Here is a 144,179-nt window from a genome sequence, read left to right as displayed (position 1 = left end):
GATATGTCAGTTTTGCAAAATTTGGCCTGGTCAGGAAGGGGACAAATGGCCCAGATGGCAAGTGGTTAAAGGGCTTCTGTCACCCCACTAAAGTAAAAAAAAATTTTTGGGCTAGTTAAATTCCTTATCCTGCGATATATGAAAATATTATGGTCTTACTTACTTTCCTTCAGCAGTTTCTTATAAAAACGAACTTTTATAATATGTAAATTAGGTCTCTACCAGCAAGTAGGGCGTCTACTTGCTGGTAGCCTCCGCAAAAAACCGCCCCCCTCGTCGTGTTGATTGACAGGGCCAGCGAGCGCTCTCCTCCTCCGGCCGGCCCTGTCAGCATTTCAAAAATCGCGCGCCTGTGTTCATTCGGCGCAGGCGCTCTGAGATGAGGAGGCTCGTCTCCTCAGCACTCCCTCAGTGCGCCTGCGCCGATGACGTCTTCTCTTTCGGTAATGTCATTGGCGCAGGCGCACTGAGGGAGTGCTGAGGATACGAGCCTCCTCATCTCAGAGCGCCTGCGCCGAATGAACACAGGTGCGCGATTTTTTTTTAAATGCTGACAGGGCCGGCCGGAGGAGGAGATCGCGGCTGGCCCTGTCAATCAACACGACAAGGGGGCGGTTTTTTGCGGCGGCTACCAGAAAGTAGACGCCCTACTTGCTGGTAGAGACCTAATTTACATATTATAAAAGTTCGTTTTTATAAGAAACTGCTGAAGGAAAGTAAGTAAGACCATTATATTTTCATATATCGCAGTATAAGGAATTTAACTAGCCCAAAAAAAAAAATTACTTTAGTGGGGTGACAGAAGCCCTTTAAATATGTAAACTAACACCAAAATAAATTATTATAATTAGTTACATAGTTGATACGGTTGAAAAAGGACATAAGTCCATCAAGTTCAACCAAGGGATAGGTGGGGATGTGAATCCCAGAAAAATAGTTCCCTATTTTGTGTCTGTCGTTTTGTTATATAATTTCATGTGAATGGGGTAATAATGCCAATAATGGTGTTGGTGTTTTTTCTTTTATGTATTTTATTATTTAACATTTTTAGATTTTATTTTATTTTTTACTTTTTTATATTTCTGCAACATATGTCACCCAAGAGGACATAAAAAGACCTCTGGGGGACAGTGAACCTTTTTTTTACTTCGCACTTTTTCCTTTTTATTTTATTTAGTATGCTACTAAATTGCTTTATTATTTATTTTTATTTTTTTTATGTATTTTTGCCACATGTCCCACAAGAGGTCATAAATAAGACAGTGAACAGTGTAAATATATATATTTTTTACATATATATATATATATATATATATATATATATATATATATATATATATATATAATATATTATTTTTTTATACATATTACATCACCCAATACCTCTGGAGGACACAGACTTCTTTTTTTATATAGATTGTTGCCACATAATCCAAGTGGTCACTGAAAGACCTTTAGGAGACAGACTTTTTTATTTGTTTTTTTATTTCACCATTTCCACCGTATCTGGGGCATCCACAGGAGCCCCAGTTACTGTCGAAAACAGCCTTAGGTCTCGTTCAAACGAACGTGTGCTGCCCGTTGCCGTATTTCGGACCACATTTGCGGATCCGCAATACACGGGCACTGTTCCGTGTGCATTCCGCACGTTTTTTCATTAAAGCATTTATACGGTTGATTGGAAGCTGGATCTCCTCCTTTAGGCCTCATGCACACGACCGTTGTGTGCATCCGCGGCCGTTGTTCCGTTTTCCGTTTTTTTTCGCGGACCCATTGACTTTCAATGGGTCCGTGGAAAAATCGGAAAATGCACCGTTTGGCTTCCGCGTCCGTGATCCGTTTTTCCAGTCCGTGAAAAAAATATGACCTGTCCTATTTTTTTCACGGACAACGGTTCACGGACCCATTCAAGTCAATGGGTCCGTGAAAAATCACGGATGCACACAAGATAGTCATCCGCGTCCGTGTCCGTGATCCGTGTCCGTTTTTCCTATCATTTTCAATGCAAACTTGACTTAGTTTTTTTTTTTCACTTTTCATGTTCGTGGATCCTCCAAAAATCAAGGAAGACCCACGGAAGAAAAAACGGTCACGGATCACGGAACAACGGAAATCTGTTTTGCGGACCGCAAAAAAAAACGGTCGTGTGCATGAGGCCTTATCTACATTCACTTTAATGGGTCTGCAAGTCACTGACAGCCAGGGACCTGTCTTGCTCCGGCTGGAGTGCAGGAGCTGTAATCCTGTGCTACGGGCAGGCACACAGCTGATCACACAATCAGCTGTGTTTCTGTCCAGCAAAAAGGGCCCCCCCCCCCCCCCCCCCAAACCTTGGCGCTGCAGGTTGTCCACTCCTGCTTTTAATGTCACATAGAAGGTATTTTAGTAGTGTTAGTTACAAAGGTAGAGCATCCCTTTAATTTAATCTTTCCTGGCAATCAGGATGCTAGGAGTTGTAGTTGCTGTACAGTGTGCAGCAATGAAATCAACATTCAGATTTATTCATTGGGTCCCGCATCCTCCACCACGGCTCTGGAATGGAAAAGACGCTGTTATTATGCACCTCCACTCACAGCAGAGTATCCACCGCTCGCCAGCTCCAGTAATGATTAGCGCCAAGCACTAACGATCCCTACTAATTAACAAACACATCATCTTAATTTGGGGCTTTCGATTTTCTATCAGTTTTCACGCTGATTCTTAACTCTTTGCTCCCCTCTTCCTGACTCTGCTTGTGTTCTTTGCATTCACAAGAAGAGACCATAACATCTAATGTGCAGATTGATGATGTTTTACTATAGAGATAAGGGCCCTTTACACGGGCCAAGAATCTTAAAGATAATCGCTGAGCGTTCATAGGAACTCTCGTTAGCGATTATCTGGCGGTGTAAATGTACCGCCGATAAGCGAGCAAAACACTCGTTCATCGGGTAATCCGATCATTTGTGCGCACACAAAAATCGTTGCTTGCCGGCAGCAGATCGCGCAGTGTAAACACTATCTCCTGCTGGCAAACAACGAGTCAGTATGGGGATTAGCGATCGCTACTCCCCATACTCTGGAGCATGTAATAGTAGCGGCCTCCTCCACCAGCGAGCAGGCGGTTGCCAGGAAGGAACACTTCCCTCCCGACTATCTGCTGCTCTGTTGTCCCTTTAGCGTTGTACATTCTTCCCAAGAGGATGGGCCAGGGACAAAACTAGGAGGTGCAGAGGTTGCCTTAGCACCTGGGCCTTGGAGCCTAAGGGGTCTCAAAATGTCCATTTGCACCATATGAACAGACCTGTATAGTGTGTGATAGTTGGACCGATTACATATTTTGGATTGGAGTCCAGGAGCTTCCAGTTCTGCCTTCTGCATGGAGGCTTGTGGTAGTCTTAGCGAATGATTGAGAACATTGGGACAGATGGAAGGGATCACCATGGAAAGGCACAAGCACACTGGGAAGCTTGCCCCCAGTTTGCACCCTATTTATAAGTGGGAGGTAGACGGTCAGCATTAGCATTTCTGAAGTTAGTAGCATGAAATATGATTTATGAAGGTGATGCACCATTTCTTTTCTCTGGTAGGCCTCTATATATAAATGGATACAGTAAACCTGTCATAAAGCAGTTTCCAGTTTTTACCCCATTTCCACCTGAAAACCTGTACCTTAGGCTCAGTAGAGGACATTCAAGCAGACTGGTCTGCTAGACTTGCTATGAAGGGCTCCCTATGGGGCAGGGAAGATAATTGCTTTACAATTCAAGTCTCCTTTTGTTCCTAAAGGTCCCTCTACACAGGGCAAATATCGGGAACGAACGTTCGTATGAACAGAACACTTGTTCCCATTAGTTGGCCTATGTAAAGGTGCGGCCGATCACCCAATAAATGACCAAACAGGCTAGGGCTACACGGCGACATGTGTCGCATTGCAGGAATGGTACAACTACATTGCGACATGGGTTGCACTAATGTTGCATGGCATTTTTTGTAATGATGGTCAATGATGTCGCAGTGTGACATGCGGCGACTGGATTTTTTTGCGGCATTTGCAGCACGTCGCAGTGTGACACCATTGACTATCATAAAAATAAAAAGTCACTTGACTTTTCTGAGACATATTTCGCTATGTAGCCCTAGCCTTATTCATCGGGTGAAAGCATTGTTGATGCACACACCGAAGGCTACATTCACACGAATATTTTGTTTCAGTGTTCATTCGTTTTTGTTTTTTTGCAGATTGCATGAGGACCTATTCATTTCAATGGGTCCGCATCCATATGTCCGTACTGTAGCCCCACAACAAAAAAAATTGCGTATGTCCTATTCTTGTACGTTTTGCAGACAAGGATAGGCATTGTTACAATGGATCCGCAAAAAAACAGATGCCATACGGACGTCATCCGTTTTTTTTGAGGACCGCAAAACACATACGGTGGTGTGAATGTAGCCTTAATCATCATTTCTGGGCATCACATGGTCCTGCATAAACAGCAGTCTATTCCCCAGGCACAATGAATTTGTATGGGGAGGAGTGATGTAAAAGTCGCTCTCACCTCCACTGATGAGCGGCAATTATTGGGAATGAAGATAATATGTAAATGGACCTTATGTCACTAGAATGAAACTTTTTTTTTTTTGTGTATCCTTTGATCATATTTGTTTTTTTTCCCTGTACAGAAGACTCCTCTACAAGACCAGAACCAGAATTTATAACACCCCTTCCCTCTGGTTTCCTGTTCGTCGAGGTGGACAAGACCTAGGGATAATTCAGAGAAGGTGTCTTCCTTACCTCGCTGGCCAGTAGTCTTACCAGATGTGTATGTATTTAGCATTGTACAAGTAGCTGACATTGAAGCCGAGATCCGTTTTTGTTTTTTTTCAGTTTGTGCACCGTTATTTCTATTTTACACTTTTTTTCTGTACAGAACGATAGAAGTGGTGAAACTTTTACAATATATAAACTGCATTATTGGACACATACAATTAAGATAACAAAGAATGGAGATCTAACAGGACACAAAACGCATTTGTACAGTTGTATGTTATGGTGGCACAGCCCGAAATGCCATCATTCACGAGAGTTGTGCTGTTTGAAACCTCTTAGTGCTAGAATTTGAATGCTACACCTTATATCTAAACACTGATGCAGGAAAGTGAGTATGACCATCTGTCCCTCTGGATGGTGTTTTTCTCTAGGAAATGTTCCATATATACAGTTACTGTGGTCCATATGGATGTCCTGAAGACAGTGATGAACTGTAGTGTTGTGTAGCACCAACCATATAGTCCAATATGTCTCCTGGCAATGGAATCTGTGATTTATAGTTAGTCTAAAGTCAACACTTGTATCCTTCAGCAGCTGCGGTCTGGTGTCCACATCTGTAGGGTTCATGACTCAATCTCTTGTTGGATCCTGAACAGTCACATCTTGGCTTCCAGCATTTCTAAGAAAAGTTTGTGCATGGGGATCCTCCCCTCCAGCCTGATCTGGCAGAAGGTGCGGACAGCTTCATTTGCTGTCTGACGGAGCAGTGGCAAAGTCATAAGAAGTTTGCCAGATCGGTGAGGATCCTCAGCATGATGTTCCCTCTCGTAGTCCTGTAGGGCTTCGTGAAGACGGTCTTGAAGGTTTAGAACAGACTCCACGTTCTCAATACTGCTGGAATCTGAACAAGAGGAAGAAGATTGTTAAAATAACCCAACAAGAACTTCTTTGAAGAAGAATCAAAAAACGGTTTGGTGAGTATTGTCAGTATTGGTTGTCTAGTGTTCAGTACATTACTGTGGTCTACAAAATCACTCATAGTATGGCCATATACAAAACATAAAAGGTGATCAATGGGTCACATATAATATCACTGGAAGGTAGATTGCCCATCTGCCCGGCAGTCTCCATCCCTTGCCTTAGATTTACAGAACGAAATCTCACAAAACTACGGGGACTGCCTGGCCGGTACATCACAGAGCTGGGGGGCATAGAAGATAGGGGGGGGGGGGGGGGATTGGGAGCCTCTGAATGCAACAGCACTGCTCTCAAAGCACCGAGGGGGGAATTTCTTAGGATTGACAACTAGCATGAAGATGCCAGAGAGGACATGGGGCTTGTCTTACAAGCACGGATGGACAGCTGCTGACGGTTTCACATAGTGGTAGCAGGGGTGCACCACCAATGAGGCCAGGTAAGTCATATGCCTCAGGCGGCACCAAGTAGGGGCAAGAGCCATGGGCAATGAGCGCTTTCATTTTGGCAAAGGGGTTAGATTAAGAAAGTGGCATGGGGGGGGACTATTTTTAAGTTTTTGCCTCAGGCAGCAGAAAGGCTAGGTGCGCCCCTGAGTGGTATGTAGTGACAAACATCATCTTTTAAGAGAACTTCGTGAAAGTGGTTTTGTAGGGATATTGGCAACTTCCTTTCACCAACCTGATGACAAATCTGGTCAAGGCGTTAGAGGACATTTACCTCCCCCCCCCCACCCCCCTCCATGTTTCATTTAAAATTACATTTTCATTATTTGTTGCTTAAACCTTTACACCCACCTTTTTTGTAATAAGTAGGAGGGGACAGCTGATTTAAAGAGCAACATAAGGAATTCACTAATCAATATGGCTGATGGATTATTTAATTATGAGATGATCAGTCTTGTGGTTGTACATGGAGTAATCACTCCTGCAACAAGACACAATTACATCTGCAAGGCAGATGGCCACCAACTACTCCCCAGTTTTTTTCCAATAGACCTTGTACTAATACTGTACATAAGGTAAGAACTAATACAGTCCAGGATAACATTGGACATTGAAAATATGGATGACTTACCTGGTTATGTACACCAATTAGCCACAACAATAAAACCAACTACCCTATATTGTGCAGGTTCCCCTTGTGTGAACTATACAAAACCCCTGAAAGTGTCCTATGATCTGATGCCTTAAAGGCAGGGGCGTAGCTAAAGGCTTACGGGCACTGGTGCAAGAGTCCAGCTTAGGCGCCCCCCCCCCCCTCACCCCCCTCAATGCTATGTGTGGCACAAGGGTCTTTTGGCCCCCCTCAGGCTCCTGGGCCCGGTAGTGACTGCTGCCTCTGCACCCCCTATAGCTACGCCACGGCTTAAAGGCTTCCTGCACACGTTACGGATTACGTTTGGTTTTACCATGCGGATTCTCATGCAGAAAAAACACAGCGTAATACAGTACTAGCAAAGATTAGACAAATCTCATGTACTTTGCTTCTTTCTGCCCTGCGAAAAACTGCCCTGCCATTAGGAGGAAGGTGGGGGGACGACACTCTGCCTAATGTTCACGTAGGTGGTACGTGTCACATCCACATGATGTCAGGATATTGCCCAGAGCATCACACTGCCTCCGCCAACTTGTCTACTGCATCCTGGTGCCAGGTAAGCGATGCACACTCACCCTGCCATCCACTCAAAGTAGAACAAGCTTCATCAGACCAGGCTGCCTAATTACATTGCTCCATTGTCCAATTTTGATGCTCATGTGTCCAGGGTATGTATTTTTGGTGGTGTACAGGGGTCAGTATGGGCACTCTGACTAGTCTACAGCCCCGTATGCAGCAAGCTATGATGCCCTGTGTGTCCTGACACCTTTCTATTTTAGCCAGCAGGAACTTTTTCAGCAATTTGTGCTACAGTAGCTCAGGCCAGATGGGCTAGCCTTCACTCCTCGCATGCATCAGTAAGCCTTGGGCACTCATGACCCTGTTACTGGTTTGCCGGTTGTCTTTCCTTAGACCATTTTTGGCCGGCGCCCGTATTGCGGCCTGCAAACGGCGGGTGCGCAATATACGTGCATCAGCCGTTTGTGCACTGCATCACGGATGTCGACCCATTCACTTGAATCCGGAAGGTGCGTGTGGAACAGAGGTACGGAGGCACTACGAAGTGCCTCCGTTGGTTTTCTGCATCTGGTGCGGACGGATCATGGACCCATTCAAGTTGAATGGGTCTGCCATCTGTCTGCTCCAACAACACAGGCGGTGACCGCAATTTGCGGTCCCCAATGCACGGAACGGCCGGCACCCATTCGTGTGCATGAGCCCTTTGGTAGTAACCACTGCATACCCGAGAACACCCCACAAGACCTGGTATTTTAGAGATGTTTTGACCCAGTCCTCTACCCATCACATTTTGGCCCTTTTTCAGGGTCGCTCAGATCCTTAGGGCTCTTTCACACGAGCGGATGCAGTGCGTGGAATCCGCTGTGTAAAAGAGCGCCAAGCTGCGATCTGGACAGCAGAGACACAGAGCAGTAACATGACTGATAATGCTCCGTGCCTCTCTGTGATCTTTTTACTACAAAATCACAGTGAGATAAAGTTTTCACCGTGATTTTGTAGTAAAAAGGTCACAGAGGCACGGGGCATTATCAGTCATGTTACTGCTCCGTGTCTCTGCTGTCCGGACCAGGGCTTGGCTCTCTTTCACGCAGCGGGATCCACGCACGGCATCCGCTCGTGTGAAACAGCCCTTACACTTGCCCATTTTTATTGCTTCCAACGCATGAAGTTTGAGATCTATGGTTCATGGCTGCCTAATATATCCAAAACCTTACAGGTGCCATTGTCACACATTAATAAATGTTATTCAATGGTCCAGGGCGGCAGAAATGTGGATACATGAATACAGATTTATATAAAGGTGCAAAGGTCCTTACCATATAGTAGGGATCTACAATTCTCTAATATACGTCATATAGCAGAATAGAAAAACAGCAATTCACAAATCCCACATGTCCTCCCTACCGCCCCTCTACAGGACAGGCTGTTTTACTGTCAAATACATCCTTTTCGGGGATTCTGACCCCCAGGACCCTCATGTATTATCTGGAGAGGATAGCACCTACAAATGGTAAAGACCTGGAAGACCCCCTTAACCAGGATCTGTTGTTTTCAGTCAGTGCGGTGTAATGCTTTATTTATCCTGTAGAGGCGCTGCTGGAAAACACCACTTACTGCTGGGTTTCCCCACATATTACAGAGGGTCTCCCAGCAGCAGGACATCTTGTGATCAGTTCATCATGGGGAGACTAAGCAACAAGGGATTGGGAACAAACTTTAAAAGTGTAAATGATGCATTTAGTAGGGTGTGTCCCCCACACACAGCACTGATTGGACAGTTTCAGCCCGCTTGGGGGCACAGCCCTTTGACAAATGGTAACTCCCAGTTCTCAATTCCGTCATTCATTTCCAAGTATTTACTAAAACAATGATGTCAGGAGACCGGATAAGCCCAAATGTATTAAATAATTTCTGCAACTTCCTAATGTGGGAATTCTTCATTACCATTTTCAGGATCTCTGTTTGCTGTGAGTGAATAGAAATATTCACTGCTTGCAGAAACCTAATACTGAATGCTTTCCACAATTGCATCCAGTCTCTACAATCGTCTGTGGACTGCCTCTGTTGTAGCAAACTATCAGACCAGGAGAGAGCTCTGTATTAATGAATTCGATTGCTGGGACTGGACATTGCTGTGGCAAATCGTCAGTGTTTAGTCCGTGTTGGGTATAAAAGGCACATTCAACAGCTGTCAGCCGAATGATCGCTCGGCCGAGAGCTATCCCTCCCAGCTCCCCCCATACACATCCCTATTGTCTAATCAGTGGGGAGAAAGCTGTTTTCGGACGCTTCTGGCAGCAGATCTTTCCCGGGAGAACAAAAGGATCAGGCAAAAATATTCACTCCGCCTGATCCTTCTCTCTGTCAGGGGAGAGGCGGGAGCTCCCCATACACATTAGACTGTCCTCTGCGGGTTCGCTCTACAATACACTAATATGTATGGGGCTTACTGTGTCTGGATGTGATGAACAGGAATGTTTCCATTCACAGACTGTAAACGGAGATCTTACAAGCAGTTGTAAAGTGTTGTGATCTGTATTGGTTCTCTTTAGTACATAAAATATCACCACAGCACTCGTCTTCTTTTCTTTCGTAATATAAATCAGTTCAATTATCAGTATAGGTCCATGAAGTCTAACAGTTAGGCCTCTTGCACACGTACGTATTTTCATTCCGTTTCCGTTCCGTTTGCGGAACCATTCATTTCAATGGTTCCGCAAAAAAAAACGGAAAGTACTCAGTATGCCTTCCATTTCCGTTCAAAGATAGAACATGTCCTATTATTGCCCGCAAATCACGTTCCGTGGCTCCATTCAAGTCAATGGTTCCGCAAAAAAAACAGAATGCATCCATATGTCTTCCGTATCTGTTCCGTTTTTATAGAACCATCTATTAAAAAATGTTATGCCCAGGCCAATTTTTTTATGTACTTACTGTATTGTATGCTTCCATTTTTTGCGGATCGGAAACGGATCACAAACGGAAACCAAATGGAAAAACGGAACGGAAACACTACCAAGACAAAAAAACGGATCAGTTTAAGGCTACTTTCACACTCGCGTTTGGTGCCGATCCCTCATGGATCTGCACAGACAGATCCGTTCAGATAATACAACCGTCTGCATCCGATCTCACAAACGGAAAGCCAAAACGCCAGTGTGAAATTAGCCTAAAACGGACCGCAAAAGCCATACGGTCGTGTGCAAGAGGCCTTAGGATAATGGATGCGGCTCCATGGTCAGCTCTACATCGTTGCAAGACAGGCCCATCATACTGAGGAAGTTCCCTTCTTGGACCGAAACGTGCGCTGCATCCGTTATTATAACTGTTAGACTTCATGGACCCATACTGATAATTGAACCGAATTATATTACGAACGAAAAAAAAGACGAGCGCCGTGGTGATATTTTATGTACTACTGCAGGGATCAGCAACCTTCGGCACTCCAGCTGCTGTGAAACTACAACTCCCAGCATGCAAACTTACTTGGCCGTTCTTGTAACTCCCGCAGAAGTGAAAGGAGGATTCTGGGCGTTGTAGTTTCTCACCAGTAGCTGACGTGCCGAAGGTTGCTGATCCCTGCACTACCGACCATACTTGGAGTGCAAGTGTCATCACTTTACGTATGGATTCTCGATCAGCGGAATAGGAATAACATCATGTAATATAAGATACAACTCGTACAAGTGTTCTGTGAGTTGCAGAAGGGGTTAATAGGGCAGGCAGGACCTCTGCCGGACAGAATCCGTTCTGTATCCAGCTCGGATTATTAGGACTATAAACTGAAATCCAAGCTCACGGAGGAAAAAACAAAAAGTGTTTGTAGCCAAATAAAGCAACTGACACAAATCTAAATTAGGCAAATCCATTTGCTGCATGGATCGCTCCAGGCTTCAAAGCATTTGCTTACTCTGCGCGGAGCGAGGCCCCCTCCTCCTGCCCTCTTTTGTTCCGATCCATCCCGCACACAAAACACCTCGGGACATTATTGATCGGCCATGCCAGACTCCAAGAGGCGGCCATCGATAACCCAGCGCTGTCTGTTTGTAAGAACCCGTGACAGCTGTCAGTGGGATCATCTCGTGACTCACAGATCAGGGGCGGATTGTATGGGAATGGTGCAAGAAGTTATCACGAGCGAGGAAGACATGGCGGCGGGCGGATAACCTCCATACAGGCGATCATGGCCGCCTGGTGAGGAGATTGGAAATAATTATTTTGCAACAGTTTTTGAACATTATAGAGGAAGGATCTTCTGCTCGGGCCAGAGTGGAGATCCGCTGTACCATCATGGTGCCCCTGGCCAGGGACAGCTGAATAACCAGCTCACTATCTGGGGGGGGAAGCTGCCTCAGAAAAAGGGGTTTGTCCTGAGTTTAAACCATGAGCAGCCATATCTAGGACACCAATGCCATGGTGGATTAAGGTAGCCAGTTCTTAGAGATTCAGGTAATAAGGTGCCAATATGGCGTTCGGTGGGATGCTGTATGTTTGGATGGAGGTATTTAATTGTGCCTTAAAGGTGAGGAGGGCTCCACAGCGAATATTAAAATGGGGCCTAATCTGGACTTGGTTAACAACACCATATACTGAACCCCTTGAGACAAGAGAAATTGGTGCTCGCCCCCCCCCCCCCCCCCTTTTCTTTTTCATGATCTTCGGGTTAATTCTCCGCAACCTTGTAGAAGGAAGCAACCAACCTGGTCTTAGCCTCCTCTTTCCCGTAGCAATTGCATGGTAGCCTCTCTGGCATGTATACCCTCGGTGCAATGCTTCATCTGATGCTGCATGAGACAATTTACTCACATAAGAAGTCAAGAGAGACTGAATACTTTGTGTATATGGTAACATGAGTAAGGAGGGCTGGTTTTGACATAGACTATACTTCAGAACATGTGGACACAAAGGCATATGGATGTGCAAAAATGGTAACCCTGAGGATGAGAATATTGGAGGTCCAACCACTGAACAATATGGCACAAACATGGTGTGAACAGAACCTCATTGTGGTTGTGTTGCCTAGTGCAGGTGGAAAGTATGTCATATAGTATCTCCAGAAACAACCCCCGTGGTCTTGCATCATGTCTCAACCCTGGCAGATGGATGATAAGTACCTGAGTTAGCGAGAGCCATGGCCTTCAGGGTGACAAATTCCTCCTTGTCCAGCCTGGTCTTTCGATATTTCCTGACCAGCTGAAGCAGAACAGAATGGAGATTGAGAAGCCCCGAAATGCGGCACTGTTCCCTGCCCAGCAAGAAGTTGTCTGCCACTGCCAGCTCGTCGTTCATCTGTAATGAGCGATAGACGATGCCCAGGACCAGGACTTCCATCCAGGCGCTCTGCAGTAGTGCCATCTGGTCCACCAAGGAGAGCAGTGAGAAACCTGAAAGGGACAAGGAGACTTAGACATTGTCCTCCTCCTCTAGGCTCAGGGAGAGGTTATAGGTGGGTGTTACAGTGGTACATGGTTTATAAGGGTATTTTGGGTGTAAGTGTGTGCCACATTTGTAAAAGCCTATTGCCTTGCATGTCTGGCACATTGGTAATAAACTTGTCAGCTACAAAACAGCCCCCAATCTAAAGTAAGGCTGTCCCGGCAGAGAACGCTGGGAATCAGGCGGACAAAAAAAACATTGCGTGCAGTGGTTTTTGTCCTGCAGAGTCCCAACATATCTGCTGGGGAGTGGCCAGATTTCTTCCGGATCCCAGTATAGTCGGTGGTGTCCCAGCAGGCAGGGGCACCATCCAGCAATGCCCAAAAAACTCCAGCAGGTTGTTCTCTGCCAGAACAGCCTGCCGAAAAGCTGAGCCGCATATGTGAAACTAGCCTAAGCGGTGTATAATTTAATTTAGTCCAGTTTTGTTATTCCCATCTTCATACTCCTTTGCCTTCCAACTTTACCGCTGTGCTCCCAACAAACCAGCAGTAAAATGCATTGAGAGGACTCCTGAGCTCACACACATAATGGAGAGGACTCAAAGAGGAGTCCTCTAAATGTATTTTACTGCTGTTTTGTGGGAGCAGAGTCGTAATGCAAGGGAGTATGAAGATAAAACGTACATAGCTGGACTCAGTGTAGCTTACACTAAAGACTGCTTACTCTAGGTGGGGGGCTCTTTTGGAGCCGACAGATTCCCTTTAAGGCCTAATAGGGGTTCTTTGGTGGCAAACTATAGAGCGGGATTATGGTCAATAATATGGTAAAGCTCTTATAATCTGGCATCTGTAGGGGCCAACACTTGGAGGATTTTCCAATTTTCTATATTATTGATTACATATAGAGAAGCAAGTAGAACATATATACAAATTTAACTAACTCAGCTGTCAGTACATGTTGGGAGTAGTCATTTCACAACTACTATCGGAGACTGCAGTTATACAACGCCAGATGAGGATTATAGGTAGGAGTAAAAAGAATTGCACGGAGTAAGACACGGATCGCAGATGGGGGTACAGAAGGCCCATGAGTGATTTATGACGGTGTACTTGCAGTAACACATTACATTATGTATATTTCTATATCGGTTTGATGGGCAGCAGTTTCCACCTTCCCCGGTAACCTTCACTGCAGTCCTGGTGCGTTTTATCCTGAATATCAGCATGAACCTCTTGCCCTGTCACGCACTCCCGTTCCTTTCAATTAGCTCCTCTTTGTGGTGTCAGCCTCCATTACCTGCCTCTTTCACACTAAGGCAATACAATTGTTTCTTTATATATTGAGTGCTCCGTTTAATTGGGAAATATTGGAGATTGCTATCACCGGAGGAGGGGGGCTTCGCCGTGTCACAATTCGAGAAAGGACCCTGAATACCATTAATTTGGAGATGATAATCTGTGTCCTTTTTGCAGCCACGCAATAGATGCTGGGGGTTGATAGCACAGAACCCAACTTGGAGGGAAGTCAGAGGCTGCTACAAAATGTCTTGGTTATCAGATGCTTTTTAAAGGCAAAGCATTCAGGATTCAGCAGTGTGAATTATTCCATAGTTTTACTAGCAAAACCAAATAATCCTTGAAAAAAATTTGGGTTGTTGCAACTGTAACGCCTCAGAGGTGCATTACCACTTGTGCACCCCGCTACTGTCTTTACTGGTTAACCTCATGTCATCATACGTATTTATCGCAGATTCTTCACTATGTGCATTCTCTATTCTGAAACTATTATGTTATCATGTAATGTGCCTGGTTCAACAGCAGGTGCCAGCAAACATGGCAGAGCTATAGTTACATAGAGTGGAACCTTTCCTTCCATTCTAACACCCCCCTCAGTGGTGTGGTGGGTGTTTCCCACTGCCTGCAGGAAGGGTGGGGACCAGTTAGTCGCAGTTTAGGTCTTCCCTAGACAGGGGAAGGGTGTGCGGCGGGTGCACGTCCCTGTTGGAGTGGCCTTGCCCAGGCCAGCTGGAGCACCTTCAGCTCAGCTGGATTTGGAGACAGAAGCTTAGAGCCTCAGGAGCCAGGTGTAAAGTTCCCTGGACCAGTTTAGAGACAGGCTACAGAAAGAAGTTGCAGCCTTCAGCGAAAGCGAAGTTATACAGCTACCCTGACAGTAGAGCAGAGTCAGAGAGCAACTGATGTAGCAGAGAGGAGTTGGTCTGCCACCGTTAATGCCAAAGCCTGCTGGAACCAAAGTCTGAAACTGTTTGGAGAAACGTTTATTCAAGTAAAGCCGTTATCAGCTTCATCACAAGGTCTGGACTCAATTTATTTCTTCTTCCCCTACCCCCTTTGCTCTGCTTCGGATGACAACGCCTGGGGTCCAATGTATCCAGGTAGAAGCACCGTGACACGTGCACCAACATTAAGGGACATTGTAGGCTACCCTACGCCACTCTGGCATTCCTACACCTGGGTACCATCTAGCACTACATCACTGAAAAGGGAACCTGCGCCCTTGTTGCTACACTGCAACTGGTGTCACGAAAACAAGTACACTTATTTCTCTTAAAGGGACCCCTTGCCGCTGCCTTGCGTCGCTCAACTCGTCATTTACTGTAAAATACATTGCGTCCTTGTCCTGGACTACGCTCCAGCTTGGATCCTCATGTAATGTTATATTAGTTCATTACATTATTAGCCATTCCCCAGTATATGTTTATTGTTAGACTCATCAGCCAGGTCACCATTCGCCCTCCCTGCATTCTCTAAGAGGGACTGTTACAGCACACATTACACTGACACCCATAAAGCAGCTGTAGGGACTTTCTATACAGCTGCTTTAACTCTTAGGCTCCGTGCACAAGATGCGTTTTATGTGCAAATTTTCCGCTCTGATTTTTCCGCGGCGTATCTGCAGTGTAATACAGGACTGGCATAAATTGACCTATGGCACAGATTTTGAAGCCTGCAGCATGGCAATTGTTTGTTCAGATCTCACCCTTTGTAATTTGAATGGAAAAGTCTGGTGCAAATCCGTATACAAATTCGGCATGTAATATGTGGATTTTAGTGTGAAATGCCATGAAATCTGCCTAAACTGCACTGCTATGTGCATGTTCCCTTAGGGCGCTTTCATACACGACAGGGAACCTAAGGCCCCTTTCACACGAACTATACGGATTAGGTCCGGGTGCGTTCAGGGAATCCTACACCATTTTGCAAGCAAGTTCAGTCAGTTTTGTCTGCGATTGCTTTCTGTTGTTTATTTTTTTCCGAGCGGGTGCAATGCGTTTTGATGCGTTTTTCACACACGTGATAAAAAACTGAAGGTTTACAAACAACATCTCTTAGCAACGATCAGTGAAAAACACATCGCATCCGCACTTGCTTGTTTTTCACTGAAGCCCTATTCATTTCTATGGGGCCAGGGCTGCGTGAAAAACGCAGAATATAGAATATAGGTGCTGTGCGTTCACGTCACAGAAAACTCGCTCGTGTGAAATGGGCCTAAGGGGGCTTTCACACAAAGTGTCATTGCCCACCAGGGACAAGATCGCCATTTCTTACATAGGAAGTTTGATGTGGAATTGCAGCAGATTTCGCTCTTTGCATTGCACTGAATTGTAAAGGGTGAAATCCGGGATGAAATGTAAGATCAGAAGATTTTCTATGTAGTGGAAAAATACGGTATTCTTCAAGGCATCAGGCCTTACAAATGGGGACACTGGATTTTGGGCATCTTTTATTTGGCATTTATAAGAAAACCAAACACAATAGAGAACTGGCATGTAGGCCAGACTAAGTGCGGTAGTGCACGAAACAACCAGCACCTCAACTTTCACCTCCTATGTACCCGAAAGTGCAATAAAAGGATTTTAACTATGGCGAGTGCTATGTTTTAAAAAAAAATCTGGGACTGCAGTTTATAAGAAAACACTGCACCTGGTACATGTTTGGCCCAGCCAATGGTGACGAGCAGCTCCCGGTTGATAAGCTCACAGAGAGTGGTCAGGGTGCGCAGATTGCCATCTTGAAGGTCAAGATCAGGGCTGGCAAATGCCTCCCCGGGCTCCACCAGTACCAAGTGAGTCACTACTTTGTTTGCTGTAAGAAGAGAGAGAAGAAGGTGGTGAGTATATGGTGGCCATGTCCCATTGTATCCAACTTGTATTCAGTAAGGTTTTCCCAACACCTACTTGTCTTCTTTCCTTGAAATAAATGGTGAGCCGTGAGGTAAGAGCAGGGATCTGGCGACTCAACCTCCACTGGACGTCTATACTTCTGTCTACCACCTCGCACTCGATCCAACCTCACACCTTGAGAAAAGCAAAGAGAGAGACGATAACAAAAGCACAATAAGTCCTTGAGTCCTCATTTAGTAAATTTGCTTAAAAAAATATATATATATTTTTTTATAGTTTATAAAAGTTTATAATATATACGGTATAACACACACAACTATAATTTTTTTTATGCTATTAAGCTGCACATTGAAGCTTAGCAGAACCCCTCATGTTTGCCCAATACTTTTTCTCTGGTTTGATGGTTTTGTCCTCTAAAAAAAAAAAACTTGGAAATCCCTGTGAGGGAAGGGAGGGAGCAATATTCCTCAGAATATAAGTTAGATTTTTCTTATTTGTAATAATGGGGCTTTTTAGGACCCTAATTTTTGCTTTGTTGCTCACTTTGACGGATTCCAGTGATGCGCCCTGGCACGGCACTAGAGGGAGATTTATCAAAACTGGTGCAAAAAAAAAAAACTGGCTTAGTTGCCCAGAGCAAATAATTAGACTGATCATTTCATTTTCCAAAGGAGCTCTGAAAAATGAAAGGTGGCATCGATTGGTTTCAATGGGCAGCTAAGCCACTTTTTCTTTGCACCAGTTTTGATAAATCTCCCCCTTTCTTCAGACTCTATCTTCTACAGCATTCCTACTGGATCAGGCAGCAGCACGTCTGCTCTGGCGGCATCGGGTTGGTGACCAAAGATGTCATCAGTAGTATTGAGCGAACTTGGGTTTCAATTCAATTCTTTTAAATCCATAACGGAATACTTAGATAACCCGAACCTTGTACGCCGAACTTGAAACACAAATTCGCTCATCCCTAGTCATCAGGTCTGGTGGTCTATCTAAAGGGAAATTGTCCTGCCATACCCTGTCCGTGCTATCCTTCCTGGTTCTGACTCTAGATTGATCCTGACATCAGACAGGATATTACTTCTGCCCTCGCCCTTGGGACTGTTTTTCTGGTATCTGATGTTTTTACTCCTGGCTCCGTTGCCAACTATGATCCTATTTTATACTCTGGCCTGTAGCATCCAGATTATGACCCTTGACCCCATTCCTAACTAGACTACTACTATATCAGCGCTGCCGATCCATGACTATTTTGGGGACTTCAGCAAAGTCCATACCTTCTCATGGGTTTTTCTTTTTTGCAATATAATTTTTATGAATCATTCTAAAATGAGTTTCTCTCCATCCTTGGTTAATAATGATCTTGTTTATTTTATTCCACCCTTGTAAAATCACTTTCTCAGTGTCCATGGAAGGAAATTCCTTCCTCCAGTGGGAAAAAAACTCTATCTGCTGTGTGCTTCTGTTGGTGATCTCGAATTCCCTGGTATAATTCTGAAAGTGACTTTTTCCTTAGCCCTTGGCCTAAGATATGGTCAAAGTTATTGGGGTTAAATTCCATGTCAAGTTTCACCACTCTTTGTTTGAGGAAATCCATTAGCTGAAAGTAGGCCGATAAGTTCTGGTCGCTTAGTGATTGATATTTTTCTTTAATTTCTGAGAATGAGAAGTATCGTTTGGCCTGCACATTCCATAGATTTTTTTTACCCATTTGATTCCCGCCTTCCTCCATTTCATAAAATGTTTGGCCTCTAGACCTGCCTGAAATTCCGGGTGGCCCCAGATGGACATATACTTTGACAGTATGAAAGGAAGTTGAAATAATTTACGTGTTCCCTTCCACGCCACAATTGTGTCTTTTACTTATAGACTAGTCTTGAGAGTATGGGGTAGAGCTCCAAATTTGCTCACGGGGGTTAATGGTGAAGACCAGGGGATCCCTTACGATCTGCACCCCAGTCTAGCCAGTGCCAAAGGGATTCCAGCTTAGTGAAACCACTTGTATGTGACTGTAACAGCACTATACACAGAAAAATCACATCTAGGACTAGAATTACGGATAGGCCGGCTTTGAAATAATTTTACTCCAATTAAGCACTACAATAATTTTGCAAGAAAAAAATAAAATCGGGCACCATAGGCCAGCTCTGTCAGAGTTATTAGGTTTTAAAGGGAGATAAGAACAACGTTGAAGTTGCCTTGCATGTACCTTCCTTCATCATTCCAACTTTCAGGCACTTGCGGAATCGGCATGCTTGACAGGACTTCCGCCGCCGCTTGGTAATTTCACAATCATTCACCACAGGACAGCTATATTCTATGTTACCTGTGGAAGAGACAAGCACATCACTGAGGATACAAATATGTCATAGATAATAAATAAAAAATCAGACCTGAATGGGGCTGGGCTGCAATACCACACACAGCCCCTGGACCAGAGGGGCGCCGTTTCTTCAGAAAAAAAAAAGATAAAGCCTATTTTGAAATTTGCAATTCTAGTGCCCGCTCACACCAGGCATGAGACTTCCAATGTGGACCCAGAGAAGAAAAAGATGGCGAAACCACAACAATCGGCTTAATGTGTTGGGTGCGTAATTTTCGGTTTCAGAATTCACGCTTGTGGCAGATTTCACCTAATAAATTGCAAAGATTCAAATCCGCAGTGGAAACGTGCCGCATACTGTATCTAAAATCTGCAGTGCATGCAAATTTTTGTGTGGATTTTTCATAGAATTTTTTATGTAGTATCTAGATGTCATCTGATCAGTAGGGTGGGGTGGGTCGAACACCTGGCACTGCTGCAGCGCTCACCTCACAGCATACCAACCGCAGCGCCGTCCAATGTACAGTGGCTGTGCTTGGTATTGCAGCCCAGGCCTATTCACTTGAATAGGGCTGAGCGGCACATAAGCCCTATAGCCTTGAAAGAGACTGCTGCCTCTTCAGACAGCTGATTGGTGGAGGTGTCGGGAGTCAGCCCCCCACCGATCAGATATTTAAGGTAGTTTATCAATAATCTACTCATGGAAACCCCCTTTAAATCTCATACACAATCTGCAATGCATATGCCTCATGTGGATGTACCCTTTAGGGCAGGGCTGAATTTTCCATTAAACACAAGAGGGCTGTGCCAGAAAAAGGTACTGCCTTTCAGGTCTAGGACCCCATTACGCATGTTGGTGTAGTAGTCTCCATTCAGTACCTTTATACATTCACCTACGTTGTACCGTTCTTTGTTGCAGACTATCGCTGCGGGTTCCAGAACAGCTACGCTATTTGTGAACGCACGTTTTTTTTTGACAGGACGCAGGAACCCCAGTGGGGCGACCCTCATAATCTAGTTTTCTGACGAAGCTGTCTATACAGACCTCTTCAATGGTGACAGTAACAGTAAAACAGATGTAAACATGGAAGAGCGGCGCATCTCTCCTTCCCCCCTCATTCCTTGGGGGTATCTGCAGCTTATTTAATTACAAATGAGAATAAACAGGGAGAAAGTGGAGGAGAGGCAGAGCCCGCCGTATAACGGCAGCGTGTCCCTAGGGGGGGCCCATGTTCGGATGTGAAGGGATGCTCTGCCACTCAAAGCTTCCACACACTAATGAATATTGACTGCTCTCTTTTGCCTGACAGATTCCTCCTCGGGTCCCTGTGTGAGGATGGAGGGGAGACCAACCCTGTGGAAACTTGGCACTACCTCCCATCAATACTTCAATTAGCCGTTGTGGCCTCAATGGCGGTACGGTATTAAGGAGTTAAAGCAGAAATTATTATGACTGATTGGAGCGGGCAAATGCGGTCAGGAAAGTGGACATATGTGTTCGTTTAGAACCATATTATACAAGGCATGCGGAAAGTCTTCAGACCTTTTTTTTCACATTTTGTTATGTTGCAGCCTTGTGGTAAAATAAAATAAAAATCAAGTTTTCCCCCCATCAATCTGCACTTGATCCTCCTTAATGAGAAAGTGAAAACATAATGTTCCATATCCTTGTCTATTGAAAATAAATAACTAAAATCTTGCATGGACATAAGTACTCAGACCCTTTCATATGACACTTGACATTTAGCTCTGGCTCCTCCGATTTTTCTTGATCATCTTTGAGATGTTTCTACACCTTGATTGGAGTCACCTGTGGTAGATTCAGTTGATTGGACATAATTTGGAAAGACTCATCCCTGAATACATGAGGTCTCATGGCTGACAATGCATATCCGTGCAATACACAAGACATGAGGAGGAAAGAACTGCCTGTAGAGCTCAGAGACAGGATTGTGTGAAGGCACAGATCTGAAGAAGAAGGGGACAAAAAAGTTCTGCTGCACCGAAGGTTCCCAAGAGCGCAGTGGTCTCCATAATTCTTAAATAGCTCTAGAAAGAGTCCTGGTTGTTCCAAACTTCTCCTAAGTAATTGTGGGAGAAGGGCCTTTTATCAGGTCCGTCACAAAGTTGATTTGGAAAGAAAAGAACGGCTGTCAAGAACAACTGCTCAACACTCAGGTCCTGGAACAGCAGTACATTAGTATGAATCCAGGACTGGATCATGGTTAGTTGGAAGCAAAGGGACTACATACCATAGAGGAAGCCCATGTGGCTGATATAGTGTCCCTGGATAAAAGAAAGGGGGTTGGCTATTTCAGGTTTATATTGTCTAGATTGGTTAGTAAGAATGGTTGACAGAACATCCTTTTGCAGGCAAGTGTGTTGGTGTCTAGAAGCTCTGAAAAGGGACCCAATTTTTATCTTTGCTCCATGTACAACACTGGTTTGGAGGTTCTACAGTTATTCTACCATTATATTGTGAGTCTACATCTGCTTGCTATAAGTTCAGTCCTATGTATTGTAAAGATAAACCTAACCCTAATACGGTTTTTGAAATATTCATGCAAGCAAAGGCACCCAATAAGCATGAACTGTGGGGGGCTTGTTACTCATAGTGACTAAAGTGCAGTTTTTACTGCATCGGAATAAGTTAAAATATTGCAAATTCATTAAAAGGGGTCTGGGATTAAAATATTGATAACCTATGCTCAGGGTAGGGCAATAACTGCTCGGGGTAGGACAATAACTGATCATGAGGGTTCGACTGGGAAGGGGTTGCGGTGCTCAAGTGAGCACTGTGGCCTCTTTCTAGGCCAGTGACATCACATTCATCGGTCATATGGCCTTTAGGCAGCTCAGTTCCACTCAAGGGAGTAGGATTGAGCTGCAATACCAAGCACAGCCACAATACAATGCATGGCGCTGTGCTTGGTCTAGTACAGGGATGGATAACCTGTGGCTCTCCAGCTGTTGTAAAACTACAACTCCCAGTATGCCCAGACAGCTTACAGCTATCAGCCTACAGCAGGGCATGGTGGGAATTGTAGTTTTACAACAGCTGGAGAGCCGCAGGTTGGCCAGCCCTGGTCTAGTATGAAGAGGCCCCTTTAAACAGCTGAGGAGTTGGACTCACACCGCTCGGACCCTGATGGCCTATCCCAAGGATAAGACATTAGTATTAGAGTCCGAGACAACCCCTTGAAATACTTGTCTTAATTATGTTCCAGAGATAACATTTCCAGTGACCAATAATTTTAAATTGTCTGAGAAATGGTTCAAGATTTTTTGCAGCACCTCTGTGAGGTCCTATCAACATCTGTAGTCACTGAGATTTCTCTAGTTTTCAGAACCCTCCACAGGTCCTTGTCTTTCTAGGAAGGATGTTGGGACCTTCTTTCAGGGAAGGATCACATAATCCCAAGGGATATTACCACCATGAAAAAGTGATTGAACGATAATAAGGATTACTATTTTCAAAGGTGCTTGATAGATCTCCAAAATGTGCTGTAATTGCCACCCCACTGTGACCACCAGGCCAAAACTCTGCAATTAGGTTTAGAGAACCGTGTAGGACTTCAACAAAATGAGATGCCTCCATTTCATATGATACACGCTCATGAATTTGTCTTCAGGTGAAAGTTTTTTGTATCGCTAGACCCTTACATCTCACATGACCTCAATCACAAAGTCCTACAGAAAATGAGCCTACAGGGTTAATTAAAATCCAAAAAGACCCTCTTAAAAGAAAACCACAAAAATTTTGATATGGTTACAGATTCATTTATCTGATCAACTCGCCGTTCATTTACAAGACTCCGTTCTCAAGGGTCCATGGCTGATGGACAGGATGACACAGGAGCCGCCTAATGCCTTTTCCCTTTTACTCCCCACATTGAGCCTTCACACACAGATCAATGAGATTATTCAACCAATTTAAGGCCTTGGCTCGCTCACAACATTTCTCACAAGATCTATAACATTTCCTGAGAGAAATCTGCCAGATGACTACAAACTGTACCTTGACCTATGTACCTTCATCGTGCACCTCACACCTGACCCTTGCCCTAGGTCTCATCAAATTGTATCATAGTCTCCAGCTGGCCACCACATGGACCTTCGTCTGGTTCTCCATCTTATTTTACAGAGATTAAATTAGGAAATTGTGGATTTTCTGCTGCCTCAGCTTCTTCGTCTGGTACGTTGCCTCAACCTCAGACATCTCCACTGGTCTTTCTTCATGTTCCACCACTATCCTACATACTGTTGACTCTGTTCCACCAGGCTTACATGATCCCTGATGTAGGATAGCATAGTCTGATGGAGAGTACGATATAGTTCATACCTAATTTTCCATATCGGAGTAAGGGTTATTGCTGGGACTCCTTACGGTATAGTGATCGAGGGGTTACTCTTCACCTGTTTAGTTATGAAGATTAATCAATAAAGATTTAATTATGTTGTTATAACCTCTGGCCTCGTCCATCAGGGAGCTGCCAAATAACATTGTGTCTGTGTGAGACCAGGGGAGGGCAAAATGGCACTACGATCCCTCCAGAATTACAGCTATAGACAGGCTGCCATGTTACTCAATGCACCATTAATATTCATGACAATTCCCCAAACGCTCTGCCTCAATAGTGTGCCCAGAAGAGCCGATATCCGCTGCTGTCTTGCCTAATGGCGAGTCAATCCATGTGACGTGTATCGGTAAGTCCTTTATAAGACCAGAGTATAATAATGACAGTGACGTGTATGATGGATCAGTCCTTCCTAGGACCAGAGTGTAAAAATGACAGTGATGTGTATAATGATTCAGTCCTTATTAGGACCAGAGTATAATAATGGATCAGTCCTTCCTAGGACCAGAGTGTAATAATGACAGTGATGTGTATTATGATTCAGTCCTTCCTAGGACCAGAGTATAATAACAGGTCAGTACTTCCTAGGACCAGAGTGTAATAACAGGTCAGTACTTCCTAGGACCAGAGTGTAATAATGATAGTGATATGTATAATGGGTCAGTCCTTCTTAGGACCAGAGTATAACAACAGGTCAGTACTTCCTAAGACCAGAGTGTCATAATGACAGTGATGTGTATAATACGTCAGTCCTTCCTAGGACCAGAGTGTAATAATGACAAAGATGTGTATAATGAGTCAGTCCTTCTTAGGACCAGAGTATAGTTTAATAATGGGTCGGTTCTTCCTAGAATTGCAATAATGACAATAATTCAGGGATTCTTACCTTGTATTGTGCGCTTAAAAAATGCTTTGCAGGCCTCACAAGATGCAACCCCATAATGATATCCCGACGCCGTATCGCCACATACCAGGCACAGTCGCTTGGGGACAGACCTCAAAACACACTGCATGGTGGGGTCATCACTCAGAGATGGGGGGCTATCAGTAAACAGCTTCTCCCCATTATCAGAAAATCCAAGTAAAGCAGTGGGAGAATCCAGTCCTTGAGACTGTCCCCCTACAGACAGTCCATAGCTGCTGCTGGTGTCCGACATCCCTCCGGGGCTAAAATATCCCCCCGTATCCATCTGTAGGGTTGGACTTGTTGGCTCAGCTTTCACCTGAAGGTTCAGATTGTGCGATATCCCACACAGAAACCTGCAAGACAGAGGACAAGGGTGTAAAGAGGCGCCATTCATGTTCTTAAAGCAACACAAAAATTGATTGATTGGTTCTACAGACCAGGCTCACAGTGCTATCAGTTTTAATAAGATAGTCCCCTTTAAATTTTGGCATGTACAAGACGTTCTAGTACATACAAGCTAGTAGCAAAAATTGCATCCAGGACCCCAGTGCTGCCAGGCAATAGAGCCACCATGCTGCAGTAATCTGCCTGATTATGTAGCGATACTCATACTTACCGCTGGGCCTTTTGCACACGACCGTATGGCTTTTTCAGTATTTTGCGGTCCATTTTAAACGGATCAGTTTTTTTGTTTTAGTAGTGTTTCCGCTTCAGTTCCATTTTTCTGTTTGGTTTCCGTTTGTGAGACGTTTTTTGCGGAACGGAAGCAGAAGCATACAATAATGTTTAAACAGTAAGTACATAAAAAAATTGGGCTGGGCATAACATTTTTAATAGATGGTTCCGCAAAAACGGAACGGATACGGAAAACATACGGATGCATTCCGTATGCATTCTGGTTTTTTTTGCGGACCAATTGACTTGAATGGAGCCACCGTCACTAGTGGGGTACCATAGGGGTCAGTACTGGAGGGGGTCACAGTCACTTGGGGGGTACCTCTGGGATCATTATTGGAGGGCCACCATCACTATTGGGATCCCTCTAGGTTCTGAATTGGAGGGCCACCATCACTAGTGGGATCCCTCTTGGGTCAGTATTGGAGGGCCACCATCACTAGTGGGATCCCTCTCGGGTCAGTATTGGAGGGGCTCACCATCACTAGTGGGATCCCTCTCGGGTCAGTATTGGAGGGGCCACTGTCATACCACAGGGGTCAGTATTGGAGGGTCGATTATCACTAGTGGAGTACCACAGGGGTCAGGATTGGGGAGTCCACTATCACTAGTGGAGTACCACAGAGGTCAGTACATCCACAGTGAATGCCTCTTTAACAGTGACCTTCACAGTGCCCGCCCCTTTAACAGTGACCTCCACAGTGCCCGCCCCTTTAACAGTGACCTCCACAGCGCCCTGCCCCTCTAATGCTAGGGCTACACGACGACATGTGTCACGCAACATTTTGTCTCAACAATTTTTATAATGATAGGCAATGGTGTCGCACTGCGACATGTGACTGTCGCAGTCGCAGTATGTCGCATGTGGCAGTGCAATATCATAGACTATCATTATAAAAATTGTCGCGCGACACATGTCGTCGTTCAGCCCTAGCCTAAAGCTGACCTACAGCAGTGAAGAAAAATGGCTGGGTTGTTATGGAAACCTGGAGTTAAACTGTGTGTATGTGGAGACTAAGGGCCTGCAAGCTTCTATTGGCTGATAAGGGACATGTGACCGTGTGTATGGTGTATGGCAGTTTGGATATGAATAGAAAGACATGCAGGCTTGTATTGGCTAGTGCAGGTCATTTTTTGGGAATATCTCAGGAACGGTACGTCCTAGAGAGCTGAGACCCCCCCCCCCCCCCCACAAGATTTCTTTCTAGTTAGCAAGGGATGTGTATACCAAGTTTAGTTGAAATCGATGGTTTGCGTTTTTGAGTGATCGCGGAACATACAGGCATACATACGTCATATATATACAGTACAGACCAAAAGTTTGGACACACCTTCTCATTCAAAGAATTTTCTTTATTTTCATGACTATGAAAATTGTAGATTCACACTGAAGGCATAAAAACTATGAATTAACACATGTGGAATTATATACATAACAAACAAGTGTGAAACAACTGAAAATATGTCATATTCTAGGTTCTTCAAAGTAGCCACCTTTTGCTTTGATTACTGCTTTGCACACTCTTGGCATTCTCTTGATGAGCTTCAAGAGGTAGTCCCCTGAAATGTTTTTCACTTCACAGGTGTGCCCTGTCAGGTTTAATAAGTGGGATTTCTTGCCTTATAAATGGGGTTGGGACCATCAGTTGCGTTGAGGAGAAGTCAGGTGGATACACAGCTGATAGTCCTACTGAATAGACTGTTAGAATTGGTATTATGGCAAGAAAAAAGCAGCTAAGTAAAGAAAAATGAGTGGCCATCATTACTTTAAGAAATAAAGGTCAGTCAGTCAGCCGAAAAATTGGGAAAACTTTGAAAGTAAGGGCTATTTGACCATGAAGGAGAGTGATGGGTTGCTGCGCCAGATGACCTGGCCTCCACAGTCACCGGACCTGAACCCAATCGAGATGGTTTGGGGTGAGCTGGACCGCAGAGTGAAGGCAAAAGGGCCAACAAGTGCTAAGCATCTCTGGGAACTCCTTCAAGACTGTTGGAAGACCATTTCAGGGGACTACCTCTTGAAGCTCATCAATAGAATGCCAAGAGTGTGCAAAGCAGTAATCAAAGCAAAAGGTGGCTACTTTGAAGAACCTAGAATATGACATATTTTCAGTTGTTTCACACTTGTTTGTTATGTATATAATTCCACATGTGTTAATTCATAGCTTTGATGCCTTCATAGTCATGAAAATAAAGAAAACTCTTTGGTCTGTACTGTATATATATATATATATATATATATACACACACACACACACACACACACACACACACATGCATGCATATCACTATCAGTTTTGTGTAGTGTTCTTTTAATTATTTCTAGTGGAAGCCATTGTCTCATGTGATAAATGGCAACTATATGGTTGTCAACACAAGTCTTAACAAATGCAACTTTAATCGCTCCTCGTGATCACTGGCTGCAGGGATATTATCGCATCTGTCTTCCCAATTAATTGTGTTCTATCTAGCCCTCTACCATACGTAGATAAGAAGTAGGAAAAACATGGCCTGTAGAGTATCCGAGACCCCACACAACCTCCTGATGGCTGTGGTCAGCAGACCCCATTCCGACGGGACCCGGCACAGAGAAGGTGAGAGATGATAATGATAGCAGGGAAAGAGTCAGACCCCATTATAAAAGCTGACATGAAAGGAGAACCTGTTTCTCGCCTTCTTCCCTTGACATCTCGATCAATACCGCTCAATGGCCTTTGAAAGAGATGCTTAACATAGATTCTGTCCATTTGACTGTCACCCCCTGGAGAATATTTGGAGGTAGGGACAGGAACCGCCTCATCTCTCAAAAACATCACAACCCCCCATTTATATCTCCTTCATAGATATGAGGAGAACCAGACCTGATGAGAAGGACCCTCAGAGCACCTTCAGATACCCTATTATACTGTCCTATAAATCGGACAGAAATTCTTATAGGTTTTTTGTTTTGTTTTATCTTATCAGTTCTGTTCAGTAACTTCACAATATACTGTACTTTCTCAACATTTCTGCTTGTTTCAGTGAAAATAGAACATATACAGAAGCTGAAAACCCATAAAGATCTTGTCCTCCTGATATGGCTACAGGGCTTGTTGCAGGGACGTGGCTCTCTCCATTTGTGTCCGACTGACCTATTCCTCCACCGTTTAGAAAAATAACAATCTGACATTGTCCATAATGACCATTATATTCCCCACCTGGCATGTATCCGTTGATCAAACGGTGCACTCTTTATGGTGCCATGTTCTCACACCTAGTGCCTTCCAACTTTCCTTCCGCTCTCTTTGTTTCAAGTCCCCCTGTTCAAGGAGTTTTCTGATTATTATTATTTTTTTTACTGATGACCTATCTGATTGATGGGGGTCCGATACCTGGGATCTCCGCCCAAGTTGCTGTTTGAGAAAGCAGTTTTTCCTAGGCCATTGAAGTCGCTATCTAATGGACGGCACTGTGCTTGGTGAGCAGAGAGAAGGCCGGAACGCTACTACAAGCGCTGGTGCCTTCTCAAACAGCTCATCAGCAGGGGTTCCAGGCGTAGGCCCCCACGACCAGATACAGATGACCTATCCAGAGAATAGGTCATCAGTATAAAAGTCTTGGAAAACCTCTTTGTCAAAGGGGACCATACTAGCTGGTACTATAGTCTTTCTCCATTTTCTTTGGCAATTTGAAGTCTTCTTACTGAATAGACCATGTGATACAGTAGCTATCACACACATCTGACAATTTTTAACTTGTATCTAGCCATCTTGTTCTACCTATCGGCTGCGGCTCCTCCGATTTTCTTGTTCCCACCAAGCTGCTCGGCCTCACCTTCTGGCCACAGGGTGGAGGACAGCAAAGGAATGTGAGGCATGCAAAGGACACTTATGTAGAAGAAGAGGCTTCTGGGGCAGCAGCTGCTGAATCTACCTGACCACAATCAGACTCTGAGAGGACCAATCACCCACTCCTGACTGTGGTCTTCCAATAATGAAGAAAAGAGTGGTGCCACTGATACCATAAGTTGTGTCAAACGTCCTGGTAGACCGCACACTATAGTATCACCATCGTTTGTGACCCCCTTCACACCTGACTGCCAACTCGGCCCCCTCTATAACTCACCCCCCAACTATGCCGATTAAATTTATGTGAAATATGTCACCTCTCCTTCCTCTAATCCTGGTAAATGGATGTCTGCCAGCCACTCTGGACGTGTCCATTATAAAATCAAGTTACAAATCAATATCTAACTCTTGATTTTCTCTGTCAATACCTTAAAGGGAACTTTTACATCCAAAGAGGAAAAAGCCATTTTGTAGACTGAATCAATACTCTTAAGTACAGAGTCTATTAAATAAATATTGGTTTGGCTCACAAAATGGCTGCCAGTACCTCTGGTGTGTATAGGTGCACTTTAAGCATACCTCCCAAGTTTTAAAAAGTCTAAAGAGGGCAAATGCAATTTATTTCTTTTTTGACTAAGCCACGCCTTTAACTCTGGCCAATCCCGCCCAGTCTCTTTTGTGCTCCCTTAGTGTTAATAAAATAAAAACGTAGTACTCACCTAGCTCCATTCCCCCAATAAACACAGCATATCATGCTCTTCCCAGTAGCAGGCGCTATGTAGTAAGGTCATCACGCCTGCTATGCTGAGCAGGGAAGTACACAGAACGGGGGACATAGCTCCGACCAAGCCCGCGGAACAGCAACCAAAATCTGGGACTGTCCCACAGGATCCAGGACAGTTGGGAAGAATGCTAAGGGAAACTGAAGAAATGTTTCTGATTAGCAGGGTTTATGACTAGTGTTACTCTCGGGAATATTTGCTAGAATGCATCAGATAAACGCTTAACTAGCACTTCCCTCCAGTGATTCGAGGCTCCGATTCCTTAGTATAGGTGAGGCAGTTTTCCTATACTCGCTCATTGTTTCTTCATGTCTTTGACATTATAGAAAACATCACTCCCCTCTATGGGCTTCCTGGCGGTGAGCATATGGAGACCTTGTGCTATACCCAACCAGCAGAGCTGCAGGGTGAAGCATGAGGCCAAGGACAATGAAGGAGTCTAAGTCTGACTTCAATAGACAATGGGGCAGATTTACTAAGGAAGACACACCAGAATTCTGGTGCAAATGTCTTGAATTACATTTAGTGTCTTGTTTGAAAAGGGGTGTGACTTAGCTAGAAAGGGTGTGGTATAGTGAAAATGGGCTTACGATGCAGCAACGTGTGCCAAATTGAAAGCCAACTAATAAAGTAACATCTGAACACATTAATAAAAAATTACAGCAAAAAATACTAAATATGATGTCACAACCATCTTGCCACACCAAAAAAGTTAGTAATAACTAATAATAAGAATAAAAAAAAGTCCTACTATACAACATTGCTGTATGCCTCTTTAAATATAATGTATAGTACATTGACTTGGCCTCTATGACATCATTAATACTTCTGACATCATGAAGTTGTCTGTACAAGGAATACACCCACAACCTCTGACGCCATATTGGATATTATACTAGAAGAGTGCATTTTTTCAAATACTTTGGTGGGTTTTTGGGAAAGGGGCACCTGGAGAAAGAGCAGAAGGAGAAAACGTGGTAGAATGGCTAGCCAGATGTCCTTTCATGCAGGGAGCAAGAGGGGGTGACTAGCGTAGCAAGAAGGAGAGTGGAGGCTGCAGAAACCTGGGGTGCGGTGAGAACTCACCAGGGGTGCTAAGATATTCTGGACTGAGAAACGATTTAGGGGATTTATGCTGAGCTGCTTTAAAGACATTTTTTGTTTCCTGAGACAACCCCTTTAAGGATGAGATCTCAACGAAGCTTCAAAGATCCAGAAACACCACAGGCCTGGCTGTGTATACACCAAGCATTCTTGGAGACCAGGAGAGAAGTGCGGAATAGAAGAGAAGGCCAAAAAGAAAATAAAGTGTGATGAGCAGCCTTGCCATCTTCTGTGACTGCTCCCCTTGAACTTTCAACAAGAACTTGGTCATAGATCTGAACAGTCATCTTGGCATCGCTTTAAAATCAGTGGCTGTGAAAGCTATTTCCAACATAAAGGTGCAGAGCATACTGACGGGGTGCTGCTGTGGCCATCTGGAGACCCATGCTTATGACTAATTCCAGCCCGAAATGCATAGCTTCCATGTCATGGAGAGCCAACCTGGGGGAAATGCTGGATGCTAGGGGCCCCATAGATGTAAGCACAACAGTTCTATATACTGTGGAAATGATCTGTCATTCAGCACCTACACAAACTGGGGGTGTCCACAGATGGATAATCTTATCATTGACCACCAGGGCCACATATGTTGACTTTGGGTTGGCTGCAGAGAATGTCTTTGGTGCCAAAATGGTCTTTGGAATTGGTGGCACCAGAAATGCTAAACAGTGCCTATTTCACCTTCTAACTAATGCATTTCCATTCAACTTTGGTGAAACCAATAAATTGACACAGATAGTCCAATAGAATGAGTGCACCAAACTTGAAGACCTCACAAAAAAGACAAAAGATCTCAAAGTCTCTCTGCAAGGAATGGCATAGATGTCTAAGATGGCATGGAGATACCAAGCAGCACCCCATGTATGGTGGGACCGATTAGGAAAAGATTAAAAATAAGACCATCAGACCAACCTTTCCTTCCAAGGTTGGACCAGATCAACTACTGTCTCAAGCCAGCCCTTAGCCTTGCCCTTCCTGCAAGCCCCAAAAGGCCAAACCTGTGCACCCGAAGCCAAGTCCATTTTTTCATTTGTTGACCCTGAGTAGTCATTCCTGGTGTCCTGTAACATTATCACTGTGTTCATGATCAACAGAGGCAACAACACTACCACCACCATCATCCATTATAACAAATGTCACCATCGTCAGTTCAACTTTGATTGTTTCCAATCCAAATATAAAATTTCCATCATAATTAGGCTTGAGCGAATCGAGCTTCGGATCATAGATCCAAGTTGATTCATTCAAACACTTTGTTTGAAATGCTGTTTCCGTACAGCATTAAAATGTATTGGCTCCATGTAAAACCAAACTTCGTCTTACCCGAAGAAACGCATGACTTCGGTGAATTACTACGAATTTCCTATCTGCGCATTTAAAAACATTTTAAAATAGGAATCCGAAGTGGGCTTTGATACCGAGGTACCAGCCAGCACCAGAGTCCACTTTCGGATTGCTATTTTAAAATGTTTTTAAAGATGTAGAACTGAATACCGAATTCATTCACCGAAGTCTTGTGCGACTTCTGGCAAGACGAAGTTTGCCTAAACTGAGCCCATATCTTTTAATGCTGTACGGAAACAGCATTAACACCGAAGTTTTTGAACAAATCGACTTCGAATCTATGATTTGAAGCTTGATTCGCTGAAGCCTAATCATAATCACTCACATCACCATCTTTACCAATATTACAATTTTCGTAATGTACAGAGCTGTATTCTCCATCATACAGTTCACGGCATATCAGTAATAATAAGTCAGAGCTACTGCGCTTCTTGTATTTTTTTCCCTGAAGATGTTTCACTAGTCATCTGACTGCCTTTTTCAGTTCCAATTGAGAAAGCTAATCCGATGAGTAGTGATAGATAGATATGAGAGAGAGAGAGAGAGAGATGACAGAGAGAGAGAGATGACAGATGAGAGATATGAGAGAGAGAGATATAACAGAGAGATGCGAGAGAGAGAGAGATATGCGAGAGAGAGAGAGATATGAGAGAGAGAGAGATATGAGAGAGAGCGATATGAGAGTGTCATGGTCTTACCTTCTTGCTGTTCTCCTTCGTTTGACATGTGCTGGCGGCCATCTTGGTTTCTGGGTTTCTTGTAGCCTTCCACCCTGCGGCTCCTCCTTCCCACTGGGAGGAGCTGGATGCCTAGCTCATATATATAGGAGGTCTGTGGCTTCAGTTCCTTGCTTGGTCCTCTTGTGTTCACATGCTTCTAAGACTGCTGCTGCTTCTGGTTCCTGATCCTGGCTTCGTCTGACTACCCTTCTGGTTCCTGATCCTGGCTTCGTCTGACTACCCTGCTGGTTCCTGATCCTGGCTTCGTCTGACTACCCTGCTGGTTCCTGATCCTGGCTTCGTCTGACTACCCTTCTGGTTCCTGACCTCTGGCTTCGCAAAGACTCTGCTCGGTTTCACCATCCGTTTGGACTTTTGCTTTACAGCTTTATTTTCAATAAAGCCTTCTTATTTTCACTATCTCTTGTTGTACGTCTGGTTCATGGTTCCGTGACATTAGGACCAAGCCATGAATTCTGACGGTACAGGGCCATCCTCGCTACCCACGCTGGTTGCCAGACTTGATCAGCAGGATCACCTGTTGGGTCGGTTCGCTGTGGCGTTGCAAACCCTGCTTGAACGCACGGCTCATTTCGCTCCCGTTGCCGATGGGTCGGTTGTCGCTCCTGGGCTCGCTCCTACTGCCGCTCCGGTTGTTGCGCCAGAGTCTACCCCGACACCTGTTGTTGCGCCTGCGGTGTTTCCGGGTATGACCGGTTCTGCCCCTCTTCCACAGCGCTTTGGGGGAGAGCCAACTCAGTGCCGAGGTTTCCTTAACCAGGTGGGCATTTATTTCGAGTTGCTGCCACATGCCTTTCCTACTGAGAGATCAAAGGTGGGCTTCTTGATCTCGCTGCTCTCGGACAAGGCCTTGGCCTGGGCCAGCCCTTTATGGGAGAACAACAATCCGGTGGTTGCCGAGTTTTCCGGTTTTGTTGCTTCTCTTCGGAAGGTATTCGATGTGCCGGCTCGTGCTGCCTCTGCTGCGAAGCTCCTTATGTCCATCAGACAGGGTTCACGATCCGTAGCTGAATACGCCATTGAGTTTCGTACCCTGGCAGCAGAGGTGGGCTGGAATAATGAGGCTCTGGTCGCTGCTTTCTCTCATGGTCTCTCGGATGCCTTGAAGGATGAGGTTGCAGCTAAGGACCTACCAGTTGAGCTCGAGTCTCTTATTTCTTTCCTGATTTTGATTGACACCAGACTCAGGGAGAGACCTTCCTCTAAGGAGAACCTGCGGAGGTCTTCTAACAGATTGGTGCCTACGTTTGCTGTCCCACCCGTGCCTCCCTCTCCTCCCACGCCTCCTGGGGATGACTTGTCTGGGGGTGAACCCATGCAGCTGGGGTTTGCTCGCCTGTCCGAGGGGGAGAGGGCACTCCGGAGACGCGAGGGCCGATGCATGTACTGTGGTCTCGGTGGGCATTTTCGGTTGGCATGTCCGAACCGTCCGGGAAAACGCTCGTACCTGAGATCCTGTCGGGGGCAGATCTTGGGTGGAGTCTCCTCGTCCCCGGTTTCCCGTGTTGACAAACCACTGATCACTGTTGTCCTCTCCTGGGTCGGGGGCTCGGTGACGACCCAGGCGTTGGTGGACTCTGGTGCTGGTGGTTTGTTCATTGATAGTGTGTTCGCTGCCGCCAATTCCATTCCTCTGCAGGCTCGAGGTTCCCCACTGGCTCTTGAGGCGATAGACGGCAGACCCCTTCTGCCGCCACACGTGACTCATGAGACCCTTCCAGTGGGGATAGCCATTGGTGCCGTTCACAGAGAGTCGGTCTGCCTCCAGGTTATTTCGTCTCCACACTACTCGGTGGTCTTGGGGTACCCCTGGCTCCAGAAGCATAATCCGACTTTCGATTGGAGATCGGTCGAGATCCTCTCGTGGTCACCACAGTGTGGGGCTAGTTGCATCCATGGGTCTGTCAAGTTGCTGTGTACTTCCTCGGACTCTCTGTTGCCTCCTGAATACGAGGAGTACCGGGATGTATTCGATAAGGTGCGCGCGGTTGCCCTACCTCCGCACCGCCCATACGATTGTGCCATAGAGTTACAATCTGGTGCCGTTCCTCCTCGTGGCAAAGTCTATCCACTGTCGATAGCGGAGAATGAGGCCATGGAGGAGTACGTGAGGGAGGCGCTTTCACGCGGACACATTCGCAAATCTTCGTCCCCGGCAGGGGCTGGATTTTTCTTTGTGAAAAAGAAGGGCGGTGAGTTGAGGCCTTGCATCGATTACAGGGGTCTCAATCGCATCACGATCAAGAACGCTTACCCGATACCCTTGATTTCCGAGCTGTTCGATCGCCTTAAAGGGGCCACGGTCTTTACCAAACTCGACCTGAGGGCGGCGTATAACCTGGTAAGGATCAAGGCGGGCGATGAGTGGAAGACCGCGTTTAACACCAGGACCGGTCATTACGAATCCCTGGTTATGCCCTTTGGGTTGTGCAATGCGCCCGCAGTCTTTCAGGAATTCATCAACGATGTTTTCCGTGACCTGTTGCAGCAGTGTGTGGTGGTCTATTTGGATGACATCTTGGTATATTCTGAATCCATGGAGGCCCACATTCTGGATGTCAGACGAGTGTTGCAACGGTTACGAGAGAACAAGCTGTTCGGTAAGCTTGAGAAATGCGAATTTCACCGATCCCAGGTAACCTTCTTAGGTTACATCATTTCCGCTGAGGGGTTCTCCATGGATCCTGAGAAGGTTTCGGCTGTCTTACAGTGGCCCCAGCCCAGTGGTCTTCGTTCCCTGCAGCGCTTTTTGGGCTTCGCCAATTATTATCGGAAGTTCATCAGGGACTTTTCCATGCTGGCCAAGCCTCTCACGGATCTGACCAGGAAGGGCAGTAATTCCCAGGTCTGGCCGCTCGAGGCCATCCGAGCTTTTGAGGCCCTAAAGTCCGCCTTTGTGTCGGCTCCGATTCTGTCGCATCCCAACCCTGGGTTGCCCTTTGTCCTCGAGGTGGACGCGTCTGAGACGGGAGTAGGCGCCCTTCTGTCTCAGCGTAGAACACCAGAGGGTCCTCTGCTTCCTTGTGGGTTTTACTCCCGGAAACTGTCTTCCGCGGAGTGCAACTATTTGATTGGTGACAGGGAGTTATTGGCCATCGTGCAGGCCCTTAAAGAATGGAGGCACTTGCTCGAGGGTTCGGTGGTTCCGGTTCTCATCCTGACGGACCACAAGAATCTGACCTACCTTTCTGAGGCCAAGAGATTGACACCACGTCAGGCCAGATGGGCTCTGTTCTTGTCACGTTTTAATTACGTGGTCTCCTACCTACCCGGTTCCAAGAACATCAGGGCGGATGCCTTATCACGGCAGTACTCCGAGCTGTCCAGGGAGGAGTCGATTCCGACTTCGGTCATACCTCCGAATCAGATCCTGGCCGCCATTCGCACCAGCCTGACCTCTCCCCTGGGTGAGCAGATTTTGGCGGCTCAATCTGGTGCTCCCTCTGGGAGACCCAACGGCAGATGTTTTGTGCCTGAGGAGTTGCGCACTCGGTTGTTGCGAACCTACCATAACTCCAAGACCGCGGGGCATCCTGGAAAGAATCAGCTGTCCTGGGCTGTTTCACGTCTGTTCTGGTGGCCTTCCCTACGTTCCGACATCGCCGCATATGTAGCGGCATGCTCCGTTTGTGCCCAGAGTAAGTCCCCTCGGCACCTTCCGTTGGGCCTTCTGCAACCCATAGCCACCGGGGAGCGCCCATGGTCACACCTGGGGATGGATTTCATTGTGGACCTTCCTGCATCCCGAGGCCATACGGTCATTCTCATGATTGTGGATCGGTTTTCCAAAATGTGCCACTGTGTTCCTCTCAAGAAGTTACCCTCTGCACAAGAATTGGCCACGATTTTTGCCAGGGAGGTCTTCCGGTTGCACGGTTTGCCCAAGGAGATTGTGTCGGATCGGGGGAGTCAGTTTGTGTCCAGGTTCTGGCGCGCCTTTTGCTCCCAGTTGGGGATTCATCTCTCCTTCTCCTCGGCCTACCACCCTCAGTCCAATGGGGCCGCAGAACGATCCAATCAGGCCTTGGAGCAATTCCTTCGTTGCTATGTCTCCGATCACCAAGACAATTGGGTTGACCTCCTGCCTTGGGCTGAGTTTGCCAGGAACACGGCGGTGAACTCTTCCTCTGGGACGTCTCCCTTCATGGCCAATTATGGGTTCCAACCTGCCGTGTTACCGGAGGTATTCTCTCCCCAGGATATTCCGGCTGTGGAGGATCACCTTTCCGTCCTACGTGCTTCTTGGGTACAGATCCAGAAGTCCCTTGAGGTCTCTGCGCAGCGCCAGAGACTCCAGGCTGATCGCAGACGAGCGCCTGCTCCTTCCTACCAGGTCGGAGACCGTGTATGGTTGTCCACCCGCAACCTCAACCTTCGAGTGCCCACTCCCAAGCTGGCGCCTCGCTTTGTTGGTCCCTTCCGAGTGCTTCGCAGGGTAAACCCGGTAGCCTATGCCCTTGCGCTTCCTCCTGGCATGCGGATCTCCAACGTGTTTCATGTCTCCCTGTTGAAGCCACTGGTGTGTAATCGTTTCACTTCCTCGGTTCCTCGGCCTCGTCCGGTCCAAGTGGGCAATCGTGAGGAATATGAGGTGAGCAATATCCTGGACTCACGCCTGGTCCGCGGTCGGTTGCAGTTTTTGGTCCATTGGCGTGGTTATGGTCCAGAGGAGCGTTCCTGGGTTCCCTCCGCAGATGTCCATGCTCCTGCCTTGCTCCGAGCCTTCCACGCACGCTTCCCTCAGAAACCGTTTTGTGCTCCGCGGAGGAGGGGCCCTTGAGGGGGAGGTACTGTCATGGTCTTACCTTCTTGCTGTTCTCCTTCGTTTGACATGTGCTGGCGGCCATCTTGGTTTCTGGGTTTCTTGTAGCCTTCCACCCTGCGGCTCCTCCTTCCCACTGGGAGGAGCTGGATGCCTAGCTCATATATATAGGAGGTCTGTGGCTTCAGTTCCTTGCTTGGTCCTCTTGTGTTCACATGCTTCTAAGACTGCTGCTGCTTCTGGTTCCTGATCCTGGCTTCGTCTGACTACCCTTCTGGTTCCTGATCCTGGCTTCGTCTGACTACCCTGCTGGTTCCTGATCCTGGCTTCGTCTGACTACCCTGCTGGTTCCTGATCCTGGCTTCGTCTGACTACCCTTCTGGTTCCTGACCTCTGGCTTCGCAAAGACTCTGCTCGGTTTCACCATCCGTTTGGACTTTTGCTTTACAGCTTTATTTTCAATAAAGCCTTCTTATTTTCACTATCTCTTGTTGTACGTCTGGTTCATGGTTCCGTGACAGAGAGAGAGCGATATGAGAGAGAGCGATATGAGAGAGAGAGAGATATGAGAGAGAGAGATATGAGAGAGAGAGAGAGAGAGAGAGAGAGAGAGAGAGAAAAACACAGAGACCCTGACAATATTGATCTGAGGAGCACTTATGGGGCCCTACAGAAAAACTACAAACAAATCCTGAAAAAGATCAACTACTTCAAGAGCCTGTACAAAGACATTCCAAATGAGGAGCTAAGTGTGGAACAAAATCACATCATCCAAAGACTCAATGAAATGGAGGAAACAATCAAAGATTACCAAAACCCCCTAGACACACCTATTACACCCCAAAAAATAGCTGAGAAAATTCAAGACCTGCGATGTAAAAGATCCAGTGGGATGGATGGAATCCTTCCAGAGATGATAAAACACAGTTCTCCAGAGGTACATACTGCAATATGGAAGGTCTTCAACCTAGCCCTGAGTGTTGGGCACTACCCCGACGTATGGAACCAAGGCCTCATAACACCCATCCATAAGAGTGGAGACCAGTATGACCTGGCCAACTACAGAGGAATCTGTGTCAGCAGCACGCTGGGGAAAACTGTTCAATAGTATTCTGAACAGAAGGATCCTCACCTTCCTGACACAGCATAATGTCCTCCACAGAAGCCAAGCCGGGTTCATGCCAAACCATCGCACTACTGATCACATCTATACCCTACACAGTCTCATCAAGAACCATGTCCACAATACAAAGCATAGGAAGATATTTGCCTGCTTTGTGGACTTTAAGAAGGCCTTTGACTCCGTGTGGCACCCAGGTCTGTTCCTCAAACTACTGGAGAGTGGAATAGGAGGTCATCAAGAGGTCCTATACTAAGAACATCTGCAGCATAAAGATGAATGGGAAAAGAACAGAGTACTTTCAGCAGGCTCGTGGAGTTAGACAGGGCTGCAGTTTAAGTCCAACTCTGTTCAACATTTACATCAATGAACTGGCTGCAGCCCTAGAATCCTCCTCAGCACCAGGACTGGCCCTACATGACACAGAGGTGAAGTTCCTGTTGTATGCAGATGATCTCCTATTACTGTCACCAACAGAGAGAGGCCTACAAAACAGCCTGGTAGTGCTGGAGAAGTACAGTGCGGAATGGGCACTACCCATTAACGCAAAGAAAACAAAGGTCATGGTTTTCCAAAGGAAGAACACAAAAATCAAGAGTTCTTCCCTCACACTAAACAGCTGCACTCTTGAGTAGTCCAACTGCTATACATACCTCGGCCTAGATAAAAAACCAAACAGGAAACTTCAAGTCAGCCATAGAGGTCCTGAGAGACAAGGCATGTAGAACCTTCTATGCCATTAGGAGAGGACTGTACAAAATAAAGCCACCTGTGAGAGCCTGGCTTAAAATCTTTGACAGCGTTATCACCCCAATCCTCCTCTATGGCAGTAAAGTATGGGGCCCCATCAGCTATTCAGACCAAACCAAGTGGGATTCCAGCCCAACAGAAACATTCCACCTGGAATTCTGAAAACACCTCTTCCAGGTTCATCGGAGCACTTCTAACAATGCTTGCGGGGCTGAGCTGGGCAGATTTCCTTTACTTCTTGCAGTACAAAAAATGACGCTATCATATTGGAACCACCTACAGAACAGCAGCCCCAACTCATACCACCATAAAGCCCTACTGGCCAACAAGGACCACTCCAAACCATGTGGGCTGCAACAACTGATCTCCACCCTGTCCATCCAAAGCTCCCATACACTTGGCCTAACAAAATACCAAATAAAGAATGTAATGAACAATTCTAAAGAAAACGATGTCAGAGAATGGAGAAATGACATAGCAAACTCCAAGAAACTCACCGTCTACCAATCACTGCAGGGAGAATACAAACTGGCCCCATACCTGGAGATACTACAAAAGCCCAAAGACAGACAAGTCCTGAGCCTGTACAGACTGAGCGCCCACAGCCTGGAAATGGAATCTGGGCGGCACAGACCTACAAGCCCAAGGAGAGTAGACTGTGCCAGCAGTGTGACCAGGGGGCAACTTCCTGCTACAATGCCCCAAGTACTCAGCGCTGAGGGACACTCACTTCCAGAGACTCTCCACTCTCATCCCAGACTTCACCTCTATGGAAGAGAAGAGGAGACTCCACATTGTGCTGGGAGAAGAGGAACCGATGGTGAGAATAGCTGCACAATATGTCACAGGATGTCACCGACTGAGAGGAACATAAGAGACCCCGGACTGCTAAATCCCCAACATGGACTCAACCCCCCCCCCCCCTCCTTATATCATCCCTCAACCCTGAATATGTCCCCCGTATTTACCCATACCCCATCTCACCCCCCCCCCCCCCCCCGCCAATCCACCCCCAAAAATCCTTAAATGCTTTGGCAATGCTAAAATGTACTTGGTCCTGCCAATAAAGCTTATTTTTGAATTAGAATTTTGATATGAGAGAGAGATAAGAGTGATATATATGAGAGATAGATAGATATACAATTGGATAAAGAATGAAATAATGAAAAGATATGAGAAATTAATTAGATGATGGATATCTATCAAACATCTATCTGACTCTCATATCTATTATATGCTCTAATTGATGGATATCAGATTGCATTCCTCATGCAGGAGCTGTGTTCCATTTTGTTACTTAGAGAACACAAGCAAGAAAAGAAATAAAATGATAAATAGATAAATAAATAGATTGTATGATCAATGAACTGAATAATCCCTATATTAAAGCCTTTTGCATCCTATGTAATAAGGAGCATTGATAGGAAGCATTATTATACTATATATTCACATAACGAATGGAACAGCTGCTGAAATATCTGCAACTAATCTGCCCCATGTGAATACACCCTTACACACAGGTGATGCATTATATTGTGCTATTTCTCTGATCTCTTATCTGAACTCTCCAGTCCCAGTATTAATGGTTTTAAAGAACCCCATTTCCCTTAGATGCAACGTTCTTGTAGGGAAGTAGTTCCCTGAGACAGAGTAACATTTCCAGGTCATATTGCGGACTCCTGGGTATAGAAATCAAATGCCATAGATGCCCCTTTAATACAGATCATAGCCCCCCCCTTCCTGTAAATTATAAAGAATATTAGACTTCATCTCCAACTTCTGTGACCATAAAGAAATACGTGGCTGCAGGTCATGTAACGTTGCGGCGACTCCTGACATCCTTTATAATTTATATAAGGGGTAATTCTTCCCTCTAAAACCTCAGCTGCTGCAGAACCTCTCTTTAAAATCTAAGCTTCAGATTCCTGTTTACCATTGATTGATATAATTACCCCTCATCCTTTTCAAAAGGCAGGTCTGCAGCATCTGTGGTGTGTATGCTGCTGAAGAACCTACAGAGCAGATACCCAGCGAACACTGCAGCTGCTGAAGAACCTCTTTTTTCAGTTCTACATGTCAATCGGTGACACAGGAGAAAAAACTTGCTGCAAAAGTGGACATTCTTTTGCGGGAAGAGCGACGCCGCGCCTGTGAAATGTCGCACGTCAGGTTCTGACATAACAATGTGCCAGCTGTATAAGGCTATATTCACACAAAAAAATATATATAAATAAAGAAAAAAATAAATAAATAAATCAAAATATCAGATATTAAATGGACCCCACTTACGACATCAATCTGACATAAGAAAAGTGCGGTTTATGAAGGCTCTGGCTGCCTTTTCCAAACCCTAAATTGAATGGGCCCCCATATCGGACAGAGTGAGCCCCCCGAATGATCACACGTTCGTGACTGTATTGCATCCGTTTTTTTTTTTGCGGATCCATTGTAACAATGCCTGTCCTTTTCCGCAAAAAGGACAAGAATAGGACATGTTCTATTTTTTTGCTGAACGGATATGCGGACAGGGAATGCACACAGTCACTCATTTCCGTTTTTTTTTTCATGCCCCATTAATGTAAATAGTTCCGCATACGAACCTGTAAAAAAAACTATAAAAAAAAAAACTGAACGGACACGGAAAGAAAATACGTTTGGCATCACTCATTCTGACACCACTAGTTTTCCTTCAGAGATGGATACGTCAGGACTTCGTTTATGACCAAGGTTAATTGGTTTCCTACAAAACTGGTCCACGCTCGAGTACCACTATATAAACTGACCCATTGGATTATGATTCACCGATATGCCCGATTTGTCAAAACTATCGATGTCGCCCCTTTTTTTCCCCACTATTCGGTTTAATGAAAAGTGCAATCTATCATGAAAACCTCAAATCCTCACCCGCTGCCCCCTACACTTTAAGGGCTCATTCACACGACCGTATGTATTTTGCAGTCTGCAAAACACGGGTTCGCAAAAAATACGGATCACGTCCGCGTGCATTCCGTATTTTGCGGAACAGAACAGCTGGACCCTAATAGAACAGTCTTATCCTTGTCCGTAATGCAGACAATAATAGGACATGTTCTATTTTTTTGTGGAACGGAAATACGGACATTCGGAAACGAAATGCACTAGGAGTGACTTCCGTTATTTTTGCGGACCCGTTGAAATGAATGGTTCCGCCTACGGTCCTCAAAAAAAAAAAAAACTAAACAGACACGGAAAGAAAATACGTTTGAGTGCATGAGCCCTAAAGGTGCTGCTTCTACCCAATGAGAGGAATCAGCTTGGTCATCCTTAGGTCCAACACATCTTGGAACCTTGCATGTCATTCGGTGACACAGGCGAAAGAACTTGCCGCATTCCCAATCCCATTCTAAAAGAGTGGAGGGTGCAGAGCGCGGCCTCCCTGCAGAGGTGGTACTTACGAAGGAGACGAGTGCTTGTCCTGCTGGCTCGCTGGCATTTCCAGCCAGGATAATTCTAAGTAATCCATGGGCAGGGGAGACGGAGGATGCTTTCTGGACAGACAAGACCCCAAGCTGTGAAGTGTCTCCAGCGCAGTGAGATGGGAGAGTCGGACCACTCACACCCCCCTCCTCCCTCCTCTCCTAGGATTTGCATGGAGAGAGCGCTGTAAGAGGGAGATGGGACACATAATTGCAGCACACACAGGCGTCTGCAGGGAAATATTAGCTGGCTTACTAGTGATAATAATTAGTGTATAAATTAGCCGTATCCCCCTCCCCCCACATCTGTATGGCCAAATTTACTGTCACTTACAATCCCATCACTTAGCGCACTACGGTCTAACTGGTGTCTATATGGATGTATCTTTTAATGCTGTTTAGCAGGAGGTTTTAAGAAACATACCGCCATATGGCTGCATGCAATGGCAAAACTTATTACAGAAATAGATAACTGCAGTAGTCGCACCGCCGGCATGCATTTGTTTTGCAATCTGGGATGGTTTTTAAACGGATTTAGAGGTTTATTTACATGTTCAGGTTTTTAAGGCAGTTACAAAAAAAAATAGTAGGTGTTCTTTATACTTTGACTCCTTTTATGATCCACTCCTGAGTTTGACTTTAGGTTTAGGTTTTTGCTGGTGTTTTTCTGCACTTTTGCATTTTATTGGGCTTTTTTCATGTGTGTGCGTTTTTGTTTTTTTTTGCTAGAAAAACACCAGGAGTTAGCTGAAGGTCTATAGGAAATGTAAATCATAGGGCACCGCAAGTGTTTTTTTTTTCTTTTTTTAGCTCTTGGCGTTTTTTTTTTCTTTCTGTCTTGCAGAATTTTGGAGCTCGTTTTTTTTTTTTTTTTTTTCAGGCACTTTTACATCAACTTCTCTATAGGGACAAAACACAATGAAGAAAACACTAGTGGGAAAACACACTGTGGGGGGCAGATTTATCATCCACCCCCACACCACTTTTCTGGCATAAAAAGTCACAAACACACAGGGGGTCATTTATCAAACTGGTTTAAAGTAGAACTGGCTTAGTTTAGTTGCCCATAGCAACCAATCAGATTCCACCTTTTATTTTTCACAGCTCCTTTGGAAAATGAAAGGTGGAATCTGATTGGTTGCTGTGGGCAACTAAACTAAGCCAGTTCTACATTTGTGTTGCGAGCGCTGTTTCTATGCTGCCTTCACGGCTTTCTGAAATGGGGGGATGGTGAAGGCGGGGACGGAGCCAGAGGGCCCGTTACATTTATCTTCATTCACATCAGTTTTTTTGGCGTAAATTAAGACAGAAATCTACGACAGCGCGGTGCTGCCATAGATTTCAGTTTAGACGCACGGACTGCTAGAGGATGCTCCTAATATATGACTAGGCCTGCACCTAGTGTTGAGCGAATCGAAGTATCCTAAGTGGACTTCAATCCGAATTTCAGGAAAAATTTGATGCGAAGCAATTTTTCCTAAAATGGTGTCTAAAAGTTAAACAAAAATAATGCTCACCTCATCCACTTGGTTGCGGAGAGACCGTTTGCTCCCACCTTGATTGAGGAAAACCCGCCAAAGGACCTACGGCAAGCGTGAAGACAGCACCGTGATCACACTGGCCGCGTACGGTGATGTCATCAGTAATGACATTACCGCGGACAGCCAGCATGATCACGTGGTCATGACATCACCGTGCGCAGCCAGCGTGATCACGTCTTCACGCTTGCCGCAGGTCCTTTGGCAGGTTTTCTTCAATCAAGACGGGGCGGACGGCCTTCCGCAAACAAGTGGATGAGGTAAGTATTTATTTATTTTTTAACCCCAGATTAACCACTGAGCACCTGAATGTGAGTCTCAAATGCCGCGATCAGTGTTGTACGCAGCATGTGAGGGGGCGTCATTGCGCCCGCTTCATACAATGGAAGGCAATTCATAACGAATCGAATTTCTTGAAGAAGTTCGACGAAGCTGCTGAATCAAATTTTTCAAAAACTTCACTCATCTCTACCTGCACCTTGTCATAAATGAGGCGCTTCCTCCCACAGAACATGGGATATAATAGACCAGCGTAAAATGCCAGTCTATGATAGATCTTCCCCGGAAAACCGCTGAAAATGGGACAAAAAAAAAAAGTGGACAAAAAACATTTGTCTTTCTCTTAAAACTACAAGGTGATTAACAATTTGAAAACTGTGCCAAATGCAGGGTAATAATGATTATGGGCTTTGATCGACTGGATGGATAGATAGAATAGATAGATTTAAAGGCAACAACGAATATGGCGGCATTTCCTGCTTTCACTTTTTCAGGAATAGAAATCTAATGACCAGACACTGGCGGCTGCTCTAATGTCCGATTTACAAACGTGACCAATTTAGTGTTTTTACACTGCAACCACTCTTTCATTTTTGCTTCTATTATTAACTACTGTATATTAGCAATTTAATTTCTTCTTTTATATATATATCCTTATAGAGTTTCTCATATCTATCTACTGTATCTCTCTCATATCTCTCTCTCATATCTCTCATATCTCATCTCTATCTCTCCCTCATATCTCTCTCTCTTATATCTCTCTCTCTTATATCTATCATATCTCATCTCCATCTCTCTATCATATATCTCTCTCTCTCTCTTATATCTCTCTCTCTCATATCTCTCTCTCTCTCATATATATCTCTCTCTCATATCTCATCTCCATCTCTCTCTCATATCTCATCTCCATCTCTCTCTCATATCTCTCTCTCTCATGTCTCTCTCTTATATCTCTCATATCTCTCTCTCTCATATCTCTCTCTCTCTTATATCTCTCTCTCTCTCTCTCTCTCTCATATCTCTCTCTCTAGTACATGGCATATATACTAGATTGACTATATAGAGTCTATGACATTGGGCTATACGGGGCAGTAATATGTTATCGATCCTATATGTATGTGCCGGTGGCTTCGGGGCCTCTCTCAGAAGTGGGTCAGCCACGTCGCTGCCAGCACTTCATATTTTTAGCCTTATTAACAGATGATTTGGGAGGCAATGAAAGATTCCTCCCTCTATCTGATGGCAGCCATGTCACACGTTTGTCCCTGTGGTGTTTTACATTAGTGGCCAGATGTGTTAGTAAATTAGAATTTTTGAACTTCCTATTCACACATTGCATTAGGCGATCGCACCGCCCTCCCACCTCACTATTGGCTTCAGGACCATTACTAGATACTAAACACCGCCCTCTTCAGGTGGTGCCGAGAACCAATAGTGACCCATAAGAGAAGGAAGCCTCAGACTTCACCAGTGATGTAACTACAGGGGGCGCAGAGGCCGCATATTAAGGTTGCTCTGTGTGTGCCAAGCGGCGCACTCAGCTATTTTAAGATGTCCCATCGCTTGGCTATTTTCGGTGCTCCCAGGAATGAATGGAGGGTGGCCATGCATGCATTGTGCGCCCTCCGAAACTTTGCGGGGTCCGTTTTAAGGCCTCTGGGACCCGCACCTATCAGACATTGGGGGCACACTCAATGTCCAAGATGGGAATACCCCTTTAACTGCAGGCAACCGCTGGAGGACCAGCGGGGAGCAGAGCAGTGAGACATTTAAAAGATAAGTTTTTTTTCTTTACTTTATACCACCTCCTGCTCCCTGCCAATTTCAAAGAAAATTCTGGAAAACCCCTTTAACCCCTTAGTGACCAGCCTGTTTTGGGCCTTACTGACCAAGCATTTTTCTTCCTTTTTTCATCGTTGCGTTCCAAGAGCTATAACTTTTTTATTTTTCCGTCTATATAGCTTTATGAGGGCTTGTTTTTTTGCGGGACAAGTTGTAGTTTTTAATGGCGCCATTTTGGGGTACACATAACTTTATGATTAACTTTTATTAACTTTATGGGAGGGAGATCGGAAAAAACAGCAATACTGCCACTGCGTTTTTACGTTCTAAATTTTATGGCGTTCATTTTTCGGTATAAATAACAATATCTTTATTCTCTAGGTCTGTACGATTACACTGATACCAAATAATTTTTTTTTACACTTTACAACTTTTTTTTGCAATAAAACAGCCCTTTTTTTTAATAAAGAAAAAAATGTTTTTGCATTGCTGCTTCCCAAGACCAATAACTTTTTTTATTTTTCTTTCTATGAACTTGTGTGAGGGCTTGATTTTTGCAGGACTTGTATTTTCTATTGGTTTCATTTTAGAGTAAATGGCGCTTTTTGTTATGTTTTTTTCGGTGGCAACTAAGAATAAATTATCAATTCTGTCTTTCTTTAAAAAAAAAAAATTTTTTTACAGCGTTCACCGTAGGGGATAATTTACATGATATTTATGTAGTTCGGGTTGTTACGGACGCGGCAATACAAAACATGGGGAAGATTTTTTTTTTGCAATTTTTTTCATTGAAAAACGTATTTTCAATTAAAAAAAAAATGCATTTTTTTTTTAATTGAATACATTTTTACTTTTTTTTTTTTACCACTTAATAGTCCCACAATCAAAAATGGCAATGCTATTCTGACATTGACCAGAAGGCTGCGCCAGAGAGGCACAGCCTGCTGGAAATTACTAAAGGCTGGTCTGGGGCCTACATCAGACCCCAGGTAGCAGTCACACACATCAGCCCCCCGCAATCACATTTGCGGGGTGCCGATGGGAGAAAGAGGAAGTCCGCTCCCTCTGTCAGCACTTTACATGCGGCGGGCGCCACTGCCCGCGGCATGTAAAGTGTTAAACAGCCCGGATCGGCACTCCTGCTGGTCCGGCTGTTAGAGCAGGGCCGCGGCTCTCATGTGAGAGCCGGGTCCCCGCTCCCCGGGGGACCTGTGCAGTGCTTAGACTAGGCCGCCATAAAAAAGCAGTGGCCCAGCCTAAGGCCCCTTAGTGACCGCCGTAAAAACAACGTATGAGTGGTCACTAAGGGGTTAAATAATAATAAAAATGTTTGCTTGCAGCTGCCACAAGGTGGAGCTCACTGCATACTTGGTGGTATAGCTCCCACTGAAGAACACTAGACACACTGCAAGTTTCTTCTCAAGGCAACTGGCAGCAGCCTAGGTGGGGGGCTTGCCTGCTGCTAAAAGTTTGGGAAATCGTCCAAACTTTGGGAAAGTAGCTACAGCATATGCTAATGGACTGTCTACAGCCAGCTACACATTTCTATACTGATGTAGATCGTGATGCATGGAGAATGTCATGCCAGAAAAATCCAAACTGGCTTAACTCAGTATGTAAATCAGATGAATAATTGCATATAATTTAATTATTCCCCATTAACGGATGTAACAAGATACAGGACCCCCAAACATAGTAAAATATCTCATTGATTGAGTCTACCACTGTTTCCTAAGCCAAAGCAGCTGAAGAAAAAATTTCCTGGAGCAACTCTGCCCTCTTGTGGCCACAGTTATAATTACAGCACAGTTGTGAAGTTTGGTTAATAAGTTAAAAAAAAAACAACAACATTACTAGAGTGCATTACTGTCAGTAATGTTTAGTAACTACTGTTTAGTAACTACTTCAATTCTGGAGCATCTATTCTTATGACTATGTTGTGCCATTCAGTTATTATTCCTGCTAAAAGTATACAAATAAAGGTACAATTGGGTGTTTCCAGTGGGGGGGGGGGGGGGGGGGCTCCTCTTTGCAATCAGGAAGCATATGCCTAGTCTCGCTTTATTAAAAGTTAATGGGAGTTACTAAAAGTGTGTGACATTTTAAAAGCCACTGTGACAAAATATTGTCACAAGTGGCGTTTTTCACCACCCTTGGCACTTTCTGAAAAGTGGGAGTGAGCAGGGCCGACGGATCTCATCTTCATTTACGACGGTTTCTACGCCATAGATTTCAGTCTGGTGCACGGACAGCCGGAGGATGCACCTAATATATGATGAGGCTGTGCTTTGCCATAAATTAGGCACATGCCCCTGGTCTTTGATACATCTTAGTGTCTGAAAATTAAAAAGATATCAAAATGTATGAATAAAAACAATAAAAAAAAAATAATATATATATCTTAAAATCCAGACCAACAGAAATATTTCAGATTCTAACTTTTTATAAAAAAAATAAAATAAAAAGGACAATATTATATTTTAAAAGATAAAATTCTTTAAATTCATAGAAATGCACACTTATATACTTTAAAAACCAGCCTCCGTGAAAAGGACGCCTTTGATAAGCATTATACATTGACAGTATACCAGCCATGGGAAGACCATACATACACTCTTCTTGGCCTCCACTGGACTAATGCAACCCTATGGACATTAGCATGTACGTGATAAGATATAGGCCTATAGGACAGGCTCTAAAATAAATGCACCAAGAAAACTGAAACATTTCAATTCAATTTTATCAATTCAAATTTAAAATTTAGAAACTGATTAAAAAATTTTATTAAAATGAAATAAACTAAATTGCAACAATAGAATAAAACGGATTCCCTAATATAAAGAAAGCACTTTCTTCATTATACATTGTGATATCATTAAAAAGAAAATAAAAATCCCTGATTTTCTCGCCCATCAATGCAGTAGGGTGTTTTCTGTAAAAATTTGAAAATAAGATTCACTTACATGGTCGTTATGTGGCTGTCGTGGAGACTGGTTGGATGAAGCACTGGAAGAACCCGGGTGACTGCGCTGACCGCAGCGATGGGGCGAGCTCCACACAGGAGGATGCTAATCCAATTACAGCAGATTACCCCACAAGCATGGTCGAGTTAGCGTGTGGTCAGACCATTAGACCAGTGGCACCTGAGGCTCCGTCCATCAATGAAGACGAATGGGGTGTTTGCATCGGTCATGTCTTCTGGGGGTGCCACTGATACTACCGGCCTATAGGACAGGAAAGACGGTGGGATTAATGGGGTCACTTCCTTGCAGTGTACGGCTATAGGGCGGTAAATGTATGTGCCTCAGTGAAAGTTTTTCTCCTCTGAAGCAGGTCAGTGGGGTGGGATGTTAATTCAGGAAGGGATAATCCTGGAGATTAAAGTTACCTCTGGGAGTCGAGAGCTGATGGAGCTTTATGCTGAGCCAGCCCTCCCCACCTGTACTGTATCAGTGACGGGTAACATCACCCATGAGAAAAAGTTAGCAGAAGAACCAAAATTTTGCAGGAGGAACCTAGACTAAACCGTGCGTGCAAATCGAGATCCATATCTTACACCCCTTTAGGTATAGGCCCCCCTTTTTTTATCCCCTCTGCAGATTTGCTTTAATTCACACAGATCGTTGGATTTTATACGACCGTACTTGCCAACATTTTTGTTGGCAAAAATTTGCCTTAAGCCCTGCCTATACCGTAGCCCACTGCTGGGCAGGGTTTACATAAGCCCTTCCCAATTTTGGTCCCGGACAAGGTGAAAGTTCAGGACAATCACAGTAAATATGGAACTGTTGGCAACTATGCATAAACTGCTACTCAAAATCTCTGTAGGGTTCAGGACTGTGACCATTACTTTGGTTCCCCTTTAAGTGATTGGGAGCAGGACTACTGTAACCAGCTCTGTCCACTACACAGCGGACGGACCTCTGTAGTTCAGGCGTAGGAGCTAGTCTGAAACAGATGAGCGACGGGGGTGCAAGGTGTCACACCCGCCAATCAGATGGTGATGGCCTATCCTGCAGAAAGGTCATCATTTGTAAAATAGTTGGACAACCCCTTTAAGGCTTCTAAGACCTGGGTGTGACCACAAAACTCTGCACCTCCTGTAGTTACACCACAGAATTATGCAATAGAAAATGTGCAGATGACTGGACATACTCCTTAGCCCCTTGAGGACATGGCGGTTTTCCATTTTTGCACTTTCGTTTTTTTACTTCCTGCCTTGCCAGAGCCTAGGAAACTAGAAAAAAAAAATCCAAATTGGGTGAAATAGGGAAAAAGATGCAATGCCGCCACAGTTTTATGGGTTTTATTTTTGTAGTGTTCCCTATGCAGTAAAACTGACCTGTTACCTTCATTCTGCAGGTCAGTACGATTACAGCGATATCACATTTATATCGTTATTCTTGCGTTTTAATACTGGAAGAGGAAAAAACGTTGGAATTTTTTTTTCCTTTTCATCGCCATTATTCTGACCCCTATAACTTTTCTATATTGCATCTACAGAGCTATGTGAGGGCTAATTTTTTTGCGGGGGATCTGTAGTTTTAATTGATATGATACAGGAGCGTGTATGACTTTTTGATCACTTTTAATAAGTTTTAATTTTTTTTAAAGGTAAAGCATTGAAACAATCGCAAATTGCCTATTTATAGTTTTTTTTTTCATTACACCGAACAGGATAAATACATTTATATTTTAATAGTTTGGGCATTTTAGGATGTGGCAACGCCTAAAATATAGTTGTTTTTATAGTTTATTTTTATTTCAGGGAAAGGGGTAGCGATATGAATTTTTAAAACCTTTTTTACATCCACCCCTAGGGGACTTGAACATGCCATCTTCAGATTACTTTTCCCATAGGCTGCAATGAATTACCATTGCAGTCTATGGGAGATTCAATGTCACAGGCAGGGATCCATAGAAACGTATTGCTGTGGTAGCCGTGAGCCTTACCACAGGGAACAAACTGCTTTTCTGATCTACACGTGGGGGGGGGGGGGGGGGAGACGTTTAGAACCTAGGAGCGAAGCACTCCCGGGGAAAACCACCTCACAACTGACCACGGCATCTAAGGGGTTAAACAGCAGAAACCAGATGGATATGGTGCCTGCTGCGCTTGTGACCGAGCGCCATGTTTAAAGACTTGACTTTCCGACTACATGTATGGAGGCAATTGCGAAAGGGTACAGGGGTGCCTGGTTTGGGCAACCACTGCTTAGAGGGGTTGTCCATTTTTTAACATTGATGACCTCTCCCCAGGATATGACATCAATATCCCCAGATTGGCGGGGGTCCGACAGCACCCCCGCCGATCAGCCGTATAAAGGGAAGGCTGCTGGCACCCCCGACGATCAACTTTTTGAAGAGAACACAGTGCTTGTATGAGCGCAGCCTTTTCCTCTTTCCACCCGCTCGTCATCAACATTACAGCCGCTCGCCATTGCAATTACAACTCCGCCGTCCCCATTCACTTATTGTACATTTCCCTACCAGATCTGATGTGGTTTGTTTGAATATATGATCATTTTTGACTTAAAGGGATTGTCTAATCAGAGACAACCCCTTTAAGTTATCAGCTGATTTTGCTGGGGAAAGTCATGGCCAGCCAGGAATTTTCCCTGCTGCAGCCCTGTAGTATTATAAAGCGGCCACCATTAGGATGAATGTCTGTCCAAGTAATATATGGAAAGCTTGACAGTCTGACAGAACGTAACAAAAGGGTTCCGAGTACAAATGAGACACAAAAAAAGTAGTAGATTTTATATTTCATTATTGGCTTTAAAGGGGTTGTCACGAATAATATAACCAATAGCTAAAAAATCGGGTCGATCACCAGAAAATCAAACCATAGTATTAGAGGCGATCATCATGTGGGAGAGCAAAGTATTAAAACATAACTTTTATTATAGCCACACAAAGTCCAGGGAATGTAGGTCAGCATGCAAGCCAAGCACACTCTGCTTTTAACCCCGTCCGGTGCCATTACAGCTTTCATCGGATCCAGGGATGCAAGTACCAACATGCATGCTGAGCCCACTATATACTTCTCCTGGAGCCAAATGGCTACTGGTAGGTTCTATATAAGCAGACTCAGTTTTATACTGACTTTAAAACCAGCCTCCAGGACAGATTAACTGGTCAGGTGTGCATGACTCAAAGGAGATCGCCACGCCTCCAATACATACTACAAAGAAAAAATGTGGGGAATTGGGTCAGCACAACCTGTATGTAGGTGCACATCACTATGGCGAAATACATATACAAACGGAAAATACAAATGTGATCGTACTCTGCATCCAGCATTCTGCCCTGCCTCCATGCTGGATGAGGCATTGGTGTACATTTTGGCCAAAGCGTAATAAGCCACTCACCACGTCAAGGTCGCCTCATTTGAGTGGTCCCTAACACTAGTTCCTACCTGTTTATGGGCCATGACAGCCACACAAAGTCCAGGGAATGTAGGTCAGCATGCTCGCCAAGCACACTCTGCTTTTAACCTTGGAGTCATGCACACCTGACCAGTCAATCTGTCCTGGAGGCTGGTTTTAAAGTCAGTATAAAACTGAGTCTGCTTATATAGAACCTACCAGTAGCCATTTGGCTCCAGGAGAAGTATATAGTGGGCTCGGCATGCATGTTGGTACTTGCATCCCTGGATCCGATGAAAGCTGTAATGGCACCGGACGGGGTTAAAAGCAGAGTGTGCTTGGCTTGCATGCTGACCTACATTCCCTGGACTTTGTGTGGCTGTCATGGCCCATAAACAGGTAGGAACTAGTGTTAGGGACCACTCAAATGAGGCGACCTTGACGTGGTGAGTGGCTTATTACGCTTTGGCCAAAATGTACACCAATGTCTCATCCAGCATGGAGGCAGGGCAGAAGGCTGGATGCAGAGTGCGATCACATTTGTATTTTCCGTTTGTATAACTTTTATTATGTCAATAATAAAAAAAACTTCATCAGAATTTCCCTTAAATAACCAATAATAGAAAAACAAAAAGAAAATTGTGGCAGAGAACTGGGGCATGGAGGCACCCAACCAGCTTGGAGATATAACAAACCAGGTGTCCTACCACTGCGCAGGTATGTTCAACTGGTTATCAGGTATCCATCGTGTATCCCTAAAACATGGATGAAAGACAGCTGTGATGGGGGCAGCTGACCCGGATAATGCCCTATCGGGGGTGCTAACTCTGGCCCTGATAGCCTAGCCACAGAGCACCCGCCCTGACAAGGGCGACCCCACCCGGAACCTTGCCCTAAATAAACAAGCCCTATACAGCCCTGTCCTTCTAATTGCCTAAATCAGGGGTCAGCAACCTTCGGCACTCCAGGTGTTGTGAAACTACAATTCCCAGCATGCTCCATTCATTTCTATGTGAGTTCTAAGAAGAGCAGAGAGAGTACAGTGCCTTGCAAAAGTATTCACCCCCCCTTGACTTTTTTTGTATTTTGTTAAATTACAGCCTTAAGTTCAATGTTTTGTTAATCTAAATTTGATGTGATGGATCAGAACACAATAGTCTAAGTTGGTGAAGTGAAATGAGAAAAATATACAGTACAGACCAAAAGTTTGGACACACCTTCTCATTCAAAGAGTTTTCTTTATTTTCATGACTATGAAGGCATCAAAACTATGAATTAACACATGTGGAATTATATACATAACAAACAAGTGTGAAACAACTGAAAATATGTCATATTCTAGGTTCTTCAAAGTAGCCACCTTTTGCTTTGATTACTGCTTTGCACACTCTTGGCATTCTCTTGATGAGCTTCAAGAGGTAGTCCCCTGAAATGGTCTTCCAACAGTCTTGAAGGAGTTCCCAGAGATGCTTAGCACTTGTTGGCCCTTTTGCCTTCACTCTGCGGTCCAGCTCACCCCAAACCATCTCGATTGGGTTCAGGTCCGGTGACTGTGGAGGCCAGGTCATCTGGCGCAGCACCCCATCACTCTCCTTCATGGTCAAATAGCCCTTAATTTCAAAGTTTTCCCAATTTTTCGGCTGACTGACTGACATTCATTTCTTAAAGTAATGATGGCCACTCATTTTTCTTTACTTAGCTGCTTTTTTCTTGCCATAATACAAATTCTAACACTCTATTCAGTAGGACTATCAGCTGTGTATCCATCTGACTTCTCCTCAACGCAACTGATGGTCCTAACCCCATTTATAAGGCAAGAAATCCCACTTATTAAACCTGACAGGGCACACCTGTGAAGTGAAAACCATTTCAGGGGACTACCTCTTGAAGCTCATCAAGAGAATGCCAAGAGTGTGCAAAGCAGTAATCAAAGCAAAAGGTGGCTACTTTGAAGAACCTAGAATATGACATATTTTCAGTTGTTTCACACTTGTTTGTTATGTATATAATTCCACATGTGTTAATTCATAGTTTTGATGCCTTCAGTGTGAATCTACAATTTTCATAGTCATGAAAATAAAGAAAACTCTTTGAATGAGAAGGTGTGTCCAAACTTTTGGTCTGTACTGTATAAATAAAACTATTGTTTAGAAATTGAAAACAGAAAATTGGCATGTACGTATGTATTCACCCCCTTTGTTAGGAAGCCCATAAAAAGCTCTGGTGCAACCAATTACCTTCAGAAGTCACATAATTAGTGAAATGATGTCACCTGTGTGCAATGCTACTTTCACACTAGCGTTGTTTGAATCCGGCGTTCAATTCAGACACCGGAACTGCCCGCCGGATCCGAAAAAACGTGTGAAAACGGATTACATTTGAATCCTGATCAGGATTTTGATCACAATGAAAAAATGCATTGGAAAAAACGGATCCGCCATTTATGGACCTTTTTTTTCACATTTTTCGGGTTTAACATGCAAAAGCCGGATCCGGTTTGACGAAACACACGGCGCCGGATCCGGTGTTAATGCAAGTCAATGGGAAAAAGGCCGGATCCGGCGTTCAGTCAAAGTGTTCAGGATTTTTGGCCGGAGGTAAAAATACAACATGCTACGGTTTTCTGAAAAGCCTGATCAGTCAAAAAGACTGAACTGAAGACATCCTGAACGTATCGCTCTCCATTCAGAATGCATTAGGATAAAACTGATCAGTTCTTTTCCGGATTTGAGCCCCTAGGACGGAACTCAGCGCCGGAAAAGAAAAACGCTAGTGTGAAAGTACCCTAGTGTCCCATGATCTGTCATTACATATACACACCTTATTTGAAAGGCCCCAGAGGCTGGAACACCTAAGCAAGAGGAAACACTAACCAAACACTGCCATGAAGACTAAGGAACGCTCCAAACAAGTAAGGGACAATGTTGTAGAGAATTACAAGTCAGGGTTAGGTTATAAAAAAAATATCCAAATCTTTGATGATCCCCAGGAGCACCATCAAATCTATCATAACCAAATGGAAAGAACATGGCACAACAGCAAACCTGCCAAGAGACGGCCGCCCACCAAAACTCACGGACCGGGCAAGGAGGGCATTAATCAGAGAGAGGGAAAGAAAGATGGATGGTGCTAAATACAGGGATATTCTTCAGCAGAACCTGTCCCACTCTGTGTGTGATTTGAGGCTAGGACGGAGGTTCACCTTCCAGCAGGACAATGACCCCAAACACACGGCTACAGCAACACCTGAGTGGTTTAAGGGGAAACATGTAAATGTGTTGGAATGGCCGAGTCACAGCCCAGATCTCAATCCAATAGAAAATCTGTGGTCAGACTTATAGATTGCTGCTCACAAGCGCAAACATCCAACCTGAAGGAGCTGGAGCAGTTTTGCAAGGAGGAATGGGCAAAAATCCCAGTGGTAAGATGTGACAACTGCTCATAGAGACTTATCCAAAGCGACTTGGAGCTGTGATTGCCGCAAAAGGCAATCTATTTTGTCCTATTTGTTGTTTGCTTCACAATAAAAATACAAACATCTTCAAAGTTGTGGGCATGTTCTGTAAATGAAATGATGCAAATCCTCAAACAATCCATGTTAATTCCAGGTTGTGAGGCACCAAAATCCGAAAAAAGTCAAGGGGGGTGAATAGTTTTGCAAGTCACTGTATGCATGCTGGGAGTTGTAGTTTCACAACACCTGGAGTGCCAGAGGTTGCCTGCCCTACATGCATGTTTCACAACCAAATGATGCTCATCAGGGGAAACAAGAGTGCAAGCTGGGCGTACAAAAAGGCAGGGACAATGGTTATCTAGATAATAGACCCCATGTTCAGCCGGAGGAGATATACAGGGTGGGCCATTTATATGGATACACCTTAATAAAATGGGAATGGTTGGTGATATTAACTTCCTGTTTGTGGCACATTAGTATATGTGAGGGGGGAAACTTTTCAAGATGGGTGGTGACCATGGCGGCCATTTTGAATCCAACTTTTGTTTTTTCAATAGGAAGAGGGTCATGTGACACATCAAACTTATTGGGAATTTCACAAGAAAAACAATGGTGTGCTTGGTTTTAACGTAACTTTATTCTTTCATGAGTTCTTTACAAGTTTCTGACCACTTATAAAATGTGTTCAATGTGCTGCCCATTGTGTTGGATTGTCAATGCAACCCTCTTCTCCCACTCTTCACACACTGATAGCAACACTGCAGGAGAAATGCTAGCACAGGCTTCCAGTATCCGTAGTTTCAGGTGCTGCACATCTCGTATCTTCACAGCATAGACAATTGCCTTCAGATGACCCCAAAGATAAAAGTCTAAGAGGGTCAGATCGGGAGACCTTGGGGGCCATTCAACTGGCCCACGACGACCAATCCACTTTCCAGGAAACTGTTCATCTAGGAATGCTCGGACCTGACACCCATAATGTGATGGTGCACCTTATTTCTTTGTCCAACTCAGAGAAGGCCGCACATGCTCAGTTTCATCCTTCAACTGCCTCCTGAGTTGTGATACGGAGAGAGCTGCAGCAGAAAGGACACTCCCCTTGAGCTGCTAGCTTGATGTAAAAATGCGGAGATCCCTGGATCCATGTGAGGTACAGGGCTGGTTCTAGCTTTGTTAGAAAGACATTGTCATATACTATTTGATTTGTACATTTAATATTAATCATGGGATAACATCTGGCTGCAGCAAAAAATATATATAAAAAATGCAGAAGGAAACCTTAGGAAAAACATCACAAAAAGGGGATCGTTCGACAGGTTTTATAAATGAAACCCTCATTCTTCAGTTTTTCTATACCGTCCTGTCCATATAGTGTTCTTGTCATACCTAACTTGATATGAGGACAACATTTATGAATCTCTCAATACTTGGGCTACACCATGTTGCACTGTAGTGGTGGACGGGCAATAGACCTTACAGGGATATCTCCTAGAGGGCCACTCAATCCCCCCCACTTCCCCATGCCGGGTACATAATGCTCTCAGTGGTAATTAATGCTGTGAGAATATTCCAATCAAAGGTGATCACAGCACTCGTGCATAAGGCTTTTGTGGGTGCACGCCTCCAAACGATTCCTTCCACCCCAGGAGTCTTGTATACAATTTTCCACAAAAGATGGCGGACACAGCACACCAGATGAAGTTGCTATTTGAGTTTTATTCGTACAGTAGTACACACGATTACATTTACGGCTAATGCAACGTTTCGGGCCCTGATACGGTGCCCTTTATCAAGCTATAAATGCAAAAAAATGATAATATTATATAATCAAGAAGTCAATCCGTGTCACAATACATAATTATCTCATGTTACAAAATCAAGCACGAAAAATTCCTCATAGAGGTAATACATCATCAAAGGAAGGTAAGTAGAAGGGAAGTGCATACACAGGACCAGAAATGAAGGTAAGTGACAGACCAGATAAAAGGTCAGTGCACATAAAATAAGTTGAAAAAAGGAGTGGGCTGAGCACTCCCCATCCTCGACCACATCTACCTTTCGAACCAGAATTAAGGATTGTAAACCTATAAGCACGTTTGAACCACCTCATGACCAAGATGCAGTGGAAACATACATTTCTTTAGTCAAAACCGATTTGGAGAAACTTATCAAAGGCACCAATTCTACACAGGTGAGACATAACTTGACCAAGTGTGAACGGAGGGCCTTGAGCCACCTTACTCAGAATAAGAACATAATAATCAAACCAGCAGATAAGGGTCGGGAATTGTGTAATTACTAGGGAAGACTACAGGAAATTTTGAGACAACTTGCAGATACCCATACATATTTATCTATTGCCTATGACCCCATGGTTGACTTTGGGTTAGTCTTACAGAATTTAGTATCTCGGGCCTTGGAGGACCAGATCATTGACAAAAAACTTGCAGAGTTCCTGATAGTGAAAAATCCCTGTATTACAGTACTTTATGTGTTGCCCAAAATTCACAAAAGTCTGGAGAATCCCCCTGGTCGACCTATTGTGTCCGGTTGTGGATCGTTATTCCAACCGGCCGCGATATTATTAGATAAGTTGTTACGCCCAAGCTGGTAGATCCTTTGTTCTTGATACCACTGATTTCATCAATAAGACGAAAGACTTGGGGATCCACGGCACCAACTATCTGCTGGTTACCATGGATGTCTCCAGTTTATATATCAACATTCCTATTGAGGATGGGATTGACTGCGTCACTAAGGTCTTAACCCAGAACCAGGAATATTCTATTAAGGAAAACCTGCTCATTTCAGACCTATTGCGGTTTGTACAGAAAAGTAATTATTTTCTCTTTGAGGACAGATTTTACCTCCAACAATCAGGGACCGCAATGGGATGTCACGTGGCACCAACTTTTGCGGTTATTTACATGAATGCTTTCGAGGAACGATATGTCTACCAACATTTTCTTTACACCAAATGTGTTAGAATATGGCTTCGTTATATTGACAATGTTTTTTGTTTATGGCAGGGATCGATGGATGAATTGCAGAATTTTCATGACCATTTGAACTCTTCGGTGCGATCCATTGCATTTTCCTTGGAGACCAGCCGCTCACAACTCCCTTTCCTCGATGTACAACTACAGGTACATAATGAATCCCTACATTACGACCTTTACTCCAAGCCGACTGATCAGAATAGTCTACTACTATTTAGTAGTCATCATCCTCCTGGCCTGATTCGTTCCCTCCCATTATCGCAACTGATGCGGGTGAGACGGATTGTATCAGACCCCCTAACTGCTGACATCAGGATGTCAGAAATGACTAACAAATTGATGGCACGGGGTTACCCCACTAAATTGCTTAGTGATCATGTCCATCATGTTAAGACCATGACTAGAGATGATCTTTTGAAACCTAGAACCACCACTAGGGACGCACTTCAAAGAATACCTTGTGTAACCACGTTCTCGACACTCAGTCCTTCTATTCAAAAAATCATTTATAAGCACTGGCACAATTTGCAAAGATGTGCCCCTAGTGTATTTCATACTAAACCTCTTATGTCATACAAACGCCCCCCTAACATTCGAGACCGTTTGGTTCACTCTGACTTAGGTACTTCAAAACAAGACCCGCAACGTACTATCACGGGCTCGTCCAACCCAGGCACATATTCATGTCTGAGTTGTGCACAATGTGGCAATGTCACTAAAAGCAATTCCTTCACACATCCTTCTACTGGCAAAAAATACTTTATAAGAGGACGCTTTTCTTGTCTTACCAACTTTGTGATTTATTTGATCAAATGCCCATGCGGCCTGGGCTATGTAGGCGAAACAACGCAAAAAATTAAGGATCGGATCAGTCAACATAAATCTAACATTCGAACCAATAAACAGGAGGCTCCGTTAGTCCAACACTATATGGAATTTAAACACACCCCTAGTCAACTCAGATTTCAAATAATTGATTGGGTGCCCCCACCCCGGCGAGGAGGTAACCGTGAAGAACTGTTACACCGTAGGGAAATGCAATGGATCTGCCGTCTTGACACACATGGCCCTGGTGGCCTAAATAAGGATTATGCATTTGCTTAAACATAGACCTGCATATATAGTTTTGCTAAAAGGCTGTATTATCCTAACTCGATTTATTTTATTTTTTAGGTCCTCATAGACCTCAGTTCTGCCATTCATTGTCTTCTGAACTTTCCATTCTTCAACTTCACTTCTGCCACCTCACCTTTGGATATCCCAATGTTCCTCTTATCCCTCACATCGGGTTCTGTATTGTCTCCACTGTTGTCCTAGTCGTCTTGGAGTCGTTCCCTTGTATGTGTTCCACAATAGATTGCTTCCAATGTCAGATCATCTGCTGTGTTCCCCTTTATATATATGTGTGATTTTTTCCAATATACTTGGCGATTCATAAGTATCCATAGCATGGTGGTTTTTGCACCCACCTCTTGCCGAGTATGCTCTAACAACTGGCTGCTTTTTTGCCCTTAGGTTAAGTGTTCTGTACGTTACCTTGCCGTTTTTCAACATGGCGCTGTAGTACGTTCTTTGCTCATCGCGCATGCGCGCATTCAACTATGACCAGTCGTGACGTAGGAGTCACATGATCTGATCACGCCCTCACATATCCCCTATGCGACATCATTGGGCACCTATTGCTTTATGCGCGCATGCGACCTGGTCTTCAAGTTGCCTGCAGGTTCACGCCCCTTACCTTTCGGGCCCTCCACTACTGGGCACGTCTTCACTTGTAGGAGTCATCCCATGACGCGATTTGATTAGCCAATGGCGCAATGTATGAAGTTTAATCACGCCCACATAGTTCTTCAAGCGCGCGCTATAAAATGAAATTGAGCGGCATTCAAGCTACACCACGCCATGTCTGCCATAATCCAGGCTCAAGGTATATTTCTCTTGCATGTAACATTGTGCCTTTCCTTGTTTGTGATTAGCATTGCGCATGGAACCTGCTTTCTCCTTCTATAGCTGGTATATACAATAGCATTACCGCTATCTATGTGTTGTTGTTTGCTCACCAGTAGCCTCGGCAGCTGTAATTAGTCATTTCCATGCCAATTGCTAGTATATATTAATTTTGTGGAACACGCAGGGGTATTCTTATTTGTTATTTGCTTTGTGTCCCCTCCTTTTTTCAACCTATTTTATGTGCTCTGACCTTTTATCTGGTCTGTCACTTACCTTCATTTCTGGTCCTGTGTATGCACTTCCCGTCTACTTACCTTCCTTTGATAATGTATTACCTCTATAATGAATTTTTCGTGTTTGATTTTGTAACATGAGATAATTATGTATCGTGACACGGATTGACTTCTTGATTATATAATATTTTTTTGCATTTATAACTTAATGCTGTGAGAATGAGGTACTCAGGTACCCGGCCAGCGACCGCACATGTCCTCCTGAATTCAACTGCTGTGGCCACATCTCACCTCCTAAGTCCCCTGCTCCTAAGACAACTGGAGGAGGAGGACAGAAGATGGTAGCTATTGATTGCTACCACAGAGGGACAGCTTTTGGGGCAATATTTTGTGCAGCTCTGTGGTATATGGTTCTGCTTGGACGGTATTTTGTGCTATGGTATTGCTGACCCTGCCCACATCAATTGCCCCACCTTCTATCAATTTGGACCTCCCCCCCAACATGGGGCCACATTAACTTTCTAGTCTGCCCCCTAGTGGTAATAAACACGCAACTTCAATATTTCCTTAAATAAAGTGACAAGTGGCCTCGTTTATTTCCAAGACGATCAGATGTCTTGTGATCCTTGCAAGGTCATTCGCCAAGTAACTGTAAAGGGGTTTCCAGGGACTTTTATACTGATGACCTATCCTTATAGGACGGTCGGGGGTCTGACTCCCGGCGCCCCCACTAATTAGCAGACTGCAGAGCTCACCATAGCCAGGCACAGCTCTGTACACTGTGCCTGGTTACAGCTCAACTGCTTCCATTCACTTGCAGTATTGCAGTGCATGGCGACCGTACAGAGAGCAGATGACCAGACCCCCAACCATCTTAGGATAGGTCAACAATATTAACGTCCTGAAACACCCCTGTGCAATAATGGCATTGCGATCATGATACAGGGTTTCAAAGAAAAAATTACTGTGTCATGCTCCACCTTCTCAGGCCCTGCAGAAGGCATAAAACAGTATTTTGCCCGGAGTATCATTATCAACTGCATGTGGTCAGCAGAGGGATAACTAAGGGGCAGGCAGTTTTTTTTTGCATGGGTGCAAAATGCATTAATAATTCACAACCTTTTGTGTGTTCACGTAGATCTACGCACTAGTAAAAGAGTGCATAAAGACATATGTGCTACCGAGGATGGCTCCATAGTAGGAATGGACCCGCTTCTTCCCGGACCTCCTTGTAGATTTGTCTTCATCAGTCCCTTCTTCTTTTAGTGCTCTATGGATCATCTGCAAGTATCTGTGTCTGCTGCCCCCGCACACCATAGCCACAGTCCAGCAGATTACAGGCTCGCTTGCAGAGTGGCATATGGTATACACCAAATCCCTTCTATCTTGTTAAAGGATGTACCTGTATAACAGGCATGTGACCGGGAGCTGCTCACATCCCACAGATCTTGCCCTAGTGGCCTATTTCTTAAAGCACACATCCTCCGTGTCCCCTGATAACTTTATGCAGTTGATGCACAGAGACTGGCTTAAAATAATATATTACATCAGATTGTGTATAAAAGGGCATCCCTTCCTTCAGTGACATCTTTAAGGGGTCATATGAAACCCTGAAGGTGGGTGAGCCGGTGCTGCAGACAGCACAAAGACCGGAGCGGATTAAGAATATTATAAGACTTTCTACTTATAACTAAGGAACCTAAAAGTGCCTGTGTACAAGAAAGTCTATGCTCTGACATGTCAGCAGATAGTACATTGAAGGGGGGGTCCAGTTTCCAAGACCCACGCTAAGACTACACTCACATCTCCGGCATGCCTGATCCAGCGGGCTGTTCAGGCATACATGCTGCATGCAGTGGTAAAGTGGCCAGATCACTGCCGGATCCCTTTATACTCAATAAGGACCTGACGGTGATCTGTAGAATCCAGCAATGCCAGATCTAGGAAACTCAAGCAGACTGCTTTCTGAAGGAACAGCCCGCCAGAAACATTCCCCAGAGATTGCCATACGCCCAAACAGGCATCACCAAAGTATTAGCTGCTGATTACATTGACTTGAAGGCCCACGGTCAGCTCGGGGTCAAGGTGACTGGTGCGGGATCCCGGTTTTTGCAACATCCAGATATATCTCAGCTCGTCAGAATATGCAAAACACTCCGGGAGGGGGAGGCCGAGATGAGCAGGGATTACAGAGGGATCAGTTTAACAAGATGCAGAGGATCAGCAGAGAGTTTATCTCAGGTGATCAGTATATAGGCCGGGTTCCCCCCGATTTGGTTCTGTAAGTGTAACGAGATTCCTCAGAACCTGACCAAGATGAAGACGAAAGATGCCAACGCGTTAATGTGTTCTAATAAAATATTTAATTATAAAAATTAATCACTGCAGCTATTACCTGGAAGTAATAAATACAGTGGCAGTGAGGTTCTACGGCTGTATTTCAACGCGGTGTAAAACAAGTCTGTGTATCCAAACACAAAACCCTGCAAGTTCTGGTGCGCTAACTGCAAGATGGCTGAACCGTGCATTCCAACTGATAAAATGGGTCGCAGCTCCCCAAACAGTCAACTGGACTTCATAGGGATTTTCTCCCCAGTCTCTTAAAGACACTGACGTTTCCAGCGTTGTCCATCTGAGCACTGCTATTGTCGCTGGAGCTGGTCACACGGGCGTTCCCTACAGTCCTCTTGATGGTGAACGACGGCTTGAATGCCACTACTTGCGGCTTACTGCTGCTCACTTTGCTGTCCTGAGCGATGACCTGCTGCTTCCCCAGACGCTGTGCCAAGGCAGCCGATGGCTTTTTTCTTTTCCTTTCCTCCTCTACGTTTATCCGTGGGGCAGTGCCCAACCTCTGCGCCAGGGTGACCTTTGACGTGGTTAGCTTAGCAGGAGCACTGGCAGGAGGTTTCAGAGCGAGTCTCTTGATGGTGGTGATTCGCGGCTTCTTCTCCGAACTTGTGGCTTTGGCTTTGATGGTGATCCCAGAGGTTAACTCCTCTCTGGGGACTGAAGCGCTCATTCTTTTAAGAACACCCACGTACTGCAAAACACTGCTGTCGTCATCACTGTCTGGAGATTTTTCTTCTACATGGGCATCCCCTAATCGACTAAAAACTCCTGTGGGCTGTAAGAGCAGAAAGCTGGAGAGATCAGTATGCAACGGCCATAAACCATTACTGTATTCAGAGGCCAACATGCCCCTTACTCACCTTTGCACCCAATGTTGTATCCACTTTACTTTCTGCCCCCAGTCGGTCAAAGACGGACGTTCTGATCATACCTGTGTGAATTAATAAAAGAGGGCATACGTTAATTCTAACTCCATAATTGTATCACACACTGTATGACCACTCACGCTGCTCTGTGGACAATCTTGTAGAAGGGCCCCTAATAATATGTTAATCACACAGTGATGGGACCCCTAGTGATTAGATGTGAGGAAACCTGGCGGAGGTTTCCTGTTGAAATTAATGGGTTGTCTGGAGGACCTGCCCTGATTTACAAAAAACGAGACACTCTTTGTAACCACGCTCCACTTCGGCCAACATATGAGGATCCTGAACACGGGCCCCATCTATTAAATAAGGATTCCCTAATACGGTAAATGTAAATGGGTTTTCTAAACCAGATAACCCCTTTATCCACCCACCTTTTTCTGCTTGCTCCTCCAGGATCTTCCTCGTCCGCTCTGTGGTTCCCTTGGGCATATTAATGATGTACTTTCCCTCTATCTCAGCCGTCACCCTGCGCCGTTTCACTGGAACCTCAGCCCCGGAGTCATCTACTGGTGCAGACAATGCTATAACATGGGACACAGAGGCCATAAGAAATACATTAGACAGGTAATAAGCATTTTTATTTTACAAACCAGTCAGTATTAGAAATTAGCAAAATAATAATCCTGTGTGTCGACCACCATTTAAAACACTTTACTGTAAAAGTCCAATCCCTATTCAGCCTGGGCGGGGGTTTCTCTGGCTGGTGAACAGGCACATTTGCTCATCTCTAGTCCCCATCACTGAGCAATTTCTCTAATGTTCTTCATTAGAGGTTGGTCCATCATTTATCAGCACCGAGGACTGATCCTTCAGGCCCCTAGTAGTCTTGGCTGTAAAAATCTCAGAGGCTCACAGTTTCTTCTCAGGCAGTGGTTTACAAACTATGCTGTTGTGATATTACAACTCCCAGCATGTTCTGCAGCCCCAGGATGAGCTTGAGGCAAAACGGGAGTCACATATGTCAAATCGCATAAGAGCACCAGTGTGTTGCTGATTTTATACAGGTTTATGGAGAACTAAAACAGCCGTGTCAGGTCTAATGGGTCTCCCGGGAAGGTAAATTTATCAAGCCCTGCACTACAAAAAAGTGCAAATTAAAATGGTTAGCCAGTCAAGATTATTTACTCCAGATTTATCAACTTTAAAGTGGTTTAACCATCTCAACATTTGTGGCATGTATCTAGAATAAATAAAGATAAAAAATACTGGGCACTCTCACTTATGTAGAATCATACATTTTATTTATACACATATATAATATAGTCAGTTAATCTATAAACGCATTAACACAATAAAACCATAAATGGATTAAAATAGAATAGATAATACCCTAAAATCACTAAATCTTCAACACTATATGTAAAAAGTGGATATAACCAGCCGTAGTGGGACTAGAGCTGGGGGGTGATCAGTCCATATAAAACGATAAATAAGGAGATCCCAACTGGTGGCTTATGGTAGTCTTATAACTACAGATAATAACCTCGCAATGTCATATAAAGTTCACAATCCTGATCCTTTGGAGGAGAGTGAGAATACTGCGGTTAGAGAAATTCACTTAGGTGAGTATATTCACGGCGTCCCGCTTGTACTCACTGTGCAGTGCGGTTCTTTTAGATGGTCAACTTGTGGTCCAAGAACGCTCCTGAGTGCTCCGGTCGTAGCTGGGTAATGCTGTGGCTTCCTTTCCCGTGTCTTTATGGTCCTCTGGCTACCGCTCCGTAGTAACTAAGAGCCGGCAAGCTCTGGGACTTGAAGTTCCTTTCCCCACGTCGGCTGACCTGCGACACGATACTGTGTATCCTCGTGTGTTGCGCTTGTAGCCGCCGGCGTGTCAGGGCTTGGTAAATCACGGAATCCTCAATTGGTTTTAATTACAGCACAGCCTTTATGATTCCAGCATATCCTTCTTTAAGATTACTCTGGGGGTCTCTTCACCAAACGCGTTTCGGGATACTTGCCCCTTCCTCAGTGGGACCAGCGGCTACAAGCGCAACACAAGCGGGACGCCGCGAATATACTCACCTAAGTGAATTTCTCTAACCGCAGTATTCTTACTCTCCTCCAAAGGATCAGGATTGTAAACTTTATATGACATTGCGAGGTTATTATCTGTAGTTATAAGACTACCATAAGCCACCAGTCGGGATTCCCTTATTTATCGTTTTATATGGACTGATCACCCCCCAGCTCTAGTTTCACTACGGCTGGTTATATCCACTTTTTACATATAGTGTTGAAGATTTAGTGATTTTAGGGTATTATCTATTCTATTTTAATCCATTTATGGTTTTATTGTGTTAATGCGTTTATAGATTAACTGACTATATTATATATGTGTATAAATAAAATGTATGATTCTACATAAGTGAGAGTGCCCAGTATTTTTTATCTTTATTAATTCACTATTAGAGGAAGGGCGGATCCTCTTTACTGGCAGCACCTCCTCCTGATTTTTCCTCAGTCCTGTGCGTCTCACAAATCTTTATTATGTATCTAGAATACACCACAAATGTCAGACAGATGAGAGTCCCACCCTCTGGTACCAACTCCTCTCTCCAGAACAGGCCCATTACTGTAATGCAGACTCCTGAAAAAAAAAAAAACTTTAGGCTACATGCACACGACCATTGTGTGTTTTGCGGTCCGCAAAACACGGATGGCGTCCGTGTGCGTTCCGCAATTTGCGGAACGGCACGGGCAGCCATTAATATAACTGCCTATTCTTGTCAGCAAAACGGACAAGAATAGGACATGTTATATTTTTTTTGTGGACCACGGAACGGAGCAACGGATGCGGACAGAACACGGAGTGCTGTCCGCATCTTTTGCGGCCCCATTGAAGTGAATGGGTCCGCATCAGAGCCGCAAAAACGACGGCTCGGGTGTGGACCCAAACAACGGCCGTGTGCATGAGGCCTTAGAGTTCCCCCTCATGACAACTTTTTCCTCTTTGAATTCCGAACTAGATGATTTGTGGAGGTTTACTAAGCTAAATGGCACCAAAATTCTGGGCATAACCAGCAAGAGCGGACAGGACCATTTAATACAGAGATAGAAGAAATACCGGCTTGAGATTTCTTCAGAGCCACTTTATTGGACACAGTCACAGAGATCTTAGACGTACTGGTCTCAGGCCTGCGGAGAGGTGGGGACGGGGGAGAATCCCGGCTGAGACTATTGGCAATCATTCTTGTGGCAGCTGGAAGGAAAAAAATAATACTAATTTATAAAGGATCACACACTAAGCTAAAAAAAAAAAAAAAAAAAAAAAAAAAAAAAAAAATTCTCTATAATTTAGGATTTTCTCCAAAATAAAGCAAAAGATCACTAAGTGAAAGGGATTACTCCATTCAGCTGAGCTAGTCCTACCAGGCATTGCACCTGGTGTAACGGTGAATTTCCTGGTGACTGATCCCCTTTACCCTTATTGCTGCCTGGACCATCTTCACATTTCAACACAATAAAACCTGAATTATAAAATAAAAGTCATAATATAACCCCATACATTTTCTGAAAGTAAGACACGCAGCATACTGTGAAAATGCCACCCAGGCCTTTACAATCATGGGCGCCTGCATGCAATTTTTGCATCAAAGCGTTACGTATGCCATGCCTTATTAGTGGCTACAAGTCTGACTCAATCACAGCCACGTGAAAAGTCTCCTAAAGATAAAAGCAAAAGATGTGCAGGATTCATATAAAGGCCAGTTTATGCCTACGTGCACGAAATCTTTGCATAACCACAAATAGGCCAAAAATCATAGAGACCGGCAAACATGTCAGTCACCGTGCTGACAAATAGTCAGGTTAGGAACAGGGGGCGATTATACAGTTATGTGCAACTGCTCATCAAACCCCCCCCAAAATGTGATATCACACTACAGATTTTGGATGGCCAAAAAAGCTGACTGATGGCAGAAATCTAAAAGTTGATCTATTGTGCAGGATTTCTTCAGCTGTCGGGTGCTGCACTTGAAAAGTTGTTCACGCCAAAAGACAAACCGCGCATCCCATCACTTTTTTGGCAATGTGAGCTCTCCCAGACCAACCATGAATGAGAAGATGAATGTCTGAAATCTCTAATGTATGGCCGCCTTTAGTGTGACAACTAGGTATCCTTCTGAATAGTAGGTGGGGGTGGTGATCTGAATAAAAGTCCCTGCATCCCAGTACTAAAGGCTGTACAGTGAAGAGGTGGCATTTACAGGCTGTTATCTTTCTTCTTGATGCCACCTGCAGCATCCCTCTCCCTTTCAGAGACACGGAGCCAGAAGGTAAAACTTTTCATGCTGCTCTCTGACTTAGGCCTCTTGCACACGACCATATGACCTCCGAGACATACGGTCCGTGAGTGGGCCATATGTCCTGGAGCAGCATTGATCGTGTGCATGGGAGTACACATTGTAATGATGCCGTGTACTCCCCATGCGCATGAGGTCTTACAATGAGTGCTGTGCCCCAAATATTGGACCTGGTGTCATATGGATACTGAACCCAGTAAAATTTAATAGCTAATATTGTGGGCTTTAATATGGTCCCAAGATGTAGCTGTGGAAAGTGTTGAAAATTTTCGAGTGAAATACCATGTGGATGAAAAGAGTACTTACGGCTGTTTGCGTTTCTCCTCAGTTCACTCTGCATACTCGTCTGGCTGGGCACCTCTGTCAGGGCATTACATATATCCTAACCGAGAGAGAATCACACTCATTTATATAACAATGGACAGCACTCGCCAGAGAAGTGGAAAAAGTGACTAGCTATAAGTCAATGAGCAGGTTTAAGGCTACTTTCACACTAGCGTTCGGAGCGGGTCCGTCTGATGTTTCATCAGACGGATCCGCTCCTATAATGCAGACGTTTGCATCCGTTCAGAACGGATCCGTCTGCATTATTACTTAGAAAATTTTCTAAGTCTGAAAGTAGCCTGAGCGGATCCGTTCAGACTTTACATTGAAAGTCAATGGGGAACGGATCCGCTTGAAGATTGAGCCATATAGTGTCATCTTCAAGCGGATCCGTCCCCATTGACTTACATTGAAAGTGTGGACGGATCCGCTCGCCTCCGCACGGCCAGGCGGACACCCGAACGCTGCAAGCAGCGTTCAGGTGTCCGCTCACTGAGCGGAGCGGAGGCTGAGCGCTGGCAGACTGATGCATTCTCAGTGGATCCGCCTCCACTGAGAATGCATTGGGGCCAGACGGATGCGTTCGGGGCCGCTCGTGAGCCCCTTCAAACGGAGCGCACGAGCGGACACCCGAACGCTAGTGTGAAAGTAGCCTAATACTGCCCATATATACAATCCAAAGCAAAAAACAAAAAGCCACCCCCAGGCCACACACTATCAGAGGAGAAAAACCGAGTGACGTACTTCATCCAGTAATGCCATGTTGTGGCCAGACTCAACCAGAAAACGCTTGAAACATCACATTACTGGTCAAAATACATCACTTAATTTTCCTCTTTGATAAATTTGTTGCCCACCAGCGCAGGCAGAAAGGGGAAGGGGTCGGCTGCTTTAGCGGCTCATATCTCTGGATTGGTAGCAGCTAGAGACACGGGCCTGGTCTTGATTGAAAGTTGGCATTCCAATCTGTCACTTTTTTTGTCACTTCAACACACCCCCCAAAAAATGTATAAAAGTGATCAAAAAGTCACACACACACACTTCAAAATGGTATCACTGAAAAGTGCAAATCGCCCTGCAGAAAGTGAGCCCTTATATAGCTCCATACGCACAACTACAAAAAAAATGTATAGGGGGTCGGGATATGGTGGCGAAATTTTTTTTTTTTTCTTCAAGGTTTTTAATCTTTTTTTTTGTACTAAAACGCAAGAAAAGCTATACAAGTGTGTTACTGTTGTAATCGTACTGAGCTGGAGAATGAAGGCAACATAGTGAACACCGTGAAAAAAAAAAACTGTACTGTACTTTATTAAAATAAAGAACTGTAGCAGAATTTAGGTTTTTTTCCCACCCCATTTGGAATTTTTTTCCCCCACTTCCCAGTACAATATGAAACAAAGGACCGGCACTTCACTGATGAACAAATCTGTGGCTTTATTGAAGCATGGAGGAAACAGCGCTGATGCGACACGTGTTTCGGCTCAGGTGTGAGCCTTTGTCAAGCTTGACAAAGGCTCACACTTGAGCCGAAACACGTGTCGCATCAGCGCTGTTTCCTCCATGCTTCAATAAAGCCACAGATTTGTTCATCAGTGAAGTGCCGGTCCTTTGTTTCATATTGTGAGTGGGCTTTCATACCCTGGACACGGGCACCACGACTCTGCCAGAGGAGTGCCGACCGTCTTCAATTTTTGACTTCCCAGTACAGTGTATGGTGCCATTGAGGGTTGCGCCGAGTATAGAACTTTTGATACCCAATTAATACTTTTGCACCCGGATCGATCCGATACCAGGATTTGCTATTTTCCGATACTAGGCTGCCTAGTATCTCTAGGAGAACATGGCGCGCACCATTTTCTCATAAGCCGGCACTCCCCACTGTGACTGGGCTGCCACTGCCACCAATGAAAAGATTTAGGGAGGGGGATGTGAGACTGCTGCTAGCTACCAATGAAAATAGCACTGAACCCTGTCCATTAACCCCTCACCTTAGGTTAATTGATGCGGTTCAGTGGGATCCCTATCTTTGAGGCCGGGTGCCTGCAACCACCGCGTACATTTGCATTAAGGCGTTAATTATATTCTTTGGTGGCGCAGTGGCCAACAGCCCCACCCTCAGTGTTATACTCATTGGTGGCAAATCGCACACTGCAGCAGGGACAGTGTAAAATAGATCGCTATTAGGGTGAATGGGACAAGGGTTCTTGTTAAGGGCTAATAGTTAAAGTAAAAAAAAAACAACACCAAAATATAAAAAAATTTAAAAAAAAAATCACCCAGTTTTCCAATTTTACGTACAAAATATATAAATAAAAAATAAAAAACATGGTATCGCCACGTCTAAAAAAGTCAGAACTATTAAGATATATATAAAAAAAAAAAAAAAAAATCTCCTATGTGGTGAACGCATAACAGAAAACACGTGGTATCGAGTATCGCAATACTTTTTTTTACGGTATCAAAATCGAATCAAAATTATGGTATCGTGGCAACCCTAGTGCCATTAGAAAGTACAACTTGTCCTGCAATAAATAAGCCCTTTATAAGAAGTTATGACAAAGTTATGACTCAGGGATTGAAAAAAGAAAATGCAAAAACAGAAAATCGCCCAATCCTCTACAAATTAAAGAGGTCCTGTCATCACTTTGCAAAAATGCAATTCTGTATTTTCTGAGATATGCTCCCCTGGTTTTTATGGCACCCTATATGTAAATTAGCACTGGTTTGGCAAGGCGCATACCTCAAGGTGAAACCTTCTACGTGGCTCTCACACTACCCAATCAGGGCACCAGCTCACCACCGCTGTCTCGCACCACGATCGTTACTTACTGCTGATTCATCGTAACACCTTTTGGCTGTATTGATTGACAGTAACGAGGCGTATGATCGGGATGCTATAGGCCACGGGATATAAATACTCTGAGTCCTGAGAAGTTAATAGCACACCTCCATATATCATTTCACGTACCTGTCTGTGGACAATTTTGGCATGTTTCAGTATGGCGATGACATCTCCGACTGCTGTTATGCCTAGTTCATTGATGATCTCCTTGGTCAGATCCATCAGCATGGTCTTCTGGATCCTGGATAAAACAAGTTAACAGAAACTGGTCAGAATTAGGCAACTCCTTAAGCTACATGAATGTTTAGTCACTGCACATTACACAGTATACATCAATAGCCTTGGTCACGGAGCCCTGCAGCACGGACCTCCTTTTCTGTGCTGCACACCACTTATCAAAATCAGGAACACTGGATGGAGTCTGCTCTCTAGATACATAATGCATCATGCAGAGTCTACGCTTTAAATACCTAATGATCGGTAGAAGTAAGGGGCAAAAGTGCCTCCGATCTACACTCTCCACCGGTTGTATCATTTACATGTCTGTATGCAGCTGAAAAATGCACATAAGAGCCGGAATGGCACAAAATGCTGTGATCGGTGGAGATCTGAGCGCCCACTGCCACCAATGAGAGGAGAGAGGGGCGGGGCTGTGGCCACTGCGCCACCAATGAAGATAACTGACGTTTAATACAAACACAGGGGGCGGGTGCCAGCGGCAGCAACATATAGCCGGCACCCAACCTCTATGACAGGGCACTGCGATCCGCAGCAATTAACCCCTCAGGTGCGGCACCAACCCCAGTATTAAAGTCATAGGTGGTGCAGTGCACAAAGCACAGGGCAGCAGGGAGAGTGTAACGTCCTATTCACCCTAAAGGCTCATGCACAAGACCGCATGTATTTTGCGGTCCACAAAAAACTGATCCGCAAAAAATACAGATGACGTCAGTGTGCATTGCGTATTTTGCAGAACGGAACTGCCGGCCCCTAATAGAACAGTACTATCCTTGTCTGTAATGCGGACAATAATAGGACATGTCCAATTTTTTTGGGTGCGGACGGATCACGGACCCATTCAAGTTAAATGGGTCTCAATCCGTCCCGGCTGCTGCGCGGACGTTGCCCGTGCATCGGGGACCGCAAATTGCGGTCCCCAATGCACTGAACGGCTGCACAACGGCCGTTTGCATAAGGGTGAATAGGACAAGGGATTAAAAGATCCCAGGTTCTAGCCCCCAAGGGGAATTTTATTTTACTTAATAACTAACACACCAAAATATTAAGTACTATTAAGTAATATTAATTTCCCCCTTTCCCAATTTTACATATAAAATATATAAACAATAAATAAACATATTGCCACGTCCAAAAAAGCCCAAACTATTAAAATATAAAAAATATCTCCAATGCGGTGAACGCTATAACAGAAAAAAATACATAAAAACCATGCGATTTGCCATTTTTTAGTCATCTTGCCCCCCCCCCAAAAAATAGGATCGAACTGTTCGATTATGGGCCGGATGTTCCATAGCATGCAGAATGCACGTGGCTTTTTTTAGCGTTTTTTTTTTTTTTGGGTGTGGTATCGAATATCGCAATACTTTTTTGTGGTATCGAATCAAAATGTTGGTATCGTACCAACCCTAATTCTGCAGCACTTTACAGACATTACCATCACACTGTCCCCAATTGTGCTCACAGTAGGTCTTTGGAGTGCGGGAGGAAACCCACGCAAACATTGATGTTGCTCATGGTCGGATAAGCACTGAGCCACCTAGCTGCCCAGCAGGGATGACTGCAATGCCCGTTGAGTCACATTTAAAAAAAGAAAAACACTATAGATGTTACGTAACCATCACACTGCAGGGGACACCAATGGTAAATGTTGCACGTCCCATATGTTTTCTTATGGTCACAACAGCTGCATAACTTAAGACGATGGCCTCAATGCGCTTGTGCTCACACGGGGTTAGTACACGGTGTATCCAGCTGTTGACCACATGCAGATTGGACCGACACTTGCACCTATAAGCAATATCGAGAGGCTCTAATACAGAGGATTCCAGCGGTTTTCCAGAAACGGTGATCTATATAGATGATGAGCACACAATAGGAGATCTGCGGGAGCAGCTGCCGGCCCCTGTCCCATGCTGGGTGGTGTTTGCTTTTATGCCCTCGCCTTCTCACCTGTTGTCCACAAACGTCACAGCGTAGTTGACAGCTGGACCCGCGGGGATCCCGGCTTCTTTGAAGAAGCTGATCCACTCAGACGTGGCTGAAAAGAGAAAGGATGACTTTAAAATGTAACCCAGCGCAATCGAGTTAAGGAAAGGAAGCGTAAAATACACAAAAACATCTTACCCAATGTTACAGACACCATGGTGGGAGCCTGAGAGACGACCGACAGCTGCAAGGAAATCACACAAGATTATTATCTACCAGGGACCGTGCATCTCGGAGACAGCAGAAGAAATCAAAACCAGTTCAGTAACTTCCTATGTGTCCAGAACAGAGAGGACGCGGCCGGTGGGGCGAGAGGGCTCCCAACACACTCACTGGGAAGCAGCTGGGAGCCACAAATAGCTACTGACTAAACACAAGGCCTGCGCTCTATTTATGGCCAGGACTGTCCGGGGCCGTCACATCCACCGCCTGCACAGAGGTGGGCTTACACACAATGCAGAAAACATGACCTCTATCTTACATAAATATTTTAAAAAATATAACAGGTAGGGAAATGGAGTGCCAGCGGCTGTAGAAGTGATCCACCAAATATATAAGAAAGAAAATTCCACTGCACTTCCAACAAAAAAGTGCATATTTTATTTCACCAGATGCTACGTTTCGGTCCTCTCAACGGAACCTCAAATTTTAATGATCTCAAATTTCATAGCCTTTAACCAGACTCCCAGGAACACGGAGCAGGGCGAGAATGAGGGAAGCTTGTCCCAAGAGAAGTGCACGCCCCCAGGAGACAATCAGATTCCAGCCGTCATGTCTCAGGAGTCCCCTTTGCAAAATGCAAAAAAAGCAACCATTTTTTTTTGTTGTTGTTTTTGCACTACGGCCCCCCTTGCCAGAAACATCACCTCTACCCACTGGATAAATGATACCTGTTAGATCAGGGGCCCCCCGACTGTGTTGAAAAGGGGTCTACATGGAGCGGTGATCAAGCATGTGATCTCTATGGGAGGTACGGACACGGCCAAGACGGGGAACAGATACTTCGGGCAGGAATATACCTTTAATACAAGAAGAAGAATGCATTGCATGGACACTTCCCACCGTGCTGAAATTTTTCCTGCGACATATAAAAAACATCTGGTGCCGTATATTCACTAAAAATTATACGCTTGACGCCACATAATTCAGTGCCCATAGATCTATGCGTGTACAGCAGTGCTCCCCAACTAGTCGCCCTCAGCCCCCAACTGTGGCTCTTGTCTGCAGCAGGTACAAAAACATATGCAATCGGTTAGATCTGCGATAGGCTTTTACCTTTAAATACTAAACCTGGCCGTGCACATTAGATAACCGTCAGCCGAACCCTGTACGGTGATCTCCAGACCTGTGGACCGCTGAGTGTCGGAGACATCGCGAGCCCCCAGTCTACCTGCTGGTGCACTATACTTTAATCCAGCCTTCAACTGCACGCCAGCATCTTGTTTAGTGTCCTGATGCCCCAAATACTGCATGTAAGGCGGGGTTCACATCACTGTTTAGCTGTCCGTTCTTCAGAACAGGAAAAAATAAAAAAAGACCCGTTATTTCGAGCATTAGTTAGATCAGTTTGTGTCACTTCCGTCAAAAATAACTAATCTCTGATGAAGGTGACAAAAACTGATCAAAACGGATGCTCAACATAAGGGATCAATTTTTTTAATCTCTTTTTCTGACGAAAGAGCGGAAAGGCTAAACGGTGATGCGAACTCAGCCTTAGGCTTTATGCCTCATTCACATACGTGTGCTGTATGTGTTCTCCACGGACAGCACATGTACCCATTCATTTTAATGTGTGTATTCACACATCAGTGTTTTAGGCCTCGTTCACATAATCGTTTCTCCTTTCCGTTCTCCGGCTCCGTTGAGGAGCAGGAGAACGGAAAGGACGGATTCTGCAGATAACTGAGACCTAACTGAGCGTAACGGAGCCTAAAGACCCCATAGACTATAATGTGGTCCGTTCGGTGTCCGCTCAGGACATGATTTTTGAGCGGAGACGAAAGTCCTGCATGTAATCTGCATCATGTGCAGGGGGCCTTATGGTGCCGCCCGTACTCCTGCTTAGTTTTGCTTTTCATCTATAATATTCGTCCTACAGCTTGTGTGCTCGGTGCCGCAGCGTTCTCCAGCACAGGGATGCCATGGCAGGTCACAGAGGCGGCCAGACTTCATCTCCGGACAGCAGAAGCCAAAATCTGCCAGGAGGGAGTCCCGGCTGTTCACGTGCCGTGTACACGTCACACTCCATGACAGGAATCCCCGGGCAGACTCCAGTGCCGGACACTAGGATAACGGAAGGTGATCCACAAGATGAAAACTGTGCACGGCAGCAGATAGATGACATCACATACACACAAAGGGGCCGTCGGTTTAGACACCCGTCCCTAAGCTGGCGGTGGATGCGCCGGAGTTATGTATAAGCGCCACCCTCTTCATAACTCCACCTCTCCTTCCAAAGGTAAGACATCTTCCTTGCCGTCTTACATTTAGACCATTTTCGACGCCTAAAACAGCAGCAGAAAATGAATGACCACGTCCATTGTTTTTACACCTGCCAGATTCTACCACACCATGGCGTTCAAAGAGGGACGCTTATGGTCCATTGTGTGAAAGATCCATTTTTCCTGCCTATCTATACCTTGAATCAATTTTACACAATTTTTTCTGAATATAGAAATTTCTAACATCCAATTTCCATTAACCAATGAAATAATATAGAAGACAGCTCTAATATAAAAAGCCCCCTCTGGATGAATAATGCAAAGCTATACCTCACATCACAAAGAGGGACATTTAAGGGGTAAAAAGGGACTTGGGTCAAAGGTAAGGACTGTCCCTCCTGGGAGGCGGACGCGTATACAGTTTGGGCTACATGGTGACATCATGGACTTTGCGGCAGAACCTTTGCCATCTAAGCTGGAAGCATTGAAACAAAGGAGAGTGAAAAGTCACTTTGCATCAAAGTTGCAGTCTGGCGCAGAATTAAAGGGGTTGTCCATAGTTGCACTAAACCCTCTAAGGAGAGGCGCTCCTTGTCCTATAGCAGGGGGTTATAAGCGGAGAGCTATTCCTCCAGTGATGCTCCCTACCAGCTAAGAGATGGACACCTGGACCTGCAATGTTAATATATACATTACAATGACACCACCGTGCAGGGCGCCATATCTATCACCACAGCACAGACAGCCACAACTCTCACCTCTGCCCCTCTCCCCGTCCCGGGACCTTCTTCCTGTGTGTACGCGCCCGGATTCTACGTCATCCACTCCCCCAGCCAACCAAGTCGGCGCTCTGCTCACACGGGACACGCTGATTGGTACAGCTGGGCACGTGACCGCCTATTTTTAGCCCAACGTTTGTTGGGAATGGTAGTTCTCGTGTCAGCTTTGTGCGAGGCGCTGTTTACGTGCTGACGTCACGCACTGCGTAGGGAATTCCTGGTAAAGGCGGGCTGAAAACGAGTTCGGGCGCCATTTTTTTTATTTTTTATTTTTTTAAATTAATTTAAACCTTCCGTCCATACAGTGTATGGCGGGTGTGCTATTTATATGACTACACTCGGGGGTACCTACTTGTTGCATGGATGTGCATGTTGGGAGTTGTAGTTATCAAGTTTTTTTTGGTTTTTTTTAATGGCCATTTATTGTGCTAATGTGATCACCTATATATCACATACTATAATTTCTCTTAGTTATGTGTTGTGTTCTCAGCGGCAAAAAAAAAAATTCTTAGAATTGTATTTTTTTCGCAACATTTGCATGTGATTTTTCAATTAAAATTGCATGCAATATGGTAGCATTGTGCCGTGATGATTTTTATTATATTTTTTTTGCTCCATCTTTAGTGATCTAGCGCCAGTGTCTACCGCGTCACCTTAAAACATGAATAGGGTACGTGTAAAGAGAGAATCAGACAGAGTAACTAATCAAAACCTCAAGCTGTAGGAGGGTGCGCGAAAAGGCTGCCTAAAAAGTGGCGCAATTTGCCGCATCTAGGGTTTCTGCCTTAAAGGGCGGGGCCTAAGTTGCTCCATTTTACTGGTGTAAAAGTCAGTCTCAAAGTAAGTAGTGTTGAGCGAACTTCTGTTTTTTTTTAAGTTCAGCGTACAAGGTGTCAGTAATGGCGCCACAGACAATTGGAGCGCATGGAGGGATGCTTTATGGGAGAAAGCAGCCCTCTGAGATGTGCGGTAGATTTGCCGCCTTCTCCAGGAGTCAAGGAGGTTTCTCCGAACTTTCAGGGAGACTTGGTAAGTATGCGAAAGGCTGAGTTCACACCTCAGTTACTTCCATCAGTTAGGCCTCATGCACACAAACTTATTTTCTTTCCATGTCCATTCCATTTATTTTGCGGAACTGTTCGTTTCAATGGGTCCGGGAAAAAAACGGAAGTTACTCCGTGTGCATTCTGTTTCCGTTCCGCAAAAAAATAGAACTTGTCCTTTTTATTGTCCGCATTATGGACAAGGATAGTACTGTTCTATTAGGGGCCAGCTCTTCCGTTCTGCAAAATACGGAATGCACACGGACGTCATCCGTATTTTTTGCGGACCGCTAAATACATACGGTCGTGTGCATGAGGCCTTATTGTGAGGCAAAACCAGGTGTGGGGCAAAGACACGGAACAGGAGAAGATCTTTCCCTTATACCTGATCTCTAGTAGGATTCACTATAGGTTTTGGCTCACAATAACTGATGGAAATAACTGAAGTGTGAACTCAGTCTTAGGCCTCATGCACACGACTGTATGTATTTTGCGGTCCGCAAAAAATACGGATGACATCTGTGTGCATTCTGTATTTTGCAGAACGGGACAGTTGGCCCCTAATAGAACAGTACTATCCTTGTCCGTAATGCGGACAATAAAAGGACAAGTTCTATATTTTTGCGAAACGGAATGCACACGGAGTAACTTCTATTTCTTTTGCAAACAAGTTGAAATGAATTGTTCCGTTTTTTTTGCGGACCGTATACGGAACGGACATGGAAAGAAAATACGGTCGTGTGCATGAGGCCTTTTTTATATATATATATATAATTGCATTTTACTCATTTTGGGCTATAAATCATTTCTTCATGATTTTTAGCTCAAAATGAGTACAATGCAATAATAAAACAATTGCCCCCAAAGGTGCACATAGCCTTTAAAATCTGTGAGGAAATATCAGGGATGGAAAAGGTAAAAACAATGGGGCACATTTACTAAGGGGCTTGTTACTATTTTAGGCATAACATAGTCACAAGTCCCTTTTTTACCTGGCCATGCAACAATATTTAGTCGCACGGCCGGTTTTACGTCACGTCCACCAGTTGAGCAGGCTGGGGCCAGGACTCCAGCCCCGGCAAATTTACTAATATTTAGGCCTCCTGAACACAACCGTATGGTTTTGCGGTCCATTTTAAACTGATCCGTTTTTTTGTTTCAGTGGTGTTTCAGTTTCCGTTCTGTTTTGCCGTTTCATTTTTCCGTTTGGTTTCCCTTTGTGATCCGTTTTTTGCAGATCGGAAACGGAAGCATACAATAATGTTTAAACAGTAAGTACATAAAAAAATTAGGCCGGGAATAAACGTTTCAATAGATGGTTCCGCAAAAACGGTACGGATACGGAAGACATACGGATGCATTCCGTAAGCATTCAGGTTTTTTTGTGGACCCATTGACTTGAATGGAGCCACGGGTTGTGATTTGCGGCCAATAGGACATGTTGTATGTTTGAACGAAAATATGGAAGGCATGCGGAGTACATTCCGTTTTTGTTTTTGCGGATCCATTGAAATGAATGGTCCCGTATACGGAACGGAAAAAAAAACCCGTTTGTGTGCATGAGGCCTTACTCCTGGAAATAGAGGCTGGTGTAGTTTTTACACCAGGCGCAAGGACTGTTACAGATGCGCCAAATTTATAACAAGGTGCACGCCTCTGCATGAATTAGATGTCAGTGCAGAGGGGGGAACTAAGACCAGCCTAAAAAGCCGGTCTTAGTAAATATGCCCCCATGCTTCTCTTGTGTACAGTGGTCCAGACATCTTATGTGAGTACATATAGGGCTGTATGAGCCACCAGCCGGTATATGGAGGACTTCATGGGGTGTGGTGGACACTGTTTGATGAAGGAGGTGAATGGAGAAGAGTTAGGGCTCATTCACACAAATGTTTTTTGCGTTTTGTATACGGGCTGTTTTTGCATTCCGTATACGGAACCATTCATTTCAATGAGTTTGCAAAAGATGCGGACAGCACTTTGTGTGCTGTCTGCATCCGTTTCTCCGTTCCGTGGCCCCGCAAAAATTATGAGTCATGTCCTATTCTTGTCCGTTTTGCGGACAAGAATAGGCATTTCTATAATGGGCTTCCTGTTCCGTAAATTGCGGAAGGCACACGGGCGCCATCTGTTATTTGCGGATCTGCAATTTGTTGACCGCAAAAAACGGCATGGTCGTGTGCATGAGCCCTTGGGCTACTTTCAGATCTGCGTTTTCAATTCCACTATTGAGATCCGTCATAGGATCTCAATAGCGGATGAAAACGCTTCAGTTTTGTCCCCATTCATTGTCAATGGGGACAAAACTGAACGAAACGGAATGCACCAGAATGGGTTCCGTTCCGTTTGGTTGCGCTCCCCATTGCAGACAGAATAACGCTGCGTTTTTATGTCCGCGATGTGGTGCGGAGCAAGACGGATCCGTCCTGACGCACAATGTAAGTCAATGGGGACGGATCCGTTTTCTCTGACACAATAGAAAACGTCATGGCTATAGAAGACATAATACAACCGGAACCGTTCATGACGGATGCATGCTGTTGTATTATTGTAACAGAAGCGTTTTTGCAGATCCATGACGGATCCGCAAAAAACGCTAATGTGAAAGTAGCCTGGGAGGGGGATGATAGACCACCCTAAGAAGATAAAACAAAAAAAATGTGGGCGTTGCGGGTTAACCTGATTATCCAAGTTCTGCGGACTGGTGCAGCTCGGGGGAAGTCTTGAAGACGGGAGTGAGAGGTTTGGATTTTGGAGGATGTTATGTCACTGGCAGAATGGAGAGGATGGTAGATATATTTTTGGGATGGGGGGAGGGTACAGCCCTGTAGAGATCTTTGTGGGTGAGAAGTATAAGTTGAATTCTACAGTATATTGTATGGGCAACCAGTGCAATGACTGGCACTTTTAGATTTTGAAAAACAAAAATAGGGGTGGGGGGGAGGTATAGAAAAGGCGCCAAACCGAGCAAAAATGCACAATTTTTTTTTTTTTTATATCATGGTGCATTTTTAGTGCATTTTTGCTCGGTTTGGCGCCTTTTCTATACCTCCCCCCCACCCACCCCTATTTTTGTTTTTTCAAAATCTACATTGAGTGCCCTGCTTGGACATTTTTTTGGCTGCCACCCTTGCGCTACTTATACTTCAGTCACCACCACTGTCGGCGCCTACTGTCAGACACAAGGGGATTTTTTTTTCTCTCTAGTGTCTGAATAAACTTCCTCCTTTTTTCCTTCTTCTTTTCAATGACTGGCACGGGGTGGAGGTATCGGAGTAGCAGTAGGACAGACTGGATGCCGTTTCATTTAATCAGGGCACCTGTGGGCAGGGGTGCAACTAAAGGGTGTGCTGTTGTACCCAACCTTGGAGTGAAAAGGGTGAAATCCACACAGAAGAACTGCCACGAAGAACTGACATGCTGCAGATTTAGGCCCCTTGCAGACGAGAGTTTGTCACGCTCCGGTCCTGACCTTCTAGCACTGCCGGGGGTCACATAGCATTATATTGATTTATGATGCTATGTAACCCTTACAGTTCCGGAATGTATTGAATAACACTGACAGCATTATGTCAGTGTCATCTAATACATTCCAGAACTGTAAGGGTTACATAGCATCATACATCAATATAATGCTATGCGACCCCAGCAGTGCCAGGAGTTCAGGCCGGGAGCTGCGCTGCGGACTCGCAAGGGTGACACGCGCTCGTCTGCAAGGGGCTTTAAAAATCCACACGGCAGGTCCATGTCCACACCAAACGAAAAAGCAAAGCGTATGTGAGATTTGTGAAATCTCATAGGCCTTGCTGTATTAGGGCTCATGTTACACGCCTGTAGTTTTGGGTCCGCATCTTTTGCGGATCAGATGCAAACCTATTCATTTCAGTGAGGCCGCAAAAGATACGGACCTCACATCCGTAAGTCCATTCTGCAAAAATATAATAGAACATGTCCTATTCTTGTCCATTTTGTGGACTAGAATGGGACATTTCTGCAGGACTAAAAAAAAATACAAATAAAATGTCAGCTTGCACTCAGCTGGGATCCGTGTTTTTGAGATCTGCAATTTGGGGACTGCAAAACACCTACGGCCGTGTGCATGAGGCATTGTGCTGCTAGTGTGAACAAAGCCTAGAATGAGGGTCTGTCCGCCCTGGTTCACACATAACAGATTCGATTGGAAGTCCTGCTGGTGAACTGACTTCTGCTTCCATCATTTTATTTTCTATCATCCACTGCTATAGAAATAGGACTTGTATACATAGACGTTGTTGAGTCACACAGAGATGTCTTCTCCTTTCCTGCAGCTGCACCTCGCTACGCATGACACTGGCCTGGAATAACCACCCCTACATCAGGAAGCCCAGCTTCACACGGCCCCTCCTGGAGAACACTGAAATCCTGCCCCTTTGTGTACGCCGGGCCTGCCTGGGCAGCTGCTGTGTGTTCCACACATGACCGTGGGTGAGGACACTGCCAGGTGAGCTCCAGGTAGGTGTCTAGTGGTAAGTCCTGTGACATAACTGTCCAGCTGCGGGGTCGTCTCCTCTCTGCAGGTCCTGAAACTCTGTTGAGAGTTTGGAGAAACTTTTCTGGATCCAGTGTCAGTATGAGGAGGCAGCCCCTGTGCACCTCCCCACTGTGGTACTGGTAAGGTCCCAGCTGTCATGGGTTTTCTATTACCGTCCTTCTGCTTTCACCGGTTACTTTCTAAACCACAGCCCCCCTGCTTGTTTATGGTCTCCATCTGCGTTCTGTGTCTGATGTGAAGATCAGAAACTTCAGCATTGTGAAGGATCAGTCTTTGCACAGGGCAGTGAACATACAAAAGGACAAAGGGTTAAAACAATACAAAGAGCCCTGAGCCTTGCCTAGAAGAGCTTACCGGCTGTGTTAGGCCTCATGCACACGACCGTTTTTAGGGTCCGCATCCGAGCCGCATTTTTTGCGGTTCGGGTGCGGACCCATTCACTTCAATGGGGCCGCAAAAGATGCGGCCAGCACTCCGTGTGCTGTCCGCATCCGTTGCTCCGTTCCGAGGCCCCGCAAAAAAAAATATAACCTGTCCTATTCTTGTCCGTTTTGCGGACAAGAATAGGCATTTTTACAATGGGCCGCCCGTTCCGCAAATTGCAGAAGGCACACCAGCGGCTTCCGTTTTTTGTGGATCTGCGGTTTGCGGACCCCAAAAAACGGAACGGTCGTGTGCATGAGGCCTTATAGAAAGTGTTCATCATACTTTACTATTCTTTGTGCAGCTTGGTTGCTGCAGGATTTATATTACATAGTAGTGTGCATGAGGCCTAGGTGATCAGTGTTGGATTGCTGGGCTTCACCAGGTCGCCCCTTCTGGTGCACTAGTGATCCATTTAGAGAAGAGATTAGGGGACCCTCTGTCCTCGGGATCACTTATGTGGGATGATCCCTTTACTTCAGTTTCTCAACCTCATGTCCTATGTTGTTGGAGGCGGTCTGTTCCGTGTTATCAGCTGTTTAGGGCAGGTGACTGTAGTGTTTGTCATATTCACTACTTACCCTCACATATCTGAATTTTGATAGCCTGCAGAGATATGTGCACATACTTAAGCTATCAGAAGTGGTTTTAAGCACAGGTCTGTGAGTGTAAAGGCTCATGCACGGGACTATATGTATTTTGCAGTCTGCAAAATACGGATGACTTCCGTGTGACATCCGTTTTTTTGTTTGTTTGTTTTTTTGGAGATCCATTGTAACAATGCCTATCCTTGTCCTTGCAAAACGGACAAGAATAGGACATGTTCTGTCTTTTTTGCGGAACGGACATACGGAATGCACATGGAGTCATTTCCGTTGTTTTTACTGACCCATTGAAGTGAATGGTTCTGCATACAGGCTACAAAAAAAAAAAGGGAAAAAAAAATATGTTCGTGTGCATGAGCCCTAAAGGTGGATTTAGACAAACTAAAAATCGTCCAGGTTATCAGGAACAACTGTTCCTGCGAATGCTCATTCCCGATAATCTGGCCATCTGAGTGCTGCCTAGAGATGAGCAAATTTCAGGTTCTAAAATTCGTTCGCGCTTCGTTTACTGGTAAAAGGTGACTTGCGTTATGGATTCCGTTATCACGGACCATAAAGCAGTTCTATGACGGCATGTATAACGGAATGCAAGTAGAGGCAGTTCATCATTCATTCCGTCATAATAGAAGTCTATGGGCTGCATAGACTCTCCTGCTAATGTGATTTCCAGCTCTCTGCAATGCACCGATCAGCTGTTTACATGCTCTTTCTGGAAATTGCTCTGCGTTCTCTTCAAATGTCAATCTGATACCGATGATCTATCCCGAGGATAGGTTATCCGTATGAGAGAACCAGACTACCCCATTTCACCCTATGCACTGCCTTAAATCCACACTGTGGGTCGATTTACACAGCAGACTTTTTTTTTTTTTTTTTTCTTCACATGATGTGGATGAGGTTTCTTAAAATTTTCTCATTCTTGCAAACTTATTTCAATTCTTTTAAATCTACCTATATCTTGTGCCTTTTAAAAAATGTGTTTTCTCAAAAAAACAAACCAAAAAAACACGCTCTCGTATGAATAGTAGTTATTCTTTTCGGACGGCGGAGTTTAAAGAAAAAAATTGCTGCGTTCTTAAAGGGTTAATTACAGTTAATAGGTTGTAGAATGGAAGAGTCGCTCATAAAGATGTAATTACAGGAGGCCGTTTTTAGTTGTTTTTTTTTTTTGCAGATACTTGACTTGTCTGCCATATTGTAAGGGTCTGTTCACACTTTGCGGTCGTATATTTGCAAAGTTGCAGTTAAAAGTGAGATGGCCACAACGAGTGAATAGAGTTTAAGGAGATCCCAGTGAATTTATAGGCCGGATTCTCATGGATATTGACTGACAACTTGATAGATTCGATTAGGTTTGTTGAGGATTTATCCATGGTGACTCTATGGCATGCTATGTATTTTAAGATCTACAACATGCCTATTATAAAGAGAGATGCTGCATTTTGTGCCACAGGTTAAAGGGTGAAATCTGCAACACATTCACAGAAAAATACAGATGGTACCGTGCTAACCCTGGTCTACCTGAAATCCATAAAACACGCCTCGCCCATATGACTAACATCTATGCAATGTAGGTCAAGGGAAAATGCATGTGATTTGTATCTTGTGACTTGAGTTGACTTGAACAAGTGTTTGTATGTGTATAGAACAAAAGGAGAAGTTTGTTGGGGAAAACTGTACAATAGAAAGGAGGCTCTAGGACCCTGCTGCCGCCTCTAGCCAGGATACAAGATGAGATACGGCCTCTAGCCTAGATACAAGATAAGATACTGTTGGCATGGAGGCATACAGGTTCTGTATGGTATCATGCGGCACATTTGCCCACAGATGTTACAGCTCGGCCTGTAGATCCTGCACACTTGTAGGTTGCTGAAGCTGGCGTCCTAGTTGGTCCCATAAATGGTGATAAATCTGGCAACCGGGCAGCCAAGGAAGGGTGGCAATCTGGCAGAGACATTCCATTATCCTGCTGAAAGATGCCACTTGGAAGCCCTGCCATGAGAGGAACACATGTGGCGGCAGGATGTCCTGCACATATCGCTGAGCGGTTAGTGTCCCTCGTATCACTACTAGGGGTGACCGACTGTCGTATGCGATGGCTCCCCAGATCATCACACCTGCAGTTGGGGCAGTGTGTCATCCACAAAGGCAGGACTGAAGTGCTAACCATGAGGCCTCCACACACTCAACCTGACCATCGTCAGATCCCAAAAACAACCTGGATTAGTTGCCTAGATGGCAGGCAATTTGTTAAAATGACCATCCTGCTTCTCTCAGCTCAATGATGCGCTCCCTGTGAAAGTCTGTCAACTGGGCAAAATGTCTTCGAGTGTGTCATAGAGGCATGTCTAGCAGTCAACGATCTCTCACCAAGAGGTGCTCTACCCAAAAGGAGCCTCTGAGAGAGAGCCATATTATAGGACAGTGGGGGGGAAGGGGGAGCACTTTTACGCCCTCTTGTGGCAAGACCCAGTTTGTAACCAGATCATACTTGTAATCATTTCCATATCTGCCTGAGACATCTCTGCAGGACAATTGTGGACATTTCTATCTGGGTGTGATAAATGCAACAGGTCCTCAATGTTATCTGTATCACAAGTTCCTTCCCAGACTAGTCAGAGGATCATGACCCAAATATACAAATGCAGAAGTCAAGCACTCCTGACATTGAGTCATCTGGGTCAGAGTCTACAACGTTCTTAAAGCCGCCCATACATCTTTTTTTTAAAACTCGCTTTATTGAAGAATAACAAGCAAGGTACGTTGTAGAGCATTCAGAAAAGTATGTGGTGAGTTACACATCTCATAGTACAGATCAGAATTCTACAACATCGTGACAAGTAAGAGCAAAGATACATCGATAGTACAGTACGTTAATAAAACATCCTTGTTAACAGTCCCAAATTGTGTTGTGGTTCCTTTTAAATGAGTACCTTCCTAGATTCCAGAATAGCGAGTGGGAAGATATACAAGGTTACTGCACCATAGAGGGTAAGTGGGCCGCCATGACAGTCAGCGGAGAGGCACACCACGGTCCCCATATCTTTTGGAATTTTTGAGGACATCCTCTGCGGGAATAGATAATCCTCTCAAAGGGAATTATGTTATTGACTAGGGGTTTCCATTGGCCAACCGTGGGGGGCCTGTCCGCCATCCATCTGAGAGCAATAGCCTTTCTGGCGAGGCAGAGAGCCTCCCTAATGAAAGTGATTGTACAGCGTGATCGCAAATCATCTTCAAGAATTCCTAGGAGACAGGCTTTGGGACATACCTCTAGAGTATCTGGGATCAAGGTGGATATGACATCAATTACAGCCCTCCAGTATGGGCGAATGTGACTACAGTCCCACACGAGGTGCCAGAAATCCGCATTTAACAGCGCACACCTGTGGCATCCCGTATGGGGCCTCCTACCCATTTTAAAAAGTCTAGTCGGGGTAAGGTAACATCTGTGTAGTATCAAAAGTTGTGTCAGTGACGGTGATACAACTACTGGAGCCTCTAAGGCCTCGCTCCATTCTTCAGCTGACAAAGTAGGTATGTTGCCCCTCCATTTGCACTCCGCACCCAAGGGAGAAGCTGAGAATTTGAGATTGAGCAGGTGTGTATAAAGGGCAGATATCAATCCCCTTGGCCCCTGAGTTCTAAAAACCCCAATGAGAGGTCATGTCTCAACTGCAAATATCTAAAGAAATGTGGTCTCAAAATTCCAACTTTGGTCTGTAACTGAGAGAAGGAGAATAGAATGCCATTTTCATATAGATCTTTCAGATAGTGTACCCCATATCCTTTCCATACAATTTCCCCTTCACAATGTAACAGCTGAGGAAGTAGTGGGTTATTCCACAGTGGAATATCATCCGGTAGGTCATTGTATTGCTGCATCTTTAATAACAAATACATACAAGGCCGTCCATAACCTGTCCCCTCCCTACATCTCTGAGCTACTTTCCCGATACACCCCCGCACGCACTCTCCGATCCTCACAAGACCTCCTTCTCTCCTCTCCTCTTATCGCCTCTTCCCACAATCGACTCCAAGATTTCTCCCGTGCATCCCCCATACTCTGAAACTCGCTACCCCAACATATCAGACTCTCACCTACACTGGAATCCTTCAAAAGAAACCTGAAAACCCACCTCTTCAGACAAGCCTACAACCAGTGACCCTGCTGCCTCTATACTGCCATGACCAACTTAACTCGCACCTAATGTGTCCTTCTCCCATACCATGTAGATTGTAAGCCCTCACGGGTAGGGTCCTCTCTCCTTCTGTACCAGTTTGTAACTCGTCTTGTTTATGATTAGTGCAATTGTCTGTATTATGTATGTGCACCGCTCATCATATGTACAGCGCTATGGAATGAATGGCGCTTTAATAATAATAAATAATAAAAATAATAAATAATAATCTTTGCAGCTCTCCACACCTGGCACGCAAGTCTATGGATCTGTAAAAACTAACCTGATACAGATTAAAGGCCTTCAAGAACGGGCCATAGAGTGGAGAGCCGCAAGCACTCCTGCAAATAATATTCAGAATTAGGAAGCACATCCCGGGTCACCCATGTATGAGGAAATACAAAAATAAGTCTGGCATGGCCGCCCCTCCCCCCCCCTTTATCCCAGCTCTTCTGTAGGGATTTAATGGCCAGTTTCCGCCTGTTCCTGTCCCATATGAAGGTCGCCATGATCGAGTGTAATCTATCAAAAAATGGACGTGGGATTGGTACACAGGCATGTTCCAGCAGATACAGAGCTTTAGGTTGGAGAATCACTTTGATTAGGTTTATCCGCCCCATGGTGGACAGCGGTAAGGTGTTCCAAGATTTAAATTTATCCACGAAATATGACACCAAGGGGATCGTGTTTAGTTCATGTGAGATAGCTGGGTCTTTCGTAATAATAACACCTAAATACTTAAATCTGTCTACTACCATCAAATTATAATATACGGACGGCCAGGCCGAGGCCCATAAAGGCATGATGGCCGATTTTGCCCAATTTATACATAATCCAGAGACAGAGCCAAACTGCTCAATAAGAGTTATTGCTCTGGGCAATGTAGATTCCACTGAATCCATGTATAATGAGGTCATCGGCATATAAGCCTAACCGATCCTCCCTATTTCCCAGAGCTATACCTTTCAAAGTAACATCCTGGCAGATCCTCAGTGCCAATGGCTACCGCAAATAAAAGGGGAGACAGAGGGCAGCCCTGCCTGGTTCCTCTATATAGTTTAAATGTTGATGACAGGGATCCATTAATCATAATATTCGCAGATGGGGAACTGTAAAGGATATTAACCCATCTGATGAACGTGGGACCGAAGCCAAAGTGCCTGAGGACCTGTATCCAGTAAGGCCATTCACCTGAGTCAAACGCCTTGGCAGTGTCTAGCGCCGCCAAAGCCCATTGTTTCCGGTCCGCACATCCAAGCTGAGCAATAACCTGTGCCCTTCTTACCTTCTTATGTTACTAGAAGTGGAGCGGCCAGGGATAATGCCGGACTGGTTTTCGTGTATGATAGATGATATTACTCTATTCAATCTGTTCGCTAATAATTTGGTGAGAATTTTGTAGTCTAAGTTTAACAGTGATATAGGGCGATATGACCCGCACTCCAAGGGGTCCTTATCGGGCTTTAGCAGAACTACAATGGAAGCCTCATACAGTGATTCCGGGAGCGCACCACCAGCTAAAGACACCTTATACATGCGCAGGAGCTGCGGTCCAAGAATGTCCACATGTCTGGAATACACCTCCAACGGGATCCCATCCGGTCCCGGGGCCTTTCCCAAATTTAATCCCGTGATCGCCTCGTTTACCTCCTCCAATGTAATCTCCCCATCCAACAGCTCTCTATCTGGTGCGGATAATTGCGGATAGGAGACCTCCTGGAGGTACTCCTCCAATGTATGAGTAGAGTACTGAACCCGAGAGCTATATAAATCCAGATAAAATTCCCCAAAACGGTCTAATATGCCTTCAGGCTCAGATATCACCACCCCACTATTGTCCGCAATGCGTAATATCGGTGGAGCCATATTGTTCCTACGTACTACCTGCGCCAATACTCTACCCACTCTACTACCCTGCTCAAAGGTCTGCTGCTGCAAGAATAGCATCTTGCGATCACTTTTTTCCCTTAAGTGGTTCATGTAATGTCTGCCCTTCAGCATCCAGTCTAGCCTGTTCTCCTCTGTAGGATTAGTGACGTACGCCAGTTCTGCATTCCTGCACTGTGCCCAAATCCTCCTCCGTACGACGGGAGAATTTTCTTGATATAAGAAATGGAAGATTTAAGGCACCCTCACAGGAAGGCCTTCAGTGTCTCCCACAGTAAGGCCGGGTCAGTGTCAGCTAAGTTAATTGCAAGAAAGATATGAAGCTGGTCAGGTACCCGATCATTTAGAGACATTAAAGATAGCCAGAACGGGTTTATGCGTTGCTTGGGAGTGCGAGCAGCAGTGTAAGGATTGGTGATCAAGGCCATAATAGGTGCATGGTCAGACGGACCCTGGGGCCCATAATGTATGTCCCGCATTGCCATAAAGGTGCCAGGGGTGCCCAAGAGGTAATCAATCCTAGATAAAGCTCCCCTAGAGGGAGTGAAACAAGAAAATTCGATTCAATCCGGATACCTCTTCCTCCATATGTCAATCCATCCCAGCTCAGACAGCAGGCGCGCCAGAGCCGTATTAGATGACCGGTGGATAGAATTGTTGGACGGGTTGCGGAACCTGTCCTTTGACTCGTCCAGGGGCCAATTAAGATCTCCCATGCCGAGAATCCCGGCTGATGGCAATTGTGCCGCAAACCCCGCCGCTGTCTGGAGCAGCGAGAGACTAGCTGGAGGAGGGTTATACATATTTAGTATCACATAAATAAACCTCAGTGTCCCGAAGTCCACACAGAGATGTAGTGCAATACGTTACCGAACCAAGGTAACCGTAAATCAATGGTTATAGTGCAGTCCTTGCAGGAACCTTTTCATCTCCCTTATGTTTGCCCATGGAGGCCTCATCTTCAAGCTCAATCACTTGGGAGGGGAACGGCGGGGTCTCCCAGATAGCCAGTCCTCCTTCTCCAACCCTGCTGAGGCGAAGAGTGACTTTTCGCCGTTCACTACACGTAAACGTGCCGGATACGCCATTGAATACTTGAAATTCCGCTCTCTGAGGCGTCGTTTAATGGAGACGAAAAATCTGGATACAAAGATATGTTCGCCGATCCCATCTAGATGGTTTGTGTGACCCTAGCTTGCGCCAAAATAAGATCTCTGTCGCGCCAGTTTAGCATGCGGGCCAGAAGGGGCCTTGGAGGGGCGCCAGGAGGAAGTGGTCTGGCTGGAACATGGTGCGCTCTTTCAACTGTATATGCGGATGAAAAAGCAGCATTAGGGAACACCGATTTAAACCATCCTTCCAGGAAAGCTGCTGGATCTGGGCCCTCCGCCCGCTCTGGCATGCCGATGATGCGCACATTGTTGCGCCGTGCGCGATTTTCAAGATCATCGCATTTTTGGCGGTACATTTCCACAGGCAGCAAGCCTTGCCGGTAAGGGGCTAGTCAAGTCCTCCAGGTCTGATACTCGCGTCTCGGTAAGCTTAACTCTCTCGCGCAGTTGTTGCACATCCTGGCGCAAGAGACCCAAGTCCACCCTAACCTCTTCTATATTCCCTGTCAGGGAGACCTGGCACCCTGTTATGGCCGCCATTAGTTGTTGGTGTGAGGTTTGCAGGGTAAACTCCGGCTCAGGCTCTGCATCGGAGTGTGACTGTTGTGCCGCCTGGCTCCTGGTGCTGTTCGCACGTGTTGGTGAGGGAGCTGTAGCGCCATGTTAGGCGTCTTGTCTGGCGAATTCTTTAAGGCGTTCTGCCGCCATCTGAGCTTTGCTGGGGCTCATGATCCTGATCTGGCACTTTTGTAGACCCAGGGACACCTTTCAGGTCGAAATTCGGCAAGTGTAAAGGTCAGGATGGCTCAGGATTGATGATGGGAACCGGAGCTGCTCTTAGATGCGCCCAGCCACAACGGCAGTTGGCCACGCCCCCGCCCATACATCTTTGGTAGCTGTCAGCCCAATGCTATCCTCCTTAGGCCTCATGCACACCACCGTCTGACAGCCGGGCCCGTGCTGTGGACCGCAAATTGTGGTCCACAGTGCACAGGCACCGACCGTAGGGTCGCCACTTGAATGGGGTCCATGATCCGCATCTGACGGTCTGCACTGCATGCACTACTTTTTTCCGGTGTGGAGGCACGGGCATAAACCCCACGGAAGCACTCTGTAGGGCTTTCGTTCCGCACAGACCTTCCAGATTGCGGACCTATTCAAGGCCGTGTGCATGCATGCTCAGATCAAGTTTGTGTTCCAAATGGGAGCAGGCAGCCGCTCACATAACATTTTCTGTTACTGATTTGATGGCAGCATGTGTTAGGGCTCGTTCACATGAACGTGTGCTGCCCGCTTCCTTATTGTGGACCGCATTTGCGGATCCGCAATACACGGGCACCGTTCATTGTGCATTCCGCATCACTAATGCGGACCCATTCACTTCAATGGGTCCGCAAATCCAGAGATGCGGAATGGAACACTACAGAAGCACTACGGAGTGCTTCCTGGGGTTCCGTTCCGTTCCATGTCTCTGCACCGCAAAAAGATAGAACATGCTCTATCTTTTTGCGGTACGGAGGGATCACGGACGATCCCCATGTGGCTGCCCCACGAGCGGTGCCCGTGCATTGCGGACCGCAATTTGCGGTCCACAGCACGGGCTACACTCAGATTTCGATGTGGATTTGCCACATCAAGCTGCAATTGTCACCCTGTGAATTTTGATATGTGCTGCGGATTTCACCGTTTGCAAACAGTGATATCTGGAGCGACTACAAACCTCCATGCAAGACATGCGGCATCTCCTGCGGCGAAATCCATGGCAGAAAAGCACACCTCACATGAGCTTGCCCCCATTCTGTCCCCCGTGTCTGCTTAGAAAGGGGCTGTGACTTGATGGCTCTCGCTGGCAAAAAAATGTCGACCATCAGAATCCAGTTCCTGGCTAGTAAGAAGATGCATAAAAAATAAATACATTTAAAAAAAAAAGCTTGGTCATTGCTTGTCTTGGAAATGAATCACGTTCACCAGTCACTTGACCGGTTTCTGTCTGAAACTTGATTACTTCTCACAATGGGATATGAACTTCTGCAGTCTCTTGGTTTATATGTCTGATCCTGGATGTATTTCTGGAGTGTAATAATATTACAGGCTATAGCTACTAGAGAGGGGTTGTTGATCCAGGGAGTTATTCTGATTGCCTGATTGGAGTCGGGAAGGAATTTTTTATTCCTCTAAAGTGGGGAAAATTGGCTTCTACCTCAGGGTTTTTTTTGCCTTCCTCTGGATCAACTATCAGGATGACAGGCCGAACTGGACGGACAAATGTCTTTTCTCGCCCAGTTTCCTTGGGGGACACAGAAGACCTTGGGTATAGCTCATCTCCATAGGAGGCGTGACACTAAGTGAAGACTGTTAAGCCCCTCCTCCACAGCTATACCCTCAGCCTGGAGAGAGAGGCAGCCAGTTTTTTGCTTAGTGTCCAAGGAGGCAAGACACTCCCTGCTCTGCAGGGCTGTTTTCACCTTGTTTAAATTTTAGATTTTTACTTTTTTATTTCTTTTTGTTCCAGATCATCAGGGATAACAGAGTCGCACTAGACCTCTCTGTTCTCCCGGGGTTGAGCTGCGCCAGTGCCGGTCACCCGCACTGCTGCCTCCCCCACAGAAGGCAAGGTGGATCAGGGCAGCCTCGCTCCCCTACATCCCGCCAGCGCAAGGGTCGCCCGCACGCCAAGTCCCTCTTCCAGCGTCCTGCCACTACGGTGCCAGTAGCTGAAGGGGCGACCCTGCTGGAATGGACCGAGGGTGAAGACGGCTGTGGTAAGAGAGTGGCTTCTCCAGCCCTACGTCCCCCACCCCCCACCCAATGGTCTCCTGCGTGCCTGACCCCCCATACTGGGCCTCTAGTCCCCTGCTGGACCTAGGCTGGCTCCTGGGGTGCCGCAGAGCGGCAATCTGCTCCCTGCCTCCCCCCCCCTTTTTCCTGGAGTACATGCAGCTAGTGGCTGTCAGCCGTCGCCTGCCTTCTCCTCACGGGCACCCCATCTTTGGGTTCCCCCCCATCTCGCCTGATCACATTGGGCCTTACCGGAGAGTGCAGGACGCTGCAGTGGAGTAAGGCCTCGCCTCCGGCCAGCACTAATTTTCCGGTGCGGCCGGGCGCCGCAAAATTTTAGGCTCCGCGGCTTGGGGTGGGCTCGAGGTGGGCTCCCGCGGCAAGCCGCCACTCCGGGCCCCGTACTCTTCCGGCCGGCGGGGTGGGCTCCCGCGGCCGGCAAAACGCCATTCCGGGTCCCTGTCTCTTCCGGCCGGCGGGGTGGGCTCCCGCGGCCGGCAAACCGCCATTTCGGGTCCCTGTCTCTTCCGGCCGGCGGGGTGGGCTCCCGCGGCCAGCAAGCCGCCATTCCGGGTCCCTGTCTCTTCCGGCCGGCGGGGTGGGCTCCCGCGGCCGGCAAACCGCCATTTCGGGTCCCTGTCTCTTCCGGCCGGCGGGGTGGGCTCCCGCGGCCGGCAAAACGCCATTCCGGGTCCCTGTCTCTTCCGGCCGGCGGGGTGGGCTCCCGCGGCCGGCAAACCGCCATTTCGGGTCCCTGTCTCTTCCGGCCGGCGGGGTGGGCTCCCGCGGCCAGCAAGCCGCCATTCCGGCCCCTGTCTCTTCCGGCCGGCGGGGTGGGCTCCCGCGGCCGGCATTGGGCTTGACTATGCCCCAGCAGGCCCCGTCCGACCATCGGTGCCGGTCGGCGGGGCTCCGCAAATTTGGTCCTAGGCTTCGCGGCCTGCTGGGCCGCAATTCCGACCGGCCCGCGGGGTGGGCTCCCGCGGCCGGTTTAAAGCGCCATTCCGCCTCAGGTCCCGGCGGGATAACGGGCCGGGCGCCGCAAATTTAGCCCCCGGCTTCGCGGCCTACTAGGCCGCAATATTCCGGTCTCTGGTGGAGGGGGCGGGAACCTCTCCAGGCGCGAATTCTTCCCGCCTGGAGGTTCCTCCGCCCCCAGGGGATCGCACGCCGCCCTCCAGGCCGGATCCCTGTTAACCCTTTGGGTACAGGCCGGCTCCCAAATGGGTCTGTATAGTTGGCCCCCCTTTTTTTCTCAGGTGCCCATATATGGTGGCTCCCCTTTAGCCTTAGAGAGGCTGTGTTTAAATATATATAAAAAAAAAAAAAAAAAAATTATAATAATAAAATAAATAATAATAGATCACTGATTTCTATTGGACTGCGCAGGACGCTGCAGCCTCATCAGTAGTGCTGCATGTCTGCATGACCTCTTTCCACAGGCGGCATGGTGTCGCGCTCCCAGCCTGCGTCGCTGCTAGGGCATTTCCCCTTTTAGGCGGTTTTCTTGCCTCTTCCAGGATACGGCGCTGGCCAAGTGCATGCGGCCCTTCCGTAGGCAGCATTCATCTTCTCTCCAGTTATGGTGCCTGCCATGTGCATCCCCCCCCCCTCCTAGGCGGGATACTGCACTCTCCCTGGCTGCCGGCTGGCCATGTGCATGACCCCCTTCTTAGGCGGAATACTGCACCTTCACCGGATACGGTGCTGGCCATGTGCACGACTCCCTTCCATAAGCGGAACGCTGCACTCTCTCTGGATTTGCTGCCGGCCATGTGCGTGACCCCCTTCCATGGGCGGAACGCAGCACTCACTGGATTCGCTGCCGGCCATGTGCGTGAGCCAGCCATGTGTGTGACCCCCTTCCTGGGCGGAACGCAGCACTCTCACTGGATCTGTTGCCGATCATGTGCATGACCCCCCTTTTTAGGCGGAATACTGCACTCTCACCGGATACGGTACTGGCTATGTGCACGACCCCCTTCCTTAGGCGGAATGCTGCACTCTCACTGATGTGCTATGATGCACTTATGTACTATGTTACTATGCTGCACTCTCACTGGTTTCGCTGCCGGCCATTTCATAGGTGGTATGCTGTGGTTGTTTCCTCGCAGGTACGTTACTGGCCATGTGCATGTACCCCATACATGGCAGGGTGCTTGCACTCTCGCTGGAACCGATGTCGGCCATATGCATGACCCCTCTTCCGTGGGCGGTGTACGCACTCTTGCTGGATTCGCTGCCAGCCAGGGGCATGCCTTCCTTCCTCAGGCGACATGCACACATTCTTACTGACTGTGTTTGTCTTTCGCCAGTACGTTGCTGGCCATGTGTATGACTCCCATGCATGGCGGTGTGCTCGCACTCTCCCTGGATGAGATGCTGGCCATGTGCTTTACCCCCCTTTTTTTCTGGGCGGCATGCTACACTCTCACCGGATACATTGCTGCCCATGAGAATGGCCCTCTAACATGGGTGGAATGCTTGCGCTTCCATTGGATACGGTGCTGGCCTTGTGCGTGACCACCCCTCATTCCATGAGCAGAATTTGGCACGCTCATGAGATTCACGGCTGTCCTTGTATGGCTGTGCTGGACTTGTACATGTCCCCCTTCATTGGCAGAGTAGTTGCACTCTCGCTAAGTTCAGTGTTGGTGTATTATTGCACATTCACTTAATGCTAGGATACCCCTGTGCATGTTCCCCTTTCACTAGGTGGACCTTCTGCGTTCCTGCTGGATTATAGGGTATGTCCTGCTTCTCTGAAGTAGATACGGCCCTAGGCATCACTCCCTTTTGGGACGGCCCTTTGCACTCTTGCCGCTGCAGTTGGCCAGGTACAATTTCCCCCCTTTCGGGGCGGACTGATTGCGTTCCATCGCATGCTATACTAGGTTTGTGCATAACTCCCTTTCAGGTTGCACTTTGCAATTCCATACATGCTGTGGCACTCTGGGGCGAGCCCCCCTTTTTCTAGGTGGGTTGGCCCTTTTGCTGCTTACGGGGCTGCTCGTATGTATGCCTCGCCTGCTTCCTGCGGCATACTTTTGTTTTCTTGGGATACGATGCTTGCCGCAAGCCTTGCACTCGTCTCTAAGGAGTTCATTCTGTCCACCTAACTGGTCAGGCTCTATTGCTCTCTGCTGCACCGAGCTGGGTGGTACTCATTCATTTAGTTGGCCTTTCATTCCAGGGAGTGTTCGTGGGTCCTAGATGCATGCCCATTCGTCCTTCCGCGGCATTGCTTCCCTGCGCTAGTGGTCACATGGTCGAGAGTGCTGTTGTCTGCAGCGCCTCTCGAATTCTTCGTTGGCTCTAGCAGGACTGCGGTTCCCTTGCCTGCTGCAATTTCCTCCTCTTTGGATGCAGTGTGGTATGAGTCCTTCCTCTTGGCGCCTCTACGCTTCTGTCTGATCTGCTACCAGGTTCGGGCCGCTCTTCTCGGGAAGGTCACCCAACTTCTCTTGGGTGCTCGATTACCCAGGTCCGGAGGACCTCCGCCTTGGGTTCTTCAGGGTATTCGCCTTCTGTGAGGCAGTGAACCGGGCGTCTCACAGTGTAGCGGGCTCTGCTTTTGAGCTGTCCTATGGATTCCCTGTTGCCCACTCCTCCTCCTTTCGGTTGGAGGGTGTTATGCCGGCCTCTGTCTCGACTACCTTATCTCGCCGGCTTTGTTTGGCTCCCGCTCGGTACAGATCACTCCGATTGGCTTCCCGCCAGACTTCAGAGGCTGTTCTTTCACTGTCCTCCCCTTTGGGGAGAGCATGGTTGTTCATGTGGATGGTTCCGGTGTTCCTTTTGGCCTCGTACTGTCTCCCTTGTTCACACTGGCTGTATTAGCTGTGTGCCTATTACCGAGTCTACCGCGTTCTGTCCTCCCGCTGAGTGCAGATTGCGTGGTCCATTCTAAGACAATGGTCCTGCTGTAGACTTACCTTCTCGGTAACTTGGGGGGACTACCTTTCGGTCCAGATTGTCCTTTGATCTCCCACACCGGGACTGTACAACGTGGTTACATCAGCATGGACTTTAGCCTGTCTTGTCCTGGCATCTGGCGGATCCTTTGGTGACGGACTCCAGGGTGGTTTTTCCTCCGCTTGATCAGATTGGATATTGCTGAGGTTACCGCACCTAGGGCAGGATTCTGTCTTTGGTGTCACGTTCATTTCACCAGAGCGGTCGGTGCCTCCTGGGCCGGAGGCATTGGGCTTCAGCCATGCATTTGGGCAAGGCGGCCACAGGTCTTCCTTGCACTCTTTACAGAGTTCTACAGGGTGCATACTCTGACTTTGGCAGATGCTGCCTTGGCCCGCCTGGGTCTGCAGGCAGCGGTTCATTGATGCCTTTCGGGTGCCTTACCTTGGTGCTGTGGTCCCTCCCCCTTTTGGACTGCTTTTGAACGTCCCAAGGTCTTCTGTGTCCCCCAAGGAAACTGGGCGAGAAAACAAGATTTTTGTATAACTTACCAGTAAAATCTCTTTCTCGCTCTTTCCTTGGGGGACACAGCACCCACCCATTCATTGTTTTTTCTCTGTACGGTTTCCGAGTTTGTGTTACCCGTTGGGTAGTTGGCTTGTTGGTTCCTTGTTGGACTTTGCCTTTTCTCACTGCTTGGACACGCAACTGGCTGCCTCTCTCTCCAGGCTGAGGGTATAGCTGTGGAGGAGGGGCTTAACAGTCTTCACTTAGTGTCACGCCTCCTATGGAGATGAGCTATACCCAAGGTCTTCTGTGTCCCCCAAGGAAAGAGCGAGAAAGAGATTTTACTGGTAAGTTATACAAAAATCTTGTTTTTTCGGCCTTATGTACTATGTTACTATGATCACAACGAGAATATCAGTAAGATAGTGTCGAAACCAGTGACTGCACATCTGGATGACACATGACCGAGCCAAGTGCTGACCAGTCACCAGGCCACATCTAAATACTACTGTACGGTGCAGCAATAGTTATAGCTCCTGCTAGATCATGGACTGATTGAGTAATGCTCTGATTAAGCTGCCGGTCATATGATCTGAGGAGTGCATTGTGAATAAGTAGTGATTAACCATGTTTCTGTGTCAGCAGGACTCTGACGTTGTGACCTATCCTATCTGAAGAAGCCATGAAACCAAAAGTGGTGTACAAACCGGTGAGTATTTATCAGTTCAGGACCCTTTGAGGCACGAAGGCTCATGCGGCCGGTGTAAGAAACGCAGCTGATTAGCAGACAAACTAGCAAACGGATCCTCTATGTGAGCATAAAAATGGTTGTCTGTCGGCAGCAAGTCTCTTCATGTAAACAGCGGATGTGCCACCAATAATTTGCAACTGAAGAGGGACAAACAATCATGTGAAAAGGGTTTTCCAACTTTTTTTTGTATACTGATGACCTATCCTCAGGATAGGACGTCAGAATCTGATCAGTGGGGGTCCGACCCCCAACGATCAGCTGTTTGAGGAAGCTCTGGTGAGCTCTGCAGCCTCCTTACATCGTTGTTAATTGTATAGTGGCTGTACTTGGTATCACAATTCAGCCCCATTCACCTGAATGGGACAGAACGTCAACTAGGCCACGTGACCAATAAACATGACGTCAGTGGCCCAGGAAAAGCTGTGAGCGGTGAGTGCCATGGCCTCCTCAAACAGCTGATCAGCGGGGATGATGTGTGTCAGACCTCCACCGATCAGATACTGATGACCTATCCAGAGGCTAGGTCATCTGTCTAAAAAAGTAAGAAAAAAAAAAACCTTTAATGATTGTTTGCCTCCGTGCAGTGCAGTGATTGCTGCAGGTAACAAGCGCCGATCAGCACGCTGTTATTGTTGATCAGCGCTCATTACTGCACAGAATATCTGATCATGTAAAGGGACCCTTCATTTTTTTCTGTATGAGTCACACATTTATTTATTTTATGCATTTATATAGATCTACTATATTCTGCAGCACTTTACAGACATTAGTGTCACGCTGCATGTGATTCCCCCCCCCCCCCCATGAAAAATAGGAATTTTAAGAAACGTATCATATATACCTAATAAAGTGAGGACATCTCCTAATATGCTGTCCTGTTTTTGGGGACAGATTCTTCATACTATGAGCCCAGATAACAATAGTGTGACGTTTGCAAAGAATGCTGCTATGAGTCCACTGTGGGGCGCTGTTCTCACACCCTCTAGTGACCGTTTCCGTTATTCGTGCATCAGTCACTAGGGAGAAGGGTCTGTTCCCTTTAGAAATGAGAGGGCCCTCACTACACATATCCACATTTCTCACAGTTGCCATATAATTCCCCTGGCGGAAATATCCTGCCATTTCTTGCAGTCTTTGTTTTATATATGGCACAGACATTTTGGATTACTGAATGCTAGATATCACTATATATGTTTTTAAATCCTTATTTTTGTGCTTTCCACCCCCCCTTTCCAGATTTCCTCCCCAGTGGAGGCAGAAGATCATCTCATATACATGGGCCGTTTACAGAACAATGCTCGCAGGGTACGTCTCCTGTAGCTGTGGGTTTGGTAAAGAAAAAAAAAATGCCAGGTCCGTTGAGATAACCGGAGAGCTTACTATTCTCCAACCTGGTGCTCGGAAGAGTGGCGGTAGATTTTCCATGCACGCACCACCTTCAGGGATCTGACTTGCATGTGACATCAGCAGCCAGCCTCACAGATCTTTCCTTTGCTAGACATTTGCTTCAGCAAATATATTAGTGAACTGTAGACTCACTAAGGTTCTTTAACCCTTAGGATACTGGAGGTTTTTTCGTTTAAATTTTTCTTCCCTTTCTTCCTTGAGCCATAACTTTTCAATTTTTCCGTTGACATAGCTGTATGAGGGCTTATTTTTTGCAGGACAAGTTGTACTTGCCACCATTTAATTTGGCATACAGTGTAGTGGGAAGCGGGGGGAAAAAAACGCAATTCTGACACCGTTTTACGGGTTTGTTCAGCGTTTACTTTATTTATTTCCGTTATGATTTTGAAGCTCGTGTTTAAGCCTACAAAATCCCAATATTTTTTTTTACATCCATTTAATCAGAATTGCTCATTTCTTATGTTGACCAAAATCGCCTGCTGGCCAGAGTCAGAATTGCAGCTTAAATGCCATGGGTCTCTTCAGCGAGAACTAGTGCAATTATCGGCATCCGCAGAGGATGCCGGTAAGAAGCCTGCAAGCTCTCACTTGATCACGGCATCTAAAGGCTTTAATTACAGAGATCAGCAATATTGCCGGTCGCGGTAATTAGCCGTGGGTATCTGCTGTTTGAAACAGTGGTGAGCGGGCGCCATGTTTGCCCATCACCCAGCGTCGTACATGTACGCCGCTGGTAGCAAGAGAGTTAAGCGCAAGTTTCAATCTATTGTTATACGGATGTATGACTGCATAAAGAAAGTTCACATCTGTGACTGAGGCTTTGGCAATTCCATCAGTTTGACAGCAGGACAACTGCAGTATGCAGCAATAATCTTGCCGTCAAAATGATGATGGACACCCCCCAATGCAAGTGAATGGTGCCCGTCAGGTGCCACTGTTTGGATCTGGCGCTGTGCTGTTTTACAAACGGAAGCCACAATGCAGATTTGAGCAGAGCCTACCTACCCGTGACACAGGCACTAATGCCAGCAAAGGAGCTAGAGCTTCTCTCTGGGTTTATAACAGTAGGTGCCCTGTATCTTGCATCATAGATGAGATATACGTTCACTAGGCATGTGCCTTCTATGGAAAGTTTCCTGTGAGAACTTTGTGCTGCTCAGCGCTGTATACAGTAAAGATGTGGAGTCTGATGTTCTGCCGTGTCCATGCTTCCCTGCCAGTCTGGAGGGTGATTTCCAGTTCTCAGCCACTGACTCATTCCTTCCTGTATGAAGGTCATTTAACATGGGCCAAGTCAGGGCAATTATCAGGTAGGAGCATTTGTAAGAATGCACATTCTCGATAACTGTCCCGTGTAAAGGTTCCGCCGATCATCCACAGAGGAGCAAACGCTTGTGATGGTATCTATTCTGTGGGTGGCACATAAAACCATCATTTGCTGGCAGCAAGTCATCGTGGGTAAACGGGGATGTGCTGCTGGCAAAGCTTTGAATCTGTATGGGGATGAATGATCACAGCAAAGATCGTTCATCCCCACACTGAGGAGATGATTGCAGCTATCCCCTACACTCTACAATAAGGCAGTTAGCTGTGCATTGGCCAATGTAAAAGGACCTTAAAGGGTTTTTCTGAGATCTTTTTACGGATGACCTAGCCTCTAGATAGGTCATCAGTATCTGATCGGGTTTCGGTCTGACACTCGGCACCCCCACCGATCAGCTTGAGAAGGCACTGGTGCTCACAGTAGCTCTGTGGCCTTCTTATAGCTTTCCCTAGGCCATGTGACGCCACATTCATCGTTTACATGGCCTAGGCTCAGCTCAGCCCCATTGAAGTGAATGGGGCAGAGTGCGAGATCAAGCACAGCCGCTATGAAATGAACGATGTTGTGCTTGTTGAGTGACAGAAGGACTCGGCGCTACTGCGAGCACCGGTGCCTTCTCAAACAGCTGATCAGCGGGGGACCCCCACCGATCAGATACTGATGACCTCTCCTAAGGATGTCATCAGTAAAAAGATCTTGCTAAACCCTTTAAAGTGTGTATGCAGATCAGGTAGCATTTTTATTTGTCGGCCTGTGGGTTTCTTCTTACCACTTTCTGGTATTTCAAGCTTGATAGTGTCATATGTACGGTATGATGAGAATAGTAATATATAGTTTTTGTTTTTTCCCCGCAGTACTATCAGTGCGCATTGGTCATTGCCACTGCGGTCACCGTGCTGTTCTGTCTCATGGCCGCCCAGCTTCTCTTGTTTCCACTGCTCTGTACAAGCTCGACTGAGAAGATGGAGAACTTGGTCAAGCAGGACAACAGCTGTAATGACTCTTGCAGGTAAGTCAGCTCATTATCTGGACCTGGTGGAAGAGTTTCTAGCGGCGGTCCATGATTTATTTATTTTTATACGGAAACACTGTCATGTAGGTCCAAGGGTAGTATCTAGTATTGCAGTTCACACTTTTACACTTGAATAAGCTGAAATATTAAATTTTTTCTAATTTTGGTCAACCCCTTTAATGCCTCCTTCTTCTTTCAAATACACGTGTATGTTCAGTTATGCCAGACATTCATGTTTATATGAGGCTTGAGGAGACCGCTTATAGGATCTTACGGTGGTAGACTTGGTGAGCTGGGGCGGTTATAACCTCTATCCTTTCTATGTTAGTATCGTTCTAGTAGAAAGCATGCCCGAAGGGCTGGAATATGCTCCGAACTCTACCTTCAATCCATCCGTATTTGACAGCTGGATGAACCTTCTGAGCCAAGCTAAGAGCAGTGTTGATATTGCATCTTTCTACTGGACTCTGACCAATAATGACACCCACACCCAGCACCCCACAGCTAACGAGGTAAGATGTGGTCGACATTCTTTAAAGGGGTTTTCAGAGATTTTCATACTGATGACCTATTCTCAGGATAGGTCATCAGTATCTGATCGGTGGGGGTCCGACACCCAGGACCCCTGCCGATCATCTGTTTGAGAAGGCAGCGGCGCTTCTGTTAGCACCGTAGCCTTTTTCGCAGCTCACCAAGCACAGCACCGTCCATTGTATAACACTGTGCTTGGTATTACAGCTCAGCCCTAATCATTTCAGTCTCAGAAACCTCAGATAACCCTTTTAAGGCAATTCTCTCCTCTAGTCATTGATAGTCTTTAAGTTTTTTTTTGTTTTTGTTTTTTAACTCGTTTTATTACATCATAACAAGCATAGTATGTTATAAAGCAATCAGCAAAATATACAACGGTATATATAACCCTCGAAACATATCATTCTATTACATCGTGGTCATGGAGATCAATGATACATCAGTAACCCTAAATGGCAGAAGCATATCACTACCAACATGTTTATAATAAATGGAGTCATCCTCAACTATCCCCAGGAGACAAGCCTTGGGGCAGACTTCTAGGGTACCCGGAATAATAGTGGACAGGACATCCACCACTGCTCTCCAGAATGATCGAATATAGCTACAGTCCCATACGAGGTGCCAGAAATCCACATTCAACTGTGCACACCTATGGCAACCCGTATGGGGCATCCTGCCCATCTTGAAAAGTCTGGTCGGAGTGAGGTAGCATCTGTGTAAAATAGAGTTGTGTCAATCTATTAGTGAGAGATGGTGATACAGCTACAGGGGCAGCTAATGCCTCACTCCAATCCTCTGCTGACAAAGTGGAGATGTTGTTTCTCCACTTGCCCTCAGCACCCAAGGGAGAGGAAGAGAGTTTAAGGTTAAGTGAGTATAAAGGGCGGATATTAGCCCTCTCTGCCCCTGAGTTCTGAAGACCCCGATGAGTGGATAGGCAGAGACTGATCTTTTGAGAACCCGTAGTTGGACCTGAAGGGCATGTCTCAACTGTAGGTATCTAAAGAAATGTGGGCCTATGATCCCATCCTTGGTCTGCAGCTGAGAGAAAGAAAATAATATTCAATTTTCGTATAGGTCTTTCAGATGGTGCACTTCTATATCCTTTCCAGACACTCTCCCCCTCACAATGTAACAGATGGGGAAGCAGTGGATTATTCCACAGTGGGACATCATCTGGCAGGTCACTATACTGTTGCAGTTTTTCAGCCTTCCAAACCTGATGTGCAAGTCTATGGACCTGCAGGAGTGGACCCTGTACAGTCGAAGGGCCCTCTAAAACGGGCCAGAGGCTGGAAAGTCGCCAATGTGTTTATAGATAATATTCAGAGTTAGGGAGTACATCCTGGGTCACCCATGGCACCAGATATCACAACTGACCAGCAAGAAAATACAAATATAGATCTGGCAGGGCTGCCCCTCCCTTGTCCCAGCTCCTCTGCAGAGACTGTTTCCGTTTATTCTTGCCCCATATGAACGTCGCTATCATGGAATGCAATTTATCAAAAAATGCTCGGGGGATTGGTACACAGGCGTGCTCTAGTAAGTATAGCGCCTTGGGTTGAAGAATCATTTTGATTAGGTTTATCCGTCCCATAGTGGACAATGGCAGAGTGTTCCAGGATTTGAATTTATCCATGAAATACGATCCAAGGGGGACTATGTTTAGTTCGTGGACATATGAGGTTCTTTTGTAATAATAACGCCTAGGTATTTGAATCTGTCCACTACCATCAAGTTATGATATGTGGATGGCCAATCCGGGGACCATAAGGGCATGATGGCCGATTTCGCCCAATTGATGCGAAGTCCAGAGAAAAAGCCAAACTGTTCAATAAGGGCTATTGCCCTGGGCAGTGTAGACTCTACTGTGTCCATGTATAAAATAAGATCATCAGCGTACAGGCCTAGCCGATCCTCCCTGTTCCCTAGAGATATACCTTTAAATATAGTGTCCTGGCGGATCCTAAGTGCCAAATGCTCAATAGCCACCACAAATAAAAGGGGAGACAAAGGGCATCCCTGCCTGGTCCCTCTGTAGAGCTTGAATGTTGATGATAGGGAGCCATTTCTATAATTCAGCATTCTGCCCCCTCCACACCACTTCTAAAAAAAATTGTTAGGGAGAGTTCCCATCTCCTTTTCATTTTCCATTCTTAGTTATTCAATAAAATCTGTCTGTATAGCGCCACCTGCTATTTGTTCTTTTCCTTATTTCTCCGTCCACCTCACTGAGCTGGTCGCACATGCTCAGTTTAAATCTTTAACTGTCACCAGCCATATCTTCTGTTGTGGTGGTTACAGTAAAAAAGTTTCAGCAGAAAGGACACGTCCCCCTGAGCTGCCAGTTTAAAAAAAATCTAGCAGAGCAATGAGTTCCATGTGAGTTCTCTCTGATTCCATGTGAGGTACAGGGCTGGTTCTGGCGTTGTTAGAAAGAGATTGTTATGTACTGTATTATCTTTGATTTTGATTTTTTAAATCAATCATGGGATAGCCCCTTTAAGTAGTGGTAATTTTTTGGTTGCTTTTTGTGGCTATTTAGTTTTTTTTATAAGGCTAAAGAGCTTTTTGATTTTTATGAAAATTAAAGCTTGAAAATAGACAACTTGCTTTATATATTTTGTTAGTAAGGGGGTGAGACTGGCACTCCATATGCTAGTCTTAGGCTACTTTCACACTTGCGTTTTTCTTTTCCGGTATTGAGTTCCATCCTAGGGGCTCTATACCGGAAAAGAACTGATCAGTTTTATCCCTATGCATTCTGAATGGAGAGCATTCCGTTCAGGATGCATCAGGATGTCTTCAGTGCAGTCTTTTTGGCTGATCAGGATGGAGATAAAACCGCAGCATGCTACGGTTTTATCTCCGGCCCAAAAAAATGGAACACTTGCCTGAATGCCGAATCCGGCATTTTTCCCATAGGAATGTATTCATGCCGGATCCGTCATGCGCAGACTGAAAAAAAATCGTAATTGATCCGTTTTTCCATATGACAAACGGACAGACGGATCCGTTCTTGCAATGCATTTGTGAGACTGATCAGGATCCTGATCAGTCTTAAAATGCACTCAATTGGCATACGTTTTGCAGGCAAGTGTGAAAGTACCCTTAGTAAGTTGAGCACTGGCGTAAGATGCTCCAAATTTCAGATGAGGCACATTTGATTCATCTTCTGGCAGTCCTTGCTCCAGAAAAAGCAAATCTACACAAACTATGAGCTGACATTAATTCGCAATATCATAAACTGCAGTTTCTGGGGTAAATTATAATAAATATGTTGGAATGTCAGAGACTCTGCCCCTAATACTGAGCTCCACCTTTATTTCAAAAGTGGTAAGTCGTGTAGAAATGGGGGGGGGGGGGGGGGGGGGGAAATGCGTGTGTTTTTGCACATTTTTAAGTTTCTGGTGTACAGCCTTAGATAAATTTACCCCTTTGTTTCGATGCCCCCATTTTTCAGTGAGGCTTTGTGAGGAGGATGTGATTATGATAGGTTTTCAGTTTCTGAAGGGCAACAGGGATGTTCATGTTCCATTCACAGCAAGCAGAGATCTTGAAGATGGTGAAGAACTGAAATATAAATATTTTTACAACTTTATTTAACGATTGCATTGATATATCTAACAACTGGCAGTACCATAAGTGTTGCTCTTTAGGTGGCCTGAACATTGGATTTTTTGGCAGCTCTTGTCGATGTTGGTGACCTACAAATATCTGATGTCTATTTCCACCTTTTAGAGGAGACCGCAGATCTATAGTCAGTGTTGAGCTTTTCATATTCTTTGCTATTATAACATTTTTTGTGTTTATTGATTAAAACGTTTCACCATACAAATGATTTTGCTTACAGGGGGAATTAATCCTGCAAGAAATGCTAAAATTAAAGCAGCGAGGGATCAGCCTAAGAGTGGCGGTCAATCCATCAGGATCCCCAGCGAAAGACGCAGATGTTAATGCACTGAGAGGCAGCGGTAAGAGACTGGCTGTAGCTGGATAATCGAAGTAGGGATTGCTGTTAATTTGTAACAGATACAGATATATTTCCGCGCATTTCGGATAAAAAAAAAAGTAAATGAATAGTGAAAAAAGTAAAAAAAAAAAAAAAAAGATACAATACACCTTTTTTCATCAATGTCATTGCACCATGGGTATATGCCCAGCTACCACTAGGAGGCGACACTAGATATGAAAAAGGTTGGCTCCGCTCCAGGTGGGCTATACCCTCTCCACAGACACTAGGCTTTAATCAGTTTTAGTCTAGTGTCTGTAGGAGGCAGACATGACCTGCTGTTTTTTTGCAGGTCTTGCTGCTTTTTGTTTTTTCTTCTCTTCTGCAGGCCTCGGCCTGCTGCAGGATGGGGCTCCATCGTGGATATCCACTTTAGTTGCACCACTTGCGGGTGCGTACTCTGAGTACCTCGCCAGTCACCCAGTCCCGCATACTGCATCCGCAGTGGCATGCCGGCAATCGCACATCTGTGACGAGTTTGACGAAAGGGGTGACCTTGCGGCGCCTGAAGATGCCGGACGGTGAGTATCTCCCCTGCCCCATGGGGTCCTCCAGGTTAGACCCCCTTTCTTGGCCAGGGGATGGATTCCCTATTTTTCCGGGTTCTGTCTGGCTCTAATGTTCCCCATGCACATATTACTTTATTATTGGGTGGAGTACCTGTACCATCTCCAGAGGCTGTAGCCATTATACTTGTCTGGTTCTAGTGTGCACCATGCAGCCGTATTTCTCCCTTATCAGGTGAAGTACAGATGCCATCTTCAGATGCTGTAGCCATCACACCTGTCTGGTTCTAGTGTGCACCATGCAGTCAGATTACTCCTACTCTCAGGCTGAGTATTTGTAGTATCTCCAAATGCTGTGCCCTATTGGTACAATCTGTGGCCTGTACGGCTCCTGCTCCTGGCTCTGATGTGTGCTGGGCAATCCTGTGGCCCCTCTTCATGCGGAGTAATGGTACCATCCCCAGATTTAGTGAGCTGGACTTTTCTCTACGTACTACCATCCCCAGTCACTGTATTCATCACTTGTTGCTGGTTCTAGTTTGCATCTGGCACCCTATTACCATCCTCCTCGGCGATGTACTTGTACTATCTCAAGGCTCTGTATCCGACAACCATCCTGGTTGTAGTATGTACCTGGTAAGTAATCAAAGAAGAAAGTTTATCCAGCTCACCATAAGCGTTCGGTGCACGGAGAGCACCGGACCCGTCCCTTGTACAATCAGAGAAATAAAGGAATATTCTCCAGCATCCGTCAGTATTGGTCGTCTTTATTGTAGATCGGCATAACAGTACATGCTTCAATCTTCACCACCCTCCACCACAGGTTAACATGTTTCAAACTTGGAAGTTCTTGATCATGTGATGGACCATGTGATGAGCGTAGTGATGTCATCAAAGGTCCTATTGCTCACAGATGAAGACAGAAGAGATGCCGGCTGCGCGAACAAGTGGATTAAGGTGAGTTAAATATTTTTTTTATTTTTTTTAACCCCTCCAGCCCTATTCTGTATTCAGAATGCTATTATTTTCCCTTTATAACCATGTTATAAGGGGAAATAATAATGATCGGTCCCGATCGTCTCCTAGCAACCGTGCGTGAAAATCGCACCGCATCAGCACTTGCTTGCGGATGCTTGCGATTTTCACGCAGCTCCATTCAATTCTTATGGGGCCTGCGTTGCGTGAAAAACGCACAAAATAGAGCTTGCTGCGATTTTCACGCAACGCACAAGTAATGCGTGAAAATCACCGCTCATGTGTAAAGCCCCATAGAAATGAATGGGTCAGGATTCAGTGCAGGTGCAATGCGTTCACCTCACGCATTGCACCCGCGCGGAAAACTCGCCCGTGTGAAAGGGGCCTAAAAGTTCAGGTTTCGGCTCTCTCGGCCTTGTTTAATGAAAACTTGTCATCAGATCGGTGGATATCTAGATTTTTTTTGATCCGTCTCCCATTCTTCTCTTAATCTTGCACCCAAGATTGCACCTTGGGATTTAAATTTGGTCCTAAACGCCTTAATAAGACATCCCTTTGAGCTTATTGAGGAGGTTTCCTTAAAACGTGTATCTTTTAAGCGATGTCTTTTAGTAGCTCTGACTTCAGCACGTAGGATTAGTGAACTTCACAGTATTTCCATCAATCCTTCCTATACCACCATACTAGAAGATGGGGTGATCATTCAACCTGATCGAGCCTTTCGGCCTAAGGTGGCTTCCAAGTTTCACAATTCTCAAGTGATTAGTTGTTCAGTTTTTTCCTCGCGGGTGCAATGCGTTTTGATGCGTTTTTCACGCGCGTGATAAAAAACTGAATGTTTACAAACATCATCTCTTAGCAACCATCAGTGAAAAACGCATCGCACCCACACTTGCTTGCGGATGCAATGCATTTTTCACGCAGCCCCATTCACTTCTATGGGGCCAGGGCTGCGTGAAAAACGCAGAATATAGAACATGCTGCGATTTTCACGCAATGCAGAACTGATGCGTGAAAAACGCTCATGTACACAGACCCATTGAAATGAATGGGTCAGGATTCCGTGCGGGTGCTATGCGTTCACGTCACGCATTGCACCCGCGCAGAAAACTCGCTCGTGTGAAAGGGACCTTATAGGGCTATTTCCACTTCTTGGGCTGAGAGGGCTGCTGTATCTATAGAGGATATCTGTAAGGCGGTTGTCTGGTCTTCTTCGACCACCTTCTTTAAACATTACAGTCTACAGTTAGACTCTTCTTTGGATGTAACCTTTGCTACTAAGGTGCTTTCGGCTGTCAACCCACCCTAATGGTTCCTTGGTTCTCACTCTCGTGGTGCTGTCGTGGGTGAGGGGAAAAATGAAGATTACTCTTACCGGTAATTGGATTTTCCTGAACCCACGACAGCACCCTTATTTCCCTTCCCTATTTATTGGTGATTGGTGCACGTGTGGGTGTAGCTGTCGTGGGTTCAGGAAAATCCAATTACCGGTAAGAGTAATCTTCATTTTTTCCCACCTTGGGTGGAGCTGAGTGTTTCCCTTTGTTCCTTCTTGCATCTGGCCTTTTTCCCAGGTACTTGTCCTTGGGATCCTGGCTGTCTTGAACAATTTTTTTTATTTGGACTCTTTCTGGTCCTGGAGCCTCTCGGCTCACTTCCTTAGTTTTCTATCTACCATTTCATGCTATGGCCTCTCCTGGTCCTGTTGGGTCGCATGGTTCTCCTGCACCTGTGCACCCAACCTTTTGCATGAGATTTCCTTCCCACCCTCGGGGACTGCTTTGGGACGTCCCCTGGTGCTCCCCCAATGACATTAACGAGAATTGGATTTTTGTACTTACCGTAAAATGCCTTTCTTGTTCAATTCATTGGGGAACACAGATCCCACCCTTTGTTTTCATTTCTGTCACCGGGCTGCTGTTCTTCTTCCTTCCCCGGTCCAGGACATGTTGGTTCTTTGCTTTTGTTTCTCTCTCCAACTGCTGTTGGTACAAACTGATTAGCCTAGTGTCTGTGGAGAGGGTATAGCCCACCTGTTCCTGAGCCAACCTTTTTCATATCTAGTGTCGCCTCCTAGTGGTAGCTGGGCATATACCCATGGTGCTGTGTCCCCCAATGATTTGAACGAGAAAGGGATTTTATGGTAAATACAAAAATCCAATTATTTACAATAAGTAAACTATTAAAATTCACCAAACATAAAATAGTATATACGGTACATATTATGTATTGTCAAGTCTGTAACAATGTAAAATAAATGTACCAATAGTTATACGGTATATAAAGGTATATCAATGTAGCAATAGTTATACGATACAAATTTTTTAAAAAAATGACTGTTTTGGCCCACAAGAGGTGTAAGGGTTGTCCGAAAAAATTTGCAGGGCAGCTGGACAGAAAAAACAGCACTCCCCTGAGCCTCAGTGGTAATGTGCCATTCATGCACACGGCACTGTTGAAGCCATTGATTGGCCAGCAGCGGCCACATGCGTGTATATTGCACCTTCTCACTTCCAATGTGGCTGTGAAGCAGCTCTGGAACCAGGACACTGTGTATTATTAATTTATTATGATTATTATTATTATTATTATTAATATTTTTTATTATTATTATTATTATTATTTTCCTACTTTTTATGGTCACTTTGCAACAATGAACACATTGTCCTTGTATGTGCTGGACACGTTTGTGACAATGTATCATCTCCCATCTTTGTCATGACCCAGGAGCGGAGGTTCGGGTTGTAAACCTGCCAAGCTTGACTAACGGCGTGCTGCACACCAAATTCTGGGTGGTGGATGGAAAACACTTATATATTGGTAGTGCCAACATGGACTGGAGGTCATTAACACAGGTAATTTAGTAATCTCTCATAACCCTAGTCCAGTTTTGGTGGATATTGCCAAAAGTTGTCAGAACATTGTGCGATGTCTGGAAGGGATGGAGCTGGAATGACTTCACCTAGTTAAGAGTATTTGACTTAAGGGGGAGAGGCGAACAAGATGTAGCTTCTTTCCTGTGACATCAAAGGATTGAAATCCAACATGTCTCATCTTTTATCTGACACCATTGGAGGCAGTGGGGATTCCTCGCATAAACATCACCAGATCACCAACCGATCCAGCAAAAATCAGCAGGTTCAGCCAGCTTGTGTCCATTGTGTATGGCCAGCTTTAGGCCCATTCCGTTGTAATGAGTTGATGAATTTTCCTGACAGGTTAAAGAATTGGGCACCACCATCTATAACTGTACTTGTCTTGCTGAAGATTTGGGAAAAATCTTTGAGGCCTATTGGGTACTTGGCGAAGCCAATGCTACTATTCCTTCTCCATGGCCAGACAAATTCTCCACCGTTTATAACAAGGAAACTCCCATGGAAGTGTCTCTAAACAACACGGCCTCCCTCGTGTATCTGTCTGTAAGTACAGCATTACTGTTCACATGTAGCCCTCCTGATTTGAGTGCCATCGACCTGGTAGATGATGGCTGTAAGTGTGGGCTGTAGAATTCACCAATGCACTTCTACCTCTTCACTAGAGCTCTCCTCCACCACTGTCTGCAAAGGGGAGAACAGACGATATAGACTCCATCCTGAGCATTATAGATGACGCCAAGAAGTTTGTGTATATCTCTGTCATGGATTATACCCCCACTGAGGAGTTTTCTAAACCACGCAGGTAATATGGAAGCCATCTGATGGAGTCAAGGGATACATTTGATGTGTTAGGGCTCATGCACGCGGCCATTGCTCGGGCTTTCCGTGCTTCGAGGACTGTAATTTCGGTCCTCAATGCACGGGCGACATCCGTGTGGATTCTGCAGATGGATCCAGACCCATTCAACTTGAATGGGTCCGTGGTCTGTCCGCACCGAAAAAAAGTAGTATGCACTACTTTTTTGTGGTGCTGAGACACGGACAGAAACCCCACGGTACAACTCTGTGGTGCTTCCGTGGGGTTCCATGCCTCTGTTCCGCACCGGACCTTCCTGCTGTTTGTGGGCTGCAATACGGGCACGGCCGACCAACAGCCGTGTGCATAAGCTCTTAGCCCTTTTTTTTATGTTTTGAGGACTTTGCAGTCTTTGGTGTTTTTTTTTTTTTTTTCCTGGTGCTTTTTACAACATCTTTCATGCAAAAAATGCCAGATGTTGCATGAAAGTCTGTGGGACAAGGTCAACTCTGAGCACACAAGCTTTTTGGTTGATGTGTTTTTAATGGTGGTTTTGCATGGTATGACTTGGAGCAATGTAATTTCCCCATACTGCTGTATAGAGGAAGTGACATACTGTCTTAAAAAAAAAAAGAAAAGCTAGACCAGCATGGTCTGTAGTGGTACTGAGAGATAATTTTGAGGGATTTCCTGTATTTGTGAATAATGTGATATTTCTGTGCTGTGTAGCTAGTTGTAATACATGTCATGACTTCCTTTCAGTTTGCGTTACCATATGTTTTCCTTCCTTGTTTTGTAGGTACTGGCCAGCAATTGACAATCATCTGAGAAAAGCCGTTTACGAGAGACATGTGACTGTCCGGCTGCTGATCAGCTGCTGGGCAAATTCTAATCCAAATATGTTTGCCTTCCTGAACTCCCTTGCTGCTCTGCGTAGTAAAAAGCCACACTATGAAATAGAAGTGGTAGGTCTTCTCGTGTGTCCTATGTATTGCATACCTTACTACTAATGCCTCCTATCTGCTCTCCGCAAAGAGCAATAGTACACCCTGGATCCTGACCTAGGCCTCTCGCCCAACTAAGCCAGTTCTCTTTGCTCTGCACTGATGATGGACAAGTCTGCAGATGAGGTACTGGCTTGGCTATAGTCCTACGTTATGTCTCAAGGCCCGCGTAAAAGGTTGAACGTTGACTTGCAGGCTAGCTGCCTTCCAACAGGTGACGCTATAGGTGCAGCTTACTTTTCTTTTATTTGGAAAGGGGTGTAATTTGCATTTCTTCCTACAGACAAATGTTGTTTTTTTTTTGCCATTTCAATTACAAAAAAAAGTAATAAATATATATATATATATATATATATATATATATATATATATATATATATATATTTATTATAAAGACCGGACAGCACTCCAGTAGTGAAAAAGTAAAAAAAAAATTTATTCACCCATGTGGAAAGAAAGCGACATTTCGGCTCAACACTAGAGCTTTTCTCAAGCTTGTGCTGCCCGGATTTTACTTTTTTTGTTTTTTGGGACTGTGCTGGTCTCTTAAAAATCCAGTGCAAAAAATAGAGCAGCACTCCAGGATAATGTGGAAAATAGTGGTTTATTCACCCATTGGTGACGCAACGTTTCGGCTCCAACATGAAGCCTATCTCAAGCCCTTGAGATAGGCTTCATGTTGGAGCCGAAACGTTGCGTCACCAATGGGTGAATAACCTCAGCGGGTGCTCATGCTTTTTGGTTATCGAATAGGAGACATTTTAATGCTCCCTCCATGCTGCAATCACAAGTGCCATGGAGGTGGTCCTTTTATGTGTAGTGTCCCAGGCTGTCTGCGCCGACTGATTCCCAACCCCTCTGCTCTAGTGGTCTCCTGATTGAACGCTACAGCCATCACTTAGAGCAATCATTCAGGACACTGCACATGAAGGAACTGCCTCCATAGCACTTGCGATCTTGGTGGCAGGGTGTTAAAATCTCTCGGTGAAATAATAAGCATGAGCACCCACCACGAGATTGTTTAACTTTACCTCTCATCTGTCTTTCTCCGTCAGTGTTTGTGAGTGGTCAGTGTAGTGCACACCCCTGAAATGGTGTGCAGACACTGACTCTCCACAGCGGCTTCTCCAGTGGACTAGTTCCAGCCATGTTCATTGAGGCCACTGGACTAAATGGACTTCCACATTGGTGGTGACTGTTTGCACTGGCACATACCGTATTTGCTTGTTGACACAACTCCAAAAAAAAAGCAGAAGTGTCTTCTAGAGCCGTGCAGGTTGTTAGCGCAGTGGATACTGGCGGCTGAGAAAATCCAGTGTGTGTATAGGGCTCTAGCAACGTGGCGGCGCCAGACTTATTATTGTGGGTCAGCACTACTCCCATCACATTGCTTGTTTCTTCAGCTGTAAACTCCGGTTGTTTTCATATTTTTCTCACTGTAATTCTGCACATTTTATGGATGTTGTAATGTCGAATAATTTTTATTTTGTTTTAACCTGTTCTGTGTTTTTTTTCTTGTTGTTTTTTTTTTTTCTTCTATTTTCTCTTAAGAAAATTTTCATAGTTCCAGTATCGCCGGAGCAGAAGCACATCCCCTTTGCCCGTGTAAATCACAACAAGTATATGGTGACTGACAGAGTAGCTTACATAGGCAAGTATACGTCTCAGTGCAAAGCATCCGGTCAGTTCCTGCTACTGTGCACAAAGTCCTAAAATGGCTGAAATCTGCACGGACAGTGGAGACTAGCTTTATGTAAGGGCTCATGCACACGACCGTTGGGTGTTTTGTGGTGTGCAAATTGCGGATCCACAAAGCACGCCTACAGGTCGTATGTATTCTGCATTTTGCGGAACGGAACAGGTGGCCCCTAATAGCACAGTCCTATCCTTGTCTGTAATGCGGACAATAATAGGACATGTTCTATTTTTTGCGTAATGGCCATGTGAACATACGGACACAGAATGCACTTGGAGTCATTTCCTTTTTTTTTTTTTTTTTGCAGCCCCATTGAAGTGAATGTTTCCTCATACGGTCTGCAAGAAAAATGAAACGGGCACAGAAAAAAACACCTTTGTGTGCTTGAGCCCTAAGGCTTTGTGCACACCTTTTTTAGTTATTTTTATTTTAATTTTTATTGGGGGTGTAGTCTGGAACTACAATACCAGGCACAGCACATAGACAAGAACCTTTCTTTGATTCCAGGACAACTGCATTAACATTTTTTAGCCTTTAAGATGAGTGGCATGGATTTCCAGAACTTTGAACTGGTGCTAGATTTTATTTTTTTATTTTTTTCGGGACTTAAAGGGATTGGCCCATCTCAGACATTGGTGGCATATCGCTGTGATAGGAGCGGGTCCCACCTTTGGGAAGCACAATGCGTGAGCATGGCCACCAATACCAACCCTGACATTTCTATGGGGCTGATGAAAATAGCTCAGCCACACTTCGGCTATTGTCAGCAGTCCCATAGAAATGAATAGAAGGTGGCCATGCAATGAGCTGACCACACTGACTTCTGTGGAAGAGTTTTCTAGACATGCTCCGTGACATGTGCAGAGGTCATTGTACAAGGAAAGAGTAGATGAGCTCTGACAATCCCCTATTGTGAATGGTGGATCCTGTCTTATCTATACACAGAGGTGATATCATTACAGGCAGGATTAGAATGAGAGATAAGCAGGTAACTGCAGTAATGTGATCTGTACAGACCAAGAAGTGGCGCCTATTATCAGGCTTAGTGGCCGGTGTGAAAACTGCAGGATTTTATGGCTTTTGTTTTAAATATTGATATTGACATGAAAAATTAAAAATAATCAAAAATTCTTTACAATTATGTCAAACATAAAAACGTGATTTAAACATTAGGCCACTTTCTGATGACACCTTCCCTTAAATGTCACAGGCCGAAGGAAAAGGTCTTGGTGCTCACCTAAGCGCCATAGCCCCATCAGACAGCTGATCGGTAGAGGTGCCAGTAGTCAGATCTCCCCCCCCCCCCCCCCCTTACTGATCAGATAGTAGTATTGAGGTCATCAATATTGAAATCCCTTTAGGCTTTGGTTGTCTTGTGCTTTCAGTTTGTTCCCTCCATTACTGACAGACGCTCTCTGTTCCCTCAGGTACCTCCAACTGGGCTGGAGATTATTTCATCCGTACAGCCGGATCTGCAATAGTGGTAAATCAGACCATTGCAGCGAATGCCACAAACACCATGCAGGAACAGCTGAAAGATGTGTTTCTGAGAGACTGGAACTCCAATTATACCCAAGTACTGCACTCCCTGACATCCTACAAGGAAAAGTGCATCTTCTGAGGACTACACCCCAGGAGCTTCCATACAGCAGAGACTTCTGACATTGCAGAGAATAAGCTCTGTCAAACCTTCCGATCAAAATGAAAGCCCAGGTATTATACTCACTGCGGAACACCGATCACTCTGCCGTCCGTTACCATCAGTGGGTTGTCGGCAGTAACCCCTGCAGCAGTTTTTGAAGATTTTTTTTTTCTGTTACCACTGCAAGACCAGCACCCTCTCGTGTTTAGTATGGGAGCATTATGGGTTCTCTTCCTTTCCCAGTCGTGTACTGTAGGGTGCTGAGCTTCTCTGCAAGAACAAATATACCTCCGACTTACTGGAGACATCTGAACTTGATGCATTTGTGAGACTTTTTATTGGGGTGGGGGATCGATTAATTTGTTGATATTGGAATAAAGTTAATGTGGTGTTTGAAGTATGACTGACCTGGTCTCTTGTAGTGCACTGGTAGAGTGAATGCCAAATTTCCATGAAAAGAATAAACACAATAATGACTTTGTTGCTGTACCGTACAGAGTATGACGGTGGTGCAAACAATTTACATCAAGCATTAATATTGTTTGTTAGGAAAACCAGAGCAGATCCGATACATAATTCATTTTGGGGTCTACTGCGTGTGTTTGGCAGCTGAAGGCATCTGCTCATAGGTGCCCGCATTGCTGAGAAAAACCATGTTTTCATATATGTAAATGAGCCTCTAGGAGCAACGGGGGCGTTGCCATTACACCTAGAGGCTCTGCTCTCCCTGCAACTGCGGCGCCCTCTGCACTTTGATCGACAGTGCCCGGCAGTATAAATGTGATGACACCTGGCACTGTCGATCAAAGTGCAGAGGGTTCAACAGTTGCAGAGAGAGCAGAGCCTCTAGGTGTAACAGCAACGCCCCCGTTGCTCCTAGAGGCTTATTTGCATTTAATAAAACATCTTTCTCAGCAATGCGGGCACATATTAACATGGAACAGATAAAGATGCCTTCAGCTGCCAAGCGCAACAGGTCAGCCAGTGTCATAGGTACAAATCTGCTGACAGATGCCCTTTAAAAGTACCAAACCAGCCCTCGAAATTATTCTGAAAAATTAATTAGACCTCAGGACAGACCCCTAAAGTCATTTAGGCCCTAAAAAGACTCCTACAACTATTCAAAGAAGGGAAAGTGAAATATTGAGCTGATCACCGGGGGCCACACAGAGCTGGACAACCCACAGCCCGGTATGAAGCAGGGGGCATGCTGGACTCTTGCATCTCCTCTGACTCAGAAAACATGGTGGTTCTTTCTGGGTCTCTCACAGTACTGAAGGAGCCTGAAACCAAACCGTATGTACTGGGTGGTACTTTTGCTCCTGACTGCAGACCTGCCATCATAGGTGCACTGGATGAGATATGGCAGGTCTGCGGGGCTAGTCAGCTGGCATCCATGGTCTGGATGAGTTGAGTGCTAGAACCTATGCAAACAGTGGATACTGCCATAGAGGGCTTGGCCGTATAATACATATTTGCCTATTCATTTTAATATGTGCCACCTTTCCACTTCAGTGGCTGTGGATGGGAAACCAGATGAGCCGCAGCCACTGGCTCTATGGATGGGGATATGTCCATGGCTTTTTCTCCATATCCTGCATACTGTCCATTTTAAGGCTACTTTCACACTCGTGTTTTTGGCGGATCCGTCATGCATCTGCAAAAACTAATCCGTTACAATAATACAACCACATACATCCGTCATGAACGGATGAGTTTGTATTATCTGTAACACAGCCAAGACGGATCCGTCATGAACTCCATTGAACGTCAATGGGAGGCGGATCAGTTTTCTATTGTGCCAGAGGAAACGGATCCGTCCCCATTGACTTACATTGTGTGCCAGGACGGATCCGTTTGGCTCAGTGTGATCAAGCAAACAGCAAAATGCTGCAGGCAGCGTTTTGGTGTCGGCCTCAAGAGCGGAATGGTGACTGATCGGAGGCAAACTGATGCATTCTGAGCGGATCCTTATCCATTCAGAATGCATTAGGGCAAAACTGATCCGTTTTGGACCGCTTGTGAGAGCCCTGAACAGATCTCACAAACGGAAAGCCAAAACGCCAGTGTGAAAGTAGTCTAAACTGTCCACATGGACATCTGTGTTCTGTTATTTCAGTCCCAGTCACTGAACATTCGAGGCATAAATCCCCTTTTGAAGATGTGCAGCCTGAGAAGAGTAATAACGTGGTTTTACTGTACAAATGAATCCACCTGATGATTGACAGACAGCACCTTGAGCTTATATGAAAAAAACAAAATAACCAAGAAACGTTAGTTGGTTTTAATGTGCACAAAATAGGAATATTCTCATCCTTGTTAAATGAATATATCAAATGTTTAGTTTTCTTAGGTACATTGGATGGTCCAGCAGATGAAGAGCTCCTATGATGTCATCTGGTCTGCTTGCTGGCAGATGTAGGTCATGCAGGCCATTATGTGACTTGCAGTGCCACACAATGGAGGGTCGACGTGGTCTCCCCACATTTCTATGCCAGTCTTCCACTTGTCCGTGCTGTGGCAGACCCTGTCCATGAGTGGACCTGTGCTGCGCTGTTCCGTTTCTGTCTGCAGATTAAAAATGTCTCATTAAAATGACATATGCCTATAGATGATTTCACCCCCTATCCCTAATGCCGGGTAACTGTGCACCAAAATGAAAGCTGAAAATCTTACTTTCCCCTGAGAGGAAGAAGACAACCTCCAAATTATACTTACTTGGTCCCTCCTTATGAGGGTCTTTACATGTTTGGGTCTTTCACCATGGCTGCAGGTTGAGGTCCTGAACAACTCTTGTTGACAGACAGCTCCTGGTTTGTACAAAAAACGGATAGGTTCCCAAAAGCCTAGGACCGGAACTTACAGCCATGGACATGGAAATGCTGCAGAAAGACCCCAGTTGTCTCCAGAACAGCTGGACAAGGTAACTACAATTTATTAATGATGTCAACATGATAGTTTTCATAATCACATCATTTTGCCCTGTTTCCTCATACTGTTATTTCCATACCTTGGTAGGAAATAATTCAATTTACACCATGCACCCTTGGGGAAATATAGCTTAGTACTGCAGGGAACACTTAGCTAAAACTGGTTTCTCAAAGCCATCCCTTTCCCATGATATCTATCAGATTTTACGACCAAGATGTTGAGATTAAACCTCAGAATGAACGGATTAGGGCTAACAGAGTAAATGAATACATAAATCTTCACGTTGTGCTCACCTCTGGTTTCCGTGCAGTAGTATGGGCTTCTACGTTTGCATTGCCTGGAGATAAATGAATAGTGTTGGCGATGGAGATCTTGAGGTTATCATATGTGATTGCAGGTTCTGGGGTTCGCTTTCCAATAAAAACTAGATTTGAAAAACACACCGCTGACTTTAAGTACTGAGGAGCCTTAGACGTTGTTGAGGTGTAATAATTATCCAACTGTTCTGCTACAATCTCCCTTCTTGAATCTGGGTGAAGGGGTTCAGCGAAACATGATAAATCACATAGCTGGATGTCTGCATGGCCTGCTTCATCTGTCAACTTCAAGTGAGCTTCTTCAGCAGCCTTTTCGATGTGGAGCTCGTTCATCTGCTCTGTCATCTTTTCGACCTCCTCTCCACCAGTAATGTCATTTATCAGACCTTGGTAATAGTTGAGAGACCAAAGACCAAGATGGTTTCCTGCTGGCATGCTACAATTAAAAGCTTGCTTTTGTACTGTGGCATCATATTGGCACTGCCTCGACAGTTGGTAGTATCTTGAGTTCCTATAGTGTACCTTCAAATGCTGGAGAGAAATAAATGGATGCCTAAGTGCCGTGTTAGGGTTTATCCTCTTGTTGGAGTCCCAGGTCAGCATTCTCTTCATGAGCTCTACCATGTTCCTCAAGTCATAACGTTCGGCCAGGACTTCTAGCTCTGGGTAATAGGAATTTGTTTCATACAATAGCTCTATTTGGTCGAGAGATTTCAAGATATATTTCCTTCTTTCCACAGGTTTCATATTGGGTGACCGTTGGTATTCTTCCGTTTTCATCCTCCATTGGATTTTTCTTTGGTTGTCCACCGTGTACTTGAAGAAGAAGAGGGCTTTACTAGCCGCATTCAGCAAATAGTTGTCCGGCAACCCTTGTGTCTCGCAGATGTATTTGATCTGGTCATACTCGCTGTTTCCAGGGAAAAGAGGATAACCAAAGTGAAGCTCAGCGATAATGCAACCAAGAGACCACATATCCAACTTCTCACAGAAAGGCAGACCAAGAAGAATTTCTGGAGCTCTGTAGAAACGGGATTGTATGTATGGTTCCTTCACATGTTTCACATCACTCAAAATGCTGGCTGAACCAAAATCAATGATTTTTACTCTAAATGGATATCTTACTTGATCAACCAGAACTATGTTCTCTGGCTTTAGGTCTGAGTGGATAATAGAGAGCTCTTTTAACTTGGAAAGGGCTTCTAAGACTTGAGCGGTGATGGTCCTTATGTGTCTTAGGGGAATCGGAGCAAATCTGATCTCTTTCTGATATTCATACAAGTTCTTGTGTAAAAGCTCAAAAACCAAGCAAAATGTATCCTGGACACGAAAATGTTCATAGAAGCGAACAAAATGGGATGCATCTAGATCGACCTGCCTGATAACGTTAAGTAGCTTGATCTCATTCTTGATGACGTTGCTCCTCTTCTGATCATTCTTGATCACCTTAATGGCCACTAGTTGGCCAGTTCCTTTTTTCCGAGCTTTCAGTACTTTTCCAAACGTCCCTCTACCAAGCTCTTCAATTACATGGTAGCAGTCGGTTTTTGACTGAAGTAGAGTCATGACAGATTTTGTCTTAACGCTCTGTGCCGGTAGAAAATGTCAACTGTCATCACCAACCTGCCGGATGTCTTTAGAACTCTGCTGCATCATAATCAGATATGTTCCGTGGTTGCCAGGAGAAGCCTGCCCACGGCTGTTAACATCACATGGGTGTAACTACCCGGGTAGCAGACATAGCAGCTACTATGGGGCCCAACAACTCAAACAGTTGGTTTGTAAGGGGTCATGAAAAACTGAACGGGATAATCCACCATGTTGAGCTCATTAATTTAGATGAGCGGTATATTACTGGCTTGATAAATAATACCTAGATAATAATTCTCCAGCTGGGGAAGCGAGCATTATATGGATATATACAGAGCTCAAAGGGAACTGTACAAATCTGTATGCAGTGAGCTCCCCCTAGTGGTGGCTGCAGGAAGCCACTATGACCGTGTCACAGCAAGCAGGAATAGCAATCCACAGCCAGACCTTATAGCAGTTGTGTTCCTTGTTGCTATGAGAGGTACACCACTAAAGCTATAGCTTGTTAATAGGGTGCAGGAATTTCAGTTCCCGAACATTTTGAGTTCGCCATTGAGGTCCCTCTTTCACCTAAATGTTGCAATGATCTGATATAGGAAAAGCAATATTGCTATAACATTGAAAAAGAAAGTGTGTTGCCCATATATCTGGAGGCGGCAATGCTTGAGCAGCCGCGATGTCTTGATTTAGCTTTGGCACGGTTTGATCACAGACCCAGGATGAAGGTGGGTGGCCAAGCCTGAAAGTCAGCAGGTAGGTTCCACATTACTGGCCTGCTGAGAATGCAAATACTGGTCTGTATCTATGACCTGTGGTTTGTAAAAGTTAAATTATAGCAAAGGGTGTGATATTCTCAGCATTAGTGTCTGTAAACTGCTGAAAACAGACATTTTCCAACCGAGAAAGTGACTGAGGCAGAAGAAGGGAAATGAAAAGACACAACCCGAACGTTAGCTGTCCGCAGCCCGAAAGGACCCAAAAGGAGCCAGAGACTATATCACACCGTGCAGTCTACACCCAGGCCTGCTAATCCATATCAATTAATTTCCCCAAACTCATATCTCCATCTATTGTAATCTACTACAAGCCTTTGTTCTCTGTTAATCAGCTATTTCAGGCAGGGATTGAGGAGTTGAGAAAAGTGTCACATCTTGTAATCACTCCTTTATCTGACATATGTCCAGTTATTGAGTGCCCCGTGCTTTATCTGTAGAGCTGCGGCTGTGATTAAGGCTACATGCATGTGTTTTGCGTTCCACAAAAAAAACAACTGGTGACATCCGTATGCCATCCATTTTTTTTTTTTTTTGCGGATCCATTGTAACAATGCCTAAAACGGACGAGAATAGGACATGTTCTATTTTTTTGTGGGGCTATGGAACGGACATACTGATGCGGACAGCACACGGTGTTGTTGAAATTAATGGGTCCACATCCTATCTGCGAAAAAAAAAATAACGGAACGGACACGGAAACAAACAACGCTCGTGTGCATCTAGCCTTAGTGTTAGAAACCTGGAATGATCATAGAGAAATATATTGGAAGGGAAGCCGAAAATAAAATGTGCAGTACCACCAATGTCCACCAGGTGGCAAAGATAATATTATGCACTCTTAGTAGAGAAGCCGGATACAGATGATTTTGTACTATATCCTGGGATGAGCTCTGGGGTCGGCCCCACTTCACCTTTGGTTTGGAAGAGTATTACGGGTGACGGTGGATTTCCATCTTAACATGCAGCAGGTTTCTAGGAGAAATTTTTGGCAACTGTCCCATTCGTCTAAATGAGGCCTGCAGAAATCCATGACTTGACTCCAAATAGCTTCATTCAGACTGTGTGGAACTAATTTTTGCAAATAAATCTGCCTCATGTGAACATACCCTTATTGTAGTGATCTCATCATATGGGCCAGTGGACCTTTTTGCCACTGGCTGCAATCTCTGCACCCCCTACAGTTATAGCCCATTGTGGGGGACACGTTTCTAATGATTTGCACATGACCAACAAGATTTGTACAGTAATGATTTTGGAGACTGCAGTGCATGGTCCTATCAGTAACTGACTGTGCATACAGAGATAGCTGTAAGCGGCGTATTTACCATGAAGCAAGCCACGGCACTGGTTTGGGGCCCCTATTGAGAGGGCTCTGGCTCTGAACTTCCCCTGCTTTCTGACACAGATTCACTATATGTTCCTGCAGCCACCACTAGGGCGAGTTCAGTGCAAAGGGATTTTACAGCTTCCTTTGAGTTTAATGGTAACTATAAATTCCTATGCACTGAGCTCCCTCTAGTGGTGGTTGCAGGCAGTTTTATAATATACTATGTGAAGGAAATCAGAAGATTTCTAGCAGTGCAGGGGAGCTTTATACTAGTTGTCTAATATAATACATTGATAAATATGGTATACAGAAATGATAGTGAATCAGTAATAAAGGCTTATTAGCCATCTGAGCTGAACTGAGATTGGAATAACCCTGACACGGCATCGCCAGGGATGGGAAGTGATACGGAAACAGCCGAGCGGACCGTGCTGTGTTGTTTCCATAACTCACTTAGGCTGGGTTCACACTTGAGTGTTTTACAGCGCGTTCAAACGCGCTGTAAAACGCTCAACACATGAAAACCAATGCTTCCCTATGGCCCTGGTTCTCACTTGAGCGTTTTACAGCGCGCTTGAACGCGCTGAAAAACGCCCTACGCTCAAACAAGTTCTTGAGCTTCTTTGGGGCGTTTTGACGCGCGTTTGTGGCCATAGGACACTGCAGTCAATCACACAAACGCGCGTCAAACGCGCGTTTACTATTGCAAAAAACGTGCATAAAAACGCGCGACAAAAACGCGCGTTAAACGCGCATATCAAATACGCTCAGGTCTGAACCCAGCCTTAGAAGTGAATGGAAGCTACGCTGAGTTTTGCTATGGGGCTCTATGAAATCTGATAGCTATCAATCACTGATAGGACCGACTACTGCACTCCAAAGCCCAAATAATCAAGTTTTATTGGCCATGCTAAACTGCTGGGAAGAGTAAGACAAACATACCTTTTATGGAACTTTTATAAGGAGTGGTGAGAATCTGAAGTTTTATTCTACTAGATTCTTCTCCTGTGAGTGGCCAGGAGGCGGAGCTTCACTGTGATTGAGCCGCTTCACAGCCCCTCTGATCTGAGTGACAGCTGCAGTGGTCTCCTGATTGGATGCTACAGCTGTCACTCAGAGCAGAGAAGCGGGGCTATGAAGCATCTCAATGCAGAGAGCATTTTACTGTGAAGCTCCGCCTCCTGGGCACTGGCAGGAGCAGAATCTGCTAGAATAAAACTTCATATTTCCACTATTCCTGATAAAAGCCCCACAAAATGTATGTTTGTCCTGCTGTCCCCAGCCCCTACCTATTGTTGTCAGCAGTTGACTATGGTCAAAACTGCTGACAGACCCCCTTTTTGAATGAATAAATACAAGTTCTCTGGAATCTTTTCCCATTAACCTATATATAAATCTGCTCAGCTTCTTCTGCTCTATAACATAATGCCGGAAGATTGCGCTGCATTTACACGGTGATAGGTAAGTGTTCCCCTAGAGCAGGCATGCTCAACCTGCGGCCCTCCAGCTGTTGCAAAACTACAACTCCCAGCATTCTCGAACAGCCTACATCTATCAACCTACAGCAGGGCATTGTGGGAGTTGTAACAGCTGGAGGGCAGCAGGTTGAGCATCCCTGCCCTAGAGTAACCTGGAGTCTAAAGTGAAGACTGAAAAAAGGATGAATTTAAGAGACAGGCGCTATAAGCTCTAATATAAGATGAAACTGCCGGCTATGGTCGACCTCAGATATAATCAAACAGAAGCAAAAAAAAATTAATCAGCACACGGTGGATACAGAGGATTCTTCTCTTGTTGCCCTCATGACCCATAATAACCCCTCACATCCCCTTTAATTTCTCTAGAGATCTTCATACAAAGGAAGAAGAGTCAGGGACCATTTAATAGCACAGACCTGGGCAGGCAATTTATCTTCTAGGCTCCTCTGAGATATCCAGAGATGGAAGCTTCTTAAAATAGGCCATAAACCCTGAGACCCGGCTTTTCCGCTAATTAGTACCAGGACTTATTGGAAGCGAGGCTAAAGTCTATGAGCTCCGCGCCTCCTCATTACTGAGCACTACCTGCCCCTAATGTGTTTAGGAGAGCAGGTATTGCAGACGTAGCCATATTTCATAGTCCTTGGATCTCACAACAAGGGGGGAGGTCCCAAACCATCAATATAATGGGACCAAAGTAATTAGGTACAGGTACAGGTACATGTATGCTGACCAGGCACAGTATATTAGAGAAATACTATAGGTCTACTGTCTTTTGTTTCCCCTTAAGATCTCCTCTATTAGCTTTGCCTAGTAGCCCCATTCACTTGAATAGGGGATGAGCTGCAATACCAGACACAACCTATGGGCAGAGGTTGCGCTTTTTCAGGGAAAACACTTTTTGCTATTGTTATGGTGACGGTCATATTGGACACAGAATCGTGTATGCAGTTGGCACAGCTTTATTTTATTATGTGTATGACCAGTGTTTGCAAACTGAATACATGGAGCTAAAATTATATATATATACATACAGTACAGACCAAAGGTTTGGACACACCTTCTCATTCAAAGAGTTTTCTTTATTTTCATGACTATGAAGGCATCAAAACTATGAATTAACACATGTGGAATTATATACATAACAAACAAGTGTGAAACAACTGAAAATATGTAATATTCTAGGTTCTTCAAAGTAGCCACCTTTTGCTTTGATTACTGCTTTGCACACTCTTGGCATTCTCTTGATGAGCTTCAAGAGGTAGTCCCCTGAAATGGTTTTCACTTCACAGGTGTGCCCTGTCAGGTTTAATAAGTGGGATTTCTTGCCTTATAAATGGGGTTGGGACCATCAGTGGCGTTGAGGAGAAGTCAGGTGGATACACAGCTGATAGTCCTACTGAATAGACTGTTAGAATTTGTATTATGGCAAGAAAAAAGCAGCTAAGTAAAGAAAAACGAGTGGCCATCATTACTTTAAGAAATGAAGGTCAGTCAGTCAGCCGAAAAATTGGGAAAACTTTGAAAGTAAGGGCTATTTGACCATGAAGGAGAGTGATGGGGTGCTGCGCCAGATGACCTGGCCTCCACAGTCACCGGACCTGAACCCAATCGAGATGGTTTGGGGTGAGCTGGACCGCAGAGTGAAGGCAAAAGGGCCAACAAGTGCTAAGCATCTCTGGGAACTCCTTCAAGACTGTTGGAAGACCATTTCAGGGGACTACCTCTTGAAGCTCATCAAGAGAATGCCAAGAGTGTGCAAAGCAGTAATCAAAGCAAAAGGTGGCAACTTTGAAGAACCTAGAACATGACATATTTTCAGTTGTTTCACACTTGTTTGTTATGTATATAATTCCACATGTGTTAATTCATAGTTTTGATGCCTTCATAGTCATGAAAATAAAGAAAATTCTTTGAATTAGAAGGTGTGTCCAAACTTTTGGTCTGTACTGTATGTAGTCGTATCGTGTGTAACAACCAATTAGACGTCTGTTTCTATTTGCTAAATTACACTAGGGGATCTCCAGGTGTACACATAGATAGTAGTAACTGAAGTAAGCACTGCTTGTCTACATTCTGCATGGTCAGCATGCAGTACCAGATGTGCCCTGCAGAGGCCGCTGACCACAGCCAACCGTCTTGCCAATACTGACTGATCTTGAGAGATCTGTCCATCTCGAATCCTCCATTTATGTACTTGTGCAACCAAACTGGGTTATTCAAACATTTTAGAACCTAGATTGTTGGAAGCATGTATTATTGCCCTTGAACGTTGCCAATTTTTCCTTAAAGGGGTTGTCCCTTTGAATAATGTAAAATATAAAAATCAGACCTCATATTATAGCACATGACAACCTCATTCTATCAATGCTAGAACCAGCCCTGTACCTCACATGGATCCAGAGATCTCCCCATTCATTGCTCCAATTGCCCTGCTACATTTATTTCATGCTGGCAGCTCAGGAGGATGTGTTATTTCTCAGGGGGCGTGTCCTGTCTGCTGCAGCTCGTGGCAGTTAAAGGATGGAACTTAGCATGTGCTTCCGTCTCAGTGAGCAGGACAGAAACATAAAAAAAAGAACAAACAGCAGGTGGCGCTGTGAAGATGCATTTTATTGAATAACTCAGTGGCTATAAATTATTTTTAATTACATGCAATTACGAAAGTATTCAGATCCAGGTGGTGGATTGAAAAATGTAGAATATTCTTTATAGGACAACCCCATAAACTATTATATTGTTAAGATAAATAGTCATCTGTGGGCAGAATTAGAGAGGATTGATCACAGAGTTAAGGTTGCCATACACATAAGAGCAGAGTGGGCAGTAATTAGGCTACTTGTATGGGGATGTAATGACTCTCATTGACAGTTGATGTCGGTGCAACGAAGGATAGGACATGGTGAATTTCGATATTCACGATACTTGTTTTTTTTGGGAGGTAAGCCATGGCCGGAGGTGTCTGGCAGCGGCTTGTTACCTCTCCAGGTTTGGCTGAGTGTGCATGTGTGTCTGGGTCGTCGGGAAAAATAATATCTGTCAGTTTGGGCCAATATTTATTGAAAGTGTATGGGCACCCTAAACTTCACATTAACTGCGGAATGGGTAGAACTGTTACCTGATTTTTACCTTTTTATCTTTTCATCTGCAGATCTGCCAACTCTCAGACTCCTCTTCTGCCATTCAAGATGGCCGCTTTGCCTCTCAGACTTCCTGAGACACATTGTTGCCCCGACATCATCTGCTCCGCTCTTGGATTGGCCAGCACTGCTCATGTGAGCCGTATTAGCCAATCTGAGGGCAGCAGGCCAATCTTGGGCTACCAAATGCACAGTATGTACCAGGTAGTCTGAGAAGCGGTGCCACCATCTTGGATGGCAGTGAAGAAGCTCACCAGGTAAGTGCTCTGTTTGTTCCCCAGTTTGAACTTTTTGTAAACCCTAGCTTACATCCAATTAAATATCCACACTGGCCAAGTGTGTTCCTCATCCTTACAATGGAGGCCAATATTTAGCTGTAAAAATTAGCCACAAACATTCCAGTCTCTGGGGATCCACATTAAACACTTTCTATTTTATCTAATGAGCTTATCCACTACAACAGGGAAGACGCTCTTCCATAATAACATGACCCTGAAATATGGAAATATTCAATGACTTGAGCAATGATCATGGAGAAGTCATTCATGGCATCGTCCGTACAGATACATGTCACCATTAAACCTTTGACCTTGAGGAACTTACAACCATGCTTCAAGAATTCTAAAACCAGTTATGATGAAAAAATTCCACATCTCAGCTCCTGCTAATTAGCAAGGCTTGTCTACAACATCCAGGGTGGGGGAACCTTAGAACTGAATGGTACACCTCCAGGAGTCCGGTCTACGGATCCACAACTCCTTCAGGTTTAACGAGCTGGACTTGCTAATTCTACCTATGTAATTGTATCTACAGGGTTAACCTCATTAAAATGAGAAAAAAACCTCCAGTATCGATCAGGAGCTATGATAGAAGCCTCTTCTGTAGTGTGGATGTACATGGCTAATTGATTTGAAAGGAGGATTAGATATCGGGGGCTATTAATCTCATCATGGTCACCCTGTTTATATATGTTAGGAAGGTATCTGGCACATTATCTATCTGCAGCGTACTCAAGTTGTGTGTAATAGAGTTTCTGGGTGTAGTAGTGCAATGACACTAACCTGAGACGGCTGACTCTCTGCATAGGCAGGTGATGGTAAGAAATTGTTCGTGACGCCAGTGCCAATTAAACGGTGGCACGCCGTTTGCTGATAGCAGGAATAAATTGAAGAACACGTGGTATTAAAACAGAACTCCAACTTTAGTAGTTTTCATGCAGAGACAATATTGGAATCGCAGTTCCTTGGCATACAGTCGATTTTGCAATACGGTTGATGCAGGCAATTACAGATTCAGCAAGGTGATGACAGAGTGTTGAACACAGGACTTGCAGTACAGGAGCTTGCACTCTATTTCTGTCTGATCCTGGAATATAGCAATTCTTCACCAAGGCCCAATAACCTAGTTCTGGCTTTATATCCTTGGCTATAGCTTTAGAAAGTACCTCCTCTGTTATTTTTAGTACCTCTTGCTTCTCTGCAGTTTGCCTCTGTCTCTCTCTCTGCTTCCTTCCTCAGGCTCTTTAGCTAAGATATTCCTGTTTCTGCATATGGTAATTCAGGAGGGAATCTTCTCCTGGACAGCAGGCTTCAGGCCTGGACTTGTCTCTGACATTGTCTAATCTCCAACTGTAGATTACAGATACTAGACTCCGTCTGCCTTTTCCCTTCCCTGACTGGGCCTTATATAGACTGGGGCTCCCTAGCTCCCTCTAGTGACTAGAAGCTGGAATGACACCCCTAGCAGGCCTGTACATGCAAGTGTCATAGTAACAGGGAAACACATAACATTACATTACATGACATTTTATAAAACTGACATATACCAACTTCTCCATAACTAAGGAGGGACGACAGCACACCAAGTGACACTTTGGTAGTGACGGGTATTACAGTCCCCGTACACTACATATCTATCTATCTATCTCCTATCTATCTATCTATCTATCTATCTATCTATCTATCTATCTATCTATCTATCTATAAACTATCTACGTCCTATCTATCTATCTATCTATCTATCTATCTATCTATCAACTATCTATGTCCTATCTATCTATCTCATATCAACTATATCTCTATCCATCTATTCATCTATCCATCGCCAAAAATTATCACGGCACTTCCAGAAGTAAGGGTACTTTCACACTAGAGTTTTTCTTTTCTGGTAATGAGTCCTGTCCTAGGGGCTCTATACCGGAAAAGAACTGATCAGTTTTATCTTAATGCATTCTGAATGGAGAGCAATCCGTTCAGGATGCATCAGGATGTCTTCAGTTCAGTCTTTTTGACTGTTCAGGACGGAGATAATACTGCAGCTTGCCTGAATGCCGGATCCAGCATTTTTTTCTATAGGAATGTATTAGTGCCGGATCCGTCCTTCCGGCCTGCGCATGCGCAGACCAAAAAAAAGGTGACAAAAATAAATGCCGGATCTGTTTTTCCGGATGACACCGGAAAGACGGATCCGGCATTTCAATGCATTTGTAAGGCGGATCAGAATCCTGATCAGTCTGACAAATGCCATCAGTTGGCATAACGTTTTGACGGATCCGGCAGGCAGTTCCGGCGATGGAACTGCCTGCCGGATCACTCTGAAAGTAGCCTAAAAAAGAAGCGTGTTTATTCACCAAACAGCAACGTTTCAGTGCTCTTCCTGGGACCTTTCTCAAGCAGTGATATATAACAAAGGTGCTCAGTGCAGATAAATAGAGTTAACACTATAATTCATTAATTAACATAATTATGTGTAAATATATTAAAATAACCATAATTATTAAAAGTAAGAAAACTAAGGCTACTTTCACACTAGCGGAAGGACGGATCCGACAGGCTGTACCCTGTCGGATCCGTCCTGCCGCTATTTCGCCGGGCTTCCGCCCTGTCCGCATTGACTATAATGGGGACGGGGACGGAGCTCCGGCAGTGCACGGCGAGAGGCCGCCGGACTAAAAGAATTGCATGTCTGACTTTTTAGTCCGGCAGCCTCTCACCGTGCTGCGCCGGAGCTCCGTCCCCATCCCCATTATAGTTAATGGGGACGGAGCGGCGAAATAGTGGCAGGACGGATCCGACAGGGTGAACAGCCTGTCGGATCCATCCTGCCGCTAGTGTGAAAGTAGCCTGAATAAACACACTTCTTTTTTACTTCTGGAAGTGCCGTGGTAATTTTTGGCTTTGTATTTTGGAGATTGAATCGCTCCCATAACCGCTGGCACCCGCCTTCTACATTTTTTGCTGTGCTGCTCACAACTTTTGGACTCTCTATCTATCTATCTATCTATCTATCTATCTATCTATCTATCTATCTATCTCATATCTATCTCATATCTATCTTATATCTATCTATCTATCTATCTATCTATCTATCTATCTATCTCATATCTATCTATCTCATATGTATCTATCTAATGTCTAGTTCACACGAACGTATGGCTTTTATAGTTTTTTGCAGTCCGTTTTTCACGGAATCGTTGTTCCGTTTTTGAGTTCCGTTGTGTTTCCGTTTCCTTTCCGTTTTTCCATTCCGTTTTTCCGTATGCCATGTACAGTATACAGTAATTACATAGAAAAAATTGGGCTGGCCATAACATTTTCAATAGATGGCTCAAAAAAAACGGAACGGATACGGAAGACAAACGGATGCATTTCCGTATATGTTTTCCATTTTTTTTGCGGACCCATTGACTTGAATAGAGCCACGGAATGTGATTTGCGGGCAATAATAGGACATGTTCTATCTTTCAACGGAACGGAAATACGGAAACGGAATGCATACGGAGTACATTCCGTTTTTTTTGCTGAACCATTGAAATGAATAGTTCCGTATACGGACCGTATACGGAACACAAAAAAAGGCCCGTACACTCGCAAAAAAAACGTTCGTGTGAACTAGGCCTTAGGATGGATTCACATCAGTGCTTTTATTTTCATGGTTCTGCTCAGTTATATGAGCAGAACCATGGAAATAACAGAAATGCCAGAGCTGTCAATGCCAGAAACGAATGGCATCCAACAGATCCCATTAACTATAACAGAATCTGTCAGTTTTACGAGAAAAAATAATGCACCGAGCTATATCTATCTGTTTTTCTATATCATATCTATTTCTCTTGAAAACTATATACGGTACATTAATGATTTTCTATTTTTTTTTACGTGATTTCATGGATATATCTGAAAGTATGACTTTTACTGAATACCATGGTCAAGGCATACGTTAACTGAATTTTTTAGCTAGCTGTCTATCTATCCATTTATCTAATTCATATCTATCTATCTATCTATCTGTCTATCTATCATATACAGGGAGTGCAGAATTATTAGGCAAGTTGTATTTTTGAGGATTAATTTTATTATTGAACAACAACCATGTTCTCAATGAACCCAAAAAACTCATTAATATCAAAGCTGAATATTTTTGGACGTAGTTTTTAGTTTGTTTTTAGTTTTAGCTATTTTAGGGGGATATCTGTGTGTGCAGGTGACTATTACTGTGCATAATTATTAGGCAACTTAACAAAAAACAAATATATACCCATTTCAATTATTTATTTTTACCAGTGAAACCAATATAACATCTCAACATTCACAAATATACATTTCTGACATTCAAAAACAAAACAAAAACAAATCAGTGACCAATATAGCCATTTTTCTTTGCAAGGACACTCAAAAGCCTGCCATCCATGGATTCTGTCAGTGTTTTGATCTGTTCACCATCAACATTGCGTGCAGCAGCAACCACAGCCTCCCAGACACTGTTCAGAGAGGTGTACTGTTTTCCCTCCTTGTAAATCTCACATTTGATGATGGACCACAGGTTCTCAATGGGGTTCAGATCAGGTGAACAAGGAGGCCATGTCATTAGATTTTCTTCTTTTATACCCTTTCTTGCCAGCCACGCTGTTGAGTACTTGGACGCGTGTGATGGAGCATTGTCCTGCATGAAAATCATGTTGTTCTTGAAGGATGCAGACTTCTTCCTGTACCACTGCTTGAAGAAGGTGTCTTCCAGAAACTGGCAGTAGGACTGGGAGTTGAGCTTGACTCCATCCTCAACCCGAAAAGGCCCCACAAGCTCATCTTTGATGATACCAGCCCAAACCAGTACTCCACCTCCACCTTGCTGGCATCTGAGTCGGACTGGAGCTCTCTGCCCTTTACCAATCCAGCCACGGGCCCATCCATCTGGCCCATCAAGACTCACTCTCATTTCATCAGTCCATAAAACCTTAGAAAAATCAGTCTTGAGATATTTCTTGGCCCAGTCTTGACGTTTCAGCTTGTGTGTCTTGTTCAGTGGTGGTCGTCTTTCAGCCTTTCTTACCTCGGCCATGTCTCTGAGTATTGCACACCTTGTGCTTTTGGGCACTCCAGTGATGTTGCAGCTCTGAAATATGGTCAAACTGGTGGCAAGTGGCATCTTGGCAGCTGCACGCTTGACTTTTCTCAGTTCATGGGCAGTTATTTTGCGCCTTGGTTTTTCCACACGCTTCTTGCGACCCTGTTGACTATTTTGAATGAAACGCTTGATTGTTCGATGATCACGCTTCAGAAGCTTTGCAATTTTAAGAGTGCTGCATCCCTCTGCAAGATATCTCACTATTTTTGACTTTTCTGAGCCTGTCAAGTCCTTCTTTTGACCCATTTTGCCAAAGGAAAGGAAGTTGCCTAATAATTATGCACACCTGATATAGGGTGTTGATGTCATTAGACCACACCCCTTCTCATTACCGAGATGCACATCACCTAATATGCTTAATTGGTAGTAGGCTTTCGAGCCTATACAGCTTGGAGTAAGACAACATGCATAAAGAGGATGATGTGGTCAAAATACTCATTTGCCTAATAATTCTGCACGCAGTGTAGATCATAGATCATATCTATTTATCATCCATCTATTTATCCGTTTATCTACTTCATATCTAGCCATCTGTGTATCTATCTGCCTATCAATTTCATTTCTATCTAACTTTCTATTTTTCTATATCATATCTATTTTCTTGAAAACTATATACAGTAATAATTTCCTCATTTATCTATCTAATCTATATATCCATTTCATATCTATCTATCTATTTATCTAATTCATATATATCTATTTCATTTCTATCTTTCTATATGATATCTTGAAAACTATATACGTTAATGATTTTCTCTTTAATCTCTCAGCTTTTATGACTATGCGGCAGTATGGCCTGCACTTAATAACATGGTCGAGGAAATGTGTGTGTATATATATATATGGTAATATTCTAGATTTGGGGACATATCTTTACCATACATTAAACTGTTGGGGTTCTTTTCACATTTTTTGGGGCAGCTGACACACGTCCCTCATACCTGTCTCCAGGGTGTCACTAGCACATACATACATACATACATGTTTGCCGTGTGCTGGTGGTATTTTCGTGTTTTGAGGCCTAGTTGAAATTCAGAGCATTGTTCCCAGGAGGCGGTTGCTAAGCAACAAGGTCCCCTCATCACATCCCAACCAGATGCAATAAGCTGACATGGATGGGATGGGGGGGAGGGAATGCTGTAGAGGGAAGGGGGGTATCCTGCAGGATAAGGAAATCCCAGGGTCTTCTACGTTCTAGCAAGTAAATATTGTAAATCCCCCTATTGACGCCCTCATGTTTATTGCCCATCCTAGAATATGTGTCATTAACTCATTATTTAACGGTAAGGCAATATAACTCTTTCACTGCTGCCTTCACGTTCACCATTGCATGACAGGATAATTAAGGTCTCCCAATAATCCATATATCATTATATGGATACCTATTTTGTATAATGTTACATGATTTTCCTATAATATCTGCAGGGCATCATGCTACATGTGATGGCTCTATGGCGTCCATGATCACAGGTCACGTCCTACATCTACCTATGGTGTATTAAGTTCCTACAGCTTTATACACTCCTATACAAACCGAGAAAACTTTCTGTCCTTGATGTTTTTGCAAAATCTTAGTAAGCCATCTTTGAGGACATCTTGGCAGGAATGTCCATGAATGGCTAGTGTGCCACATTAGTTCTTGTGGGTCCTTTCAAATGGTATATGGCTTAAAGGGGTTATCCCATAATTAATGTAACAAAAGTCATGAATCAGTCATCATATAGTCCATGACAATCTCTTTCTAACAAAGCTAGAACCAGCCCTGTACCTCACATGGGTCCAGAGATCTCCCCATTCATTGCTCCAATTGTTCTGCTAGATTTATTTCAGGCTGGCAGCTCAGGGGGACGTGTCCTTTCTCAGGGACACGTCCTTTCTGCTGCAGCTGGTGGCAGTTGAAGGATGGAACTGAGCATGTGCGTCCATCACTGTGAGCAGGACAGAGAAATTAGAAAATGAGCAAACAGCAGGTGGCGCTATACAGATAGATCTCAGTGACTATGCTAAATTTGTAATTACATGCAAATATAAAAGTATTCAGATCCAGGTGCTGGTTTGAAAAATGTAGAATATTTTTCATACAACAACCCCTTTAAGCAAGGAGAACTTATAAAAAAAAAAAAGGGCATGAGGATTCTGGTGGGGTTACAAAAAAAAGGGGCTGCAAAGAAAGAGGCAGTAAGTCAAGTGGTATGGTCCATGCATAGTAAAACTGAAAGAGAAGGTAAAGATCATGATAGAATTGTATAAAAGTTCTACATTGTACAGTGTCATATAGAAGCCAGGGATTCTGTCTTACCGTATATGCGTGCATCATGTTAGGATAACTATGCCTGCAGACCTTCAAATATTTAAGAACTAAGGGTCGGTCATCCCATAAGCCCTGCTCTGCTCATTTCAAGCCTCAAGCCGAGGGCTTCTGACACAGTAGCAGGGTGTAGATCAGATTCAGGGGTTTTTGCAGGCATGATAAGGGAATTTAAGACCATCATCTAATGAGTAGTATAATGGGAAGATGGACAGAGAGGTGGGTGGAAGAGACAGAGGAGGAGGGCGAGGGAGGATATGAAACAGGAGGGGTGGGCAGTCTCACTATCCAGGTTGGGAAGAAGGAGAGAGGTGCAATACTGAAGAGGATGAGAAGAAAGAAGAGGAGATTTGGGGAAAGGGAGAGAGGAATTGGCAGCATGTGAGTAGACAGAGGAGGGGAATTTTGGCTGAGGAGTGGGGGGGGGGGGGGGTATTGAATGAAGAGGGTGAGAGGAATCATTTATAGAAGAACAAGGAACGATTCAGGGAGAAGAGGAAGATGGACATTAATGTGAAAGACACGTTCTGCTGGATAGATGATAAAAGATAACGGAGAGGAGATTGGTGGACATCAGTGAGTGCAGAGTCTCCATTCTTGCAGTCTGGAAAGAGCCTTGCAGGCGATTGAGAAACGACCACCTGTGCCACTGTGGAGCCGAGAGCTATCCAACGTACCTCGCGGTGAAGTACGGAGACTGGATTTACACAAAGAGACACTCCATTTATTGCACCCGTATCCATCCTTAACTCTTGGATCTCTCAACAGGAATCTTTACCCCGTTACAAGGGCAATAATCAGGTGGTAGTCTACTTGAAGCATTAAGCAGAAATCACTGTCTCCATGGAAGATGGCTTGGACCAGGGTGGGAGAAAGTAGGTAGGCTCGCCATACATCAGTATTAGGATTCCAGTGATTGCTTTGTGTGTATGTGATAACCCCAACCTGGCCTATCCGTGGGAGCTAAAATAATGACTTTATGTCATACATGAAGGGCCGTTTGTCCCTGTGTGTCTCCTGCGAGTACGTGACGATTCTGCATGTACCAGACTTCAACAACTTGCAGCATGTGTGTAGAGATAACACGACTTGAGTTGGTTGCATCGTAGGATTTGTCTGGACAATACATTGACAGCATTTTTCATCCAGTACGATAGATTTACAATCGTTTCCTCAGTTTTTTCCATATCCACGGTGTTCAATAAAAGCCAAGAGAATTTCATTCTCAAGCGGTGGTTGTACTAGGTACATGGGAGAAGAAGCCTGTACCCACATCTGTATCCTGGTTTCTACAAGATTAGAGCTATAGTCTCTACTTTAACAAGGGATTACCCAGGCTTAATGTGAAATCTGTTTACATCTTCCTTGCTTTACCGTCTCACAAGAGATGATAGAAGCTTCAGGCCTTGAAATCGAGCCATCTACTGCAGCACATCTGGAGAAGATATGAAGAAGTCTCCTAGTAAGGACCCTCACAATGAAGATACCTAGCACTGCCCCCTATCCAGATGTTCTGATATCTGGCTCAGTAGTAGAAGATTATCTGTGCATTCTTTAAAGAGTTACTAAACAAAAGAAGAGGATTGGGGAAGTTTCCTGGCCAGATCTTTTTCGAAAGGGAGGAGGTTGTGGAGGAAAGCAGCTACTCTACTGGAATCTGTTCCCAGAAAGTGATGCTTAGCTTGGTAGGTAGTCATTCCTGACATAAGGCATGGACATAACTGGCAGATATGACCCAAATCCTGTTAATACAGTTATATACATCAAGGATTTTAGGGCAATGATGATATGCAAATCCTTAACCATTATCTACAGTAGGAACCAGGGGTGTAATGCAAGACAGGGCTTTCTGCCTTTAGGACATTTTCTACAATGTGCTTGAGTATGCAGTCTTTCTGAAAATATTTCCATATCTTTCCATGCTTTTCAGTGCTGCCTTTAGATCCTCGTGGACATGTATATTTTAATTAATTTGTCTTTTCTTGCATGCTGCATGTCGCAGGTTTTCATATGCATTTGTAGCACCTGCTGAGATGTCAAAGGTAAGGCCACACTGGTAGGATTTCTTGACCGGTGTGCTCCACCAAGGTCCTGATTGAACGGGTCCCACTACTTACTTTCAGCAGAGTTGGCCTCACATTGTCCACCATCTCTCCAATGGAAAAAGGGGAAGTTTCAGAAAAATCCTGAGGGCACTAGTATTATAAATGTCATATAGAAGAGGGGCCTTTTACAGGTTTTGCCTTGGGGCCCAGGAGCTTCAAGCTATGCCTCTGCAAATAAGCTTTGATATCTGTTCTTTCAGGATGTGAAAGGAGGTCCCAACAATTACTGTTGTGACCTTTTGACTTGTCTAACTAATATAACAATTGACATATACATTACATAGAGAGACTTAAGGGCCTTTTACAAAGACGGATTATCTGCCAAAAAGAAGGTTTGTTCCCAATCATTGGCCTTTGGGAAAGTCCTGATGATCAGCCACAAATGAGCAAATGGCTCTTGGATCTTTTATGCCAGCATTAAAATGGTCTTGTATGTATAAACGAGTGACCTCATTTGAAATCTGCCCATGCAAAAGAATCCTCCACAATCCATAAGTTCCATGTAACAGATGGTGATCGAAAAATTTAGATTATTTGTCACCCCCAACTTTATGTGGAAAATTGATGGCTTTGCATCTTGTGGTATACAAATATTCACGTGTCAGTGTACAACTCCAACACCCGTCGTCAGGCAAATCTGCTCCGTCCATGCACAGAACAGGAAGAGGCATGCATCTTTAGAGTCTGCATTAATGCTGTATTATTTAGTTGGGACAACCCCTGTCCGTACGGCTTATTAGGACATGGACATCATAGTGGGATGTTCTCCCTTTACAAGCCAGTGGGAGACTGTCTCCCATTCTGGTAGACTTGTCCAGGCAACGTAGTATGCTGTCACCCATTCATTTGAATGGATGCCATGAAATCCTACATTTCCCTAGTAGCAGCCTTTCAAGGAGTAACGTGTTCAGCCGAAACTTCCCTCAGAAAACAAAGGTGATCACCATGGGTTTCAAAAGCAGGATCTGTGGTGACCCACTGATTGTTGGGGGAGGCTTCCTTTAAAAGTAACATACACAATTAGAACTCATACTTACTGGTCCATACATTATAATTCACACATCCATACCAAAGCCTGCCATACACATGAGATAGTTGTCAGCCGGATGCTCATTCATTTGACTGCTATCTCGCTCCCGATCCTCCCGTATGCATGTTTTACTCGGCCGACCATGTATATGTAGTGAATGGAGAGAGTTGTAGGAAGCCGTGGCCAGATTCCTCTGGCAGGGACATACTGTATTTCCACAAGAACAAAAGAATTGACAGTTGAGATCCAACATGCCCGATTCTTATCTGCCCCACCATTTGCAATGGGGGGAGAATCGGGAGGAAGCCATACACATTAAATGGTAGGGTGAACCCACTGAAATTGACAGGTTTAGTTGATACAGATCTAATATGTATAGCCAGCTTAAATGGGTTCTCCGGGCTAAAGATATTGATGACCTATCCTCAGGATCGGTCAATATCAGATCTGTGGTGGTCTGATATCCGGCACCAGCTGTTTTGGGCCAGAAACAATACAATGTACAAAGCAGAAGCAGAAGGCTCCGTACACTGGGTAGGTTGTGGCCCCAGCCTACTGAAGCTCAGCTTCCATACCCTCTAACGGACACCGGCAGTGCCACTGCACTATGTACGGATCTGTCTGCCTCCAGCTCTGTACATAGTATAGTTTCCAGTGCCACAGCTGATCGGTGGAAGTGGCGGGTGTCAGACCCCACCAATCTGATATTGATGACCTATCCTGAGGAGAGTGCATCAACATCTGTAGCCAAGAGCTTCCACCAATGACAATCAATCATCAATGATGTAATTATGGTGTCAATCTCAATGAGCATATACAGGTTGGGCCATTTATATGGATACACCTTAATAAAATGGGAATGGTTGGTGATATTAACTTTCTGTTTGTGGCACATTAGTATATGTGAGGGGGGAAACTTTTCAAGATGGGTGGTGACCATGGCGGCCATTTTGAAGTCCGCCATTTTGAATCCAACTTTTGTTTTTTCAATAGGAAGAGGGTCATGTGACACATCAAACTTATTGGGAATTTCACAAGAAAAACAATGGTGTGCTTGGTTTTAACGTAACTTTATTCTTTCATGAGTTATTTACAAGTTTCTGACCACTTATAACATGTGTTCAATGTGCTGCCCATTGTGTTGGATTGTCAATGCAACCCTCTTCTCCCACTCTTCACACACTGATAGCAACACCGCAGGAGAAATGCTAGCACAGGCTTCCAGTATCCGTAGTTTCAGGTACTGCACATCTCGTATCTTCACAGCATAGACAATTGCCTTCAGATGACCCCAAAGATAAAAGTCTAAGGGGGTCAGATCGGGAGACCTTGGGGGTCATTCAACTGGCCCACGACGACCAATCCACTTTCCAGGAAACTGTTAATCTAGGAATGCTCGGACCTGACACCCATAATGTGGTGGTGCACCATCTTGCTGGAAAAACTCAGGGAACGTGCCAGCTAGATGAACAGTTTCCTGGAAAGTGGATTGGTCGTCGTGGGCCAGTTGAATGGCCCCCAAGGTCTCCCGATCTGACCCCCTTAGACTGCCACAAACAGGAAGTTAATATCACCAACCATTCCCATTTTATTAACCCCTTAGTGACCACCCATACGTGTTTTTACGGAGGTCACTAAGGGGCCTTAGGCTGGGCTGCCGCGTTTTTACGGCGGCCCAGTTTAAGCGCTGCACGGCTCCCCCGTGCAGCGGGGAGCGCAAACCTGGCTCTCACATGAGAGCCGGGTCCCTGCTCTAACAGCCCGGAACGGCAGGAGTGCCGATCCGGACTGTTTAACCCTTTACATGCCGGGCGCAATGGCGCCCGCTGCATGTAAAGTGGTGACAGAGGGAGCGGACTCCCTCTGTCTCCCATCAGCACCCCGAAAATGCGATCGCGGGGTGCTGATGTGCTGGGAAGCTTACCTTGCTTCCGATCAGGGCCCCGAGCCTGTCTTCCGTTACTTCCAGCAGGCTGGGCCTCTCTGGCGCAGCCTGCTGGTCAATGTTCGAATAGCATTGCTATTGCTATTTTAAAAGCAATCAAAATACTGTATATTATAGTCCCCTTGTGGGACTATTAAGTAGTAAAAAAAATAGAAAAAAAATACACATTTATTAAATAAAAAAAATTCCATAAAATAAAAAAATATGCTTTTTTTTCCATTGAAAATACGCTTTTCAATGAAAAAAATTGCAAAAAGAAAATATCCCCCATATGTTTGGTATTGCCGCGTCTGTAACGACCGGGACTACATAAATATTACATAAATTATCCCCTATGGTGAACGCCGTAAAAAATAAAAAATAGAAAAAGACAGAATTTCGAATTTCTTCTTAGTTTCCACCGAAAAAAATAACGTAATAACAAGCGATCAAAAAGCGGCATTTACTCCAAAATCATACCAATGAAAAATACAAGTTGTCTTTCAAAAATCAAGCCCTCACACAATTCCATATAAAAAAATAAAAAAAAGTTATGGGTCTTGTGAAGTGGCAATGCAAAATAATTTTTTTGGTTAATAAAAGGTGTTTTATTGCAAAAAAAAGTAGTAAAACGTAAACAAAATTATAAGTATTTAGTATCACTGTAATCGTACTGACCCAGAGAATAAAGATATTATGTTATTTGTACCGAAAAATGAACGCCAAAAAATGTATAATGCAAAAACGCAGTGGCAGTATTGCTATTTTTCCCCATCTCCCTCCCAGAAAGAGTTAATAAAAGTTAATCAGAAAGTTATGTGTACCCCAAAATGGCGCCATTAAAAACTACAACTTGTCCCGTAAAAAACAAGCCCTCATAAAGCTATATAGATGAAAAAATAAAAAAGTTATAGCTCTTGGAACGAGACCATAAAAAAAGGAAGAAAAACGCTTGGTCATAAAGGCCCAAACAGGCTTGGTCACTAAGGGGTTAAGGTGTATCCATATAAATGGCCCACCCTGTATAATGTGATAATCATGAAATGGAGTGGTGCTGCACACATGCATCCTCTGCTCCATCCACTTCTTGTGGACTGCTCGGAGCTTGGACTTGGCAGTCCCATAGAAGTGAAGTGAATGGAAGACGCGCATGCGCCCCACCGTTCCATTCCCATGAGGCAGTTCAGGGACACTTGCAGAGCCCCATTTTTGTGATCAGTGGGGGTCCTAGAGATTGGACCTCCAGAGATCAAACGCTTATGGATAGGGGATAAATGTTATTAGTGGCAAAACCCCTTTAGTGCTGGCAGAAGAGGCAGTCATGGTATACTGACCAGTGTTATCACTGGTAACGTGCATGGGCCATTAAGGCTAGTGTTCCTTTTTTAGTACTTTTATCCTCATACTTTTAGGGCTCATTCACACGATCGTATGAATGGGTCCGCATCCGTTCTGCAATTTTGCGGAACGGGTGTGGACCATTCATTTCAATGGGGCCGCAAAAGATGTGGACAGCACACAAGAATTGGCATTTTCCACATAGCGCCAGCCCTGTGCAAAATGCGGAAAGCAGTACCCGTGTTTTGTGGATCCGCAATTTGCGGACCGCAAAACATGGCATGGTCTTGTGAATGTAGCCTTATTTATAGGCATGGTGATATGTCTCAGTGTCAGCCATGACACCTGGCATGAGATCACAATTATATCAACGGTATTTACCCTCTCTGCCAGCAGATGACAGCACCATATGAATCAATAATATGTGCAGTACCAAAGAACAGCTACAACTTTGATGGGATTATACAGGATTAGATGAAAAGTAACAGCGCCCCTCTTGTCAATAAGCTGCGTCTGGTATTGCAGTCAATTAGCCTCAGCTGCAATACCAGGCACAGCCTATGGATGAGAGTGGGGCTGTTTCTAGAAGCAGATTATTTTCTCTAAGCCTGACCCACCAATGAAAAAGTCCCCAGAATACCCCGCACAGCAATATACTCACCTACCTCCTTCCATTACACCATATGGCTGGCGGTAGGATGGGGTAGCCATTTTCTGGCATTCACTTACCTTTCGTTACGGTGCAAATATCCTAACCCAATTTGAGGATACAAAGTAGAAAACTCACTAAGCTTGTAGACGGCGTTGTATAAATGCGGGTGGATTATACATACCATGTGGGTGAAACTGCCCTTTAAAATCTGGGCCTGGTCATTGAAGACTCATATAGCCTGACATATTGAAGGAAATCTAAATAAAGATGTATTATGGACAGAATTCAACGTTACTATATAAGTTTAAATATCCTATAGAAAATCGCTATAGAAAATAGTTTATGCCAGGGATGCCCAACCTGCGGCCCTCCAGCTGTTGCAAAACAGGCAGCCTACAGCAGGGCATGATGGGAGTTGTAGTTTTACAGCAGCTGGAGGGCCGCAGGTTGAGCATCCCTGGTTTATGCAAATATGCCAAACTATCGGGGTGCCCCTTTAAGAGCCACAGCATCAAGTTGCGGTGTTTTCCGAACTAC

The 144,179-nt window shown here is 45.0% G+C and overlaps 4 protein-coding genes across 7 annotated transcripts; 1 reads left to right on the top strand and 3 right to left on the bottom strand.

The window, feature by feature from the left end:
* Window positions 1–5,406: 5,406 nt before the first annotated feature.
* On the bottom strand, window positions 5,407–32,175 carry LOC120978124 (estrogen-related receptor gamma-like). Its single transcript, XM_040406353.1, has 7 exons — window positions 32,162–32,175; window positions 24,430–24,803; window positions 19,072–19,188; window positions 16,920–17,039; window positions 16,666–16,827; window positions 12,457–12,726; window positions 5,407–5,651 (listed from the first exon to the last, which is right to left on the bottom strand). The coding sequence occupies exons 1-7, from the start codon at window positions 32,173–32,175 to the stop codon at window positions 5,407–5,409; spliced, it is 1,302 nt and encodes a 433-aa protein (XP_040262287.1).
* A 31,781-nt stretch (window positions 32,176–63,956) lies between these two features.
* On the bottom strand, window positions 63,957–77,827 carry C8H19orf47 (chromosome 8 C19orf47 homolog). 2 transcript variants are annotated; one of them, XM_040406263.1, is made up of 9 exons: window positions 77,789–77,827; window positions 74,728–74,773; window positions 74,554–74,641; window positions 72,490–72,604; window positions 69,504–69,579; window positions 68,021–68,095; window positions 65,265–65,414; window positions 64,825–64,895; window positions 63,957–64,739 (listed from the first exon to the last, which is right to left on the bottom strand). In XM_040406263.1, exons 2-9 carry the CDS (start codon window positions 74,744–74,746, stop codon window positions 64,188–64,190), a joined length of 1,146 nt encoding a protein of 381 aa, XP_040262197.1. In that variant the 5' UTR covers window positions 74,747–74,773; window positions 77,789–77,827; the 3' UTR covers window positions 63,957–64,187. The 2 variants fall into 2 exon arrangements, with proteins under 2 accessions (XP_040262197.1, XP_040262196.1); XM_040406262.1 differs by having other exon boundaries at window positions 67,961–68,095; window positions 77,789–77,825.
* A 5,366-nt stretch (window positions 77,828–83,193) lies between these two features.
* Window positions 83,194–117,726, top strand: PLD3 (phospholipase D family member 3). 3 transcript variants are annotated; one of them, XM_040406261.1, is made up of 12 exons: window positions 83,194–83,329; window positions 99,434–99,497; window positions 100,776–100,844; window positions 103,125–103,279; window positions 103,611–103,794; window positions 107,670–107,790; window positions 112,037–112,164; window positions 112,528–112,728; window positions 112,848–112,987; window positions 113,781–113,946; window positions 115,537–115,636; window positions 117,109–117,726. In XM_040406261.1, the coding sequence occupies exons 2-12, from the start codon at window positions 99,471–99,473 to the stop codon at window positions 117,300–117,302; spliced, it is 1,485 nt and encodes a 494-aa protein (XP_040262195.1). In that variant the 5' UTR covers window positions 83,194–83,329; window positions 99,434–99,470; the 3' UTR covers window positions 117,303–117,726. The 3 variants fall into 3 exon arrangements, with proteins under 3 accessions (XP_040262195.1, XP_040262193.1, XP_040262194.1); XM_040406259.1 differs by having other exon boundaries at window positions 83,205–83,340; XM_040406260.1 differs by having other exon boundaries at window positions 83,212–83,340; window positions 99,431–99,497.
* Window positions 117,727–120,532: 2,806 nt separating this feature from the next.
* On the bottom strand, window positions 120,533–122,137 carry HIPK4 (homeodomain interacting protein kinase 4). Its single transcript, XM_040406352.1, has one exon. The coding sequence runs from the start codon at window positions 122,135–122,137 to the stop codon at window positions 120,533–120,535; it is 1,605 nt and encodes a 534-aa protein (XP_040262286.1).
* Window positions 122,138–144,179: the final 22,042 nt, after the last annotated feature.

This window comes from Bufo bufo, chromosome 8 (assembly GCF_905171765.1).
Source record: "Bufo bufo chromosome 8, aBufBuf1.1, whole genome shotgun sequence".
Taxonomy (NCBI): Eukaryota; Metazoa; Chordata; class Amphibia; order Anura; family Bufonidae; genus Bufo; species Bufo bufo.
Note: the sequence above shows the minus strand (reverse complement) of the source record. Positions and strands in the feature narration are given on the sequence as shown.

Bases quoted from the DNA above. Each gene is read 5' to 3' on its own strand.
- LOC120978124 (XM_040406353.1), bottom strand. The intron at 19,189-24,429 runs GTAAGAATCCCT...TCTCTTCCACAG, and splicing joins TTTTAAGCGCACAATACAAG to GTAACATAGAATATAGCTGT. The intron at 12,727-16,665 runs GTGCAGTGTTTT...TGTCCCTTTCAG, and splicing joins CTGGGCCAAACATGTACCAG to GTTTCTCACTGCTCTCCTTG.
- C8H19orf47 (XM_040406262.1), bottom strand. The intron at 69,580-72,489 runs GTACGTGAAATG...TCTCTCGGTTAG, and splicing joins CCAAAATTGTCCACAGACAG to GATATATGTAATGCCCTGAC. The intron at 68,096-69,503 runs GTAAGTACTCTT...TTTTCCTTCCAG, and splicing joins GAGGAGAAACGCAAACAGCC to CTGCCACAAGAATGATTGCC.
- PLD3 (XM_040406261.1), top strand. From the start codon at position 99,471: ATGAAACCAAAAGTGGTGTACAAACCG. The intron at 99,498-100,775 runs GTGAGTATTTAT...CCCCCTTTCCAG, and splicing joins CAAAAGTGGTGTACAAACCG to ATTTCCTCCCCAGTGGAGGC. The intron at 113,947-115,536 runs GTAGGTCTTCTC...TTTTCTCTTAAG, and splicing joins CACACTATGAAATAGAAGTG to AAAATTTTCATAGTTCCAGT.
- HIPK4 (XM_040406352.1), bottom strand. From the start codon at position 122,137: ATGACTCTACTTCAGTCAAAAACCGACTGCTACCATGTAATTGAAGAG.